At 40.5% G+C, this 144,179-nt stretch overlaps 1 protein-coding gene, 1 long non-coding RNA gene and 1 pseudogene across 10 annotated transcripts; all 3 read left to right on the top strand.

Moving 5' to 3' along the window:
• The first annotated feature begins 8,847 nt into the window (after nt 1–8,847).
• LOC131402464 (uncharacterized) lies at nt 8,848–12,727 on the top strand. The gene is made up of 4 exons (XR_009218687.1): nt 8,848–8,929; nt 9,664–9,755; nt 12,254–12,289; nt 12,660–12,727. It is a non-coding gene; the product is annotated as an uncharacterized LOC131402464 (long non-coding RNA).
• A 27,497-nt stretch (nt 12,728–40,224) lies between these two features.
• Nucleotides 40,225–108,088, top strand: LOC131402455 (centrosomal protein kizuna-like; annotated as a pseudogene).
• Nucleotides 108,089–114,652: 6,564 nt separating this feature from the next.
• Nucleotides 114,653–136,951, top strand: LOC131402463 (5'-3' exoribonuclease 2-like). 9 transcript variants are annotated; one of them, XR_009218682.1, is made up of 6 exons: nt 114,653–114,778; nt 123,441–123,515; nt 123,602–123,735; nt 128,194–128,262; nt 129,769–129,841; nt 136,821–136,951. XR_009218682.1 is itself a non-coding variant. In XM_058537205.1 (5 exons), exons 1-4 carry the CDS (start codon nt 114,704–114,706, stop codon nt 128,258–128,260), a joined length of 351 nt encoding a protein of 116 aa, XP_058393188.1. In that variant the 5' UTR covers nt 114,653–114,703; the 3' UTR covers nt 128,261–128,262; nt 134,130–134,155. The 9 variants fall into 9 exon arrangements, 3 of the variants coding, with proteins under 3 accessions (XP_058393188.1, XP_058393190.1, XP_058393187.1); XR_009218681.1 differs by lacking the exon at nt 136,821–136,951 and adding an exon at nt 134,130–134,173; XR_009218685.1 differs by lacking the exon at nt 136,821–136,951 and adding exons at nt 123,974–124,081; nt 134,130–134,173 and having other exon boundaries at nt 123,441–123,735; nt 128,218–128,262.
• Nucleotides 136,952–144,179: the final 7,228 nt, after the last annotated feature.

Genomic DNA, 144,179 nt, shown 5'->3' with positions numbered 1-144,179 from the left:
CACTCTTCAGAGTTATCCCAACTGAGGGGCGAGGGAACTGGGGTGTTTATCCACCAGCTCCTGTCACTCACAGATTGAGGCTCCAGAGTGTAACCCTCTTGATAACAAAATGCAGTGGCTGGAAGATGTCAGTCTAGTGTGTCCTGAGGGGTTGAGGGTCACGGGAGTGGGCAGGCACCAAGAGTATCTGCTACAAGCTAAAAAGTGAGATGGAAAGACCAGCCCCAAGTTCTTGGGAAGAAAAGCCCCACTTGTCTTTGCATTCTCCCTTTTGATCTGTGCAAGGCAAGATACCCATCTTGGAGTTATGATCACTGAAGCAGATTCATCAAGGGACCCTGCCCCAGTGAGGCTGCAGTTAAGAGCCAGCATGAAAATGCAGCAAATTCCACTAAGAAGGAGGATAAACAGAGCTGTGTTGTGTTTGAGAAGCACTGGAGGGTAAAAGCAAACTCTGGAACCAGCTTGCTGGGGGGTTCAAATCCCATTTCCACCGCTTGCCAGTCATGTGTTGTCCTGGGCAACTTCTCAATCTCTCTATGCCTCAACATTCCCATCCATAAGATGGGCCCAGTAATGGTAGGATCTACTCCGTGTGGCTGACATGAACATCCGAGGAGTGGTCATATGTGATGTGCCTGGAACAGAGCCTGGCACACAGGAAATCTCCAAGCGTTGGCTATCACAGTGAGAGGGTCTGAGGTCAGACAGACCTGGGATCAAATGCTGACTCTGCAAGATATTCCCAAAGTGACCTTGGGAGATGACTTGCCTGTCTGGGCCTCAGTTTCTTCATCTGGAGAATAGGAATAACAATAGGTCCTGTCCCAAAGGATCGCTGTGGAAGGGATGCAGTAATGTCTGGTAACATTGCTACCTGGGAGGGGATGCTGGGACTTGCACTTTCTTCTATAATCCTTGTTCAATGCATCCAGGAGTGTGGACCCTAGAGGCAGAAAGACCAATGGGGTAGTTTTAACAGATGTCCACAAATTCTTTGATACTCCTGCGTTCAAGAGGGGGAGCCTAATTCCTCTCTCCTTGAGTGTGAGCTGGATTTAGTGACTTGCTTCTAATGAACAGGAAAAGGAGGATGTGACATTGTGTGACATCTGAGACACCTGAGGTTGTAAGAGTCATTGTGGCTTCCTCCGTGCTCTCTCTTTCCAGGATCACTCACTGAGGTGAAGCCAGTCACCATGCTGTTATGACACTCAAGCAGCGCAGTGGCGAAGCCCCTGTGAGGAGGAACTGAGATCTCCAGCCATCTGTTTGACTGCCACCTCATTAGAGACCCCAATCTAGAACCACCGAGCTAGGCCACCTCCAGATACCTGACCCCGATACAGTATAAGAAAATAAAAATATGTTGTTTAAAGTTGTTAAGTTTTGGAGTAATTTGTTACACAGCAAGAAGTAACTAACACACTGAGAAGCAACGTTTCCCCATCAGTAAAATGACGATAATAACTTCATAAGGTTTGAGGTTTCATGTGATAAAATCAAAAAATCCTGCATGACAGATTAAATGCTCAAGAGTATTAGTTACTGTTGTCAATATCATTATCCCACTATGCCAAATGGCTACAGCTACTCATAGGAGGCATGGTACCAGCCACAATTGAATTGAAGAGGTCGCCAAAGATCATTTCATCCAGTATCTTCTGAAGTGGGTGAAAGGGTTGAGGCTTTATCCTCAGGACAATTTAAGGAGGTTCAGGAAGGGAGTAATGGGCAGGTTGGTGTTTTACAACACTTGTTCTGTGTAGAGTGGGTGTTGCACAGGATGTGGTCATGGGTGGGGAGACAGGGAGAAAGTGAGGCTGATCCAAGAGAGAGAAAAGAGTGGTGATGGTCTGGTCTAGGACAGGGGCTGTGGAGATGGAGAGGAATTTGGGAAGTAGGAAGAGAATTGGGGTAACATCAGGATGTGGGTGGGGAGTCTGAGACAGAAGGAAGAGTTGACTTTTGGAGGTTGCATTAAGGAATTGGAAGGTTTTCTGATCAAGCCCAGATTCCTCCTGGGGATGGAAATGGGATGAGGTGATGAATGAGTCTTCTGCTGCTGCCATAATGAATCACCACAAACTTAGAGGCTTGACACAACACAAATTTATTATGTCACAGGGCTGGAAGTCAGAGTCCCACACGAGTCTTATGAGGCCGAAATCAAGATGGCAGCTGGTCTGTGCTCCTTCTGGAAGCTCCAGAGGAGAATCCATTCCTTGCCTTTTCCAGCTTCTGGAGGCCACCTGCATTCTTTGGCTCAAGACCCCTTCCTCCAGCTTCAAAGCCAGCAGTGTAGCCTCCTCAAATCTCTCGCTTCAAATCTCTCTCTCTCTCTTCTTCTTCTACCTTTTCCTCTTTCTCTCTCTCACCCTCTCGATAGATAGACAGATAGATAGATACACACACACATACATACATACATACGTGCATACATACATACATACATATATAGATACATAAATACATAGAAACATAGATACATATGTAGATACACAGACACATAGATCCCAATCTCTCTCTCTCTCTCTCTCTCCCCCTCCATCTCCTTCTCTTATTCTCTCTCTCTGACCCTTATGCCTCCCTCTTAAAAGGACCCTTGTGATTACATTGGACCCGCCTGGATAATCCAGAAAAATCTCCCCATCTCAAGATCCTTCACTTAATCACATCTGCAAAGTCCCTTTTTCTGTGTAAGGTCATATATTCACAGATTCTAGGGATTAGGATGTGGGCAACTTGGGGTGGGGAGCCACATTATTCTACCTACCACAGATGGGGTCTGGGGTCTTAGTGAGTGATTGAGCACACAAGATGCCATTCACCCTTCAAACCCAAAAGAGGTGACCAAGGCTATAATATCTGGACCACAGAGGTCCTGCAAGGATGAGGGAAGTTGTAAGGGGAGAAAAAGGGGAAAGATGGGATGGAGGAAATGAACCATTCTAGTCAAGCGATTGCAGAAACCTAACCCCTTGTGACTTTCCCAGCAAAGGGGAAATCTAAGGACACTCAAGACGGAAGAGGTCAGCCTGGAGGAGCCCCAGAGATGTCACTCATCCTCACACTGTGTGTGGGGGGCTCCAGGGAAGCCCTGCCCACCTTGACTATGCTCCTTCTGTGTTCTAAACCCTCCCATGGCTCCCTATTACCTTCAGGATGAAGTCCATGCTCATTAATATGGCACTCGAGACCCTCCCTCATCTTACACTGGTCTCCACCTCTAGTCTCCCCACTCCCCCAAAACCCCAGTCATCCTAAACTAATTGAAGCCCCCTGTAGCAGACACTGTTGATGCCTCCCTGTCCAGCCACCCTTGAGCAGCTGGTGCACCCATCCCCCAGCTTCCGGGGGTGTCGCCTGCTCACAGCTCACAGCTTCCGCTTCCCCAGAGGACTGCTTTCCAGTCCAACAGCTGCACAAGCCCTCTGACCCAGCCCACAGCCAATAACTGGTCACAGAAGTACAAAAAGCCAGCCCTCGCCCCAAGGTGAGATCAATTCGGTGGTGTTGTTCAGGCTCCAGGGCTCCCCATGGGATTAGGCTGAGGCTAGATTCCAACTGAGACCACCTCCTTGCTCAGCTCCTCCCTCTGTCCTACCCTGCTCCCCTCACTCCTCCTCTGCTAAATGTCCTCCCTCAATAAACCCAGTGCACAAGAATCCTCATGGCAGGGTCCAAGTTCCCAGACCCCAACCAATGGCCAATTATGTTAATATTTTTCTGCACAGGTGATATTCAAAGTATAGGATTCCTGGTCTGGGCAGGGCACTGACCATACAGAACGGACACTGGCTATGAGCCTCAGACAAGATCCTAGGGGCCACCCCTGGTGCCAGCCACTAACTCATCAGTAGCTGGATTGTGGGATATCTTATGGTAAAGGCTAGATATGCAGCTGGACTGAAGTCGTGATTTACCAACTAGAATGGAAATATATCCATACACTTTTTTAAGTTTAAGATGTACAATGGGTTGATTTGATATATTTACATATTGTAACATGATTACCACTGCAGCATCAGTTAACATCTCCATCATGTCACATGATTATCAATCCTTTTTTGTGGTGAGAACATTTAAAATCTAGTCTCTTTGCAACATTAAAGTAAACAATACGGTGTTGTTGACTATAATCACTATGCTGTGCTTGAGATCCCAAGAACTTGTTCATCTTATAACTGCAAGTTTGTACCCTTTGGACAACATCTCCCCATTGCACCAACACCCCAGCACCTGGAAACCACCATTCTACTCTCTGTTTTTACAAGTTCAGCTTTTCTTAGATTCCACCTATAAGTGAGGTCATACAGTACTTGTCTTTCTCTGTCTGACTTATCTCACTTAGCATAATGCCCTCAAGGTCCATCCATATTGTCACAAATGGCAGGATTTCCTTCTTTCTCATGGCTGAATAATATTCCATCATATATATGTCACATCTGCCTTATCCATTCTTCTGTTGACAGACAGGTTGTCCCCACATCTTGGCTATTGCGAATAATGATGCAATAAACATGGGGGTGCAGATATCTTTTCAATATCCTGTTCTCATTTCCTTTGCATATGTACCCAGAAGTTGGATTACTGGATCATATGGTATTTATCCAAGAGAAATAAAAACATACCTCCACAGAATGACTCACACACAAATGTTCACAGCAGCTTTATTCACAATTACTGAACACTGGAAAGAACCCAAACGTCCATTGATAGGTGATATATCTACACTATGAAGCGCTGACTTGCTCAATGATGTGGATGAATCTCTAAGACATTATGCTGAGGAAAAGAAATCTGACATAAAAGACACAAAAGAGTAAATGCTGGAATAGTTCTGTACTAGTCAGGGTTCTCCAGAGAAACAAAACCAATAGAAGAGAGAGAGAGAGATCTTAAGGAATTGGCTCATGCAGTTGTGGGGGTTGGCAAGTCCAAAATCTGTAGGACAAGCCAGCAGGCTGGAGACTCGGGTGAGAGTTGATGCTCTAGTCTTGAGTCTGAAGGCCGGACACTCAGGCAGAATTTCTATATTTCTACATTACTGTCTGGAAGAAGAATTCCTTCCACTCTGGGAAACCTCAATCTTTGCTCTTAAGTCCTTCAACTGACTGGATGAGGCCCACCCACATTATGGAGGGCCATCTGGTTTTCTCAAAATCTACTGATTTAAGTGTTAATCACATCTGAAAGATACCTTCACGGCAACACCTAGACTGGTGTTTGACCAAACAACTAGTCCCCACAGTCTAGCCAAACTGACACATAAAGTTAGCCATCACACAGTCCAACAATAGGAAATTTTAGAGGTTGCAAACCACATATAGGGGAGAGAGGAGGAACAAATCAATGGTGGCCTAGGGTGAAGCAGAGGGAGGGATGTATCAGAAAAAGCCTCGAGGAAAGTGAGGGGGATGATGGAAATGTTCTTTATCTTGATTGTGACAGAGGTTGTCAAAACACAGCAAATTTTACATTGTGAAAGGAAGCCGTGTGTTGTATGTGAATCATCCCTCCAAAAGTTGATAAGATTGGCTCCAAAATAAAGAGTGCCCACCATTCTGCCAAGTTATTTTATTGCCCATTCTATATAAAGGGACAAAATTATTTTATGCTATACAAAGGGACCAAAAGACATGAGTTTTGAGTTTCTCCAGAGAATCGCGGTCTCTTAAATTTGTTTTCATATGGGGCTTGATCTCATTTCACAAAGATAAATACATTTGACCTTAGAAAGCTAAGATACAACCTCTAGCTATACTTCCTTAAAAATCAAGATAAAACAATAAAAATGTGTACAGTTTCTATTTCCTAATTGCACACTGACTGATAAGAAATATTTCTTGGAAACCCCTTCCTTAGCAATAATTAGAGCTCGGCCACCCTCTTTTCAATCTACATTGTGTGCTGTTCTGTGAATGTGTCACAATTTGCTTTCCCACCCCCTTGGAGCAGATTCCTGGTGTTTGCAAGCCCTGCTGGACACACACGCTCCCTCTGCAGATTACTGCAGAAACTCAGTTCCACGAATGCTCTTACTTATCATTCTATCTCAAAGGCAGAAGGAACAGCTGGAAGAACTGTCACCCTAGACCTTCAGACACTCCCAGAAGTAGAACCAGAGGAAGATGTGAAAGTGCAGAAGCTTGGAGAGGAAAATAATACATCATCACATTTGCTCCCCAAGCACAGGGCCCACGGGCCAGAATTTCAGGGAAGTGGATCTGCAAGAATCTAGAGAAGAAAAAACATGAGCCTCCAGGCCTAAGCCTCTGAGAAGGAAGAGGTTCTAGAAGGAGAGGGACGTCTGAAGGGTACAGCCCAAATCAGGGACAATAAATTCTGTGAGCTTAGAGGACTGGCTTTTCTGGCAGATAGCATGAGTTTCACAGGATTAGTTTGCTAGGGCTGCTGTAACAAAATATGACAGTCTACGTGGTTTAAACAACAGACATTTATCGTCTCACCGTGCTGGAGTCTGGAATTCTGAGATAAGGTGTCAGTGGGGTTGGTTTCTCCTGAGGCCTCTCTTCTTGGCTTACAGACGGTCACCTTCTCCCTGTGTCCTCATATGGTCTCCCTTCTGTGCATGTCTGTGTCCTAATCTCCTCTTCTTATGAGGACACCACTCATATTGGATTAGGACCCACCCTAATGACCTCATTTTACCTTAATCACCACTTTAAATGCCTTGTCTCCAAATACAGTCACATTCTAAGGTCCCAGGCGGTTAGGGCGGCAACATACCAATTTGGGGAGACGTAATTCAGCCATAACATCCGCATTCCAGATCCAACCATGTAATATGTGACCTTAACTATTGACAGTCTCTTTGACCCTCAGTTTTCCCATCTACTAAAAAATATTTGTCTACTTCACACAGTTATCTTGAGGACTAAATGAAACAATGCACGGAAAGCATTTGGCAGAGTAGGATGTACACAGTAAATATCTATCAGCTACTATCACTATTACTATACACTGCATACAAATATGTACATATATTATTTTTACAGGATATTACAATGAGGCTCTCTCTTAATTTGTCTGCAGCCCGCAAATGTGAGAGAACATAATAAGAGGAAACAAGAGAGCATTAATATTTCATCCAAGCAGAGCTTGCAAAGGAGATGACTAATAGTGAACCTTCTGATTCCTTCGCCGAAGGTTTAGGAACTGTTTCTGTAAAGGGCCAGGTAGTAAATATTTTCAACTTTGCAAGCCATAGGGTCACTGTTGCAACTCCAGTGTTATAATGTGAAAGCAGCCATAGATGTTGTGAATGGATGTGGCTGGGTGCCAATAAAACTTTATCTGTGGACAACAAAATTTGAATTTCATATACTTCTCATGTGTCATGGAATATTATTTTTCTTTTGACTTTCTTTCACCATTTAAAAATGTAAAAACCATTCACAGACGCACTATTCCCAATAGCCAAAAGGTAAACAGAGCCTAGATGTCTATCAATGGATGAATGAATAATCAAAATGTGACATAGCTATATATTGGAATATTATGCAGACATGGAAAGGAGTGAAACAATCCACAAACAAAATAGAGGAAGATTGGCAACAGATGTTAGCTCAGGGTGAATCTTCCTCAGAAAATGAAAATATATATATATATATTTGTTAAATGCCCAATAATCTAAAACATTCTAGTTATTAGAAAATTAGTTAAAAGTCACAGCTGTTACCAACAGGTATCTGATTATCTCCAGACTTCATGCTCCTTATGCAGGGAGAATTGTAGTCCTGGATTTAGGAAGAGCCCTCAGGAGAGAGAGGCTTTCTGTTGTTTTCACTGCACTCCCTGCCCAGAGAATGAGATTTCCAATGAGAAGACAGGTGAGTATATGCTTTACAGAGACTTTCTCTACCTCTCTGTTATGTCCGTTCTTCATCCAAGGAAATATTCTGGATGAGAACTGCAGAGTTGAAATGCTTCCTTAGTCAATTTAGTAATTGACTATTATAAGAGGCCACTCTCCTTCTTGAATTAAGTTCATGTACCCTAAATAAAAATCAAATCAGCATTCCAAATCCAGCTATATTTTATAAGAAGGCCATATCATGACTAAGCTTGGGTCATGCCATGTAATTCAGTACTCTAGTCCCTGAAAAGGGAGAAATAATAACCTCGATAACTGCAGAAAAGGACATTTAATTAAATTCAACACCATTTGTGTATTAAAAAATAAACAGCAACAACAAAAACAACTCTTACAAAATCAGGAATAGAAGGGAACTCTGTCAATCTCATAAAGAGTATTTACAGAGTCAAACTTTATGGTGCAGTGTTGAAATCAAGGATAAGAGAAGAACGTTCATTATCATTGCTTCTACGAAACACACACTGGAGGCCCTGCTTAATGCAATATTGGCAGGAAATGATACAAAAGGAATGATTTATTGGAAAGGATGAAATAAAACTGACATTATCTTCACCCGCTCCTCGGCTCAGCGGTTCGGGTTCCTCTCTCTCCGATTTCGCGGCCACAGTTCGGCTCTTTCCGTCTCTCCCCGCCAGGTCCCGGGCTCCGCCCACAGCCTGGTCCCCGCCCACAGCCCCGCCTCTAGAGCTGGTTTCCACCCACAGCCCCGCCCCTAGACCTGGTCCCTGTCCCTGGTGCTGACCCAGCCCGCGGACCGGTCTCACATTAACTCTAGAAACTAGACACCTCCCCCGAGGCTGGGGTGAGAGGCCCCGCCCCGCCCCGCCCCGTCCCCCCCCGCGGCCTCAACCCGGAGCCCCCAATCGTCCGTTCTCCCCGAACTTCTCTCCTCCCAGACGCCCGCCCGAGACCGGAAGCGGAAGCGCGGGCGGCGCCGTGGATGGAGCGGGAGGTCTGCGCGGTGTGTCCAGTCTTCTCGGCGCGGACGGGATTCCCGTGGACCTTCGGCCGAAGGGGCGACGCGCGGTGAGTGGCGGGCGGTCCCGTCTCCGGTCGCGGTCGACGGAGGGGCCTGGGCCGCGGGCAGCCCTGTCAGGGCCCGGCGTCCCCCCGTCCCCCCGGAGCCCCGTTTCCCCGGGCTGTTCGTCAGGGCGCCCGAGGCTGCTGTTCCTCCCGGCTCCGGGTGCCGCCGGCCCCTCCTCAGAGTCCCCGTCACCGTCCTCCGTGTGATTTTGTCCGCAGGGCGCTTATCCGCGTCTGGAGGCGGTGTTTGGGTTGTTACTAATGGGGGCGCTCCTGGCATCTAGAGGGGGAGGCAGGGAAGCTGCTCAGCGTCCTCCAGGGCCCAGGACGGCCTGACAGAGAATCATCCGGCCCCACATGTCAGTGGTGCCGAGGTTGGGAAACCTGCTCCAGGGCCTGAAAATCTCCCGAGCCCTGAATGAAGTGTGGGAATTGTTTACAAGTCAGCGAGTCACTTACAGGGGCCCTAATTGACAAGCTTGTTTAAAGGGTCCAGAGTCACCAAAAAGTGTCTGTCCAGCCAAGTGAGTTGAGCGACACAAGTGCACACAGCACGAAGCTGCTTCCTCCCATCTTGGGGAGCAGGTGACTGCATAGGAATCGGGAAAATCCAGTTTCAGCCAACAGTTACAGTTACATCAGTAAATACAAAAAAGAAAAGTGAATTGGGTGGCCTTTCCATCCAACACCCTAGAAAAGGCCTCAAAAGCTTGTTTGCGCTTTTCTTCCCCCCTCAGACACAAAAAGCATCCGTGGAGCTCAAGTTTGAGGTGAAAGCAGGCTCAGAGTCCACCTGTCCTCGCTGATCCATGGATTTCTGTGTGACCAGGTGAGTACCCTGTGGACCTGGTACCAGCAGGTTCCGGCAGCCTCCGCTGTGCAGAAGACCTGCTAGTGGGCTTTCCTGGGCTCAGGTTGTCACCACATGGACACTGAGAGTGAGGGTATCTTGAGAAAAATTATTGATGTTTCATGGATTATATTCAAGGGAAAGATGGTAAGCTGTGGGTGGTTCTGTGTGGTAAATATTTCAGTAAGTACAGTTATATGCAAATAAGAACACATAAAACAAATGTAAATAACTGCAAATGTGTATTATAGTAGAAAATATAGATTTACTTGCATTGCATAATACTCAAAAGTCAGGATTTATATATAATATAAATACAGAAATGTTTTGCGTGTGTATGTAGTATTAGAAGACATCCCATTAAATATTAGCAGGGATACTCAGCAACATTCCTTAGACCCATTCAACTTGACTTCTAAAGTCCTATAAATCCTCCACAAAAATTTGAAATAAAGGAACATTCAGGGAAAAAGATGATTGGAACTTCTTTGTATTAATAACAAATTTGACATTGAATTTGCCAGTAGCCAGATTTATTTTGAGCATTTTTTTCTTTATGACATTTCAAATCATTTGGAGGAGTACTAAGCAACACTGTAGATTGCAGGGCAGGGCACTAGTCTCTAAAAAACCTGTCCTCACCACCTTGCCTTCTAAAGGGAATTAACTTTGTTTCTTGAAACTTTTCTGAAATAACGGTCTGGTGATTCACGTTGCAGAGAATCTTGTTAAGTAATTTTGTATTTAGTTGTTGGCCTCTACTAATTGTGTGTGTATGTGTGTGTGCCTTTTTCATTCTAGCTTTCCTGTGATGTTCTTGAGGGGAATGTGTGCTTGTCATGCAATAGATAGTCTTTGAGTTTATAATTTATGGTGACCCACCATCCTCGTTTATTCAGGACAGAGGGGTTTTCCAGGACACAGGACTTTTAGTATTCAAACCAGGGCAGTCCTAGACAAACTGGGATGGTTCCTCATCTGATGAGCCAGGCCCTGGGCCACATGCATGGGGACCTGGAGAACCAGAGAGACCTTGTCCCACCTCCGTGGAATTTATATTGTATTTGGGAATTTGGATTTTAGACAGTTAATGATGAGAGTGATGTGGGAGTTTGGCACAAGGGGACTCAACCTGAGGGGGCAGGGAAGCCCTCTTGAGAAGGACTGATATTTAGCTTGAGAGCTAGAGTTTGGACAGGATTTAGCTAGTTGGAGGGTTAGACTGGAGTGAGGGTGTGGGAGTGTGTTCAAGAGAGCGTTTCAGACAGAGGGACCCGCATGAGGACACCCCTGAAGCAGAGAGCCTGGTGTGTCCATGAACTGAGAAGAGGGATGGCTGAGCCGAGTCAACACAGGGGGAGGGGTGTGAGCCACGCCGGCGAGGGGGGACAGGCAGGACCAGATCAGGGGTAACTTGGGACTCTGTTCTAAGACCAGTGGGAAGACTCTGGAGAGATGCGAGTAGAAGGATGATGTGATTAGCGTTTGGTCTAAGCACGTTGGTTCAAATGGATTTCATGGTTAAGAATGTAGACTTAAGAGGCAAGATGGGAGGTGCTGGGAATAAGATTAGGAATAAGATGATTGTTCCCTAGGCCTGGGTGATGGCTGTGGAGTATTACAGAAATAGAAAGAAAAGACCTTGGAGTGTAGAACCGAGAGAACGTAACGGTACTTTCTTGCCTGCATGTGTCAGATGGCACAGGGCAGAGACTGTTCTCCTCGCTGCTGTCCGTGCAGAGCTGCAGGCACCCCCTCACCCAGGTCTGTGTGTTCACCCCTCTTTGTCACTCACAGGCCCCCCTCCACATCCTACAGGAAGTCAGGCCTTACTTGTGAGGGGGTTGTCTCACATGGGAGACACCGAGGAGAGCCTCTCCAGACATCAGAGCAGCCCGTTCAGCCTCTCCCTCAGCCTCCTCCCTTCCCCTCTCTCGCTTTCCACACCCAGAAGGACCCCTGCTCAGTATTCCATGTCCCCAGGTTCTCCCTCCCCCAGGCTTGAGAAGGGTGGGGCAGCCACTGGGGTGGACATCATCTGCACCTTCCACTCTGACCCCCGCTGGTCCTGGGCTGGACAGAGAGTGACTCTACTGGGAGCCGTGCCATGAGACCCAGGGCGTCACCCACCTGGGCTCCCTCACCCTGGACGGGGACAGCCTCTATGTCAGTGGTGAGCGGCTGTGCTGCAGCCACACTCTCTCTCCCAGTCAGAGTTCTGTGTTGCCTCCGTTGCTCTAAAGTGAGCTATGATCCATCTCTCTATGCTCCTGGTCTGGGATCAGTCTTCTCATCACTGTGTGATCACTGGGTCCAGCCACCTTCCATCTTGTTGCCTCCCCCCTGAACACCCCTCCCCTCTTCCCCTCCCCTCTTCCCCTCTGCTTTCCCCACCAAGCTCCCTACATCCTCCCTCTCCCTTAATCCTTTATGTTCACCCCAACTCTTGCGCAGCTCCTCTCGCCTTCTCTCCACAGATTACACCTATGGAGCTGCAGCCCCGACTACCACCAGTGAGTATTCCTGGCCCTGACATCCTGGGTCCCGTCCACCTTTGGGGTTGGGGAGCACTTGTTCTCCTTCACCCGCTGTCCTTGGTGAGGGAAGCACCTGGAAGGGCCCTAATTCATCCCTTCTCTCCCTCCCGGGTTCTGGTGGAGAGTCCCAGCCCAGTGTGAGAAAGCCTTAGACACAGACGTGTTCTCCACCACATTCTGACCCCACGTGGTTTTCACTTTAATTCTCCTAAAGCCTCGCCCTTATTCCTCCTTTTCCAGGTATCCCATCCGTCTGTCCAGTTTTCTGCCCGTCCATGTGTCTCTCCTCTGTGTTCAGTCTCTCTTGTTCACCTATCTCTCTCTCTTGGGCTCCTCTCATCCACAGGCTTGCTCATCCCTCTACTCACACAGTCACCCCTCCCCTCACTCTCATGTATGCTTCACCTGTGAATGGTGGTCCTGGCACAGCCTCTGCTGGAGCCCGGGTGAGCCTGGGGGCTCCTCCCACTCTGTCCCTCCCTGAGACAGCCCTCGAGGCCAGCTCCCGAGCCGGCCACCACGTCCCTGCATACTTGATCATCAACTGTGCCACCAGAAGCCACCACAGGTATCTGGGGGTGCCTTTTCCTTCCCAAGAGAAGCTCTCCAGCCCCACACCTCCACCAGCCAGTTGTGATCCAGGAGCTGGGAAGCCACAGTGTGAGATTCTGGTTTTAGGGCAATCATGTTGATCACAAAGATTATACTGATGATTCAGTCTAAGGCCAGCCCTCAGAGAGCCCCTAATCTTGTGAAATTAACACACCATTATAGTACAATGTGGGAGGTTTCGGGGAGAGGCGCCTGGCATGATTTGGAGGGGAAGAGCTTGCTAGAGAAAGTTTCACCAGAATGGAGTCTTTGAGAATAAGTAGGAGGGACCCTGGAAACTAGAGGATGAAGGGTTTTCCTGGCAGAGAGGATTCCATGATGAAAGGCTCCGGTCAGAACAACATGCCATATGGGGAGAATTGAAACGAATTTGAGTTGCGTGAAGCATAAAGTTTAACCCGCAGTACATGGATAAAATGAGACTGAAAGGTCAGCAGAAGCCAGATTGAGTAGAGCCTTGAGTGCCAGGTCAAGAAGGTTGAACTAACACTGAAGGCCATAGGGAGCCATGGGTGGTACTAGAGCAGTGGTGGTCCTAGTGAGGTATTCATTTCAGAAAGATCCTTCTAGTAGTCCATGTAGAACATCCTTTAGACAGAGCATCCAGTGAGCCTGCTGGGGTGTTGGTCCAGGTGAAGGAAGTTAACACCTAAGCTGGGACAGGGATGGAGAGAGGGAGTGTATGTGAGGACCAGTGTGCAACTGGAATTTGTGTTACTGGGAGGGAGGAGGAGCTGAGCAGATGTGCTGGTTCTGACTTGGGTGACCACACGGGTGGGTGGTGGTGCCACTGGGAGAGAAGACGACAGATGATAATGAGTGCAGGACTCTGGTCTGGTCTCAGGCCAGCTCTCAGTGATGGCCATCGCTCTCCCTCTCGTCTTGCAGCTTTGGGGCACAACCTGAAGTCCCTCACAGTCACCTTCCCCATCTCCACCCTCAAGTATTCATCAGACAGAAGCAACGGCTCAGCCATGTTCAACTCCACTGAGAGGGTCCTGCAGAGCCTGGTGAGACCCTGGTCCCAGCAGCTCCTGGTGGTTTAAATCCCACCCAGCCCCTCCCCCAATCCCTGTCCCTCCTGCTCCTCCTCCTCCTCCTTCCTCCCCAGCTGGATCCTTGTTCAAGAAGAGCAGCCTGGGCCTCTTCTCCTTGAGTTGCAGACTGTTCTCCCTCAGGTGAGACCCTCCCCTGATTAGTTGCCCCTAATGACCACTTTTGTCACCACCCCTCTCTGTCTCGCCCCTGTCCTCCCATTTCCTCCTTCCTGTTCTGACCCCCACCCCAGAGGTTTCAGGACCTCTCTCTAGAGTCCCCACGTCCCTCTCTCCCCAGGCCTGAAAAGGATGGGGAAGCCAGCAGTGTGGACGCTGTCTGCACCCACCATCCTGACCCCGTGGGCCACCATGCCTGTGTGCTGGGAGCGGAGAGTCTCCACCTGTCTGCTCTTCCTCTCGGTGGCTGCAGGCTCTGCAGCACAGAGTTTATCCATCCAGAGAGAGCACCAGCTACATTTCCACATCATCAGCTGGAACCTCAGCAACCCGGAGCCCACATCCTCGGAATACACCGCCCTGCTGAGGGACACCCAGGGCCAGGTGGGTTCTCCCCTGTCCCGTCTCTCCTTGCCCTGAGGGCACCGTCATTCCTCCGTCTGACTTACATCTGTTACGTGATTGTTTCAACCCTTCACTTTCCCTGCGTGCCTGGGTTCTCTCAGTGTCCAGAGGTGATGTCCTAGCTGCCTTCCCCATTTCTCACGTGGGTAAACTGAAGCTCAGAAAGGGGATTATTGTGCCTAAGGTCACACAGTGAGTTAGGAGCAGAGCCAGGATTTGAAGTCAGGTCTCCCTTGCCCCAAGGTCTGTGATCTTTCACTGGCTCCAGTGGCCCCCTGCATCTCCAGGAGACCTCCATCTTCTCACCCACTCTCCCTTGTGTTTGTTCTAGGTCACCAAGCTTTACATGAAATTACATGAGAAATTCAGTTCCTCACTCACACACACTAGCCACATTTTAAGTGCTTGATAACAACATGGGGCTAATAATGAGTGTATTTGGTAGTGCAGGCAAATGTTGACATTATTGCTGAAAGTTCTCTTGGACAGGACCCAGAAGCAGGGAATCTAGAATCAGGGTAGAATTCCAGACACCCTTGTTCATCCCTTGTGTCCTTCCATGTCGGTCTCCCATGGTAACCACACTGGGTGGACTCACTGTGTACCCAGCCGCCTTGGCACAGAGACTGGATAGAGTTGCCATCTATGAGGAATTCCTGCGGCTGACCAGAAGGGTACCCAGCTGCAGAACTTTACCCTGGACGGAAAGAATGCCCTTGGGGATGGTAAGGCTCCCTGGTCATTGGGGAAGAAAGTGAGGCCTTTCTAGGGACTCTGGAGGCCTGGGGCTAAGAGAACACTGAACTTGCTCAGCCTGGCAGGAGGTGGCATAGTCCCCCAGTCTTTACCCACCATTGAGAGAGAGAAAAGGACACCAGTGTAGTGTGGGAGGCCCTCACCTTCTCCTAGACAGCTCTGTGACCTCAAGCTAGTCACCTCCCCTCTACGGACTTTTGTTTCCTTATCTCTGCACTGAGAGCCACTGGGCCAGATGGTCAATGAGGGCCTCCAGCTGTGTGTGAAGCAGACTTACAGGTTTGGGGGTGGATGTGGTTTCTGATCCACAGGCTATAGTTTGCCAAGTCCCGCTCTAGGTGAGCACCAACGCACTAGAACTTTCTGCAGTGGTGGAATGTTCTATATCTTTGCTGTCCAGTGAGTGCATAGCTGCATGTGGCTGTTGAGTGCTCGAAAGATGGTATTGTGACTGGTCTTTATTGTTACTGATTTTTAATGTTACTGAGGTTAGAATTTTTATTTTATTTAACTAAAATTAATTTTAATTCAAAAAGAGACTTGTTGCTGCTGCATATCAGACAGCACACCTCTAAGAGGTTGTCTGGGTAGAGGCACAAGTAGGGTGACCTGCACCCCTCCCCCCATGCCCACTCCCTCCTGGAGTTTATGTTGTAGCTGGCAATAACAAGAATAGAGAATTGAAACTTATCAATTATTTGATCTGAACAAACTCATATTTTTAGGGGGTAACCAGAGAAGACTTCCTGCAGGAAATTACATTGTAGGTTAATCCTAGGAAATGAATATTAAGCAAATAGATAAAGGAGAAGGGGATGATGTGTTTCTAGGCACGGAAGAACAATTTTGAGTGGGAATTTACGAATTTAGAGAGATCACATAGGCTTGCCAACTGTGATGACCCATTCTCCCCCCCGGCCGTCATAAGATAGTCCACCCCAAATTCAGTCCTCTGTGCCCAGAGGTATTAATTTGGTTTAATTTATTACACTTTTGTTCTGTGATAATGGCCTTGGATTTTGTAGCAAAGTGTGCTCACTTTTTAGAGATGGAAAGTAAAATGAGGTGAAACATCATGATGTATACTTGACTTTAATATTTCATTGAAAACATGGGATGAATCAAGGGTGGCAAGTGTTAATAATTTATACATTGATGAAATATTGTTTTAATTGGATGGAATGTACATTGTTAAATCTAGATGATGGATGTTTATGAGACTGTTCCCTTTATTTTTCTGTGTCTAAAAAGTTTTATTAAAAAGAGTGAAACACACTCACATGCATTCTCCATTTCATTCACTTCCAGAATATTCTCCCAACAGAGATGACACCTTGACTGAGAAGCATGGTAAACCTGCAGGAAACCCCAGCCCATGGTAGGGGGCGAGTATCTTGATGCTGTGCCTCATTGAAGAGAACCATGCGCACAGGGTCTTGGATGATGAGGAAAGTTGGCCAACCCTTGTCAAGGACGGTTGAGGCACAGTGGGGTCAGCAGGAGCCCTGGGGCGATGACAGGAGGTGGCTCACCCCACCACTTGTCTCCCCAGACCTCCCCTTCTGGACCCTCATCCTCATCTGCTTGGCAGGCCTCCTGGTGCTCATCACAGGCCTGATCTGCTGTCTCCTGGTAAGCCATGACGTGTTGATTGTCTTCTTACCATTGGGTTGTAATCGCTCTTTATATATTATAAGTACACGTCCTTTTCTAGGGATATGTTTTGCAGATGTTTTCTCCCAGTCTGTGCGTGGCTTGCCTTCTCCTTCACAACATGAGTCATTGGGGAAATGTAAGTGACAGTCATCATGAGATTCTACCACACTTGAGAATGGCTAAAATTAAAAAGACTGACTATAGCAAGTGTTGTTGAAGATGTCAAGTCACTGAAACTCTCATCGAGTGCTGGTGAAAAATAGCTTGGATGCGTCTTTAATAATTACATATGTCTATCCAGCCATTCCTCTCCTAGGAATCCATCCAAGGGAAATAAACTCATATGTCTATACACAGACTTGTACACACATGTTGATAACAACCTATTTATTCTAGACAAAAACGGAAAACAACCAAAATGTCCATCTACTGGTGAACAGATACACAAAGTGTGGTATATCCCCACGATGGAATACTATTCAACCATAAAAAAGAATGAATTATTTTTTTTCTTTTTTAATTATTTTATTGAAATTATAAAGGGTGTTAACATTGTGTAATTTCGGGTGTTCATTATTATTTGTGAATTTCTGTATAGACTGCATTATGCTCACCACCAGTAGTCTAACTATTATCCATCACCATGCATATGTGCCCCTTTAACTCTTTCACTCAATGCCCAGCCCCCGTCCCCTCTGGTAACCACTAATCTGTTCTCTTTATCCCTGTGTATGTTTATCTTCTGCGTATGAGTGAAATCATGCATATTTGATTTTGTCTGGCTTATTTCATTTAACATCCTACCCTCAAGGTCCATCCAGGTTGTTGCAAACACGATGATCTTGTCTTTTTTTTCTGGCTGAGTAGTATTCCATTGTATATAATACATACTACGTCTTCTTTAAGCATTCATCCGTAGCAGGGCGCTTGGATTGCTTCCATGTTTTGGCTATTGTGAATAATGCCGCAGTGAACACAGGGGTGCATAAATCTCTTTGAATTGTTGATTTCAATTTCTTTGGATAAATACCCAGTAGTGGGATAACTGGAAGGTATGCTATTTCTATTTTTAATTTTTTGAGAAATCTCCATAGTGTTTTCCCTGGTGGCTGCGCCAGTTTGCATTCCCACCAGCAATGTGTGAGCGTGCCCTTTTCTCCTTATCCTCTCCAACATTTGGTACTTTTTGTCTTGGGAATTTTAGTTATTGTGACAGGTATAAGGTGATCTCTCATTGTAGTTTTGATTTGAATATCCCTAATAATTAGTGATGTTTTACATCTTTTCATTTGTCTGTTGGCCTTCTGTATATCTTCTTTGGAAAAGTATCTGTTCATATCCTCTGCCCATTTTTAGATTGGATTATCTGTTTTTTTGTTGTTGGGTTGTATGAGTTGTTTATATATTTTGGAGATTAACCCCTTGTCAGATATATGATTTGCAAATATTTTCTCCCAGTTGGTGGGTTGTCTTTCCTTTTTCTTTTTTTTTTTTTTTTGGTGAAGAAGATCAGCCCTGAGCTAACATCCATGGTAATCCTCCTCTTTTTTTCTGAGGAAGACTGGCTCTGAGCTAACATCTATTGCCAATCCTCCTCCTTTTTTTTTTCCCCCAAAGTACCAGTTGACAGTTGTATGTCATAGTTGCACATCCTTCTAGTTGCTGTATGTGGGACGCGGCCGCAGCATGGTGGGAAAATTGGTGCGTTTGTGCGCGTCTGGGATCCGAACCTGGGCCGCCAGTAGCAGAGTGCGCACACTTAACCACTAAGGCTCGGGGCCGGCCCTGTCTTTTCGTTTTATTCATCGTTTCCTTTGCCTTGCAGAAGCCTTTTAGTCTCATGTAGTCCCATTTGTATATTTTTTCTTTTCTTTCCCTTGCGTGAGTAGACATGGTATTGGAAAAGATGCTGCTAAGATCGATGTCAAAGACTGTACTGTGTATATTTTCTTCTAGGAGTTTTATGGTTTCAAGTGTTAGATTCAAGTCTTTTATCCATTTCGAGTTAATTTTTGTGTATGGTGGAAGATAACGATCTACTTTCATTCTTTTGCATGTGGCTGTCCAGTTTTCCCAACAGCATTTATTGAAGAGACTTGCCTTTCTCCATTGTATGATCTTGGCTCCTTCGTCAGAGATTAACTGACCAGAGATGTGTAGTTTTCTTTCTGGGCTTTCAGTTCTGCTCCATTGATCTATGAGTCTACTTTTGTGCCAGTACCATGCCATTTTGATTACTATAGCTATGTAATATATTTTCAAGTTAGGATTGTGATGCCTCCAGCTTTGTTCTTTCTTCTCAGGATTGCTTTGGCTGTTCGAGGTCTTTTGTTATTCCATATATATTTTAGGATTCTGTGTTCTATTTCTGTGAAGAATGTCCTTGGAATTCTGATTGGCATTGCATTGAATCTCTAGATTACTTTAGGTAATATGGACTTTTTAACTGTGTTTATTCTTCCAATCCATGTGCATGGAATATCTTCCCATTACTTCAGGTCATCAGTGATTTCTTTCAATAATGTCTTATAGTTTTCATTGTATAGGTCTTTAACCTTTTTGGTTAAATTTATCCCTAGAGACTTTTTTCTTTTTGTTGCAATTGTAAATGGGATTGTTTTCTTGAGTTCTCTTTCTGTTAGTTCATTATTAGAGTAGAAATGCAACTGATGGTGGTAAGTTGATTTTGTACGCTGCAACTTTGCTGTAGTAGTTGATTATTTCTAATAGTTTTCTGATGGATTCTTTATGGTTTTTTCTATTTACAATCATGTCATCTGCAAACAGCAAGAGTTTCATTTCTTCCTTTCCAATTTGGATTCCTTTTATTTCTTTTTCCAGCCTAATTGCTCTGGACAAAACGTCCAGTACTATGTTGAATGGGATATGTCCTCTTGGTGGAAAGTCCCCTTTATCATTATATACTGCCCCTCTTTGTCTCTCATAGTCTTTTTTATCTTGAAGTCTGCTTTGTCTGATCTAAGTATGGCAACACCTACTTTCTTTTATTTGCCATTTTCTTGGAGTATTGTCTCCCATCCATTCATTCTGAGCCTGTTTGTTTTTAGAGCTGATATGTGTTTCCTGGCGGCAGCATATCATTGGGTCTTCTTTTCTAATCCACCCCACCAGACTGTGTCTGTTGATTGGAGAATTCAGTCGATTTACATTTAGAGTGATTATTGATACATGGGGGCTTAATCCCACCTAATCTATATTTCCATTGTTCCTCTTCCTTTGTGTTTCTGACTACTATTTCATTTTGGGGGTTTTCTGTGGCAGTTTTCTCTATTTTTATGATCTATGGCTCTGCTCTGATTTTTTGTTTGCTGGTTACTCTGAGGTTTGTATGAAGATCTCATAGATGAGACAGTCCATCTTCTGATAGCCTCTTATCTCCATTAGCCTAAGCAGATTCCATCCCTTTCCTCTTCTCCTTCTGAGTTATTGTTGTCACAACTTATTCATTTTTGTGTTGTGCGTTTGTGACTAAGTTGAAGTGTTTATAGTTACTTTTGATGCCTTCCTTCCCTTCTTCTTTTAAGTTATAATTAAGTATTTGCTAGCCTGTCGTGAAACAGAGCTGTAGCTTTCTGATTTTGTCTATTTATCTCTTTGATCAAAGCTTTGTAGACATTTTCCTTCTTTTTGTTTCAGGTGTGAGGGCGTTCTTGATCATTGCTTGTATGGGAGATCTTGTAGCGATGAATTCCCTCAGCCTTTGTTTATCTGGGAAAACGTTTATTTCTCCATTGTATCATAAGGATCATTTCACTGGATAGAGTATTCTTGGCTGAAAGTTTTTTTCTTTCAGTATTTTTAATATATCATTCCATTCTTTCCTTGCCTGTAAAGTTTCTGCCAAGAAATATGCTGAAAGCCTGATAGGGATTCCTTTGTAGGTTATTTTCTTCTGTCTTACTTCCCTTCAGATTTTTTCTTTGTCATTGTCTTTTGCCAATGTTACTATTATACGCCTTGGAGAAGGTCTTTAAGCATTGATGTAATTAGGTGTTCTGTTGGCTTCATGTATTTGTAAGTCCGGTTCTTGCCCAGGGTTGGGAAGTTCTCAGCTATTATTTCTTTGAACAAGCTCTCTGCTCCTTTCTCCCTCTTTTCTCCCTCTGGAATACGTATAATTCTTAGGTTGCTTTTATAATTGCGTCCTATATTTCTGCAAGAATTCCTTCATTTTCTAAAAATCTGAGTCCTTTCTCCTCGTCCACTGGAAGCATTTCTATATTTCTATCCTCTAAATCACTTATTCTTTCAACCATGATATCAGCTCTATTTTGTAAGGATTCCAGATTCTTTTTTATCTCATTAATTATGTTCTTTATATCCAGAATTTCTGCTTGTTTTTTTTTAATAGTTTCAGTCTCTTTGATGAAGTCTTCCTTTTCCTCATTAATTTTATTCCTGAGTTCATCGAACTGTCTGAACATTCTTGTAACTTGGTGAGTTTCTTTATGACCGTTATTTTGAATTCTCTGTCATTTAGATTGTAAATTTCTGTGACTTCAAGGTTGGTTTCTGGAGATTTGTCATTTCCTTCTGCTCTGAATTGTTACTGTAGTTTCTTATGGTATTTGATGAACTTATCTTTTGCCTGCGTATTTGTGGTAGTATCAGGTCGCAGACTGGTGAGGGTGGGCCTCTTTACATAGTCTATGGAATTGAATGCTAATCTCTTCCACAAACAGCCGTGTGAACACATCCAGAAATAATGCTTAACTAGCTTTCTGGGCATCCCTTAGCTCTGTCAAGTTGACACCTGAAATTAACCAAAAAGGGTCAAGTTACAGAAGTGAGATGGGGGATCTTTCACTGGGTCAGGAAGGAAAAGGACTGAGGTGGTTTTGGAAGGATCTGGAATTTTCTGGACTTTCTTGAAGAGCTTTGATAGAGCAGTCTTAGCAGTCATGGGGAAGGAAGCCTATTTCAGAGGGTCAAAGAGTGACTGAGAAACAGAAGGGCAGAGAGGGAGTGGAGGTGCACAGCTGTGCCTTGTGCCTCCTGACAATGGCCTCTGGATTTAACATAGTGATGGCTCCCTCCCAGAGCCCACAGCTTTGGTGTGGGGCTGACTCCTCCCTAGGACTAGGGTGTTCTAATTCCTCAGTGTGAGCTAATCTGCATATTCCAAATCCCCAATGTCCTAGGAATGGGGTGTCAAATGGCCCTCTCTGGTCCAACAGGATCCAGGCACAGGACCCTTTATGGGACAGGAAGAGGATCCGGGTATACACGGGGTTCTTACCTGCCAGACCTGGAGTTCTGGGGAGTGGAGCTGAGCGAGGTCACAGTGTAGGAGCCGCTGACAGGGTTTGAGGCCACCTGGGAGGAGAGCAGAGTAGGGGTGGGCATCAGGGACGGTCAGGACAAGACCTGCCCCCTCATTTGTATGCTGCATCTCTGTGCCTGGACACAATCTGCTCCTCAAGTCTCGTTACCAAGAGCTGATTTCTTCCCTCATCGAATCTTTTTTCCTTCTTCTTATATTGTTAAATTATTTTAAGTTAAATTTAGCTGGGTTTTCTCTCCCATACATTTAAAATTATTCCTTACTGATTCTTAGATGGAGACTGTGATTTCAGTGAGTTACAATGAGAAATGAAGGAGTTCAGGGGTGATAACTGTGGACCTGAGAAATTTAAATGATGGCATCGGGCATGGTCCATGATCTTCAGGACAGCCGTATGATAAGCCACATGATAATCAGAATTTTTAAGACAAGGTACTGTTAGGTTTTATGGTTTGAGTGAGAACAGAGGGAGAGGCCTACAATTGACACACAGTTTACCAACAGCAGAGAATCCTCCCTCACCTCTTCCAGCTCCTGGTGGTTCCTGCTTCCCTGCCTTGTGGCAGCAGATCTCCAATCTCTGCCTACGTCTTTCACATGATCTTTTTCCCTCCATGTCTCTGTGTCCTCATCTCTTCTTATAAGGATGCCAGTCACTGGATTGAGGGCCCACTCATTTAATCTTCTCAGCAATCCTGGAGGTAGATACTGTTGTTATCCTCATTTTCTAGGGAGGCTCAGAGGGGTAAGTTAACTTGTCTAAGACTGTACAGCTAGGCAGAGGCAAAAATCAAACCCTGACCATTTGGCCTCAGCAGCCATACTGTTAGCCATCTTGCTGCACTGCCTTATAAGTGAGCATGGGTGAAAGGCTCTTCAAATGTTGGGAGGAATTCCTGATCAGATAAAAACATCCTAGCTACATCATGTGAAATATTTCAATTATTTATTTAGATTCTGCATTTTTATCTAACTCTGGGAGCTAGTGAAATGGTCTCCCTTAGTGCTGTAATATTCCAGCTGAATCAGGTGAGCCATGAAAAGCAGAGTGCCCATCTCTAAACTGCTCACATTTCCAATAAAAGGAGCATCCATTTGAGTTGGCTTTTTTGGAGAGAAGAAATACCTTCAAGCTCCACTGAAGAAAATTTCCAGCAAGAAGACAGATGTGTGCCTAGTGTGCAGTGGCTTTGGCTGTGGATTTGAGCCATGTCAGGAGAGGTGGTGGAGCTGTGAGTGGAAGAAGCCCCACAGCAGGAGAGGCACCAGACGAAGACACCCCAGTGTTACACGGTGGGAAGAGTTCCATCCTGAGAGGGCAGCCTGCAGCTCCCAGGATCTGAGTAGTGTTCATAAGACCAAGGCAGCCACTGTAGAGCCCAGGCTTATCTCCAAGGGGTGAAGTGACCCGTGTTCTGGAGGGGACACCTGGTTAAAATAAACATCCTGGCAAGGGGAAAGGAGTCATAAGACTATCCTGAAGTGCCCATATTTAAAGAGGAAATGACTTAGGTTGGAGTTGCTGGGAAGCAGATCCTGAGACAAGGATTTGAGTATAAGTAGTTTATGTAGGAGGTGGTCCCAAAAATCCCAGATAGAGGAGAGAGGAAAGTGACAGGGCCGATAAAGAGTGTGACTGAGTAGGTTACCTCTGTGAGCAGCTGGAGCTCAGTCCCCTTGGAAGACTGTAGAACATGCCTCAGAGTTATTGCACACAGGGGTGGGAAAGGGAGGCGTTTACCGTTCCCCTCCCGTCTGTCACTGACTGACTGTTGTGCCTGGCTCCACTTCTGGCAGCTGCACAGCAGCGAGGGAAGTGCTCAGGCCAGGAGGCATGGGTGCTTGTAGGAGGACACTGTGGGCATGTACTGGGGTGGTGAGGGCCCCAGGGATATGGGCCTGGCCCTGTCATACTCGCTACAGGAAAGAACAGTAGGGGAAGGGGGTGAAGGAGTTGGGTTCTTACTTAAAGTTGTCTGTATAAGCCTCAGTTTCTTATCCTTGCTAGCCCACAGTGCTTCCTTCACCAACAGTCCCCTTGAATCACTGCTCAGTTATACACAGTGCACAAGAATCTCCCTAATGTGGGGCTCTGAGCGGTTGCCCAGGTTTCTAATACCAAGCCATTGTGCCTTCATGGGGATGGTGACCCCTCAGCTCTGCCATCCTCAAAGATGTGACTTCATTTGACCCAGAGCGATGACAAGTCGAAAGGTAGTCTCTCTGTGTTCAGCTGGACCTCTTTTGTCTTAATAGCTTTTAATTCATGTGTGTTTCTATTCAGAAAACAATTAGAAATTAAACTGAATACACAAACAGTTTTTCAAGTCCTGGCCCTAAAACTAGATCTGCAGGCCTGTTTTCAGGAGAGGGTAGTAACTGCTCTTCTCTCCAGGCTCGCTAGACCATGAGCTCCCGTGGGGCAGGGCCCAGGGCCCCTTCCCCTGCTACACCTGGTGAGTGAGAATGGCCCGCTGACTTCAAAGAGGGAGAGGAGACAGCTGTTCTCTTTGAGCCAGGTGTGCATGCCTCCCATTTCACATGGAGTTAGAGGGCAAATGAAGTTTGAACTCTCCACATCCTGCTTCCTTTTAGGGGTGCCTTCCAGGTGGGTAGTGGGGAATGTGGCTCAGATTTACAGCTAACACTTACATTGGTCTTACTGTGTTTCAGGTACTAAGGTCTTTATATATGTGTGTATATAAATATTTATAAATATACACACAAACATAAACATATACACACTCTCATTGCAACAACCTTACAAAGTAAGAACTATTTTTGTACCCATTTTACAGATTAAGAAACAGAGGCCAAAGAAGTTAGGTAACTTGTTCCCAGGTCACACAACTGGTCGGTAGAAGAGCAAATCTCAGCAGACGGGTTCAGAGCCTTAATTAATAAGTATATCTACTCACTTTTCAGTTACTGGAAGAAAGATTTCACTTAGGAAAATGATGAGAGGGAGCCTTTCTTTAAGGGATTTAGCTTCTCTCGTAGTCAAGAAAGAAAATAACAATAAAGTCTTACCTTTTGTGGAAATGTTTGGCTACCCAACTATCGTTCCTTTCGCCTTCTCTGTGGTGAAATTATGGGACAAGTGTGTTAGGTGTCAAGGCTCTTACAAGTGAGAAAGCTGTGTTCATACATATAGGTGCACATCTTACAGTGGAGTGATGGGGAAGAGAGGAAAAGTGAACAAGAATGGGAAAAGGAAACATAAGTCGATTTTGCATGAGGCAGATAAATTTTGTGAGTAACAGTTTCTTTTCTCCTTTTGATAGTAAAAGGGATTACAGAAGCCTCCACAGGAGAACAAATATTGATTTCTTGTTCTTTAGAAGACTTTCCAAACTTTGTGTACTTATAGTCTATGAAATACTGTATTAGTAGAAAAGGACAGCCTGCTTCATATAGCCTGAAAAAAAATGTTAGTGCCTAGAACTTTTTTTGGAAAGGAATCTAGCAATAACCATCACAGTTAATAGCCATATATACTTTATCCCAGCAATCCAACTTTTGGTAATCTATGCTCTAGGAATAGAAGCTCTAGTTAATTTAATAATGTTAATATAGTGAAAAAAAATTAAATATATGAGGAAGGAATGGACAGGTGGTTAATCCATTTTAGGAAAAAGGAGCCTGCCTGTGGATGAGATTGCTTTTTTAATTGTGGTAGAGTATGAGTTGCTTTTATCTTTACTCAGGTCTCTCAGAATTAGTAAAAGGAGTTGGTGTTCTGTCTCTCTGTGGTAATTCTTTAGTGAACAGGGAACTCTAAGAGACATAGTTATATCCTGAGTCACCCTATTTGGGAATTTCCGAGCAGATACAGGGCATATTAAATTGTATTATAAAAGAATGAGCAGTTGCCTTGATATTCGCAGACACTTGTTAAGCTTCTGTTCTTTACTTGAAACCAAGACTTAACTTGTATTGTTTTGGTGAAGGCAGTTGCTTTGGCCTAGAGGTATTGGGGAAAATGTTGAACAAAAAATGTTCCATCATTTTTTGAAAATCACCTACTGGTACAATTTAGGAATGCTGAATTTCTCCTGAAGCTTCTGTCTGCTTTTCTACTCTTCCCATTTACCCTACAGGGACTTGGTTTTATTTATCAGGTACAAGTTCCATTTAGAGTCTATTTTAGTAGATCTGGTTTTGTACTGGTTGTATTTAGTAAGAAATTAGACATAGACTTCAGATTAATTATTAGGGATTTTTATTTATTTTTTCAAAAAAGCTATGGTTCAGTAACACAATTTGAGTTTAAATGATTCAGTTTTGAGAATTGTAGCATAAGAAATGGGCACTGGAGTGCTTGTGTCTGGGTTTGAATCCTGTGACAGAGAGCAAATTGTTCAACCTTGCTAAATCTTGTAAGAGTGGGGATAATAATAATGGTTATTTTGAAGATTAAAAAAGGTAATAGATATCTGCTTGACATCTGGTAAGTGCTTGACAAATGTTCACTGATCTTGTCACCACCACTCTTACCACTGTCACCATCATCACCATCTTTGTTCTCCACTAGGTCAGCCATACTTTGGTCCTGGCTTCTTGTCGCTGATCTAGGATAGTGGAGAGGCCAGCTATGGGGATAGAGAGGCTAGCTATGAATTAAAGAAATGGGAGGTAAAGCCCCCTGGTGGTAACAACTCGTAAAATATTGATTTTATAGTGATTTATCCTACAAAATAACTTAGAATACATCCTTTGAAGCCTAAATTTAGTGGATTCATTTTAAAATTTAGATAGTTCCAATGACTATTGGATTTAATGGCCAGAGACATCTCTTTGTGGCCTCAGTTGAGAAAATTTGGTTGTGTCTATAATCTATCACAGTGGCAAAAAGGAAAGAACAGTTACAAATCACATTGGTGTGGTGTCTTAGTTGTGTCAGGCTGCCATAACAAAAGACTACAAACTGGGTGGCTTAAACAACAGAAATGTATTTTCTCCCTCTTCTGGAGGCTGGAAGTCCAAGAGCACGGTGCCAGCAGGGTTGGTTTCTGGTGAGGCCTCTCTCCTTGTGTTGCATGTGGCCACCCTCCTCTGTGTCCTCATATGGCCTCTCCTCTGTGCCTGTGCGTGGAGAGAGAGCGATCTCTGCTGTCTCTTCCTCTTCTAAGGACACCAGTCCTATCAGATTAGGGCTCTACCCTTATGACCTCATTTAACCTTAATTACCTCCCTAAAGGCCCTGTCACATTGGGGATTGGAGCTTCAACATAAGAATTTGGGGCCAGCACAATTCAGTTTATAACACATGGTAAAGTAAAATAATTCCTTCAGGATTGTTATATGTAAGTTTTTATTAAGGGATATTTTTGAAATCTTAATGTAATTTAAGGACTTGTTTATGTGGAAACTAAAAAGTGATAATTATACTGTGTGAAAAGCTGAAAATTTAGTCTGACAGCTCTGTTTCCATTCTACATTCACCTTGATGCTTCCCAATTCCCTTGTCTGGGGAAAAAATATACAAAGAAAAAATTAAAATTTCCTCAGCATATTGTAAAACGAAGTATAACAAATATTTTTTCAAAGTACAGTAGTGGTCAAGATCCTCTTGCTTTGAAAATTCCAGTTAGTAATTATTAACCGAGACATCATTACAATAATTCTAAACTTGCTGATATCTCCTTATATATGTCCCCTCTTTTCCTCCAGCAAAGAGGAATGCCTGATTGAAGAAGTTACCTTCTGTTCCTTAATAAGTATTTTCAGTTGTGTTTGTTTGCTTTGCTATCACTTTCCCCAACTCTCAATATTTTTTAAGAAATTGCAGATGGGTAACTGTGACAGGAAAAGGAAGAACTGAACTAAAATCTTTGATTATAGATTTACCTCAAGCACTCAACTACAGAAAGTAATAGGAAGGCGTAAAAAAGTTGACCATTATGTCAGATCCTTAAATTCTGATACACGGTCCTTCTTTCGGCAATAACATCTGTCTCTCAAAAACCTGTCAATTCCTACTGTTATTCTAGTGTCAACAATAATGTGAAACGCGACATTCTCTCTTCAGCTTCCCTGGTTCAGAAACTGCTTTGAGAAGACACATAATTATGTTCAGAATTTTAAGATTCAAGACCACCCTATTTCCTGTTGCTAAGCACACAAACTGACAGACTATTTTAAAAAAGAAAAGAGACGCCTGTCTTTGTGCCTGTTCTCGGCAAGTGGGAAATCTGCCAACCTGCAAAAGCCCAGCTTGTATTTTGCTAGAGCCAATATTTTACTTTGCGAATGTTGAGCCCGTTCAAATGTAGCATTACCTTATGGTGAGCAGGAGTTAATTTTTGCAGATTTCTTGTACATTTTTTGTTATAAAAGTTTAAACTGTTGCTGGTGGGAATGTAAAATGGTACAGCCACTTTGGAAAACAGTTTGGCAGTTTCTCAGAATGTTCAACATAGTTACCATGTGACCCAGCAACTCCACACCTAGGTATATACTCAAGAGAGGTAAAAACATATGCACACAAAATCTTATGTGCAAATTTCCAAGCAGCAGTATTCATAACAGCCAAAAAGTGGAAACAACTCAAATGTCCATCATCTGATAAATGGATAAACAAAATGTGGTATATCCATGCAATGGAATATTATTTGGCCGTTAAACGGAAGTACTTATAACTGCTACAGCATGGATAAACCTTGAAAACGTTATGCTGAGTGAAAAAAGCCAGTCAGGGGCTGGCCCAGTGGTGTAGCGCTTAAGTACACGCGCTCTGCTTTGGCGGCGCCGGGTTCGCAGGTTTGGATCCCAGGCACAGACCTACGCACTGCTCATCAAGCCATGCTATGGTGGCATCCCATATAGAAAACAGAGGAAGATGGGGACAGATATTAACTCAGGGCTAATCTTCCTCAGCAAAAAGAGGAAGATTGGCAACAGATGTTAGCTCAGGGCCGCTCTTCCTCACCAAAAAAAAAGAAAAAGAAAAAAGCCACTCAAAAAAGACCACCTATTACACCTATTGTATAATTTTATTGATATGAAATGTCCAGAAGAGGCAAATCTTTAGAGACAGAAGGTAAGTGGTTGCTAGGGCTGGAGGTTGGGGAGGATGGGGAGTGATTGCTAAAGGGTATGGAGTTTCTTTCTGGAATGATGAAAATGTTCTAAAATTGATTGTGGTGATAGTGGCACAGCTTTGTGAATAAACTAAAAAACTGCTAAACTATATAGTTTAAAAAGATGAATTATATGATCTGTGAATTATGTCTCAATAAAACTGTTTTTAACAGTTTAAATTAAGTTAAATTTGTTAAATTGGAAAAAAAAAAGCCAAGAAGACAATGTTCATTTTCCTGGCATAATCCTGTACAAACAGATTTTGGGTAATTTCTTTTTCCTGTGTTTAGATTGATCTTTACATAGGTATAAGCATACTGAATATATAATTTTTTTTTCATTTACCATATTTAAGCATTTCCCTTGATGTGACATAGTCTTCATTTGCCTCGTTTTTATGACTTCCTAATCTTGCCTATTTTGTTGTCATATAGGTCGCTTCCAACTTTTCATGATTATAAGTAATGCTGCAAATGAACTTGTTTGTCCACGTAGCTTTTTTTTCTGTTAGGTTTATTTCCTTAACAATGTTTCCATGTAGAATTATAGAATCAAAGGCAACAAGGATATTTAGGACCCTTAATGTCTGACTCTTTTCCAAGAGGATTCTGCCTGTTTATTCTGCTACCAAGAATGCAAGAGCTTCTGTTTTACCTATCCTTCATCAATACTGGGGGTTATAATTTTTTAAGTGAACTTTTCATTCTAGAATAATTTTAGGTTTGCAGAAAAGCTGCAAAGATAATATCAAGATTTCCCTTGAATCCCTTACTCAGTGTCCACCATTGTTAACCTCTTACATTATAGTGCCACACTTGTCAAATCTAAGAAACCAGCATAGGTACATCACTATTGACTAAACTCCAGACTTTATTCAGATTTCACCAGTTTTTCTATTAATGCCTCTTTGCTGTTCCAGGACCCAGTCCAGGATTGAGTGTTATAGTTTTAATTTTAAAAAATTTAATGTAATGGGTATAAAATGATATTACATTGTTGTCAGTCTTGTTTTTTGTTTTTTTAAGCCAAGTTTTTAAGGGAATATTTCTAACTATTTTGTTTGATAGGAGAAAGATTGGAAGTTAATTTCCCTCCCAATAAACTTAGTTTATCAGGGCTGGCCCGGTGGCACAAGCGGTTAAGTGCGCGCGCTCCGCTGCAGTGGCCCGGGGTTCGCTGGTTCGGACCCCGGGCGCGCACCGACGCACAGCTTCTCAAGCCGTGCTGTGGCAGCGTCCCATATAAAGTGGAGGAGGATGGGCATGGACGTTAGCCCAGGGCCAGTCTTCCTCAGCAAAAAGAGGAGGATTGGCAGACGTTAACTCAGGGCCCATCTTCCTCACAAAAGAAAAAAAAAACTTACTTTATGAAAGTATTATTCCTGTCACTTGAAAACTAGAAACACACTTCTGTGGTCTTCCTGCCAAAAATGCATAACCAGAATGTAACCATGAGGAAACATCAGTCAAACACATATTGAGAGACAGTCTACAAAGTAGCCAGCCTATATTCTTAAAAAGATGTCAAGGTCAAGAATGACAAAGACAGACTGAGGAGCTGTTCCAGATTAAAAGAAATTTAAGAGACATGACCCTAGATTGGATCCTGAACCTGGAAAAAAGTTGGCTACAAAGGAGATTATTGGGCCAATTGACAAAATCTGAATGTGGACTGTGGAATGAAAAATAAGATTGTATCAATGTAAAATTTCCTGATTTTAATCATTGAACTCTGCTCATGAAAGAGAATGTCCCTGTGGACATTTGGAAATACATACTGAACTGTTTAGGGGGAGAGAGGGAAGATGTCTGTAACTTACCTTCAAATGGTTCAGGAAAAAATAGTATGCATATATATAAACATACTCACATGCATGTATGTAGAGGGAGAGAGAATGATAAAACAAATGGGGCAAAACATAAACAATTGTTAAATCCAGCTAAAGAGTATTAGGGAAGTTTCTTGTATGATTCTTGCAACTTTTCTGTAAGTTTGAAGTTATATCAAAATAAAAAATTACCCCTCTCCCCCTCCAAAAAAGTAGAACTTTTTTCCCTATTGAGTCTCCTAAATAATTTTCTATTTATTCCTATTGGGTCTCAGCAGATCCTCAAATACAAGTTGCCTCCTTTGATCCTTATAGGGGAATAATGCACCAGACTGATTTTTATGTATAATTAAGGGTAATCTTTTTATAACGCCTGATTTATTACATGCCACTAAAATATAATGTTCTCATTAATTAGTGTATTACTAGAGTTTGTTGAGGACCCAGAGTTCCATATTCTAAAAAGTCTGGAATTCTTGGCAAAATGGCACTTAATAACTACTTGCTATCACAGAGAATTGTAACTTCTCCTGTTTTTAGGAAGTACCCACTGTTAACAGTGCTTTTTTGAATTGGTCATTGTTTTCAGTTCCTGTGGTTACGGAAGCGTTTACTGTAAGTTAAATCATGGTTTTGTGCTACTTTTGTTGATTGCACAGGTTACCATTTAGACTCCTGTTGTTTCTCTCCGCTTCTTGGCTCTCGGCCTTCTTTGTCCAGTGGAAATGGGCCTGGAGTCTTCTGCCTCTCTTAGTGGGTCAGAGGAGTTTGAGAACTACTGGTTGCAAGGAGTAACTCAAGGCACTTCCTTTGGCCCTCCCAGGTGGCTTTCTCATCTCTGAGACAGGCCTACACCTTTGCTTTATGTCTTGGCCTTTAACAGACCAACAAAGAGGGAGGGACTGCTGTGTACTCCCTGAGCTGGGTTAGTAATTTCTCTGGTATTGGTTCATCAACACTCCCTAAATGGGTCTTGAAAGTGAAATATCAAAGGCCTTCCAAACTCACAAGTCTGGTCACTGATTTGCCTCAGGTCTTCACTAAATGACCGCTATTGTGTACCTACTCTGAGTCCTCACGTGCAGCCAGCTGAAGCTCAAGCACAGTAGCACATCACTTGGAGCCATCTTTATAAATAACTTATTTTGAGAACAGGAAAAATGAAAGTAGTTGTTACATTAGGGTACTGGTAATAGGTGATTTTTGCCTGTTTTAAAATTTGTCTTTGTTATTATATCAGCTTTTCAATTACAAAAGGAATAGAAGACACATTGTATCACAAATACTGTTCATATTGATAAATCAGAATGTTGATTAATATAATTTTGCTAATTAAACCATATGGTATAATGGAAAACTCTTAGGAATGACGTAATGGCCTCTTTGGATGGTGAAATTGCAATATCCTCTAAGGCAATCTTGACCCAACAATTTTATTTCTAGGAAACTGTCCCACTAGTATTGTCACGTTTGCAGATAGACATACACTCAAGGATATTGTTGCAGCATGGTTTGCAGTGGTAGATGGTGGGAAACAAACCAAGGTCCATCAAAATGAGACTGGTTAAATAAATTATGGTGCATCTATAGAACAGGATAATATGCAGCTGTTAAAATTGCCATATAGTCTCTTTGCCAGTCCAACAAGTAAGAAACTTAGAAGTCACCACTCCATCCTAACAAGTAAAAACACAAACAAACCAAAAAATCAGCAACTCTTCTTCAGTCTGTCAGAGAAGTGAGATCATAGGGCAGTCCACTGCTCCTAAAATTGGAGGGACCGCCAGGTGCATAGAGAAATCACAACTTACCAGAACAGAGCTGAAACCTCTACAATAACCAGTGCTGAGGGAGAGAAACCTCAACTGTAACTGACAAATTGCTGGAGGCTCAGTGTAAATAGGTTCAAGAGATTAAAAACTCCGGGGGGACTAGTCATAGGGAGACTCCCCTCTTTTGTGAGTTTACAGGTCCTCACAGTGAACATCGGAGAAAAATTCCCTCATAATTCAGGTAGAGGAATGGGGAAAAGGAACCATTTTTGAAATGCACTAGAGCATTCTGTTCTTAGCAGTATCTGCCCTCAGGAGAAGCTATTTAACCAGAGCCTAACTGATCTAGGGAAAGGGAAATACCCAACTCCAGAAGGCCCTAGGCTTCTATGTGGAGAAAAGGAAATAACCAATTCCAGCCCCTTCTAGCCTTGAACCTAAAATTGCTCTAAAAAGATGATGTCTTAAAAATCAATTGACTTAGATGCATGGATTTATTTCTGGACTCTCAGTTCTGTTTCATTCATCTGTATGTCTGTCCTTATACCAGTACAGACTAGAATTACTCTAGTTTTGTAGTAAGTTTTGAAATTGGGAAGTGTGAGTCCTCCAACTTTGCACTTCTGTGGAAGATTTTTTTGGCTATTCTAGGTCCCTTGTATTTCCATATGAATTTTAGTATCAGCTTGTCAATTTCTGAAAAAATGCCAGCTGGGATTTTGATAGAGATTGCTTTGAATCTGTAGATCAGTTTAGGAGTATTGTTGTCTTATCAACATTAAGTCTTACATTGCTTGTACACAGAATGTGTTTCCATTTGTTTAGGTCTTCTTTAATTTCTTTCTTCAATGTTTTATAGTTTTCAGTGTATTTGTCTTGCACTTCTTTGTTAAATTTATTCTGTTGTATTTTATTCTTTTTGATGCTATTGTAAATGGAATTGTTTTCTGATGTCAATTTCAGATTGTTTATTGCTAATGTATAGAAGTACATTATTTCTATTTATATATTGATCTTGTATCCTACAACCTTGCAGAACTTGTTTATTAGCTCTGTTTGTTCCTTGTGGAGTCCTTTATATAAGATCACATTATCTTCAAATAGAGATAGATTTACAGTGATACATCACTTAATGATGGGGATATGTTTTGAGGAATGCATTGTTAGGCAATTTCACTGTTGTGCAAACATCATAGAGTGTACTTACACAAATCTGGATGGTATAGCCTACTACACACCTAGGCTATATGATACTAGTCTTTTGGAACTACCGTCGTATGTGCAGTCCGTCATTGACTGAAACATCATTATTCAGCACGTGACTACTTTTTCTTTTGCAGTTTAGATGCCTTTCGTTTCTTTTTCTTGTCATACTTCCTGGCTAGAATCTGCAGTACAGTGTTAAATAGAAGTGATGAGAGCAGACATTCTTGTGTTAATCTGAATCATAGGGAGAGAGCTTTCAATCTTTCACTGTTGACTATGATGTTAGCTGTGGGTTTTTCTTAGATGCATTTTATCAAGTTGAGGGAGTTCCCTTCTATTCCTAGTTTGTTGAGTGTTTTTTTCTTATCATGAACACGTTGGATTTTGTCAAATGCTTTTTCTGTGTCTATGGAGATAATTATTCAGAGGGATTGTCTTTTATTCTATTAATATGGTATATTACATTACTTGATTGTCATATGTTGAACCGACTTTGCATTGCTAGGATAAATCCTCCTTGATCATGGTGTATAATCCCTTTTATATGTTGCTGAATTTGGTTTGCTAGTATTTTATTGAAAATTTTTACATCTATATTCATAAGAAATATTGGTCTGTAATTTTCTTTTCTTGTGACATCTTTGTCTAGTTTCAGTGTTAGGGACTGGCCTCATAGAATGAGTTGAGAAGTATTTCTTCCTCACCTGTTTTTGGAAGAGTTGATGAAGGATTAGTGTTAATTATTCTTTAAATGTCTGGTAGAATTCACCAGTGAAGCCTTTGGTCCTGGACTTTTCTTTAGGGGAAGTTTTTTGATTACTAATTCAATTGCTTAACTTGTTATAAGCCTATTTAGATTTTCTATTTCTTCTTGAGTAGGTTTTGTTAGTGTGTGTCCATCTAAGAGTTTGTCCAATTCATCTAGGTTATCTAATTTGTTGGCATACAATTATTTTTAGTATGCCTTTATAATCTTTTTTATATCTGTAAGGTAGGTAACATAGTACCCATTTTCATTTCTGATTTACTTAGTAATTTAAATCTTCTCTCTATTTTTTTTTTTTTTGGTCAGTCTATCTAAAGGTATCTCAATTTGTTGATCTTTTCAAAGAATCAACTTTTGGTTTTGTTGATTTTCTGTATTGCTTTTCTCTTCTCTAATTCATTTATTTCTGCCCTAATCTTTATAATTTTCTTCCTTCTGCTTGCTTTGGATTTAATTTGCTCTTCTTTTTCTAATTTCTTAACATGGAATTTAGGTTACTGATTTGAGTTCTTTCTTCTTTTTTGATATAGACACATACAGCTATGAATTTCCCTAGTCTAAGCACTGCTTCTGATAGGTTTTGGTATGTTGTGTTTTCCTTTTCATTCATCTCAAACTATCTTCTAATTTCCCTTGTGATTTTTTCTTTGACCCATTAATTATTTGAGTGTGTTTTTAAATTCCCACATATTTTTGAATTTGCCAAATTTCCTTCCTTTATTGATTTCTAATTTCATTCTATTGTCAGCAGAGTTCATACTTTCAATCCCTTTAAATTTATTGAGACTTCATTTATGGCCTAACATATAGAATGTTCCATGTGCAGTTGAGAAGAATATGTACTCTGCTGTTGGGTGGGTTGAGTCTTCTGTATATGTCTATTGGGTCTCATTGGTTTATAGTTGTTCAAGACCTCTGTTTCCTTATTGATCTTCTATCCAGTTGTTCTATCCATTATTGAATGTGGGGTATTGAAGTCTCCAACTACTATTGTTGAATTGTCTATTTCTCCTTTTAATTCTCTCAGTTTTCGATGCAGGTATTTTAGGGCTTTGTTGTTAAGATATGTGTAGATATATAGATATAGGTATAGATATCTGTTTCTCATTGTTATAAATTTGTCATAAACTGATCCTTTTATCATTATAAAATGTCCTTTGTCTCAAGTAACAATTTTGTGTCTTAAAGTCTATTTTGTCTGATATTAATATAGCCGCTCTAGCTTTCTTTTGGTTACTGTTTGCATAGTATATTTTTTCCATGAGGCTTTGTTCATATACCCTTTTCTGTCTCTTTGCTTGGAACCTCTTTGTGTCTTTGAATCTAAAATGAGTCTCTTTAGACAGCATATAGTTGGATCATGTTTTTTATCCATTCTACCAATCTCTTACCTTAATGGTAGTATTTATTCCATTTAAACTTAATGTCATTATCGAAAAAGTAGGATTTCCATTTGCCATTTTGCTCTTTGTTTTCTATATATCTTTTTTTGTTCCTTTAATCCTCCATGCTGCCTTCTTTTGCACTAAATATATATTTTCTAGTATACCATTTTAAATCTCTGTCATTTATTTTGCTGTGGGTACCCTACTGTCATAATTAATATCTTAGCTTATAATAATCTAGTTTGGATTAATACCAATTTAATTTAAATAGCATACAAATCTTTGCTCCTGTATAGCTCCATTCTTTTCCCACTCCCTTGTGATGTTATTGTAATACAAACTATATCTTTATATCTTATATGCTACTCATCAACATAGATTTATAATTACTGCTTGATGCACTTGTCTTTTAAATTATATAGGAGAAGAAAAAGAGTTACAAACAAAAAATATATTTATGCTTTGTTTTATATTTCCCAATGTAGTTACCCTTACTAGTGCTATTTATTTCTTACTGTGAATGTGAGTTACTGTGTAGTGTCCTTTCATTTCAGCCTGAGGGATTCCCTGTAGTATTTCTTGTAGGGCGGGTATGGTAATGACAAATTTTCTCTGTTTTTGTTTAGCAAGGGATACCTCAATTTCTCCTTCATTTTTGAAGGAAAGTTTTGGTAGATATAGAATTCTTGATTGACAGTCTTTTTCTTTCAGCACTTTGAGTATGTTATCCTACTGCCTGCTGGCTTCCATGGTTTCTGATGAGACATCAACTGCTAATCTTATTGAGGATCCCTTATATATGAGGAGTCACTCCTCTGTTTTCACTTTCAAGATTCTCTCTTTTTCTTTGGCTTTCAATAGTTTGATTATGATGTATCTAGGTAAGGATCTCTGAGTTTATCATACTTGGACTTTGTTGAGTTTCTTTAAAGTGTAGATTAATGTTTTTCGTCAAATTTGGGAAGTTTTTGCCATTATTTCTTCAGAATTTCTTTCTGCACCTTTTTCTTTCTCTTCTCCTTCTGGGACTTTCATTGTGCCTATGCTGGTATGCTTGATGGTGTCCCACAGATCTCTCTCTGTTCATTTTCCTTCATTCTTTTTTCTTTCTTTTCCTCAGTCTGATAATCTCAATTGACTTATATTCAAGTTTGTTGATACTTTCTTCTGCCTATTTATATCTGCTGCTGAACCCTTCTAGTGAATTTTTTATTCTGGTGATTGTACTTTTCAACTGCAGAATTTCTATTTGGTTCTTTTTTTTTTTTTTTTAATAATTTCTATCTCTTTATTGATAATCTCTTTTTGGACATTGTTCTCATACTTTCCTTTATTTTTTTAGACATGATTTCCCTTAGTTCTTTGAACGTATTTAAAATAGCTAATTTAAAGCCTTTTTCTAGTAAGTCCAACATCTGGGCTTCCTCAGGGATAGTTTCTTTTGACTGCTTTTTTTTTTTTTCCTGTGTATGGGCTTTATTGTCTTGTTTTTTTTCATGTCTCATAATTTTTTGTTAAAATTTGGACATTTGAAAATAATAAAATATGACAACTCTGAACATCTGATTCTCTTCCTCTCAGAGTTTGTTGTTGCTGTTTGTTTACTGACTTTCTGGACTAATTATGTAAAGTATTTTTTTGTCATGTGTGGTCACTGAAGGTTCTATTCACTTATTAGTGATCAGCTAATGATTAGACAGAGTTTTTTGAAATGCCTAAAACCAGTAAGTTTCACAGTCTTTGCCAAGGGGCTTTGAGTGTGTCTTCGGGCACACCTTCAGCCCTCATCCAGGCAGTTTACAATTCCACCTTGACCTTTGCTAAGTGCTTGCGCAGAGCCTCCGGGCAAGCCTGAGGTGAGAGCTTAGGCCCTTCTCAGGACTTTTCCTGAGCATGCCCAAGGCCTGAGCGTGCAGGTGGCCATCTGGATTTCCAGGAGTGTGTTGGAGCTTTTCAAAGCCCCCTATGGACATCTTGTTAACCAGCTTTTCCTTTTAAGGTTTTTGGTTAGCCTGTTGTTTGCCCAACTGTTATCTACTGCCCAGCTTTTATATACAGCCTTGATGTTAAACAATTGTCTCTGATTTTTTTTTTTTTTTTTTGTGAGGGAGATCAGCCCTGAGCTAACATCTGATGCCAATCCTCCTCTTTTTTCTGAGGAAGACTGGCCCTGAGCTAACATCCATGCTCATCTTCCTCCACTTTATATGGGACGCCGCCACAGCATGGCTCGACAAACAGTGCGTCAGTGCATGCTGGGGATCCGAACCGGCGAACCCCGGGCTGCCGCAGCAGAGTGCGTGCACTTAACTGCCTGCGCCACTGGGCCGGCCCCTGTCTCTGATTATTTTTGACAAATACCCCCAAGGAGAAGGCTTTTTGCACTGTGTGAGCTCCAAGTTAAGTCAAATAAAGACAGTCTTGTGAGTGTAGCCTTCCAGGAAACCACCAGATAAGTCACGTAATGACAGTTCTCTGAGCATGGGGCGTTGAAGGAATTCCATCTCTTTTCCACTCCTTCCAGTAGCTGTTAGACTGCTGGGTTACAGGCTGTGGATTTTCAAAGTTACCGCAGACCTGAAGAGTGGGAAATGAGAATAGGACAAGTTAAAGCACCATAAAGTGTACTGTTCCTACCAAGATTCAGTTGTTTTTCTTGAGTAAATGCTCCCCTGATTGCTGCAAGCCTGTGGTTAATCTCCGGAATTCTAAGTTATTTTCCAGTGTCGAAGATGTTTTCCGGTGTCACTGTTTCTTTTATGAAACATAGAATTTTGAGAGGTTCTTATTCTACCATTTTCTCTGACATCTCTGTTCATTTGTTTTTAACATCAAAGTTGTTTCTTTTATTTTTTGGAATAGAAGAGATGGTATATTTGAAGAGAAGCAACACCTGATTCTGTTTCAGCTGTGTTTATGGCATTTTCTGTCTGAACATTTGGGCCTCAGTTTTTCCATATGCAGAAAAGGGGTGCAAATACGTCTCCCCATCTATTCTGTAGGGCTCTGTGAACTAAATGCTACTGTATATGTGGAGATGCTTTGGTCTCTTTGGAAGAAAAGCACTTAAATTCCTCAAGGCTTCAGGGTTGTTACTTCCAGTTCTGCTTCCCACTGCGCGTCCTTGATCAAGCCACTGAACCAATTGCTTCTGTTTCTTTTTCCACCTCTCCCCTCCCCTCTCTCTTTTCAAGGAAGAGACAATGTTCATTCTCCTGATAGACATGCCAGTAAATTTAAATTGCTTTAAATGTATTTAAAATTATTTGAAGATGTTCAGGAAAAACTGTTGTTGTTATTTGAGGTTGACTAGAAATTATGGCTGTTTGCACATATGCAGAATATTATAATGCAATCTTGAATGTGATTATTGGAGGGTTTTTTATATTACACATAATACCAGAAATAGAGTTTTGAAACCTCTGGTAGTCCTTTGTATGCATCTCTCTCTCTCCCTCTCCCTTTTTTTTTTTGCCATCAGGTACCTTCCTAGCTCCATCAAATCTGAGCATCTCTGAGGAAAGTGGCTAGAACTCACAGCTTTTTTTTTTGGCTTGTGCTAAAATATACATAACATAAAATTTACCATTTTAACCACATTTAAGTGTACAATTCAGTGGCGTTAAGTACATTCACATAGTTGTGCAATGTATGCATTTCTTTTTGAAAAATATAGATTCCATAGTTCCTTGACAATATTTGCTTTGTGAACCAACACTGTTTTTAAAATTAAAGAGTATGGACTATACCAGTTTTTTGCTCATTCATTTTGTAGGAAGCCATGAGTTTTATAAACATGGTAGCTGTTGATTTCAATGGTCATGCTTCCTTTACCTCATTTCATTTCTGAAAACAACCTAAACAACCTAATTGTTCATACACAATACATTTAACTCACGTCTCTTTTGGTGCTGCAGGTTGCAATGCAGGCAGGGATTAACTTGGGGACAGCTGTGTCAAGAGGATTGTATCAACCAGCAACAATCTTTATGGGCCGCCAAATGTCAGCCATCCCAAGCGCTGGAGATGTTAGTACAGAGCAGAAATCTCCCCAACCCACGAAGAACTTCAGAACAATTCCTGACCCACGTTCACAGCGACAGACAGCCAGAGCAGTGATGTGACAGACAGCTATGTAGTCTGCACTAATAGTGGCACACAGTGCTTAAATAAGTCTGACAAAATAGATGGAAGGACATCTCTTCAGATTGGTGAGAAAACGCCAGTCACAGCCAGCCCATTGTCTGAGGAGGAACAGACTCATTGCTTGGAGATAGGAAGCAACTCACGTCACGGCAAGAGTAATTTATCTGAAAGCAAAAAGTCTGCTGAACTCCATTCCCTGTTACGGGGAAGATTACGTGCAGGGAGCAGAACCACTGATTTAAAGTGTGACAGTTCCAGCAGATCAGGGGCATCAGAGGGAGAAATACTGACACGGGAACATATTGAAGTCAAGGAAGACAGTGCCAGACTACCAGTCGCTCCAATATCAGTCTCAGAATACTGTGCATCTGAAAGTAAGTGTTCTCAAGAGAAGCATTCTGCTCAGGAAGGATTCTCAGGTGGGGTGAGAGCCTGAGGTTGTTTGCTGATTTTTGTTGGTATTTAGTTTTTCTGGGTGGTAGTGGTCTTATGTAAGAACAAAGTGTACTCTCTAATTTTATCTTTTGTCAAAAAACAAAGTACAGTGGTGACTTTGCCAACAAATTCCGTTCTAATGAATTCTTAAATATGTATGTGGAAATATTCTTACAAGCGAATTCTCTGATTTTTAAACTCATTGTTATATTTTTAATATATTTAATAAAATATTTTTAATGAGTTTTTAAATACTGTAATTAATCATGGATTGTTTCTACATGTTTTAACTGATGAATAATCCCACTCCGTGAGGTGGAACGTCTTACCTCGCTTCTCCCTGCACTTAGTGATCAGTAGTCTCTTCATATCCCCTCTTCCAGATCATCCTCCTCACGGGGACCCCGAGGCACAGAAGCCCTTCAGGAAAATGCAGCAACAGCAGGAAGAGGAAAGTCTGAGCAGCAGCAGTGACCTCACAGTTGCCGTAAGTGAAGATGGTCTGATTTTAGAGAGTCCAGAACCACAGCCAAATCTGAGTGACAAGATGGAGGGAGAAGATGGAATAGAGGCCTTAAAATTAATCCACTCTGAGCAAGAAAGAGGTGCCCTATCCACCGAAAAACATAATTGTATTTTGCAAACTCTAAGCTCTCCTGATTCAAAAAAGGAATCCTCCACTAACTCACCAACAAGAGAGTAAGCCATTGAATTTTTTTTTACTATTCTATAAATAATTATAGACATTTTTAGGGCTGGCCCTGTGGCTTGGCGGTTGGGTGCGCGCGCTCCGCTGCTGGCGGCCCGGGTTCGGATCCCGGGCGCGCGCCTACGTGCCGCTTCTCCGGCCATGCTGGGGCCGAGTCCCATATGCGGCGGCTGGAGGGATGTGCGGCTGTGACATACAGCTGTCTGCTGGGGCTTTGGGGGGAGGAAAATAAATAAATAAAATTATTAAAAAAAAAAAAACATTATAATTATAGACATTTTTAGAGATCATTCCACTGGGAATGTATTGTCGAGCACTCAGTCATGAATGTATAAGTTCCTTACTCATAAATAATCTCTTAGCAAAGGTCTAATTTGCTTTCTTTTCTTTTTTTATAAAATAGCTTTAAAAGTCTGAATACCATTGAAATCATGGTGATTTGCAGTTTATAATTATATCCAAACAATCCCTGGTTAATTCATAAGTCATTCCCCCCACCCCTACCCTCCAGCCTTTTAAGAAAACAAATCATTTTGAAGTTGTGGTAACACAGAAGGTGACAAACGGTTAAACTTACTAGGAATTCAGCTTTAGAGGCTAGGAACTTTGTATCTAATTAATTTGCTTAATCCTAATATCCCTTGCCATGGTGTCATTTTTGTCATACGATTAAATATGAGTTAATAAGTTCTTCTAAGTGTATATCTAAGCCAGCTTTCCTTTTCTGAATGTAAATATGAGGACACTGGAATCTTTAATGTTAAATAGGAACAACATCAGTGTTATACATTTTGAGCACTTATTATAATATCCAACTCATGAAAGCTCATGTATAATTTTTTATTATTGATTGGAGGTACTAGGTGGAATTGTGTAGAAAACATGGAAACTGTTGAAAACCAATTCTGCAATGAAAAATAACTCTAATAGCATCAAATCTCTTTTAGGAGTGGAAGGAACCTACGTAACAAACTAAGGTAGATCTCGCCTTTTAAAAATGAGGAAATCAAGGCTAGGGGCATAGGAATGACACATAGGCCGTTGGGGCAGACCTTCCATACAGCCTGCCTCCCCAACCCACATGGCACCACTAGAATTTTCTGTTACACTGTGATGCCGTCACTCTTTCTTTTCAACAGTCCCAGCAACAGTGAAAAGCCAAGTGGGCATCCTTGTATATGAGGGGATATGTTCTCTTTTAGAGCAGCGTTGCATCTTTAATGTATTGCCTCTTACCATTCATTATCTACTTATGGTGAAAATTTTAATTTATAGTCTGATTGACTTTAAAGTGATGTTCAAGAAATATTTATTAATAGCACATCCAAGTACAAAGTACTTGTACTGTGGATGGAAGAACCAACATGATTCCTGTCATTGGGAAACTTGATTTATTAGAGTGGCAAGCCAAATGGATGTTTTTGTGTGTGTGTGAGGAAGATCGGCCCTGAGCTAACATCTGCCAATCCTCCTCTTTTTGCTGAGGAAGACTGGCCCTGGGCTAACATCCATGGCCATCTTCCTCCACTTTATATGGGACGCCGCCACAGCATGGCTTGACAAGTGGTGCGTCAGTGCGCGCCTGGGATCCAAAGCAGCGAACCCCGGGCCGCCGCAGCAGAGCACACGCACTTAACCGCTTGCGCCACCGGGCTGGCCCCCCAGTGGATTTTTCTAGTAAGAATACTTCTCTCATCAGGTATTATATACTACATCATCAGAAACTTTATTACTAGAGATAGAATGTATCTGTTTTGGGTTTCGTATTTGTAGGCTTCTTTTTATAGCAATTCATTGAACAAGTAAGTAGTTTGGTGGATTAACTGGGGGACTAGCGTACTTACCCAGGACTCAGGCTTTTTCTGAGATGAAAAAAGTTGGGTATGTGTATAGAATTAAGAATGTTCTCTCTCTCCTTCTGCTATATGACTGACTTTTTCCTATGATCTTAAAGCCAAGTTCCTCAGAATTTTGGGATATAGTTTTCCAAAATTTGTTAGAAAATATGGGCATTTGGGGAATTTTTGAATAGTTTGTCCTAATGGAATGGTCCCAGAATGAAAGGTCAGTCAGCAATGGTTGTTTTCTGTCTGTTACCAAATGTGAGCCCATTGATTTTCTGTGGTAAAAGTACTACCCAGGGGCCGGCCCTGTGGCTTAGCGGTTAAGTGCGCGCGCTCCGCTGCTGGCGGCCCAGGTTCGGATCCCAGGCGCACACTGACCCACCGCTTCTCGGGCCATGCTGAGGCCGTGTCCCACGTACAGCAACTAGAAGGATTTGCATCTATGACATGCAGCTACCTACTGGGGCTTTGGGGGAAAAAAATAAATAAATAAATAAACATTTAAAAAAAAAAAAAGGACTACCCAGGAATATGTTAAAGGTGGTTTAAATGATTCTGGTTAATCTGCTGACGTCCTCACCGCTTTTGAGGCGCTGCGTTCTCTTATTTCCTCTTTATCATGAGCTCTTCTCCTTTTCTCTGAGGGTTAATTATTCATCTGAGACTGTAGTATCATATTTACAGAGCTAATACTATGATCTCAAATGTTCATTATCTCAGTTTACTTTAGGGTCCGTTGGGGGTCTGGAGAAAAGTCACTTGAATGAATTTTAGTTAACAAAGATCAAGAGATGGGACAAAGGAAGACACATAGAAGGATCTGAACAGGAAACCGGAACCTCTGATTTGATAAGAATGATGATAGATACTATGTTTGAGCACATCTATGTGCCAGCTGAGTTGCTGACCTTGAACATAAAACTTGGTCTTAAGCTTCCTGGCAGTGAAGGGGAAATAGATGTGCGGTATGCAGCGTAGTTTCCATCTGAGGAGAAAAGTGAAATCAAGGGTGACTTTTGGTGGTGTTGTCTCTTGTTTTTTGTTTGTTTTATTTAAAAAAACTTTTTAACAGCTTTATTGAGATATAATTCACGTACCATACAATCCACCCATTTAAAGTGTATAATTCAAGAGTTTTTTGCATATTATATTATTAATATTTAAATGCTGTGTTAAAATGTATATAACATAAAATTTTCCATTTTTAAGTGTACAATTTAGTGACGTTAATTATGTTCATGATATTGTACAACCATCACCACTACCTATTTCCAAAACTTTTTTGTCCCCCTTATATATTTGTCCTTTTGGTCTATTTCAATTCACATAACATTTTCAAGATTCATCCATGTTGTAGCAGGTATCAGAACTTCATTCCTTTTTAGGCTAAATAATATTCCAGTGTATGGATATACCACATTTTGTTTATCCATTCATCTGTTGATGGACATATGGATTGCTTCTCTGTTTAAAAGCCAAGCATCTTTGAGAAGGTTCATGACCCACCCCCATGGATATTTCCAGATAATTGAAGACCAGCTTGTGCTTCCTGCACAGTTCCTTCATTGCAAGCTATAATTAACATTTCTTACAAGGAAGCATATTAGAATGAAGCTGAGTAAAAGCAATGTTGTTAAAAAGGAGGACCTTGAATCTCATTCTTAAAGAGTAGTTTGCTGCAAACATTGGTACAAAGCTCCATGACCTAAAACACCAGACATTTATTATTTTTCAGGTGCCAGGTGGTTGGCCCAGTGTCATTTGGGGCTACAAGAATTATTTGGCCAGGTGTCCCTCATCGTCCAGTAGAGTAGTCCAACCTCAGTCACCTGGTGGTGGTAGCAGGGTTCCCAGCACAGCAAGAGGGCAAGCCCCAGTGCACAAATGCTTTAAAGTGTCTGCTTGTGTCAGGTTTGCTCATGTCCCATTGGCTAAAGAAAGTCACAGGACCCAGCCTAGAGTCAAGAGGTGAAAAAATATAATCCACCTCTTGATGGGATGAGTGGCAAAGTCACATTGCAAATGATTGCACACAGGAATGAGAAGATTACGGTTGCTTTTTGCAATCCACCACAGTACTTGAGGACAAATTCAAATGAAGATAACCTCAGTGTGAGTCAAAAGCGTCAGGAAAGGTTTTATCCCGGTGTTGATGCAGCATCTTGAAGGCTGTAAAGGCTTGAATAAGAAGGAGCAGGGAAAGGAGTGAATGAGGTCTGGAGGAAGAGTGCAAGAAGGAATGCAGATACAGAGAACACAAAGGGCGTGGGAGGGCAGAGCAAAGCGTGTGACTAAGGGCTCACTGAGCAGGGCTTCTTGGAGTAAAGGTTTAAAATGTTGCCTGGGTCATGTTTGAGAAAGACCTTGAATATCAGGGTAAAGAATTTAAAGTTCCTTCTCTGTGTTTTCCAGAACTATTGAAGGTTATTTTAAGAGAAGAGTGGTATGGTGAGTAACTTGATTTAGGAGAATTAATCTGACATCATTAGTTTCATCAGGATTAACTGTATACACTGGTGGGCAGAATTCTGAGATGGCCCCTGAGGTTCCTGCCCCCTGATGTACACTCTGTATAATCCCCTCACTTTGCGTGCGGGCAGGACTGTGAGTTTGAAGGATTTCCTTTCTGTGATTAGGCTATGTTACGTGACAGAGATGAAGAATTTTGCAAACATAATGAAAGTCCCCAAATCAGTTGACTTTGAGGTAATCAAAAAGGAATTGTTCGGGGTGGGCCAGACCTAAACATATCAACCTTTAAAAGGGACTGGGCACTTACTGAAATCAGATTCAAAGCAGCTGAGATACTCTCCTGTTCACCTGAAGAAGCAAACTTGCCATCTTGTGACGAAGGCCACGTGGCAGACGATGGTATGTGCCCTGTGGGAGCTGAGGGCCTCAGTCCTATAGCCACGAGGACCTGAATTCTGCCAACAACCAGTGAACTTGGAAGAGGACCCTGAGCTTTAAATGAGATTGCCTGTGAGGAGATGATAAAGATTAAATGAGATCATAAGGGTGAAGCCGTTATCCAATAGGGCTGATCTCTTAAAAGAAGAGGAAGAGACACCAGAGCTTTCTTTCTCTGCCATGTGAGGACACAGTGAGAGGTGGCCATCTGCAAGTCTCACTAGGAACCAAATCAGCTGACACCTTGATCTTGGACTTCCCTGCCTCTAGAATTGCAAAAAATAAATTTTTGTTGTCTAAATCACCCAATTTGTGATATTTTGTTATGGCAACCTGAGCAGACTAATAAACCTGGCTAGAGGTTTATCCGTTTTGTTGGGTTTTTCCCCAAAGAACCAGCTTTTTGTCTTTTGATTTTCTTTATTGTTTGTCTATTTTCAATTTCATTGGTTTCTGTTCTAAATTTTATTACTTCTTTTCTTCTGCTCACTTTGAATTTAATTTGCTCTTCTCTTTTCTAGTTTCCTAAGGTGGGAGCTTAGATTATTGACTTTTAGAGCTTTCTTCTTTTCTAATGTGTGCATTCAGTGCTATAAATTTCCCTGGAAGCACTGCTTTCACTGCATCCCACAAATTTTGATAAGTTGTATTTTCATTTTCGTTCAGTTCAAAATATTTTTAAATTTCTTTTGAGACTTCCTCTTTTACCCATGTGTTTAGGAGTGTGTTGTTTAATCTCCAAATATTTTGAGATTTCCTAGCTATATTTCTGTTATTAATCTCAGTTTAATTCTGTTGTGGTCTGAGAACATACTTTCTATGCCTTCTGTTCTTGTAACTTTGTTGAGGTGTGTTTTATGGCCCAGAATGTGGTTTGTCTTAGCAAACGTTCCATGTGACCATGTGTATTTTGCTGTTGTTGGATGAAGTATCTTATAAATGTCGATTAGATCCAATTTAATGGTGCTATTCAGTTGAGCTATATCCTTGCTGCTTTTTACCTGCTGGATATGTTAGTCACCGACAGAGGTGACTAAATATTCAACTATAATAGTGGCTTTATCTATTTCTCCTTGCAGTTCTATCACTTTTTGCCTGTGTATTTCAATGCTCTGTTGTTAGGTGCATACACTTTAAGGATTTTTGTGATATTCCTAGGTGTAGATTTTTTGGGTAATTATCCTACTTGGTGTTCTCTGAGCTTCCTGGATCTGTAGTTTGGTGGTATATGTTGTTAACTTCGGAAAATTCTTAGCCATTATTACTTCAAATATTCCTTCTGCTCCTTTCTCTCTTTCTCCTCCTTCTGGTATTCCCATTACTTGTATGTTACACCCTTTGTAATTATCCTACAATTCTTGGATGTTCTGTCCCATTTTTTTTTCATTCTTTCTTCTCTTTGCATTTCAGTTTGGGAAATTTGTACTGACATATCCTCAAGCTCACTGATTCTTTCCTCAGCTATGTCCAGTGTATTGGTGAGCCCCTCATAGATGGTCTGTTTTGAGTTTGATGTTTAGTTTTTTGGTTTTGAAATTATGTAGACCATTTAAAATTAATTATTTTTTATAAACCCCTGTATTAAAGAACCAAACTGTTCTCTCTTCTAGTTATAGTACCTTAGTTGAAAATCCCATTTTATAATTCCATTTTGAGTCAACCAAAATTTCCTGAATACCTAGTAGGCCCAAAGCTCTGTACTGTGAAGTATGGGGTTGTAGCAATCTGAAATATGGCTGCAAATTCTTCAACACTCCTCTTATTAAAAGATGGGATCTCTCTCCCCTTCCCTTGAATATGGATGGGCTTATGACTGCTTTAACCAAATAGAGCATGGTAGAATTGATCCTCTATGACTTCCAAAGTTGAGTTATAAAAGGCCGTGCAGTTGCCACTCTTTTTGCTGGAACATGTGTTCTTGGAACCCTGAACCACCATGTAAGAAGTCTGACTATTCTGAGACTGCCGTGGTAAAGAAATTATGTGTAGGTGCTCTAGACTGTGGTCCCAGCTGTGCCCATCCTTGGAGCTATCCCCTCCAAAGTACCAGACATGTAGGCGAAGCCTTCTTGGACCCTCTACCAAGTGCATCCACCAGCTGATATCACTGAATAACCTCTCTCAATAATACCTAAAACAGAAGAATCCACTCAGCCAAGCCCTGACTGATTTTCTGATCCACAAAGTCATTAGATATAATAAAATGGTGGTGGTTTTTTTCTTTTTATTATTGTTTTGTGTGTGTGTGTGTGTGTGTGTGTGTGTAAGGAAGATCAGCCCTGAGCTAACATCCATGCCAATCCTCCTCTTTTTGCTGAGGAAGACTGGCCCTGAGCTAACATGCATGCCCATCTTCCTCTACTTTATATGGGATGCCACCACAGCATGGCCTGACAAGTGGTGCGTGGTGCGCGCCCGGGATCCAAACCCAGGCTGCCAGCAGTGGAGAGCGCACGATTAACCACTACACCACGGGGCCGGCCCCAAAATGGTTGTTGTTTTAAGCTACAAAGCTTTGGGGTAGTTTGTTACGAGTCTATAGATAGCTAGTATAGGACTTTGTTCATTTAACATTAAATATTTACTGAGTGCCTACTCTGTCCCAGGCACTACTCTTGCTCTTATGGTATTTATGATCATGCGTGTGGAGGGGAGGAAGAAAACACAAACCAATAAACAATCTGTGTGAAAATATTATGACAAAGAATGAGCAGGTTAAGTGCATAGAGAATGCATAGATGCAATTTAGTGTAGGATACTCAGGGAAAGTCTCTGTGGTGATTTGACATTTGAGAGGAGATCTAAAGTGAGTGAGAGTAAGCCACATTAAATTGTACCCATGCCTTCTCTGTCTATTTAACCTGCTTTATTCTTTGTTACCTTAATTTTCACCCTGGTATATTTGTTTGTTTATCAATTTATGTTTCATTTCTCTCCTTCAGTGTCTTGGAGATGAGTGGGATATATCTTGAGGAAGAGAATACCATGCAGCAGGAACAGCAAGTACAGAGGCCCTCTAGTGGGAGCATACGTGGTGTTTCTAGGAACAGCAAAGAAGCCAGTGCAGCTGGACCACAACAGGTGAGTGAGGAAGGTAGGAGATGGAGTGAGAGAAATATCAGTGGGCCACATCACAAAGGGTCTTGTAGGCTGTAGGAAGAACTTTGGATTGTGCTTCAAGGGAGGTGAAGAACCACTCTGGCTGCTAATGGAAAATGAACTGTAGGGGACAGGGTGGGAGCAAGGAGACCTGTTTAGAGAATATTACAGTAATCTAGGCAGTAGGTGGTGGTGCCTTGGGCCAGGGTGGCAGCAGTGAGAAGTGTCAAATTCTGGATATACATATATTTTTTGTGTTTAAAAAAAAATTCAGGGCCGGCCCCGTGGCTTAGCAGTTAAGTGCGCGCGCTCCGCTGCTGGCGGCCCAGGTTCAGATCCCGGGCGCGCACCGACGCACTGCTTCTCCAGCCATGCTGAGGCCGCGTCCCACGTACAGCAACTAGAAGGATGTGCAACTATGACATACAACTATCTACTGGGGCTTAGGGGGGGAAAAATAAATAAATAAAATAAAATAAAATAATACATAACATGAGATCTATCCTCTTAACATTTTTTAAGACTTTATTTTTTGGAACAGTTTTAGGTTCACAATAAAATTAAGAATTAGGTACAGAGATTTCCTATATACCGCCTGCCCCTACACATACATAGCCTCCCCCATTATCAATATCCCACACCAGAGTGGTACATTTGTTACAACTGAGGAACCTGCATTGACACATCATAATCACCCAAAGTCCACAATTTATATTACAATTCACCCTTGGTATTGTACATTCTATGAGTTTGAACAATGTATAATGACATGTATCCATCATTATAGTATCATAAAGAGTATTTTCAGTACCCTAAAAATCCTGTGTGCTCTACCTATTCATACCCCCACCCCCACCCCCTGCTAACTACTGATCCTTTTACAGTTTATAGTTTTGGCTTTTCCAGAATGTCATATTCTTGAAATCATACGGTATGTAGCCTTTTCAGATTGGGTTCTTTCACTTAGTAATATGCCTTTGAGGTTCCTCCATGTCTTTTTGTGGCTTGATAGATCATTTCTTTTTAGTGCTGAATAATATTATGTTGTCTTGATGTACTGCAGTTTATCCATTCAGCTACTGAAGGACATCTTTGTGACTTCCACATTGTTGGCAATTGTGAATAAAGCTGCTGTAGACATCCATGTGCAGGTTTTTGTGTGGACGTAAGTTTTCAGTTCATTTGGGTAAATACCGAAGAGTGCAATTGCTGGATTGTTTGGTAAGACTATGTTTAGTTTTATAAGAGGCTCCCAAACTGTCTCCCAAAGTGGCTGTACCATTTTGCATTCCCATCAGCAATAAATGAGAGTTCTTGTTTCTATAATCCTTGTTAGCATTTGTTATTGTCAGTTTTTTTGGATTTTAGCCACTCTAATAGGTATGTAATGATATCTTCTTGTTTTAATTTGCAGTTCCCTAATGACATATGATGTTGAGTATCTTTTCATATGCTTATTTACCATCTGTATATCTTCTTTGGTGAGGTGTCTGTTCAGATCTTTTCCCATTTTTTACTTGGGTTATTTGTTTTCTTATTGTTGAGTTTTAAAGAGCTCTTTGTATATTTTGGATATAAGTCCTTTATCAGGTGTGTCTTTTGCAAATATTTTCTCCCAGTCTGTGGCTTGTCTTCTCATTCTCTTGATGTTATCTTTTGCAGAGCATAAGTTTTTTAATTTTAATGAAGTCTAGCTTATTAGTTATTTTGTTCGTGGATCATGTCTTTAGTGTTGTATCTAAAAAGTCATCACCAGGGCCGGCCCCGTGGCTTAGCGGTTAAGTGCGTGCACTCCGCTACCGGCGGCCCGGGTTCAGATCCCAGGCGTGCACTGACGCACTGCTTCTCTGGCCATGCTGAGGCCGCGTCCCACATACAGCAACTAGAAGGATGTGCAACTATAACGTACAACTATCTACTGGGGCTTTGGGGAAAAAAAAAAAAAGGAGGAGGATTGGCAATGGATGTTAGCTCAGAGCCGGTCATCCTCAGCAAAAAGAGGAGGATTAGCGTGGATGTTAGCTCAGGGTTGATCTTCCTCACAAAAAAATAAAAAATAAATAAACAAATAAAAAGTTATCACCATACCCAAAGTCATCTAGGCTTTCTGCTGTGTTATCTTCTAGGAGTTTTATAGTTTTATATTTTACATTTAGGTCTGTGATCCATTTTGAGTTAATTTTTGTGAAGGGTATAAGATCTGTGTCTAGATTCATTTTTGTTCGTGTGGATATCCCGTTCCAGCACCATTTATTGAAAAGTTAACATTTTTACATGTACAGTACAATATTGTTAACTGTAAGCACACTGTCGTATACCATATCCCTAGAACTTTTTCATCTTGAATGACTGAAACTTCATACTCATTGAACAGTAAATCCTCATTTCCCTCTTCCCCCAGCCCCTGGCAACTGCCATTCTACTTTCTACTTCTATGAATTTGACTACTTCAGATATCTCATATAAGTGGAAGCAACCAGTGTTTGTCCTTCTGTGACTGACTTATTTCGTGTAGCATGAGGTCCTCAATGTTCATCCATGTTGTAGCATCTGACAGGATTTCCTTCTTTTTATGGCTAAATAATATTCCATTGCATTTATATACTACATTTTCTTTATCCATTCATCTGTCGATGACATTTAGTTTGTTTCCCCCTCTTGGCTATTGTGAATAATGCTGCAGTGAACATGGGAGTGAGGCTATGTCTCTGAGATCCTGATTTCAGTTCTTTTGGATAAATACCCAGAGTGAGATTGCTGGATCATATGGTAGTTCTATTTTTAATTTTTTGAGGAACTTCCATGCTGTTTTCCATAGCGGCTGCAACATTTTACACTCCCACTAATAGTGCACAGGGTTCCAGTTTTTCCACATCCTCAACAATACTTGTTCTTTTCTTTTCTTTCTTTTTTTTTTAATAATGGCCATCCTAAGAAGTATGAAGTGATATCTCATTGTGGTTTTGATTTGCATTTCCCCGATAATAAGTAATGTTAAGCATCTTTTCATATACCTGTTGGCCATTTATATATCGTCTTTTGAGAAATATCTATTCAAATCCTTTCTCCATTTTTTAATCAGGTTATTTGGTTTTTTGCAATTGAGTTGTTAGAGTTCCTTTTGTATTTTGGATGTTAACCTCTTATCAGATATATGGTTTGCAGATATTTTTCCCATTCTGTAGGTTGCCTTTTCACTCTGTTGATTGTTTCCTTTGCTGTGTAGAAATTTTCTAGTTTGATGTAGGCCCACTTATCTATTTTTGCTTTTGTTGCCTGTGCTTTTGCTGTCATATTTAAGAAGTCATTGCTAAGACCAATGTCAGGCAGCTTTTCCCCTATGTTTTCTTCTAGGAGTTTTACAGTTTCAGGTCTTATGTTTAAGTTGATTTTTAAGTCTATTTTGAGTTGATTTTTGTGTATAGTGTAAGATAAGGGTCCAGTTTTATTCTTTTGCACGTGAATAACAGCACCATTTGTTGAAGAGACTATCTTTTCCCCATTGTGCCTCCTTGATGCCCTTGTCAAAGATTAGTTGACTATATATATGTGGATTTATTTCTGGGTTTCTATTCTGTTCCATTTGTCTGTGTGTCTGTGTTTATGCCAGTACCATACTGTTTTGATTATTGTAGCTTTGTAATATGTTTTGCAATCAGTAGATGTGACTTCTCCAGCTTTGTTCATTTTCTCCATGTTATTTTGGCTATTCAGAGTCCTTTGTGGTTCCATATGAATTTTAGGATTGGTTTTTCTATTTCTGTGAAAAATGCCATTGCGATTTTGATAGGGATTGCATTGAATGTGTAGCTCACTTTGGATAGTGTGAACATTTTAACAATATTAAATCTTTCAATCCATGAATATGAGATATCTTTCCATTTGTCTGTGTCTTCTTTAATTTCTTTCAGCTGTGTTTTGTAGTTTTTAATGTACAAGTCTTTTGCCTCCTTGGTTAAATTTATTCCTAAGTATTTTATTCTTTTTGGTACTATTGTAAATGGGATTGTTTTCTTTGGATTGTTATATAGAAATGCAACTGATTTTTGTGTGTTGATTTTGTATCCTGCAACTTTACTGAATCATCAGAGTATAAATGCACTTTAAAGCCGTGGACCCTGAGAAGAACATTAGGCAATGAGTGTGAATAGGAAAGCAGCCCAAGGCCTGGCTCCACATTCAAGGTCAGGAAAATGAGAAGGAAACAGCAAAGGAGTTTGAGGCGAAGCTGCAGGGAAGAATCAAGAGAACCAAGAAGTTGTGCTGCAGATGCCAAGTGGAGTATTTCAAGTGAGGTTTAGAAGGATTAAATAACCTTAGAGGTGCAGCTAGCATTCGAACTGACCGCCGGATGCCAGAATTCATGCTCTTAATTTCTGTGCTCTACCATGCAAATCACAATCATAATGGTGATATACCCTTCAATAGCACCCACTCTGTGCCAGGCACTGTTGTGAAGAGCTTTGTTTATAATAATCCATTTATTCCTATCATCATTACCCTTTTACAAAGGAGAAAACTGAGACACAGAGAAGTTATGTTCAAAGTCACAAAGTGGCTCAGTGTACTTTGAGCTCGGCCGTCTGGGTCCAGAGTCTGTATTCTTTTTTTTTTTTTTTTTTTTTTTTTTGTGAGGAGATCAGCCCTGAGCTAACATCCGCCAATCCTCCTCTTTTTTTGCTGAGGAAGACGGCCCTGGGCTAACATCCGTGCCCATCCTCCTCCACTCCATATGGGACGCCGCCACAGCATGGCTTACCAAGCAGTGCGTCGGTGCGCGCCCGGGATCCGAACCAGCGAACCCCGGGCCGCCGCAGCGGAGCGCGCGCACTTAACCGCTTGCGCCACCGGGCCGGCCCCCAGAGTCTGTATTCTTAACTGATACCCTGGGCTGGTTCCCAGTAACTCTCTACTGCCTAAAAAACTGGAATATCAGAGATAATATTTCATTAGGTTGAATAAGGAAGCTCCAGAAGCAAATGAGATTATTTAATTAGGAAAAGAAAAGAAAACTAAGCGGTGGCAATTTGACCTTTTGCTCTGTCCGTATTGATTTTTGTGCCTTCCAGCCTCAAATAAGCTGAGGAAGTGCTGTGTGCCTTTCTTCAAGCTGAGCAAAGCACTCGCAGAGTTGCTTTGTTCCTTCCCCCCTGGAGTATGGCTGACAGCAAAACGTAATGCTGCCTTTTACACTAAATAAATGAAAGCCTTGGTTTCTCAGGGTCATAAAAATGTGATCACATGAAGTGAATCTCCTCTAGTGATTTTAATTTAGCCCCTCTTCAAAGTTAAATATGGGAAGGAGGTTCTTGCATCTGAAATTCTTGCATAAAACTGTGTTTCTTGTAGAATTTACCCGCAAGTCACTCTAAGCGGAGCTGGAAGCATGTTTATGGATTCAGTGTTCCTTCAGATGTGATGATGCCTTCAGGTGTCTGCTTCACTTGCTTTTTTTCTTCACCACTGTCTCTTGTTTTTCCTGGACCTGACCTCTGCCCCTCAACAAGTGGCCCCCTGAGCTTTTTCTTGCTGCCCCACAAATGATCGCTTTTGTTCCCAAAGTAAGGTTGTGCATTACACTTTTGAAAAGATAACCTGGTGCCAGCAGGTGGGGCTGTCAGTGTATCCCCTTCCTGTTCTGCCTGGCACCTCATGCCCCAGTCTTGCCTGTGCCTCTCCTGTTAGCTCACCTACTTTGATCTGAAAAATCTAAGACTTTCCTTATCTTTATTTTGGTTTAAATTTTTACAAGTCCAGAACCAGGCTTCCAAGAGGGCAGCAGTCCTCAGACCAGATGGTCAGCAAAGTAGGCATTAACTGTCACTCAGTGTCTGTGCGGGAGATGTTAAAAGAAGTCTCCATTGACCGACCTGAACCTGGTTCCCCAGCCTTTCCCACCCTTCTCACCATAGGCTTCTGGCCTCAGTCAGAAGAGGTGGGTGCCCTAGAGCAAAGGCAGGAGTCGGGGATACTGAGAACACCTGCAGAGGTTAAACCAGAGGAACTTTTAACATTTCTTGCAAGACAGGTGCACTGATGAAAATTCTCTCAATTTTTGTCTACTTTTTCCGTTTCTTAAATGCTTATACGTATATTGATGTTTTCATTCATCTTGAGTCAATTTTGAAAATGTAGAGTGTACTAGAAAAATTTTCTAGTTTCTTAATACTTTTCTAAGTTTTCAAATTTGTGGGCAGCTTTTATATTTTACAATTTTTTTTCTTTTTTTCTTTTTTTTTTTTTTTCTGAGGAAGATCATCCCTGAGCTAACATCTGTTGCCAGTCTTCCTGTATCTTGGGTGTGGGTCACCACCACAGCATGGCTGCCGACAAGTGGTGTAGGTCCACGCCCGGGAACTGAACCTGGGCCGCCAAAGCAGAGCATGCCAAACTTAACCACTAGGGCACGGGGCTGGACCCTATATTTTAGAATTTTTACCGTGTCAATAATTATGTTTCTTTTTCATTCATAATTTTGTCTGCCCAACTTTTTTCATCAATCAATCCTGCATGAGATTTGTCTATTTTATTAATTTCTCCAAATAATCAGATTTCATCCCATCTGTTGCTTTTTAAAAATCTCGTTTCTTTCTGTTATTATCTTTATTATTCCCTTTTTACTTTGCTTGGTTTTACCAGGTGGTTTTTTCTAACTGAGTTGAATGCCTAATTTTCAATCTTTCCCATTTTAGAACATATACTTTTGAGGCTTTAAATTTCCATGTAAGTACTGCTTGACTTGCACCCCACTGGTTTTGACAAATAATGCTATCACTCCCATTCAGTTTTAAGTATTTTAATTTAATTATCTAAATGTTTATAATTATTATATCTTTTTCTTTGACATAGGTATTATGTAAAATGATTTTTGGTTGTTTCTAAACATATTAGGGGAAAAGAGGATTCTCTTTTCATTATAGATTTCCAATTTTATCACATTGTTGGCAGAAAATGTGTTCTGAACAACATCTGTGCTTTGGTCTTTGTTGATTGGCCATAGTAATGGCCAATGTTTATAAATGCCCATAATGCTTGAAAACATGTATATTCACTCTTCATTGGGTAGGGTTCTGTATGTTTCCGTTAGCTCGAGCTTAATAATTACATGATTCTAATCACCTATATATTTACTAATTTTTGTTTCATCTATAAGTTTCTGACCTTTCAAAATCTATTGTTAATTAATATTTTTACTTTCTTTCCAGACAGTATAAGTACCTTAGAGACTGGATCTCCATTTCTTCCCCATGGGTCTGCTTCTGTTTTCTTTTCTTTCTCTCGCTTTTTAATCACTCTTGTCTTGTTTTTCTCAAATCTCTGGCAATTTTTGAATGGATATTGTGTAGGAGCATTTTGGGAGTGATTTGAGGACAAGGAAGTTTTCCTCCTCTAAAGAGGATTTGCATTTGCTTCTGGCAGGCGCCTGGGGCAGAAGTGATCCTGGGTCCCTTTCATCCAGGTTGAAGAATTGAGACAGTGTGAAGCCAGGCCTTGGTCCCTTTGAGGGCCAGACTCAGTTTCACCATTATCCACAGGAAGCAGCCCTTTGAAGTTCCAGTTCAAAGTGTGGGTGATTTATTAGGGTTCCCCTTCGTTGGTAGACCTGGACTTCAGTTTTTATTCTCCCACTCTGTGGGATTGCCTGGAGCTCCACTCAGCTTCTCAGACTCTCAGCTGCCTTTTCTGGAATTGGCACATGCCCTTCAAAGAAAAATTGCCCCAGATGTTAGGCTTATCTCTCTGAATTTCCTTTTTTTCTAGGTTTTGATCCTGTAATTCATCACTGCCTTATCTCTCTAAGCTATCAAAGAGATATTTTTTATACTTTTTTTTGTTCTTAGTGCAAGGATTGGCCTGCATTACCTAGGATGCCTTTACAAGAAGCAGAAGTCCTTGTCATGTGCTCTTTTTAAAATGAATTTTATTATTGAAGTATAGCCTACATACTAGTGAACAAATCATGAGTGTACTGCTCCATTAATTATCACAGAGTGAACACAGCTGGTAACCCCCACCCAGTCAAGAAATAGTATCAGCACCCTGAAGCCTACCTGGTGTCTCTTCTTCCCTTCTCCCTCATAGTCGCTTCCACTTGGCTGCTGCTTCCTTTCTGAAGGCCGGGGAAACCAGATATTGTTTGGCCACTTTCAGTTTTCGTTATGAAATGCATAGCTTTGACAAAGTCATTTCTAATTTAGTTTGTCTTTTACCTTTTAAATCTATTGGTGGAACAGTTTTCTCCCCTTCCATTTCATCTTTCTTTCCTTGTGATGAGCCCTCCCAAGTCTTTTAACAATTTGTCCTTTTAGATTATACACAGTACTTTCTTATTTTATTATGTGTGGTTACTAGAAAGCCTTCCAAACTCATAACCGTCTGCTGACATGGAGAATATGTGATTTCATAATATTATGTTTTGTACACATTTATGAAAAATTATCCAGAATATGAACCTGTTCCCTTTTATTTCTCCTGTCAGGCTAGCCCTGTCCCTAATTCCCTTTCTTTAACTAGAGATGATCACAAGAAACAAATCAGGAACTTACTGATTTGTTTGGAATGTTCTCTTTCTCTTTCCCTGCTCTAGACCACAGGAAGACTGGCAGAGCCATGACCTTTTGTGATTATAGTCTTGGATCTCCTTTTGACCAGTATCATCTTTTGACTAATTAAATTTGACTTCAAAGTTCTAGTTTACTATCTTCATCAGATTGATTTTTTCAGCTAAAGCACCTGGTACAGTGGCTGGCACATGTTGGCATTTGATAGTTAATGGTAATCTGATAGTGTGGTTCTGGAAGTCAAGATGCAGGGACATACATGACATATAAAGGGAATGGCCAACCTCTTTTTTTTTTTAAGTCAGAAATGAACTTGGCTTCTGTCTCTCCTACTATGACTCTTAGCAATTTGATAAATTTAATTTCTAGCATCAATGAATCAGAATCCTGACAAAATGGACAGTTTGTTTTATTTAGCCCTTTTCACTGAGAAGTGTTGGGTATGATGCACCGTAAGTAGAGCTTGTGCTTAGCATCAGTACATGAGGTCACCAGCGAGGCTCCAGAACTCTGCGAGTTCAACCAGGAAATCATCATCCAATTGGGTGTGATCAGAAGTTTTCCTAAAAGCTGAGATACCTTCCAGAAACAAGATAATCAGGGCGGAAAATTGATCACAAAGGAAAATCGTAGACCAGGGAGCTGTAAGAGGCTCTCTGAAGCAAGGATGTGTGAGCAGCTGGAAAAGGGTCAGCCTGCAGCTGGGGAAAGGGAAGGCGAGAGGCAGAATTGAGCAATTATGTACTGGGTAGTACTGTTCTGCGGAGAAGGGCGCTGAGTCCGGGGTGGACAACTTGGGAAATGTCCTCTGGAGTGGGACAGTGGTGTTTTACCACACTTCACTGTGGCCTAACTGAAATCTTTAATCTTTTGTTAGAGTTAGGCTTAAGGTTGTTATATAAACTTGATATGCTTATGTTTATAATAATGGTAATAATTTCGATCATCTTTGAGTGCTTACTGTGTACCCGATGCTGTGCCAGCTGCTTTACATACATTATCTCATCTGCTGCCGCAGCCCTATGCAGTGGAGGTGTCGTTACCTGCGCTTTACTGATAAAGAGACCTGGAATCTTTTCTGGGCCTATGTCTGGTGAGAGGAGTTCTCCTGCACTCAGGAGGGGCAGGTGGGCCAGGCTGGCTTTCCTAGTTTTATGGCTCCAGAGCTCCCTCTTCTGTTGTTCTCCCAGAATGTTTGTATGTGGCCTCTTACTTTCTTAGATCCCTTGGCTCTTTTCCCCTCCTCCACTTGAAATGGGAAGATTCTTCCTCTGCCGTTATTGTCCCAGTTAAGTTCAATTTAGAGTTCACTCCCAGCAGCTTCTCCTCAGTGCAGAGCTCTGCTGAAAGGGCACTTAGACTGGTAAGGTTCTGGAGTGGTAGGGCCCGGATTGCTCCTGCACCTACCGCAGTCCCTCTGTTCTAACCCTTGAAATGGACCTGCAGCCCCCTTCCAGATGGGCTGCCCTTCTCACCTCAGCCTGCCAGTGAGTACCGCTTGACGATGTGGAGGTTCTTGCATTCTCAGGAACGTCATTCATACTTTTGCTGTCCCTCCACTTCCTTCTGTACAATTGCAGATATAATGGGGGTTTAGTTGCTATCAGTAGTTTGTTCCACTCACTCATATTTTGTCACATAATTTTGTCATAGATATTATGCGTGAATTTTTGGTTTGCTCTCCTAGTTGTTCTATCTTTTTTTTATATTTATATAAGGGAATTCAGGGAGATTTTTAAAAATAAAGGCTGTGCTGCGACTGTTTTCCTAGAATCCCTCTTATCATTTGATGTTTAAGTGAGTTACAACATTTTTGGGGAGATGTCTCAATGGAGTGTTAAGAGGCCCTATCCCAGCACTCCGGGAGCCAAATAAGAGATGTAGAGGGAGGAGGAGGGAGGAGGCGATTGGGGAGAGGGAGAAAGGGAGGGCAGGGGGAAAGAGAGACTAGGGAGGCTGATGAGAGAATATAGCAGGCCTGCATCTCTGCTAGGGAGGGAACCAGCAGCCCAAATTCCACGAGGGCTGCAGAAAAATGAGACCTCTTTCAATACAAATTTGAGATCTAAAAGTAGTTTATTCTGAGTGGAACAAGTTTACCTATGGTTTCAAAAGTTGGAGAGGAGACTCTAGGGGTCAAGTCTTGGTTGTTTAAGATTCAAATAAGGTAGGAGAGACTGGAATATGGCCAGGTTTCCAAGAAAGTGGGGCTAACAGCAAACAAGCCTCAGGGAGAGGCCGTGTGTCAGTGTTGCAGTCAGCAGGCCCAGCTGAGCCTGAATTTAGTCCAGCCCAGGCTCCAGATGTGAGTGTAGAAGCCTCCAGATAATTCCAGTCACCTGTGTTCCACATCACCCCATGATATTCAGACTGAGGTCCCTGACATTGCAGAGCAGAGACAAGCCACCTGCCCTGTGCCCTGTCCAAATTCCTGACCCGCAGAAGCCATGAGCATAACAAAAAGTTGTCGATTGTTGTTTTACACCACTAAATTCAGGTTAGCTATTACAAGCAATAGAAAACCAGAATAGCCATGGTGATTAGTTTGGCTGATGAAAGGAGATTAGCCATTCCAGATTTTAAGAGAGGAATGGCTGGAGCACAGGCCTGAAGACAGACCAGCATGGCCCATGTCTAGGGAACTGTTGGTCACTCCAGCTGAAGGAGTGGCTCATGTGGCAGAGTATAGCACCACTGCAGGCCAGGGGAACACATTCAGGGGCTACAGGGGTCTTTTTCTTATCCCTCCACACCCAGCACATGAACAGCCCCTCGATCCTGCTTTGTGCTGGCCCAGCCACACCAAGAGCAAAGATTCTGCTGTTACTGGTATTTATAAAAAGGAGACATGGTAGGGGAGCAGAGTGACAGGGGTAGGATCGTCATTTTAAGATACCTCCCTTAAATTCTTTTCAATGAAATGTAAATTTGAATTATGGAAAAGCCATCCATCAGAGTTCTTTTTTCAAACTTGGCTTTCTGGCCTTGTTGAACATTTACCTATTAATTATCTTGATATACCAGGCTACAAATAACGGGAACACTGTCTTGAACTGCCTTAAACAATAAACACATTTTTGTTTATTTCTGGAAGTCCGGGAGTAAAGCAGGCCCTGGGATTGGTTGATACTGCCCTTCACTTTTGTCATCAAAGACCCAGGTCCTTTCCGTTTCCCTGCTCTGTCATCCTCAGTGCTGACCTCATCCTTAGGCCAGGAACAAGATGGTGGCAGCGGTGTTCTTATGGACTGAGTTGTGTCCCTGCAGAATTCATATGTTGAAGCCTGAACCCCCAATGTGATGGTATTTGGAGATGGGCCCTTAGTGGGTAATTAAGGTTAGATGAGGTTATGAGGGTCAGGCCCTCGTGATGGGATTAGTGCCCTTATGAGAAGAGACCTGAGAGAGCTCTCCTCCTCTCTCTGCCCTGTGAGGACACAACAAGAAGGCAGCCGTCTGCAAGCTAGGAAGTGGGCCCTCACCAGGAACCAAGCCAGCCAGCGCCTTGATCTGAGACTTGATCAGTTCCTTATGGCTCATCTTCCCTTTTATTCTCTTAAACTTATATTTCTCACCTTTTGAAGAGCAGTTGTTGAGCTATTGGTGATAGGCTTCTAGAAAAACGAAACTTATTTTAAGGTGGGATTTGATAAGGAACATTTGAGCTTGATAACTGAGTGGGAAAGCTTCCATTCAGTGATGGCTTTTGTGAGGGAATCTGTGCAGATAGGCCAAGCAGATAAGAAAAACTCAAAAAGCAATAAGTGAGACCTTGATATGTTTTCTTGTGCTTTTGTACTGAATCTCACTATTTTGAGTCCCAGTTAGGAGACTTACAGTATTACTTTAACCTACAAGAGAGATGTGAGGAGCACTTCTGAATACCTTGTGTTTAATGGCCTTCAACTAGTTGTCTAACTTTTTTCTATTTTCCTTTGTCAGTGTAAATTCATTTTAATTTGCTTGTCATTTTTGTGGACTGGAAGTGTGTTTGAATCTGCTGCTTAAAACAATGCTAGATTCGTTTTCTTTAGTGCAGTGATTCTCAGATATATTCCAGTAGAATTCTCCTGCTATTGAGTCAAGTGGTCTTTTCCAATTTTTAGGAAAATAAATCTTTGTAATTTTGAGAACTTCCTCAAAATTATTTTAATAAAACTTTGGTTACCTGCTATAGCTTGCCTACTGGAAGAGAAAATGAATGAGTACCAAATGAATAATAATGAAAAATGTGAAATCAGCTGATCCTGTTAGGTTTGATAGATTGGTTTTTCATCATGGGTATTTGTGTTAGTGGTTTGATTTTTATATTGTATACATATATTCATTGTCCGCTAGTAAAAATGTTCCTAATTTGTGTGATGAAATGACGTATATCAGTACTTCATGATATTTTACAGAAAGTTCTAAGAATTCCAGGTGTTCTGCCACCTTAAACATTGAAAAGCACTACTTTCTAGGATAATTGAATCCCTAAAAGAATTTCCAGTGCTGGGTCTGGGATTGATGGTGCTTGCTGATCAGATGTTATATATTACATGGATGTATGCTGGACATGGTTGTTTTGGAGCATTATTACATCTGTAATCATGGGCACAGCTGAAACTGGTTTCTGCTGTTTTGAAAGGTGTACTTACCTGGAATTGGGGATGTGCTTGTCTTACATCCCCTGAACTTCCACACTGAGGAGAAGCCTTTTCACCTGGCTCCCAGGGTCTACCCAGGAGGGCATTATTTCCTAGCTTGCATCCCGCCTGCCTTTCCTCCCGGTTAATCCCCTTTATTCATTCATAATGATGGTTTGTTATCATTCACTTTCTTGTTTCTTTTGGCTTCCTTTTAGCAGCTTCTTAGGTGAATGAGCATTTGAATAATAAATTGATTCAGCTTCTTCATTTTAATACAGTATTGGCCCTCTGAAGGAGCCAGCAGAAAACCAGCACAATTTTGTCAGTAATTCTGTCTTTGATTTCTACCATACTCACATAGCAGGAGGCAATCATTAATAGCCAAGTGTTCAGTCTCCTTCCTGCTGGTGCCCTCCCAGGGTGCTGCCACTCCCATCTCATTGTCATCATGGAGGTGGGCCCCGAACACTGAGTCAGAACCCAGGGAGGGACCTGCCCTACAGGTCTGAGCTCTCCCTCAGTGGAGGGTGACTGCCCTAGACCCCATTCCCATTCATCAGAGTTAATTGGCTTCTAAGGAGACTCACTTATCCCAGAGAAGTGACATACTAACTTATTTCAGAGTCTGAACGTTGCCTGAGCCCTCAGTAAGCCCATCCACCATCCCATCATGCCTTCTGATTTGCCTTCTCCCTGGATCCCCTCACGTAGCATAATCTTTGCCAGCCCAGTCTGGTCCTCCTTGTCTCTTCTCTTACAGACGCACGTACACCCGCACCGGCACATACACACATGTGGAGACAGACGGAGAGACGTGTAACAGCAAAAGTCTGGTGTTTTGTTTTATGATCCTCTGTTAGTCCTTAAGCTCCAGCAAAGATGATTCTACCCTGAAAATATCAGATGCCCTTTTACAAAAAGCGCCCTCTAGAGTTTAATTATAGAACCAATTATGATAATGTCTAATAAAAAAATTTATTATGTTCATAGTATTCTTTAAATTTAGTCAAAATACAAGGCCTGATTGTATTACATTTCTGAAAGGTGTCGGGGGAAGAGAGGGAATCTCCCTCTGTCCTTTTCCTTAAGGTTCTTATGGCTGGCCAAATAACAAGACAGGTTAGCAGGAGAAAATAATACCAAGTTTAATAACATGTATACATGGGAGAAAGCAGGGACACTGCGTTTATCAACACAGTAGCAGAGATTCTCGTCTTAAATACCATGTCCAACCAAAGACAAGGAGGATGTTGGGGGCGGGGGTGTTAGTTACAGGAGATTATCACTAAAGCACTATAAACAAGAGTAAGGTTTATTATGCAGTTTTAAGGCCTCACCTTCTACATTGATAAGTCTCTAGAAATGAGGTCATCCCCTCTCTTCCCAATACAGAGAGGGAGATACCTTTACAAATGGAGACTTCCCTTGTAAATGATTGTCTGGTAACTCCTCGCAGGGCCATCTAGAGCATGTGGCCAGAGAGACAGAGCTTCCGATAAGATGGGCTTGTTGGTGCCTTTTCTATTGTAACCTCTATCCTACATTATCTTTATAGCAGTCATGATAATAACTCCTTCCTGAAACAGATCTTTTGTTTTAAATTCTTTAGGCAGTTTGGGAGGGGAAACTCAAATATTCTTCCTGAGTTCTCTGAGTCCTTATTGTCTTCAGCTCGAAATAATCCGCATACCAGAGTGGTGCTTCCTGGGGTAGCTTGCCCTGAGCACCATCAAAGGCATAAAGTTGTACGATAAGACATTTACCCTCCATGTTCTTTTTTGCAGCAGATATTTAAAGCTAGGTCACTTTAGGTGACTGGCTCCATAAATCCGTTGTGTGCACCTCAGATTGGAGGGTGCAGCCAGCACCCTAATGACAACACCCCACTGGCGACACATCTGTGCTGATTTAAAGGAAATCCAGGGAGCAAGAGTAAATGTTTCCAGTGTTCACCTTCCCAGCAAAGAGGATTTTTATCAACTCAGGTGTTGTTTGGGATCCACAGACCTATCAAAGAGCAAATTAAGAACACATCCATTTCAGGGCCGGCCCCGTGGCTTGGCGGTTAAGTGCTCACGCTCCGCTGCTGGTGGCCTGGGTTCGGATCCCGGTTGCGCACCGACGCACCGCTTCTCTGGCCATGCTGAGGCCGTGTCCCACGTACAGCGACTAGAGGGATGTGCATCTATGACATGCAACTATCTACTGGGGCTTTGGGGTAAAAAATAAATAATAAAAAAAAAAAAAGAACACATCCATTTCATAAAGGAACCATCCTTTATGCAGCCATCGCTAATGACTCGGAGCTGCTAAAATCTCATTATGAGTTCAGGCTGGTTATCTCTGTTTAAGGGTAGAGGGAAACACCCTATTATAAATTCTCTCAGGCCTCCCAGCACCTCAGTAAGCAACTTAAAAAAAAAAAAAAGGAAAGGTGATATGGGAGAAGGAGTAGTTCTGAAAATTAAAATGGAACAGAATGATGTTTTGAAGCCAAAGAGGGGGAAAAGGCAAGGGTTTTGCTTGTGAGGCCTCTGCTACAATAAAGAGGACCTTAACGCAGACGGACCATACCCTACAAAATGCAGCCCATAATTCAAGCTGTCAGCTTAATCACGCTGTTTCCAGGTATAGAGAAGGAGCCCTTGTTTCCAGGGCTAAACAGAGAGCCTTGTTTGCTGACCCCTAGTCTGCAGCCTGCCGCTGCAGACCGCCCCGCTCTGTTGGCCTTTGTGTTGCTGTCCCCTCCTTCCCTCATTTTTGGCATTGTGTTCCCTTCAAGTGGCCCCCTGGAAGGGACCACCCAGGGGGCTGCACAATGGGGACCAAGGGAGCCACCAAAACATAGGTTTTGTAAGACAGCCCGTTAAAAGAAAAATACTCTTTAACTATGTATGTGTTTGTCCTTTCTACAACTGTTTTGTGTGGCAAACAAAACCCCGTATACAGACTTCACTGTGGCCGCACGTACAGCTGTTCCAGCCATCGGGTGTCAGGCTTGAGATAGTTCCTCCCAGTTTATTTTCCCAGGGCACTAATTCTCGATGTGGTTTATATTTACATGTTTGGATTTATGGTCAGGAAACTTGATATCAGAGTAAACAAATTGCACTGGCTTTATGAAACTATTTTATCAATAGTCTTCAGAATTGGTGGCATTGCTCTTGGGTGAAACTTGTCTGTAATGCTACTTAACAAAAGCTAGCAGCCGGAATTCAGTTCTCAATAGCCATTTACACCTCTGTAAAAGGATTAGCTCTCGCCAATTGTTACACTGTTTAAATCTTAATTTGCATCTTTATGGAGGTAGGGCTTCTACAGACCTCTCTGGTTCTCTGATGTATTTGTGTACCTGTGGGTGGGAGGTCACTGGAGGTTTTCTCTTATTGGTGAAGGTGCTAAATTGCTTCAGGATGACCAGTAAGCTACACAAATTGAATTAGCATATCAGGGTTTGACTGACAACAGCCCGCTTTGGCTCGTTAGTTATATTTTGTAGCAGTTGTGGTCTTTAAGTGTTGGGTGCATGAATGCATTCTGTTACTTCTGTTTAAACTTAACAATTCTCATGGGTCTTAGGAGGATTTTAAATGTTGTTGATTGTAATCAACAAATTTCCTTGGGAATTAAATGTGAAAAACAGAACCAGAACATGATCAAGTGATGGTTTTATTTATTTATTTTTTTAATAGAGATAAAATATGCAACTAAGACTTTATTTATTTATTTATTTATTTATTTATTGGTGAGGAAGATTGTTCCTGAGCTAACATCTGTGCCAGTCTTCGTCTGTGTTGTATGTGGGATGCCACCACAGCATGGCTTGATGAGCGGTGTGTAGGTCCGTACCCGGGATCAGAACCTGAGAACCCTGGGCTGCCGAAGCAGAGCGCTCCAACTTAACTACTATGCCACCGGGCCAGCCCCAAAGTGATGGTTTTAAAAGTAATCTTTTCTATCCAGGCCATGTGTTCTTAGTTTAAAGATCAAAACCTTCTTATGTTTTGGAAGGAGTGTAGGGTCAAACCCATGAGAAGGAAGAAGTTGAGTGTGCAGGCCAGTGTTCTGCAGGCACTGGAATGGGAAGCAAAGGCCGGTCGTGTTGCCCTTTGCCCACTGTTCTGTATATGGGATGTTCCTAAACCCCACACTCAGAACTACAGACCACCTCTGCAGATGATGCCTTTTTGTTGTTGCTCATTTAGCAATACAATTTCCTTCCCCAAAACGTTGTTCTGGATGTGACCAACTATGGTGCTTTATTATTCTTCAGTCTCATTAAAAATACAGTAAATGTATAAAACTTTTTAAAAGTAACATTATATTATGTAAATTATGAAGTAAACTCATTACTAGTTATGGGCAGTGATTACCACACCATTTTGAGACTGTTGTTCCCTAGAGAAAATAAAACCTGAAAGTCATGCCTTTAGTGCTGCAACTGAAACATGTCCACTCTGATAGAACACCCACGGGAATGTGTGGAAGTTACCTGGTGGGGTTAAGGAAAAGTTTATTTGCTACAGCCCTAATACAGGGTCATTTTTGCCAAAAAGTAATTCTCAGTTTGCAGTACTGAAAGGAAAAGCATGGCACTTTTTCTCTCTTCCTTGCTTCCAAAAAAAATTGTACCTTCCTTTGAGTGTTCCCATTAGCCTGGAGTGGAGTTGTTTTCTTTTAAATTCTCTCTTAAATTCTGTATGACTGAAAGATGAAAATGAAGCTAGAAAGCAATTACTTTAAATTTGGCCAAAAAAATTTATTTATTATCTGCCTGCACTGTTGGGTAAAATAAAATATACCTCTTTAAAGTGCCTTTTGTGCTTCTAGAGATTACTTGTCATCCATCACGTTTGTCCACTTGCTGGAGTTCACAGAGACAAACTGATGGTAAGGCCCAGTGTGTTAGTGCCAGGCCCGTCTACATATTCCCCAGGAAGGACTGGGCATGGGCTGGTCAGACTGATGCCCCTCCAGCTGGAATTATTTTGATGGGAATGCAAATAGAAGACATGAAAGAAATTGAGGTCTTGAATTGTAGGATAGTGTTTTTTATAACACATAGTCTTTAATCTTTAGCTCCATAGTGTTTGAATTCTTTAATAGAGGTTTTTTCAGCAAAGGACTGATGAATATTTTGTAAGCTAAAGTCAGGTATCACGTGGAGAAATAACTACTAGAAACCCTCAGCACAGACCAACTTGTCTTTTAGCCAGAGAAGGTTCTGAATTAATCTAGAGTAGACCATAAGCTCTGTGCAGACAGTACTTGTGGCCGTCTTATTGATCGCTCCTTGCCAAGCCATGGACGCCATGGAAGCCCTGGACTGGTCTAACAGCAACCGTATAAAAACATACTGTAAAAATAGATGTCATGGATTTCTCTAATCTAGGTTTAAATCTTGGCCTGTCATTCAACTCGTGGTGTTAAGTATGTCTTCAGTATTGTGCTGAGTGCAACATGAAACTTCAAGTAAGATAAAAATTCAGAAGTCCAATTGTTGTTCTCAACAAGCTTTTGGTCTTGTTGAGAAGACTAGACAGACATGACATAACTAGAGAACAGTACAATGTAGGATGTGGTCTGTATTGTGCTAAAGGAATTCAGGGATAAGAAAGATCCCTGTGAATGAGGTAGTCAGAGAAGCTCCTAGACAAGTATGAGAAGAGCTAGTCTAAGTAAGCCTGATATTTGGATTGATCAAATTGGAAAAGAACAAAGGTTATCTGGCATCTGTCCTGACTGGACAATCAGGTATTATTTAGCACTGGCATACCATGGTGGGGGGGTGGGGGATACAGGCAACAAAGGGTGCATTGTCTGTAGAGCATTTATAAACAGTAATAAAACCACTAAAACTGTTTTCTCTTATCACCATTCCTAAGAATGGCAGAGATAAAATACTCCTCCCTGGAGGGAGGCTGCTGCCACCCGAACACCCTGCCTATACCCCACTGTGGTACCCCAGCATTGGTGAGCGTCTGCTGACTTCCGCCATTGTACCAGCATTTCAGAGGAGGTGCAAAAACATCAAGCCCTGGTCCTTGCTCAGGGTCTACCACCTGGGGTGGGAGGTGAGACTAGAGGCAGTCTAAGCTGGAGACCCCAAGCCTGCAGACCAGCTCTGTTTGTCCAGCATAGTATTTAACCTCCTTTTGAATTAGCTGCCAGATTTTTAAATTTGGGAGATGTCACGTAAAAATAAAACTAGCAATTGTGAATTTCCAGCTTCTCTTGAAAACTAGGAAGATCGACGTCACTGAGACACATTCCACTGCGGGAGCTGGGAGTGACTGGCCCTTTGAGTGAGGCACACACCCCAGTTTTTCGCGAGCCCACCCCACCAGCTGTAGGCGCTTGACTTCCCCCCAGCTGAGCCGTGAATGACTGTTCTCCCTCTCTGCCACCCCCACCACTGCTCTCCCACTTACACACTCTTCCCCTGCCATCTAGAGCACAAGTTCAGTCTCCTGGCTGTGGTCTGGGTCTCGTGTCTGTCCCCTCACCAACTGCATCTGTGCACGGCTGCCAGGCTAACCCTCTCAAAAACACTGCTTTCAAGAAACCAGCCATAGCTCAGAAATCCGCAAGATTTATTACTATTTTCTCACCCGAGTTTCATATTGAATTTTATTTCCCATTACTATCTTATCACCACAAACAGCAACCCCCACCTGGCCAGACTTGTGTCCTTGCTGGTCCCGACACCCCTCCTACCATGGCATTTCCTCTCACCTTTGCCTGTGCCGCCCCTTAGCTTAAAGGGTCATCTCCCCTTCTGTCTAAATCTTGCCCAGCTGAAGTTCCTCCTCCATAGTCAAGCCCTTGTGATGCCAAGGAGCTCTCTGTCTCTCTACTGCCTCACAACTCCTGATTGCCTTCCCAGTGATTATGTGCTCTCCTTTGCTGCTCTGAAATTGGCTTACCTCCGATGGGCCTGTCTTCCTTTTCTTAAGGGCAGGTGTTATTTTGTGAATTGAGTGGTGACGAGATAAAGCCTTCCAGGAAGAATTAGGAACCAGATTTTGCCAAAGGAAAAAGAAGTATTATAGGTACTGTAAGTCATATAGGCCAGGAGTCTGGAAGGATTTTTGTTTGTTTGTTTTTTAATTTATTTTTTAAATTATTTTATTGAGGTCATATTGGCATATAACATTGTATAAATTTCAGGTACACAATATCATATATCAGTTTCTGTATAGATTGCTTTGTGTTCACCACCAATAGTCTAGTTTTTATCTGTGACCATACATATGTGTCCCTTTACTCCTTTCACTCTCCGCCTACTCCCTTCCCCTCTGGTAACCAGTAATCTGTTCTCCGTATCCACGTGTTTATCTTCCACATATGAGTGAAATCATACGGTGTTTATCTTTCTCTGTCTGGCTTATTTTGCCTGGTATAATACCCTCAAGGTCCATCTATTTTGTCACAAATGGCATGATTTTGTCTTTTTTTATGGCTGAGTAGTATTCCACTGTATCTATATACCATGTCTTCTTTATCCATTCATCCGTTGATGGGCACTTGGGTTGCTTCCATGTCTTGGCTGTTGTGAATATTGCTGTGATGAACATAGGGATGCATAAATCTCTTTGAATTGTTGCTTTCATGTTTTTGGATGAACACTCAGTAGTGGGATATATGGATCATATGGTATTTCTATTTTTAATTTTATAAGAAATCTCCATACTGTTTTCCATAGTGGCTGCACCAGTTTGCATTTGCACCAGTTATGTATGAGGGTTCCCTTTTCTCCACATCCTCTCCAATATTTGTTATTTCTTGTCTTGTTAATTATAGCCATTCTGGTGGATGTAAGGTGAAATCGCATTGTAGTTTTGATTTGCATTTCCCTGATAATTAGTGATGTTGAACATCTTGTCATATGCCTGTTGGCCATTCATGAACAAAATGAAAAAACAACCCACCAACTAGGAGAAAATATTTGCAAATCATATATCCAACAGGGGGTTAATTTCCAAAATATATAAAGAACTCATACAACTCAACAACAAAAAACAAAACAACCCGATCAAAAAATGGAAGGTTTTTGGCAGCAGAGCTCAGAGGTGAAGGATCCAACACAGGATGTGGCCCAGAAGGACTAAGAATCTTAGGCTTAGAGTTTAGACAAGAGCTTGAGACACGGCAAGGAACTGGAGCGCCCATAGGGTGGCCTAGGGTCCAGAATAGGGCTTGAATGGGGCGGGGGGGACGGACATGACACGACATTTGTATTTCCTGCCCAGGATAAAAGCCTGCTTCAGAGTCAGGGTGCCTGAGCCTACACTTGTCACTCACCCTCTAATAGACAAACAGAGCACATCTCTTTCATCCTTTTGATATTAGGCACATGGCCATCAAGTGGATCCAGTAACTTAACCCACTGTTGTACTAACTACAAGTTAGTAAGATGTTGCTAATTAACACATTGCTTTACAAGTTGCTTCATTTTCTTTTTGGAGTACATGTTGAATATTCCCAACTACGTATGTCATCAGCTTCTTTAAAGTAGAAATACTGTTTTGTCTTTGATGTCTTCTCCTATAGCTTTTTAGAATCATGCTTTCCCCCAAATAGACATGTTTTTAAAGGAAGTTTCTAATCAGTCTCTTTGGAAGCTACTATGATACCGTGACAGACCTAACCTAAAACAGTGGCCAAATTGTTAGACTAGACCAGTCCCCCAGTAGACTGGAAATAGATAATGAAGGCTAAATCCCTCTTTCCCTCCCTTCCTCTTCTTACTAAAAATAAAGAAAATTGTATTGCAGTGGGATCTGAATGGAGAAATAATAGTCATTTTTCTGCATTCAGAAATAGAGGACATAACCAGTATCCAGCCAGCAGTTTTCAATTTCTTAGCAGTGACGATTTAAGTAAATTTCACATGAGTTGTGGAGATCTAACTTTGTTATGATTGACAATAGAAAATTAGCCTTTTCTGCTGTTAAGATTATCTAGCATTCCTATCAGTCAGGTGGAATGTGGAATGAGATTGCATAGCTGTCGATTTGAAGGTCATTAAAGTCTTCAAAGGGTTAAAAGTTACTTCCACTGATGGATTTAAAACTGCCACATACACACAAACAAGGTTTTCAAAATGCCCCATTTTACATCTTTGTCGAGAGATAGTCTGGTTGCTGCATTTTTGTGTCTAGATTATATTACAGATATGTCAATAAACCACGAAGAACCTCCGTAGATTCTAGAAGCTGGGCCATCTGTGCTTAAATAAACATCTCATGCAGCACCTGTTTTATTTTATAGGCTCTATAATCACAGTGACATTCTGAAAGAAGACCTTGAAGCCTGTGGAACAGCTGTCCTTCACCAGCCTCCGAGACTCTTACCTGGAGGTGGCAGCCATGAAAAGCAAGTCAGGTATTATTGGGATGAAATTGCTGCTGTGGAAGGATGGCCATTCTTGTTCCCAGATGCTTCCAAATGAAAACAAAACACTAGTCCACACGGTCACCACTGGGATAGACACTTGTAGTTGTCAGTTTAACTGTTTCATGGACTTGACCATTAACTTCTTTGTAAATGTATTTGTTTCTAATTGTTAATTGGATATATCCACTCAATCCCTACTCATAACAACGTTTTAAGGGCTTACTTGGGGGGAGGGAGCACAGGTAGCCTTCATCTGGTATATTAGCATACCTTCGTGAACAACGCAGGATATAATCTAGTCTAGCCACCCCCCTAGAGGGATGTCATTGGCAAGTCCAAACCCCAGATGGATTCCTCAATTTCCAAGGTCATGCTGGTGATACAGGCCCCCAATCTAGAAGATACAGGCCCCCAATCTGCAAGTATGGTCTCTGGACCAGCAGCATCAACAAGACCTGGGAACACGTTTTCCCCACCCAGGCCTCACTGAATCAGGAATCTGGGGGTAAGACCCAGCCATCTGGGTTTTATTGAGCCCTTGAGGGAACTACCCTCACTCAGGTTTGAGAGCCACCACTTCAAGGATATCCCTTAAAGGCCATAAAGCTAGGATGAGAGAGAGAGGGGGTTAATTATTTGCAGGGTAGTTGGCACATGTGAACCATGATTCTTGTACATCCTTCCTGAGTCAATCAGAAATCTGTTCTCTACCCTCTACCCACCTTTTAGGTAGTGTGGGTTTCTTTTCATGGCCTCAGAAGCTTTGTGGCATCTGAGTGACTTATTGAGGTCATAGAATTACATATGTGTAATTTGTGTAATGGTTTGTCCAGCGTTGGCACCTGGTCGGTGCCTAATTCATGTTGCATAATTGTTGCCAGTGACCTAACTCTGATTTTTATTTTGGGGACTGACTATATTTCCTTTTATTAAAATATATCCCCACTATTTACTAGCAGAGAACAAATTATTTCTCGAGCATGGTCAGCAGATGAGTGTCTGTGAAAGCCCACCTGAAAGGACCTTGTTTCGCTGAGTGAGAGGGGCTTTGGGTCTGGTTATCTTATATCTAACATCGTTTTCTCTACCTTCAGTGTGCCACATAGGCTGTTTTATGTTAATGATTTTCTTCAGAGTAGAATTCAGCATAAATCCCATGAAGGCGTGAGAAGTCAAGATGATGGTTTCTAAAAGGGCCTTGTCACAAGAAGACTTGGCCAATCATATGTTCCATTTAACAGAGCACAAGATGAGGTTCACAAGTCCTGAATGTGTATACATTACCTTCTGCATCTGTACTAGTGATCTCCAAACTGTGGAAAATGCTGGAAATGACCTTCCGGGTCAGTAACTTTTCAACCTGAAGCAGTAAAGGGCAATGCAAGAAAATCCTCTTTCCTGGTTTTTTTTTTTTTTTTTTTTTTTTTTTTGTGAGGAAGATCAGCCCTGAGCTAACATTCATGCCAATCCTCCTCTTTTTGCTGAGGAAGACCAGCTCTGAGCTAACATGTATTGCCAATCCTCCTCCTTTTTTTCCCCAAAGCCCCATTAGATAGTTGTATGTCATAGTTGCACATCCTTCTAGTTGCTGTATGTGGGACAAGGCCTCAGCATGGCCGTTCAAGCGGTACGTCAGTGGGCGCCAGGATCCGAACCTGGGCTGCCAGTAGCGGAGCGCGCGCACTTAACCACTAACCCAGGGGGCCGGCTCCCCCTCTTTCCTGTTGTTTTATCATGCAAAATAAAAAACAGCAGTCTCAAATACTCCTTTACAAGGCGGTGGAAGAAGCTGTCTGGGGCGGAGTCTTTCTGCACTCTGTAGGTCATTTGGTGATTATGTGTTGTGAGGCTCTGTAACCAGGCCCCTGTTTCTTTCTCACTGCTTTTTGTATCTGTTGATATACTATTTTGCATAAACCACAGCTGTGGTATGTGGCGTAGAAAGCATATATGCATTTATAAGTCTCTGTGCAAACTGACTTGTTAGACTAAATGATTCATTGTGTGACTCTCTTAACCTACGCTGCCAAACTGTGATTGTGGGTGATGAGATAAAATATCTACATCTACTAGACTAGACCTTTGTATAGTTTCTCAACATGCATAAGAGAGCATTGATTTCCATTATGAAAGATTGCATTTTGCATGACTGTTGGTCTACAGTTATGTATAAATCAGCTTTCCCTAAGAAATGATCCTTCTTTATGACCAACACAAATTTTAAAATTAATATCTGGAGGCTGCAAGACTGCTTCTTTACCACAATCATTTTTTTAAGCCAGATAAAGAAGTCAGGAATGGTTACTAATGTCAGTGTTATGTTCTGTTACGATTAGGATTGCCCTTTTATGCCGCATTGTGTGTTGTGACTGGGGGTGCTGTTTAATGCACACTGATTGTCACTGGTTCACTGTCTAGCCTTGGAAAAAGTGCCAAGTGTTTATATGACCTTTGAGAGATAAGCAGTGAGGTCTTTAAATACAGATTCTTTCTAACGAGTTTTATTTATTTATTTATTTTTGCTGAAGAAGATTAGCCCTGAGCTAACATCTGTTGCCAGTCTTCCTCTTTTTTTGCTTGAGGAAGTTTAGCCCTGAGCTAACATCTGTGCTAATCCTCCTCTATTTTGTATGTGGGTCACTGCCACAGCATGGCTGATGAGTGAGTGGTGTGGATTCACACCTGGGATCCGAACCCGTGAAGCAGGGCTGCCAAAGTGGAGCACGCCAAACTCAACCACTAGGTCACCAGGCCAGCCCCTCTAACAAGTTTTAATCATGGCATCGGGCTCCTTGCTGCTCTTCTTGCTCTAGCCACCCTCTGTGCCCCTCAGCACCCAGGAATTATTTTGGGCACTCCCCTAAGTGATATATTCCCATCTGCTTTGAGATCTCCCCTGGACCAAAGCAGTCAACTGGTCAACTTGATAAACTATTTCAGAAACACAGATTTGGAGAGAATGATCTACTTTTGTTCCTTAATTGTTAATGACACTGATGTCATTAGAATTCTAAGCCAGGCAGAGTAGGAAGGCTCTAATGGGTTATGAACTCCTTAAAGCCTGTTGAAGAGAACTGTGTTTGGTGTGGCGGCAGCCCTGCTTGTGCCCCGACCCAACCATGGCTGTCGAGGTCTATCTCTTTACTATAATCTCATCTGCAAAATGGGATACCTGCCCCACAGCGTACTCTAAAAGATAGTGAGAAGACTTCTGAATTCCTGCTCACAAAGTGAAGCATCTTAAAAGGAAAAAGAACAAAACCGTTCCTATCATCATTATTGATTTTTGTTATATCAGGGATTAAGTGTTCAAAGACCTTCATATGAAAAGTTTACTGTTATTAGGTGGAAGACCAAGTTGTTATTTTAGACAATCGTGAATTATTAAAATATAATTCATTTCATTTGGGGTAATTGATAAAAAATTTGTTCATTATTGCCTTCTAGAAAACATATTTTAACATAAAAATGATTACTTAAGTAATTTTATCGTATATGAAATCCATATTGAGAGTACTCATTATTTTATTTTTTTTCCAGGTGCAACTAATTAATTGTCTCTTGTTAGTGGCTACTTTCAGATACAGTTGCCCAATTGTGCTCTCAAACTCATGCTGAAAAATTGAGTCAGCTTTATATTATTTGGATTACAGTATGTAAAAACCTCTTTATTTTATTCTGCCTATTATGTTCAGAATAAAATTCAGGGTACTTACTATTTTGTCTGCATTTAAAACTTTGGTCAAGTTACCAATCTGTTGTAAATCAGTTGTAATTAGGAAATGTTGGTACATTTACTTAAATTGCAGTTTTCTGATTGGAAGCCATTCCAAGTGTATGAAGTTAATTATAGACTGTTTAAAGTCTATTCTTTTATTATCTTTTTAATTAAAGGAGTATATAATTTAGCTGACATTGAACTTTGTTTTTTCTCTGTGGCATTGATGTTATAAATTTTTCAATGTAAAGTAGACGAAAGAGAAAAAAAAAACTCCTTTAAATCCTTTGTACCTTGGGCCGGCCCAGTGGCACAAGCGGTTAAGTGCTCGCGCTCCTCTGTGGCAGCCCGGGGTTCGCTGGCCAGGATCCCGGGCGCACACCAGCGCACCGCTTGTCAGGCCATGCTGTGGCGGCGTCCCATATAAAGTAGAGGAAGATGGGCACGGGTGTTAGCCCAGGGCCAGTCTTCCTCAGCAAAAAAGAGGAGGATTGGCATTGGATGTTAGCTCAGGGCTGGTCTTCCTCACACACACACAAAAAAATCCTTTGTACCACTTTGCAAATTTTCTGATTTGGTGTGTTTATGTAGAAACATGGGCAAGACTCCATGCAAGGAGAGCCATGGCTGTTGTACTCCTCACCCAATTTGTCCTGAAATCAATCTGCACGAAAGCCTGGTTTTGTGCTGTAAGTGTTGGCTTAACTGTTCAGAAGTCACAGACTCTAGATGCTGTACCTCCTTCCATAGCTCATTTGCTATTTGACCCCATGCAAGTCAATTAATGGATTTTGTCCTTTTGTGAGGTATGTATAATAATTATAGGAAACCTTAGCTAGTTCTTTCATACCAGAGCCCAAAGGATGGTTACAGTTGGTGGGGACATTAGTAGCCTCTTGCCTTGGCTTTGCCTCTGCAGAAGTCACGTGTATCAGTCACCAGCGAGACGGTCTCTGATAATTCAGTCCATCCCAACTACTTTAACTAACTTAATTCACCCTACTTCAACTTGTTTCCAAGTTTAACTCAACCTAAGTAAGCATCTTTTCAGACCAGAAGCACAATTGATTTACTCATTATGAGAAATGTAACGGCTGAATGGACTAGAATTTGCTGGTAGCCTGTGATTGCATTTTCCCGGTAGGGAAATCTCTTGTGAAACCAAATGTAGAAAAAGGTTGCTTCATTTACATAGAAACAGAACAAAGGAATTGGGTGGCATTATGACATTGGTGAGGTCTAGACAGAACCAAGAAAGGCAAGTTGCTGAAGGGGCTTTCTACCAAACCAGCCAGAAACCTTAGAATCATTCTGGGAAGTTTTTAAATAAGTTCAAGGATTCCGATGACCCATCCCACTTTATTCAACTCTTGGGAAAAACTAGAGTTAGGTCAGGCAAAGATTATAACAATTAAGATTTATTAAAGAAGGTTCTGAGTTGTACCTAGACTTACTTTTTTTCCAAATATTTTCTTATGAAAATTCCAAACATACAGAAAAGTAAAAGGAACTGTGTAATGAGCATCCATATACCCACCACCCAGAATCTACCATTGACATTTGATTGCACTCCCATATGTCTGTCTCTTCATATTTCCATCCATCCATCAGTCACAATCTCTTATTTTTATGCATTTCCAAGTAAGTTGCAGACATTATTACACTGTTTTTTAACTTTTTACTTTGAAATTTTTAAAACATTCACAAAAGCCACTATAATAACATAATGAAGTCCCATGTACCCCTCACCCAGATCCACCAGTTGTCAACATTTTGCTAGTCTTGTTTTATCTTTCCCTCATCCACACTTTTTTCTTTGAGTAGTTTAAAAGAGACAACATATTTTACTTATAAATACAAATACTTATATCTCTAACATATAAGGATATAATACATTACCATTTAACAAGATTCTTTTCTTTATCTGATACCTATTTCTTGTGAGTTTGTCTTGATTATCTCAAAAAAGTCATTTTACATTTGCTTTGTTTGTATCAGGATCGAAATGCTATCACCTGTAAACTGCTGGTTCAATCCAGATACATGATTATACTCCAGCCCAGTTATTTTGGCAAGACAACGTCATAGGTGGTGCTTGTACTTCTTTTTTTTTTTTTGTGAGGAAGATCAGCCCTGAGCTAACATCTGATGCCAATCCTCCTCCTTTTTTTTTTTTTTTGCTGAGGAAGATTGGCCTTGAGCTAACATCCATGCCCATCTTCCTCTACTTTATATGGGATGCCGCCACAGCATGGCTTGACAAGCGGTGCGTTGGTGCATGCTCGGGATCCGAACCTGCGAACCCCAGGCCACCAAAGCGGAGTGCGCGCATTTAACTGCTGCGCCACCGGGCTGCCCCAGTGCTTGTACTTCTTATTACACCCCCTCAGGCCGCATGTGATATCTGGTTGTCATGTTGTTAGGAAGACTGGTCTGTGGCTTTGAACATTGATAGACTGATGCTTCAGTATAAAGTTTACTGTTATGCAGTTTCCACAAAATTATGATCATTTCCTAGATGCATTCATTAATTTGGACTTACAAAATGGTGACTTTTCTAATTTGTTAATTTCTTCTGCATTTATTAGTTGGAAGAACTTTTCCCATCAACTACTTGTTAATTGTAAAATGCATTTTTTGACCACAAAGGCAGGATAAATGCTTGATTCTATCCCTTTACTTACCAATTTTCAGAATATCAAGTTGTTGCCCTAGCAGCCTCCAAAGGTTTGTTTATTTGTTTATATTTTTAATTTTGGTGAAACACACATAACATAAAATTTACCATCTTAACCATTTTTGAGTGTACAGCTCAGTACTGTTAAGTACATTCACATTGTTCTGCAACAGATCTCTAGAACTTTTTCATCTTACAAAACTGAAACTCTGTATCCATTAAATAGCTCTCCATTTCTCCCTCTCCCAGCACCTAGCATCACCATTCTGCTTTCTGTTTCTGTGAATGTGACTGCTCTAGGTGTCTTATGTAAGTGGAATCATAAAGTATTTGTCTTTTTGTGACTAGCTTATTTTACTTAGCATAGTGTCCTTAAGATTCATCCATGTTGTAGAATGTGACGGGATTTCCTTCCTTTTTGAGGCTGAATCCAAAGACTTTTTATTATTTTTAAAACTTTTTATTATTTATTTTTTAAATGAACTTGTAGATTTTTATATATTTGCTGTGTTTAAGTCCATTGCACTCATTGTTCTTTTTGGTGCTCAAATTGTCCCATCTTTGGCCAGCAGGAACCCTTTCAAGATGGCCTCTGAGGCCTTTTGACATGACTCAGTAGTCTTTGATAGCTTCCATGCTTTCTAGTATGACAAGGTTTTCCAGGCTCATCTTGTACATTTCCTGCCCCAGAACTAGAACAGGGCATTTCCCTAAGGGAACCTGGTTCCTTTTAGTATCTAAATACCGTAGTCTAGGCAGCAATATAGGCTTCCTTTTAACTCTTTCCTAATAATATCTTAATTTTTAATAAATTTCATAGTAAGTATATAACAGGAATCAACTGTTGTTGAGATGGAAATGTGATTTGTTTCTCTTAACTACACTTAAGAGGAGGCTGACTATCTGTGCAGTGATTTGAAACCATGGCCGCGCATTAGAATCGCTCTGTGAGCCTTAAAGAATCCCAATGGCTGGACCACACCTCAGGCCAATTTTACTAGACTCTGTAGGGGTGGCATTAGGCACCTGGATTTTGCAAACCTCCCCAGGTAGTTCCAGTATGCAGCCAAAGTTGAGAATGCTCATCTAGCAATGAAATCATAACCAAAATAAAATTAAAAAAGAAATACCAAGACTCTGGAAATTCCCTTAGTCCAGAATATATTAGGTTCTAGACTTTTCTGGATGAACTGTCTTTTACCAACTTGATTAAGGGGCCTTTGAAAATATGGGAATCTCATAAGTAACCCAATACTACAAATTTCTAATGTGTCTCCTATTTCTGTGTTATAGATCTGAACAAGCGTCAGCCTCAGGCTTGTTGAGGGCACAGTTGGGTCAGCACATGGCCACCTTGAAAGAACGTGATAATTCTATCACAGAAGAGGTAGCTAAGAAGTCTGAAGTTTTCCTAGTCAAAAACGTGGACCAGAGGACAGGGGTTAGTAATTTTTATTTTTTTTAATAAGTTTCAAGATGTACAAATTATTCATTTAAGGAAATAGTCATGTTCTTAACAATGGTTAACATATTTGAAAAAAGATTAAATAATAGTGAGGTTTTATGGTTGGTTTTAACTTTCTGCTCTCAGGCCTTTTGCATAGTGTTTTATGTAGGAATCTCAACTCCTTACATAAAGTTGATTCAGGTTTTGGAGCTAACCTAATTAAGCATATCTACCACAGCATTTTCCAAGGAACTTAGAAGCATCTTGTAGCATCCTGGTTTTCTTTCTCCACTCCATCGAGACCCGGGAAACAGAGCCGTCTTCTGTGGCTGATGTGTGGGCTGGTGGGCGAGAAGGTCCAAGGGAGTGGAGCCTTGTTGTGCAGGGTCCAGCCTAGGCTAAGGAGTTTGTGTTTAATTGAGTAGATTTTGAAAAGCCAGTAGAGCTTTTCGAGTGGGGCTATAATAAGATTTCTGCTGTGCCTTGGGGAGTTCTGTCTGCTTGGATTAGGACTGAGACGGAGAGGAGCGAGCCCTGCTGTGGGTCAGACAAGACAGCAAGGGGCCTGACTCAGGAGCTGGCACAGAGGGGAGTGTGAACTGCTGAAGAGACAAGGGAACCGATGGAGCAGATTCCCAAGGAAAGCAGGATGGGCTCCAACCCAGGAGCCCAGATTTAGAGCGTTCCCATCGTAGTCTTTGTCATTCCCTGGAAAAGCCATATATTCAGAGAGATGGCCTTTCCTTTCCTAAATTTAATGTCTTGTGAACGTGTCTAGTTTCATGTATGTTTTCTCATCCTTATATGTAATATAGGGTTTTCTGGCTTTGATCATTTTTATTTTTATCGTGCGCAAAGTTCGAGGATTCTGCATGTGCCCCTCCCGGAGGCGCGGCTTGCCATCTCTGCACTGAAGTCACACACCTGTGTGGCTGTGCGGTCCAGAGCCTCGGCCATCACCCCTCAAGCCTCTCAGAGCACCTTCAGTCCTTCTCAAGCCCCCCTTTCTTTGCCCCTTTGATTAAAAGAGAGTAGAAGTACTTTTTTTAAGCATTTCAAACATACAAACATAGAGTGATAAAATGAACCCAGGAATCCCATGCCTACCAGCCCAGACTCACATGTGTCGTTACCATTGCACCCTATTTATTTCAGACCTGCTCCTCATCTTCCTTCTCCTCATCTTCCTACCCGTCCTCCTTTTCCCCCTCCCTCTTGGCTTCTCTCTCTCCCCCTTTCACGCACCTTCCCTCCCTTCTTCTGCTCTTTCTCTCCTCTTCTTCTCCCCTCCTTTTCTCCTTCTCCTCCTCTCCCTCCTCTAACCTCCTTCCTCCCCAATTTCTTTCTCCTGAAATAAATTATTACGGAGATACAGCCCCTGTGCGCTTCTCCTCAAGCCCATGCCCCTTTTCAGAGGTAATCTTGTGCTATCCTTCCCACACATATTTTCATTTCACTGCACTTCCTGTGACTCAATAAATAACCTATAGTTTTGTTTTGTTTGAGGTATGATACCACTTGTGTGAATGTTCTTTGAGAAAGAACCATGTTCTTGAGGAAAAACAGAACCTGTGTTTTTTAGATCTGTTCCACACCTATTGATAAATGGAGATGTTTTTTTTTTTTAGGTCAGGAAGGTTAGCCCTGAGCTAACATCTGTTGCCAATCCTCCTCTTTTTACTGAGGAAGATTGGCCCTGGGCTAACATCCATGCCCATCTTCCTCTACTTTATATGTGGGATGCCTGCCACAGTATGGCTTGATGCACCTGCCATGCATCTGTCCACGCCTGGGATCCCAACTTGTGAACCCTGGGCCGCTGAAGCGGAGCAGGGAAACTTAACCACTATGCCACTGGGCTGGCCCAATAAATGTAGATCTTAAGAAGGATTTGTTTTCCGGTTTTGTTGTCCATTTTATCTAGTACCATTTTGTAACAACATTGTATTCCATTCTTGTTCACTCAAGTAGATCACATCTCAGCCGTGTCAAGGCTGAAATAAGCAGTGGTCTACTGCCCTTTCCTATCTAGTCATCTTTTTTTAAAAAGGTGTTGTTTATATTAGAAAACGTATTCCCAGTTCCAGACAACCAATCCACTCATAATTTTTCAAATAATAACTCCATTATTCTTTTTTTAAAGGATCTCTCAGTGTTGCTTGGTTTTTGTTTTTTTTTTTTTAATTTTATTTATTTATTTTTTCCCCCAAAGCCCCAGTAGATAGTTGTGTTATAGTTGCACATCCTTCTAGTTGCTGTATGTGGGATGCAGCCTCAGCGTGGCCGGAGAAGCAGTGCGTCGGTGCGCGCCCGGGATCTGAACCCGGGCCGCCAGCAGCGGAGCGCGCGCACCCAACCGCCAAGCCACGGGGCCGGCCCAATAACTCCATTATTAATGAGAAGGGGCTGCCCAATTAATAACTTATGAATCAAGTGCTATTCTGCCTCCCCTCGTAGGTTTTTTGTTCCCTTTTAAATCATCCTGATCTCATCTTAGTGACAATCATAAAAATTACCAATAAATTAATCACAAAATCTGTCCTTAAAAATCGAAGTAAGCAGGCAGTTTCTGAAACTGTTAGGTTGTGACTGAAGAAATGCACAGCCGTAAAGAACAATGTTACCAAAATGACGTGGGCAGGGCAAGCCTTGCAAACTTTAGAACAAAATGCTTTTGTGAGTTCTAGGACTGTTTTGATTTACATGTCATGCTTTTACTATTAGCAAAATCAAGTATCTTTGGTTGTTTCCCTGTATTGAAACAATATACACCTTTAGTAAATAGCATGAGTTACATATTTCTCTGTAGATAAAAATCTTAAAAATAAGAGATTTTCAAAATTTAAGAAAGTTCTACTAAAAATTACTTGGCTAAGAGTCTAATGAAGCTCAGAAATATTTACTTTGATCTCTTGGGTAAATGGCTAAGTAAACAGTCACATGTAAATGATGTTTACCTGTGGGTCCCCTTGCTGTCAGCTAGAGTCAATCCTGTCTCTTGAGTAAATACATCATTAAAGCCGCTGCAACTCGGATTATGTCCCCTTGAGACCAGATAAGATCCACAGCACCCGCATACCCTATTAGGCAATTACATAATTGAGCTGCAGGCTTTTAAATCAGAAAAATTTATAATTACTTGATGTGGGAAAAAAAATGAGTTGGGTGCTTCATTAAAACACAAAGTGACTTAATACTCCTTCTCTCCTAAGTGATGTCTGTTTCCACCCAGGAGAACTTCTCCAGGGAAAGCAGAGTGGCTTACTGGTGGCACTCATAGAGTGCCCCCACCACACATACCAGAAAGACACATGACTAGTCACAGAAATCCCTTCATCTCTCCCTAAGGATCGACTGTTCTCTTGATCTTCTCTCTTGAATACTCATTTGCTGGCTCATATGAATACTTTCCGCTTTCTTTTAATTGCTGCACAGATAAAATCCCCTTCCTATAACTTAGACATACCTTAGGTGATGATGCTTGCATTTCTCTTTAAACATTGAAAAATTACTTCTGGTGTGGAAGGGGAAGGTTCTTGAGGAAAAAGTCAGTTAAATCTGTGTATTAGGGGAAATTGTCATCTACTGTCTACATCCGTGGTTTTTAATTCTCTTGCTTTTCTGTATCTGCATTAATAGCACTGATTTACATATAGAAGGAAATGTAATTTTATTAAATGCTTTCACATTCGCTTTCTGTTTGTATTTGTACCATGCATCGCAGAAATCAGATTCCTTTGGAGCTAGCATGTGTTTTTCTTAAAAAACTAGCAGGAAAAAAAGAAAACCAAACTTGGAATATTAAGGTAAACAAAAAGGAGAAAATAAAATTGCCCGTTGACGTTGTGGTGTATGGTTTTTAATATTTAATATATTGGCAAACATGGGTTGTACTGTTTGTGTCCATAGCTTCTTTTTTTCCCACTTGTCACAAGTGAACTTCCTTTCATACCCATCACATGTTCTTCTACATCATTTCCAACAGCTGTGCAAAAACCCCTGCGTGGATATTCCACTGTCCCTTTAACCAGCCTCTTGTTCAACATTTAAGTTGTTTTTAATTTTTCCTGTAGTAAAAAAATTTCAAAGAACATCTGAGCAATTCAGTTTGTACAAATATCCATGCTATTTCCTTAGAATGAATTCCTAGATGTAGAGTTGTTAGGTCAAAGGGAATGTGTGTCTTTCAGCCTTTTGCTCTGCACTGCCAGATCTCACTCTGGAGGGGTCATCAAAGTCACAAGGAATGGAGGAAAATATATATATATATAATCTGAGCTCTTTATGAAACTGGGTGCTATCAACTTTTTTTTTTTGAGCACCAAATTGAGAAGTGCAAATGACATCCAATTTTTTTGTTCATTTGACCTTTATATTACCATTGAGGTCAAACTTTTCCCCTACCTGTTTGTGAGCCATTTGTGTTTCTTCTTTTATAATTTGCCAGTTCATGTCCTTTGCTCATTTTTCTATTAGGTTAGTAATGATTTTTCTTGTTGACTCGTAAGAATTGTTTTTATATAAATTCGTACAATTTGTTGCAATATTTTGAGCAGTTTGATTTTTGCCTTTCATTTTTCTTAATGATATTTTGGACACAAAGTCTTTTCCGTTATTATCTTCATCTGTCTATTTATGCATTTGAATATCACAGTTAAGTTTCTGGATATAAATTAAGAGGCAGCCTAGATGACTCTTGGGGTTCTAGACCTAGCAGGAACCGTAACGGACCTTTGAGAAAAATTCTGGTAGAATTGAGCCAGTAATTCTAAGTGTCCTGCTAAGTGTAAATCATAGGACGATTTGTCTTTCTAAGATGTGAAATATGACCATCAGTCATTCTACAAATAGTGTGTGCCTTGGCATTGAATTTCTAAGCCTTTTCTCCTGGCTCCTGGGAAGGCAGAAAAGTGAGGAACTAGTTTGTTCTATTGACTTAGGCTTCAGACTGCTGAGAACACTGAGACAGTCCCCAGTCTCCCTCCTGGGCTCCAAATGTATGAAATCAAAGAGAGCCTTTATTAGCTAACAGATAAGTTGAAACCCAGGCATAGTCTATTCATAAGCACCATCAGGAGGCCCATGGTAAAACTGTTGTCTGGTGGCATTTTTCAGATAGAGAGCTCCAATTTGCAGAGCCCATTCAGTCCCAGCATGAGCTGTGTAAAGCAGCTTGTTCCCTCTTCTCTGGGCTTTTGTTTCTTTGTAGGTATGGGTTAGTGTTGTCAGTTTCAGACTGCAAGCTCCTTCAAATTGGGGGCTTCCTTAGAAATATGCCTGGCTAAAGCATCTGCAAACAGTACATCCTGAGAATGTATTACAGATGTTTTTCCTGACTCTGCAGAAGTTGTTTTTGACTAGAAACCTCTAACCATTCCTTGTCTGAGATTGACTTTTGTTTCTGTCCCTGCTTATCATTATTACCTGCTTATTAGGGATTTATATTGTGGGTTCCCTTATGAATGACCCATTGGGCAGATCTGCTGCTCTCTTTGTTGGCTCTGTGGTCCAGTAAAGTGAAGCCAACCATTCTCATGTAATTTGACCATCCATCAAAATCCTTATAAAATAAAAGACTCATCTTTGAGAAATTATCTCTAGGATTATCTTAAAAGATGAGTCCTTTTATAAACATCTCTATCAAAAAAGTAAGAGAAATCCTAGAGATAAGAGTATTGAGTAGATACTCAATGGGATAAAATGGGATAAAATATATGAAATAAATGAAAACCTGCAGTATGCCCACTACTTTATTTACCTCACCATGGTAAAAAAAAAAAAAAAAGAGGGCAGAGTGTAGAACTAGTAGCAGTGGTGGTATTCTTATCAAGCATACAAGGACTTATTAGAAAGACATTTGCAGGATTATTATAGCATTTTATTCTGTGTTCTTTTGAAACCCAGTTGGAACCCAGCTAAAGCAAAAGAGGGTCTTAATATGAAAGGGGTGCAGAAAACAGTGAGATAAATTGTGTGTCATCATTGAGGGCCCAGTTACAAGTAATCTGAGTCATTGACAATCCAAAACAGTTTCCATTATCTGCAAATTCTACAGTAAAAAGTGTAGAAAGTCCTTTAACAATTTTATTCTTAAAATAGGTGTTAAAACAGTGGCTATTATGAAGTCATGCCAAGAAATTATTAGTTACAGCTATTGCATAAGGTAATACGACGAAGAAATGCATATTTGAGGCTCTCTCAGAATGTTTGAATTATTTTAGGAAAAGAAAATTATAACTTTCACTTCAGAATTTGGGTCAGTTCTTTTTGTTCATATTCTAAAATGCTTTTCATAGATCCAGGATGATTGGGCACACAAAATAGGAGCTTTTCTCTCTGTGGAAACAGACAGACTAGAGCAGGAGAGGTGGAGATCTGGAAATGAGACAGGCCACAGTGGTCCAGCTTGCGTACTGACAACTGAGAGATGGCAGATCAAGGAGGTGACACTCTTCTTCACACCTGTCTTCCTGGACAGATTCTGGAAGCAGATGCAGTACAGTGGTCCATGTAGGCAGCTGGAATTGAGGCATTATGGCAGCCAGTGATGGGAACCAGCCCTGGCCTGAGCTTCAAGGGCAGGACTCTACACCTGAACCCCAGTGTGCAGAAACAGGGATACAATGCAGGTCATCCCAACAGAGAATTATCACAACTCGAGTAAAAGTCAGGGACTACTTTATGTAAATAGAGGAAGAGCTCCTGGTTACTAGAACTGGACCACAGACAGGTGCTGGCTACAAGGCTAACTTGACACCAAGTCCTTCGGCCGAGGAGACTAGAATTCCTTAAATCCCCTGAAATCAGCTGCTCCGGCCCCTAGGATAGGCCGTGGATCCAGGTGGCCAGCTGGTCCAGGGGAGGGCAGAGGGCAGGAGCCTTGCAGGGATATCAAGGCCGATGGCAGTGGCCTTGTATGTTCAAAGCCAAACTTACAAGGCAAGATCTTCCATATTCTGCCTCTGTGATTCTTCCTGTCAGGGCATCTTCATGAGGGGAGATGATTAATCTTCCCCCTTGTTCACTAGAGAATTATGTTGTTACCCCTTCGCTCTCAAACTAAAGATGACCTATGAGGCTTTGTCCAGTTTTGCTCTTCATATTAACTTGTAGAGTCTCGTGTCCATTCTACAGGTTGAGTTGGACATTTCCTTGTATTTACTACTGTTGCCAGAGACCAGGGAAAGGTCAGCACCACCACCGAGATTTCCTCTCCCAGCTGTCTGGGCAAATCACCACTTCCAAGTAGGAAATGAGAGAGAAACACACTCTGGCAGTGGGACAATGTCATCATTGGTTGTTTAACTCTTGTTACCAGTACAGTTTTATTTCTTGGGGGAAGAGTGTTGACCTAGAAATTAAGAGACATGGGTATTTACCTGTCCTGTTAATTTTTACTTTTTCTCTGCCTCTCAAGTTGGCTGTGATAAAATCTGTGCCCACCTCCCTGCCCAGGACACATGAGGCGATATGGGTAAGACAGTTTGGTGCCCTTTGAAAACAGATAGGCAGTGTGGCTAGTAAGTTTCCTGAGCTCCCCAGCAGACTTAGCAGCAAAGTGCAGAGTGTGTTTATCCTTGATTGACAATTATGCTTTAAAATAAGGGCAATTCTCTTTTTGCTTAGTGTCTCCTTCTCAGCCACCAAGTTTTTCTACAGTCTTCTCATTTGGGGGAAGTTCAGGGGTCATTTCTGGAAGGATGGGGATACTGCAAGGTCACATTTTTCCAGATCTCTTTCTCAATCCAAACCAACAGCATTCATGCAATGAGAGAGTCGATCTTGGATAAACCAGCCCAGGTTCACAAGAGTGGTCGCATTTCACATACGTACTTCACAAGTAGAACACTTCAGCATGACATAAGATTCAGGCCACAAAAAAATGTATTATTACAAGTGTAACTTGTTGTAAAGAATTAAATTATGCTGCAAAATAATCAGATGTTATTTTATCTTGAAGACATTTTAATTTCAGTTAAATGTCAGGAAGCAAATTAAATCCAAAGTAAAGCTTAACCTAAAATTATGTCTGAAGGCTGGGTCTTTGAGACCAACGGGAATGTGGCTAGAGTTTATTTTTATTTCTTTTAAACACTGTAGGCAGCAGCGTTATTGAAAAAAGCCCCTACAGAAGAGTGTGACGATAGTTCGGCCGTTCTGAATCATCTTGCAGCTTGCCATCTATTCTGAATGACAGTAGTGGAATAAAGGAAGCGAAACCCACTCTATGGCTCAACAGTGTTCTTACAAGGGAACAAGGTAACTGTTGTTAAAGGGTCTGTCCACAGCAAAAACGCATTCAGAGTCAACGCAAACACCCTTTCTCAAGGTGTACCTATAAAATAAAGCAGACTCAAGAACACTTCTAATTTTAATATGTATAATATGTTATTTGTTTTATACCACCTTCCAATAAATATATGTTTTCATTTAGTCTAACAGGAATAGGAAACCTAATTGTAGATCTGCTGTCCTGCTGAATTTCCAATAAAATAAGTTTTTATAAATTGAAATCTTAACAGAACTAACAGCACTTGGCAGTAGATAATTATTATCATCCCACAAAGATGAAGATGATTCTATGAAAATGAGTCCATCAAGTACTTCACATAGAGTACTGTGAAATTTTTGATATCACTTAATAGAATTTACTCATAATTGGTAAACATTCTTTTTAATTATATTAGAACCTTTTACAAGTTTAAACAGATGATCAAGAATCAGAGTTTATGCCCCCCAAAACTTAATAACCAATTTTTAGTATCCAGAAATTGTGATTATTATTTTTTTTAAAGATTTTATTTATTTATTTTCTTCCCCCCAAAGCCCCAGTAGATAGTTGTATGTCATAGCTGCACAGCCTTCTAGTTGCTGTATGTGGGACGCGGCCTCAGCATGGCCGGAGAAGCGGTGCGTCGGTGCGCGCCCAGAATCCGAACCCGGGCCGCCAGCAGCGGAGCGCGCGCACTTAACCGCTAAGCCCCGGGGCCGGCCTGAAAATTGTGATTATTTTAACGTTATTGTTAAGACATGCCAATAAACCGCTATAATGTATTCCCAAGAGAGCTATGAGTTGCTCAGGATATATTCAGAAGTTGATACACATGCACAGGATTTGAGGCTCGCTTGTTTTAAGCCCCAAATTTGATAGATGTCAGGCTAAATCATTTTGCATGAAAGCAACATAGAGATACCTTAGTTTTAGAATAGGTTTCTTTTTAGGAACAGTACTATTTCAGACAAGAAATAAACTAAGCAAAGAAAGGAGGTGGGGAAGCAGTGAAAATAAAAGGAATGGCAGTTAAGAAAAAAAAAAAGCAAAGGCCTATTCCGTCAATATAACCTTGAAATACACTTTTATTATCGTGTGTTTGATTTTTAGACGTTTCAAGTGGCTGCGGAGACGAGAGCAAGGAAGAGAGCATGGCAGCAAAGATTCCAATCACAGGTAAAGTTATGGTTGCCTAAGAGTTTCAAACACAGGATTCAACCTTGTTTTATAATCAGAACATTCTTAGTTAGTGGTGTGTGGACTCTGCTAAGAGCAAGTATATTCAACTACTACGTGCTGGAGGGGGCGATTAATTGTAAGAGCATGACGTGTGTGCTTACATTAGCAGAAACTGAGGTGGAAAATAACCATGCCTATTGAATTCTTCATGATCATGTTACACAGTTCCACGTGTGAGCACCCCATCACATAGCCTTTCAGCACCTGCGTCTGTGTGACAAGGTCAGTCTCCATGGGGAACACCAGTCATTGTGTGGCCAACTACAGCTGTTTCTGATTTTACTCTTTTCTTTCCTGTGATAATTGAATGTGTCTCATTAAAATAAGAGCAGGAAAAAAAAAATGCCAGACAAGAAGCTTGCTTGTGCCTCAGTTACAAAGCCCATGTGATAATTTAAAAATTTTAGCAGTAACGTTTCATCAAGACCTATTAAGATTTCTGCACATGTATTACGCTTGTTTAGCTGGAATCTGAATATCATTACATTTTTAGTTTTAGAATATCAACAGCAGCAATGAGTATTCTGAACAGAGTTCTATTTGTCATACGTCTAAATTTACTAGGATCTTATTTTGTAAAGTGGTACACTACTTCATTATAAATTCAAAGGTCTGACTTTAAATATTTATACAAGTAACCACACCACTGCACTGCGGTACTGAGGCATGCATCTGCATATGTGGTCGTTTTGTTGTTTATAAGCGGAAAAGAATAGCTTTCTTTTATGACAATACAATTCATAGCCTGATGATTAATTTTTTAAACTCATGTTTCTGTGATGAACTCTGGTTTTGAAAAAAGAGTTTATAGTAGAGCAATTATTGTATATATTCTGCATCAGATAATATTTCATTCCGAAATACAGAGGTTTTCTTTTCTTTTAAACATTTTCCCAGTGATATGTTTATTGCATTTTTATTCTTCATTTTGAGAAAACTCTGGTAGCGTTCCCTCTTTATTTTTTTGTTAGTAGAAGTGTAGATGATCCCAAATTGCAGATAATCAAGAAGTCATTTGGAGACTTTTCTCTTGCATTTATCTTTGAATGCAGAAGTATCTAATGACCTCTGAATTTATTTCAGTTAAAATTATAAAGACTTATTGGAGAGAAACCAGGAAGTGATCTCGTTGCCCATTCTTGCTTCTCTTTTCAGTATTCTTTCCAGTCATTCCCTGCTGTGAGCAGATGACTGTCCTCAAAATTAGTGCAAACGTTATTTTCTCATAGACTTTCTTTATAAGAGAAGAGATAGTTAAGTACTGGAGTTTCAAATCTTTCTTTTTTTCTTGTAGAAAGAGGTGTGATGTGCCTAGAAATAATAAGGGCTATTTACCATTAAGATTTTTAAAGAAATTTTAATTCCAACAACCTACCATCAGTCAATTAATAGTTGGCAGTTTTAAAAAAATGCTTTGTGGGGCCAGCCCGGTGGCGTAGTGGTTAAGTTTGCACGCTCTGCTTTGGCGGCCCGGGGTTCATGGGTTAAGATCCTGGGCGCGGACCTACACCCTGCTCATCAAGCCATGCTATGGAGGCATCCTACATACAAAATAGAGGAAGATTGAGAAAGATGTGAGCTCAGAGACAATCTTCCTCAAACAAAAAGAGGAAGATTGGCAACAGATGTTAGCTCAGGGCCAATCTTCCTCACCAAAAAAAAAAAAAAAGAAAGAAAGAAAAAAATCCTTTGTGCCTGTTGCATGCCAAAGTTTTAGACATATAAAATAACTTGGGAGATATAAAAATAAACTTTCAAAGCCATTTACTTTGAGCATTTCCATTCTGTCCTCGCCACCATACTCTCTTTCTTCTTTGCTCCCCACCCGCTGGACTTCCCATGAAATTAATGTTTGAGGGCCTCATGTGCCTTGACTCTTTAATGCTGTTGTCATGTCTGTGATTGAAACTACTTTGCTCTTTAAGTTCTTTTTTCCCCAGTTTTTTAAATTGAGATATAATTGACATATAACATTGTATTAATCTCTAAGTTCTTGACCATTATCTCTTTATTAAATCTTTGTGTCTTTGGCATAATTATTGGAGATTTGGCCTTGGTAGAGTAAAGCAGGTATATAGTTTGATTTAAGATAGAGTCTGGGGCCAGCCCAGTGGCGCAAGTGGTTAAGTACGCGCGCTCCGCTGTGGCAGCCCAGGGTTCTCAGGTTCAGATCCCGGGAGTGTACCGACGCACTGCTTGTCAAGCCATGCTGTGGCAGCATCCCATATAAAGTAGAGGAAGATGGGCATGGAAGTTAGCTCAGGGCCAATCTTCCTCAGCAAAAAAAAGAGGAGGATTGGCATGGGATGTTAGCTCAGGGCTGAGCTTCCTCACAAAGAAAAAAAAAAAAGATAGACTCTGCCTCCCCCTTTATAATAGTTTTATTGAGACTTTCCTGTTTTATGGGCTGCATTCCTTCTAGAATATTCCAAAGAAAAGGAATATTCCAGAGGCTGTTCTCAGGGTTGAGGGGATGTTGCAATTGAGCCTGGGCTTTGGCATCAGCCGTCAGTGTCAGCATTTTACTCCCTGCTCTATTTCTCCACCTCTCTGAGCCTCTGTACTGGGAAAGCAGACATACCACCTGGCAAGATGGTCTTAAAGTTTACATGAGATCGTGTATGTGCAAGTGCCAGGCGTGTACTACACACTCAATACATGTAAGCTGCGATTTATAATAATAATATTCATGTGAATGTTAGTAGTAGTATTGATCTTCTGCACTGGCCCCACAGTCCCCAGTTTTTCAAACCAATGCCATCTAGTTAAAAGGAATCTCACAAAGCAAACTCAAAGAGGAAAAGAAGCAGGGGGCTGGGGGTGCAGTGCCACAGAAAGCATAATCCTGAGACGAGTCTTGGAAAGGCATCTGAACACCACCTCCTGAATTGCGGTAGCCACTTGGAACCAAGACTCGCCCAAGCCCTGTGCTGCCATAATTCCTCCTAGACAGTGCTTCCCAGTGGTACCGCTAAATTAGTTTCTGCAAGAAATTTCCACTTAAGAACTCAATTGATGATTTGAATCCAGAAGGATATTTACCCTATCAAAAAGGAATCTTGAGGAGAGTTGCATGATATTTTTGGAACTTCTAATTAGTCCCATGAAGAAACCCTTAGAGAAGAATCACAACAACCTGGTGCAGTGGCTCCTGGGGATCTCACTGGTCAAGGCCCAGCATCTCTGCCTGTGAGTGACTATGTGCCATAACTCTTACAGGCTCACAGGTGAGGGTGTTGCAGGGCACACGGTTCCCAGGCGACAGTCCTCCCCTGCTGTGCTGCCTCACGGTGTGGATGGGCGGATGCAGCGTTTCCCCAAGCGTGTTCTGTGCAGGCTCCACCCCGAAAATGCTTCAGGGAATACACATTCTCTGACCAAATCCCGCATAATCGCTGTCTCCCTCTGCAACATGCACAGTGCACGGGAGCACGTTGAAAACTTTTAGACTTTCAGTAAATGACCCATTTAAAGGTGTGAACTTAAAGTTTCAAATAATTATCTTCTATTTGAAAATGGAATCCTTCCTATGAACAGCCAACAGAATTAATATTCTGTGGAACATGTTTTGGGAAATATACACAGATATACACAGAATGTTTTTTAAAACCTTGAGTCTAATGAGGGCACCAGTATTCTTTTTTTTTTTTTTTTTTTTTGATTTTTATTGATATTTTAATGGTTTCTAACATTGTGAAATTTTGGGTTGTACATTTTTGTTTGTCCATCACCCCATATATGACTCCCTTCACCCCTTGTGCCCACCCCCCACCCCCACTTCCCGGGTAACCACAGTCCAGTTTTCTCTGTCCATGTGTTGGTTTATATTCCACATATGAGTGAGATCATACAGTGTTTGTCTTTCTCTTTCTGGCTTATTTCACTTAACATAATACGCTCCAGGCCCATCCATGTTGTTGCAAATGGGACGATTTTGTCTTTTTTTATGGCTGAGTAGTATTCCATTGTATATATATACCACATTTTCTTAATCCAATCGTCAGTCGAGGGACACTTAGGTTGCTTCCACTTCTTGGCTATGGTGAATAATGCTGCAATGAACATAGGGGTGCATAAGCCTCTTTGGATTGTTGATTTCAGGTGCGTTGGATAGATTCCCAGTAGTGGGATGGTTGGATCATAGGGCATCTCTATTTTTAATTCTTTGAGGAATCTCCATACCGTTTTCCATAGAGGCTGCACCAATTTGCATTCCCACCAGCTGTGTATGAGGGTTCCTGTTTCTCCACATCCTCTCCAACATTTGTTGTTTTTTGTCTTGGTGATTATAGCCATTCTAACGGGCGTGAGGTGGTATCTTAGTGTTGTTTTGATTTGCATTTCCCTGATGATTAGTGATGTTGAGCATCTTTTCATGTGCCTATTGGCCATCTGTATATCTTCCTTGGAGAAGTGTCTGTTCATTTCCTCAGGGCACCAGTATTCTTAATACCCTAAAATTATCGTCAACGTTTTCCCATGAGTCCTTTTTGTGGGAATCTCCCTTGTGGATGAGATTGCTTTATAATGAAGCTTTGGCTACTTTAGTGTAACTAAACCCAGTTGATGTTATGATTGAAAGTTACTTGTTAAAGCTGCTTCCTGAATTGACGAATTGACGACCAGCATGTTCCAGTAGTGAGTTTGGACAGTCCAGAAGTGCTCTTCTTTAGTGTGGGTCCTTCTGCGTGACTATTTGCTTTACAGCCGTCTCAGAGGAGATGTAGTACAGAAAGACACCGAAGTGAACCCAGGCAGGCACCAGGAGTTTGGGCAGAATGGAGGGGAAGCTCTGAAGTTAGACCACTTTCAGAATGATGAGGGCCCTGGGGAAGTTTAACCTGAGAAGGGTACAAAAGCTATCTTTAAATATTTGCGAGGCCTCCACATACAAGACAGAACATTGATCAAGCATAATTTTAGAGTCTAACTCAGGGGGCTCTGTGTGTGAGTGGTACAGGGAAGGAATTCACAGCTCAGTAATGGAAGAACTCTCTAGCTCTTCTTTGAGGCAAAACCAAGCTGAGTGTCTTCCAGGTATAAGATTCTGTGCTGGGTGCTTGAACCATGGCAGGAACCTACTCTCTAGAGGGACACTGTGGAAGGAATTCTTGTTTCTGGAACTGACATTCCTTCTAATGCTAAGAGACTGTGATTCTCATTCCATATGAAAGAAATCAAATGTGCCAATATTCTCATTTCTTTATTTCCCTTTCTTATTTGCTTATCACTTCCAAACATAGGTCTCCTTGGCAGAGGGGCTCATCCTTAAAGAGTTTGCTGTCACTCTGAAGGCATCTGCTTTGTTAATCATTTGCAGAGTGTTGGTTTCATAACTTGAGCTCCTGCAATCTGTGCTAAGATTTACATAGAAACCCTCCCGTACACAGACCCACACACACAACCAGAATAAGTATTCCCACAGCCTGTATGATCTGTTGTTGTTAACACAATCTACCCCTTTTATTAGTCTGGTTGATCACACTGAAGAATTAAGGTAGAAATGAAAGAATAATTTTGATGTCTATGAATGTGTGGTTTTCTCCCTATAATAGATAGTATATCATTTGCATGTATATTACACCTTTACTTTGGCTAAGTCCTGGGAATAAGACTGGGTCCTTGCCCTCCCTAAGTTTTCATCATCTCTGATCCTCACAACAGCCCTGTGGGGTAAACATTAGGGACTGATTCTACAGTCAGTCCAACAGAAACTTAGGAAGGTTGAGTCCTGCTCAAGGCCATATAGCTAGTGTGTTGGATCTTGAATCGAACTCAAACTTCAGGATTTAATCCCTGAACTCCTTCTGTTCCACCAGCCTGCTGCTTTCGTTTTACAAGAGAGGCAACTGCATCAAGGTGTCTGGATTAATTAAACATCAGTGTATATCATCACAAAAGATGAGCTCCACAAGGATGCTTTGCGAGTGATGATGAGCGAAGCTATACCTTTCCTTTCTCTTGTGTTAGGCCTAGAGAGGTGGGCACTTGCAAGGATTTCCGAGTATGGATTTTACCAAGAGGTGTGTATGCCCTTTATAAAGCAGGGCGAGCCTGAGTACACGTGCAGTACTAGAATATTCAGGTCAGTGTTTCCCTGGAACACTTAGACCAGGATTAAAGCGATGCTTATCTAGATTATGAGAGAAAATCTCATCTGAACTACTTATACCCCCAAGTGAAATTTCCCACGTTGGCAATTTTATTTGTATTCATACTGAATTTACCTCTGAGAGTGAAGTGAGTTTTAGTTTTAGCAAGTGACACAGGTTATGCTAAATGTCATAAAAACCCATCACCTGACACAGTATCTGGCACACAACACAGTGGGCACTCAGTTTGTCAAACGAATGAATAAAAACGAGTTGGAATCCAAAGATTAAGGAGTTTCCTTAAATGCTTGCTGATTCAGGCCAGAACGCTGTCTCTTTCACTCAGTCACTCTACCAATACTTTCCCCACCCCACGTGCCCATCCTGGCAAACTCATCTCCTTAAGCTCCGTGTGAAAAGAGCTCTCAGCTTTTATCTCAAGAGGATTAAGCCTCTAAGAATGTCCATTCAGCCTCTCATTCTTTTGACTCCAATTCTCTCGGTCAAGCTGTGTTGAAAGTGGTTGCCTGACAGTGCCATTTCTCACTGATACTCTTTGGCAAGCTGAAATATTCAATGTCATACTAAGGTATGTCCATTTAGAAGCTGTGAGGGAGGTCAGCCACTTGGGGTTCTGGGCAGTGCTTCTCAAAACGTTATTGCTTGAGTTTTACATCAAATTGGAAAAGGCTGGGAACATACAATAGCCAGGTTGTCATTGGTGACTGGATTTACCCTGGGAGAGAAGACTGTGGTGACAACGTTGGACGCCAGAGTACAGTGGCGTAACACTGCACTAAGGAGACTTTACTAAGAATGTGTCTCACCTGTCCTGTCCCAGAAATGCACGAGAATCAGGCAAGACGTGTTACCTGCCAAGCCTGGGAGCCCCAACTCGTGCAAAACCAGGGGAACCATCTCATGCTGCTGGATTGTCCATTGCAGTCCCTGTGGCCCTGTCTCTGTGGTAGATGTCAGGCTGCTGGGGCTTCCCCTTTGCTGCTACAGCAAAGCGTCTTCACTCATGACATTGCAGGGCGGTGGTGTTTGTTTAATATGGTCAGTAAAGAATGAAAGGCACCTTTCTGAAGAGTGTTTTCGATTGGTTGCTCCTGCATTCAAGGAAATTAATTCATAAATGCCTAGAGAAATTCTCCTTGGTCGTTGACAGTAGAATCCTGGGTGGATACCTATGCCCCAGCCACACCCTTGACCAGTTACATCAGAACCTCTAGGGGTGGGGCTCAGGCATCAGTCTTTTATAACACCCCCAGGTGACTCCCCAGGTTTGAGAACCATGGAGCAGGGGGTCTCAAAGCTGAAAGAGCCTTTGTAGGTCATGTTGTGAAACACTTTCATTTTATACAAGAGACTCAAGTGGGGAGAGAAGAGGTTGGGCTTCAGATATTTTAATAAAATCGAGGATCAGGAAGTGTATTATTTTCCTAGGGCTGTTGTAACAAAGTACCACAAACTTAAAACAACAGAAATGTATTCTCTCCCAGTTCTGGATGCTAGAAGTCTAAACCAAAGGCCAGCAGTGCCGTGCTCCTGAAGGCTCTAGGGGAGAAGACTTCCTTGCCTGTTCCAGCTTCTGGTGGCTCTCAGTTTGTGACAGCTTGACGTCAGCCTCTGCCTCCATCTTCACATCACCTTCTTTCCTGTCTCTGTGTCCACTCTTCCTGTCAGGAATGACAATTGGATTTAGGGCCCACCACAAATCTAGGATGATTTCATCTTGAGATCCTTAACTGATTACATCTGCAAAGAACCTATTTCCAAATAAGGTCACATTCTGAGGTTCTGGGTGGACATGAATTTTAGGGGAGACATCATTCAACCCACTGTAGGGGGTGAAGAGAGATTTCTTCATATTTTACATTTCTAACATCTAGTTCATCTTATACATTGATTATTCCTGACCCTACTATAATGCTAATGATAATATTATTGTCTTTATTTCTGATTCTTCTCATTATATAAATCATTGAATGCAAATTGCTAAAAATATTGTTTTTAAAAATATTTAATTATGCCAATAAAATATAGCTTCCTGATCGAGATTACTCAATCTTTGAAAAGTTCAAGATTGCATGACTTGGAGAGTTAAAAATTCCCCTCCCATGGCTGAACAATGTTAAGTGGCAGGCACTATGGTTATAAATTTACATATAAAGTAATACCAGCAGGACTGTTCAGTTCAGTTTTGGAACATTCGTTAAAGTCCAGTTACAAGCCTGACATTTATTTTCAAGTGTAATTGTTGAATTACTCCGTAGAAATTAAGAATGTGATGTAAATTTTTTTTTTTAACTGAGGAAGATTCACCCTGAGCTAACATCTGTTGCCAATCTTCCTCTTGTTTTTGCTTGAGGAAGGCTAGCCCTAGGCTAACATCTGTGCCAGTCTTCCTCTATTTTGCATGTGGGTCGCCGCCACAGCATGGCTGACAAGTTGTATAGGTTGGTATCCAGGATCCGAGCCTGCGAACCCAGTCTGCCCAAGCGGAGCATGCCGAACTTAACCACTATGCCATAGGGCTGGCCCCTAAATATTTATTTTCTGAAGCAGCTCCAGGCAACTCATGTGAAGTAGGAGTTTCTCTTCTCTGTACATCAGCAGTCTCTGAGAGCACAGAGAAACCTTGGCAATAGATTTACAGGCCCACAACACTGGGGGAGTGGAGTTTATTGCAGAAAGTCTGGACATGAAAAGTGATTCTGGTCATGGATCCAACCTATGTATCTCAGGTTCACATTGACTTATGGCCTTTTAAAAAAATCCCAAATATAGATGAGTTTTCTGTATTTTCAGAATTGTGAAGGCACCCATATCCTAATATTTTCTTGTTTTCATTTGAGCAGATTACTAGACAAATGACTTCTGGATTTTCAGTGATAATATTTATCTTTAGAATTAATTTTAGAAATATATGTCACAATTTTTATTTTATTTTACAAAAATGACTATGTTTGCTGCATCAGCAACACATCTAGTAACAGTGTGGAAAAAAATTTGCATGGGTGTAGAAATATGTGAAAAGTAACAGCACTGGGAAACTCAGTGGACAGAAAATACTTTTCAAATTTAATTTTTAAATTTCTACATACTTCCTATAGGAATAGTAATTCCCCTTCCTTACTCAAAGATGCCCAGTTCTTTGTTGGTTCAAGGTTGTTTTTCTATTTGTAGTGATGGTATTGTTTGCATCTCCCTTTGTTACTCCTTTTCCGGGCCCAACTTTTCTTTCTTTCATTAGGGATTTCTGCACAAGCCAGAGGCAGATTCTCTGCCTGGAGACACCCCTAGAGGCTGGTGAACCCTGCCTCTCTCTGGTTCTTGTAATGAGTTGTTAAAAGCACTTGTTCATCAGATATTTTCTTTTTCTTTTTCTTTCTAGATTTAGAAGTATTTTAGCAGGTGTACATTTGCATATAAAAGAGAATAAAAGATAAGAAGTTGAGGCTTTTTCTTTCTTCCCTCCTCAACATCATCTCTCTCCTATCTCCCTTTATTCAGCATGTTTTCGCTTTCCTTCTCTGGCTGTTTCCGTTTTCTAGACACGAAATGCATATCAAAAAAAAAAAAAAAAAATCTCAGTGATTCTTCACCACTTTGTGGGAAGATAGATGATTGGATTTGGCTGGCTTATGTAACAAAGTAGGGAAAAACATATTTATCTCTTTGTGTCATCAGTCTGGAATTAATAGCCAAGGATGGATTTTAACCCCCTGGACTCCTTTATTTTATGTTTTAAATTGCAATATTTTCTACTTTTTAAATTAAATCTTGACACAGATTTGAGTGTATAATAGATGCTTGACTGAGAGATCCAGAACTGAAAGCTTGAGCATATATATATATTTGTTTCTGTGTGTACCAGAACAATCTAATTGACAATGATTGTATTCTTTAGAAATATTTGTTTTATCTAATTATACGCACTTCTCAATAATTTTCTGAGAGTTTGACATGACTAATGAGCGGAAATGTTTCTCTGGAGTTCTCAGTCACAGGCTGGAAAGTAAAGCCTTAAGGGGCTACCTAGTCCTCGAATTTGCAGACTAGGGTTTACTTGCAGTTGAGAAGACTCAAGTCTTTTCTCCTTGGAACTGGAGGAACTTGGCCCCCACTTGTCTATAGCAGGCTGATTTGAACCCTAGACTTGTTACTTTTGCTCTTTTGTTCATTCATTCTTTTCGTAACTATAAATCTGCAGGGCAATACAGTGCAGCTTTGAACTGCTTGATTCTTCACTATCCTTCTTCCTTCTAGGAAAGCCTGGGCCTGAGTTACCAGAAACTTCACGCCCGTAGCTTTGCCTCCTTGACTTATGAAGTTGGCGTCCTGGCCAAGACCTCTAGGCTTTTCCAGGAGGAGGTCTGAATTGTTCGAGTGCCCCTAGCAAGACGTAGACTCTTGCCTCCAAAGAGTCTGAAACCTGGTCTATTGGATACAAACAGCTACTTAAAAACCTCCACACAGCTGTTGCAGCCTGCCTTGATAGTGTGTTCCGGGTCTCTCAGCTCTGTCAACTAGGAAAGCTTTTGCTAACATCCAGCTTATATCCCTTGGCTGAAGTTTTTCTCTGAGTGTTCTTGTGCCACTTTTAGGGAACACAGAAAAAATTGCTCACCACCGTCTAGTTTCGAGGTTTCCAGTGTGTTCTGTTTGGCCTGTGCAGTGTTGTATTTTTTTTTTTAAGAAAGGCAGGAGTCTGGCAAGACTAGGCCCCCTTTCCCACCTGGCAGCAGTTGGCTGTAGCCGGAGAACAGCTGTCCCCCTGGCCAGGCATGTGCTCTCCAGCTGGCCAGACTCACTTCTCTGTGCTACCTGCTTGGCCCCAGAGCATCTGCATTTATAATCCTGCCTTGTCCAATCTATGCGATTTCTGTTCTTAAACCCTTCTTCCCTTGTTTCTACGCAGGCTATGTAGCCTTTATCCTCTCATTGTTATTTTTTAACCAAACCTTAATTTTGTTTTTCCTTTTTGGGTTGTTTCCCAGTCCTTCAAATGTTTTGTGCAGCTCTTCTGACTAAAACAGGGGTGACTGAGGGTGTGATACATGCCATGGGAGAATGACCACAGCTCTGAGCATCTGCTGCCCGACACAGACCTCCTGTTAGACAGCAGCACCTGCCGCCTGCTCCAACCCCTCTGGCTGGTTTGGTGTCTTGGTCCTGCCTCAGTTAGTGTTTCTTCCTCCAAGTGAATACACTTAATCCTTTCACCTTTTAAACTTCACTTTGCCCTTAAACCACACGAGGAAGCATGCATCGGGGATGGGAGCAGGCCATGTGCCCAGCAGTCCTCAGCTTGATTTTGCCAACCCTCTATTACTTAGGTCAGGGCGGCTATGTCCCAGATAAAAATTGTCCAGGTGAGCTTCACTGACTTTCCGCTTAGAGAAGGGCTACAGAAGGTTTAAAGATCAAATACCAGTAAGGAGCTATGGCTGGGAAGCGGGGTGGGCTCTGGGAGAACGAGACTGGAGAGACAAGCTACATCCCTCCAAAACTGTGTACGGTTGAAAGCAGACTCAGGGCAGCCTTGAAGGGAAAGGCCAGTTACAGAGTCCAAGTCCTTCAAGAAGCAAGGGAAGGGTAGATCCTACAATTCCTCGCCCACAAGAAAAGAAACTTTGTAACTATGTATGGTGACTGATGTTAACTAACTGTGGTGATCATTTCACAATATGTACAAATATTGGATCATTATGTTGCATACCTGAAACTAATATAATGCTGTATGTCGATTATACTTCAATTAAAAAAAAAGAATAAGAGGAAGGAAGAGAAGGAAACCAGAATGGAAAGTGTGTGGAACATGGAAATGGCCTTTCTTTTCCAGAGTGGTAAAATGGTCCCTTGCTGCTAATGTGAATTCACTTCACATTCCTCCTTTGCTAGACTCAGACCAGTGATAATATCCGTACTGTCCTATATTTGGACAGAATACTTAATCCTCCCAAATGTGAAATTAACTCACAACTACTAGCTTTATATTTTTCACGAAAATCTTCTCCTAAAAATAAAAGGCACGTGTTTTCTGAGGAGCAGGAGAGCCAGCTCACTGGAGTCAGATGATTTACCTCACAACAATAGATGAGAGGAAAGCCTAACTCCAGCTTCCAGCTGCCAGGAGCCTTTGTTTACCAAGAAGCTACTCTTTTTTTCTTTTCCTATTCTTTTTTTTTTTAACTTTTATCTTTGCTCTCTTTTCCTTGACCAAGTCAGTATAATTGAGTGCAGAAATAGCATATGGTCATTATGATCTGGACTTGTATCCTAAAAGCTGAAAAACTTTTTGGTTGATCTTTATAGAATAAAAACAAAACAGAACATTTTTACCTCTTTTACAGTGATTCCTTACCTTTTTAGAATTCTTTGATTTTATTGATACTTCTCCTCTCCCAAAAGTACCTTACCACAAATCTGAAGTAATATAGGTAGTAGGACTGACAGGAGAGTGTTATGATGCTGTCCTAGGACAGTGGGACTAATCTACAGCAAGAAACACTTTCTGTCCTAGGCCAGTACCCAACACATATACAGAAGTTATGCAAAACAGTACTTTCCCCTTCTGCATGCATGACATCTGGTGTTTTCTTTATTAAATTTGTCAAAATACTAGTTCAGGTTTGCCCAACTAATATCACAATCCAGCAATGTTAAAAAGTGTTGCCTTAGGATTTATTATTTTCAGAGTTGAGTCCCTGATCTGTACATATTTTAACTATATAGCATTTAATATTTCAAAATATGATGCTCATTTTAAGTACTTATTTTTATCTTGATTGATTCTCAGTAGGGCAAGATAAGTTACATTTGTATTCGTCAGTGTGACGGTAGTTTTAATCCAGTAATAAGGGGCTCATGGTTAAGTTCTTAAATTGAACCAGCAAAAGCAGGAAAGCAGTGATTGCCAGCCTCCGGTGCTGACAGCAGGAGTCCTTTTGTTTGTGGCCACGTTGGAGATGTGGACATGGATGCTGTTTTGTTATGTCTGTGCTAAAACTCTATTTCTCCAGCCTCTGTTGCATCCAGGCATCCTTGAGCCTTGAGGTAATGGGAAAGTTGTGTCTCTCAGGTTCTTTACGTGATCATTATTTATTGTTTTTCCCAACAGTCTTCCCCACTTTAACTTACAGCAGACACTCTTAACAGTCCTGCAGGGTAAGGGTGTCCTGTGGGTGCCCAGGCTGCTGCTGACCCCTCTGGGGCACCTGGCTTTGCTCCCTGCAGATGCTCTTCTCTGTCCCTATGATGAGCCTGGTTAGATTTTCTCAGCGGGGGGGTCTCCCCAGCTCATCCTGCTGCCGCCTCCCCTTCCTGACCTTCCCGCCCCTCACTCAGCCCAGAGACCCCACACTCAAATGTGCAAGCCTGAGACCCAGGGCAGCGAGAGCTGCAGAGGAGCAGCTGAGCAACCAAGGCAGTCAGTTATGTGTCCTCTGATTCATTCCTGTAGCCGCTTCTGCAAGGCCTGGACTGGAGAGGAACCATTTTACTGTGAGTTGAACCTATCCACAGACCCACTCAAAATAATGACTAGAATTTGGCCACCTCAAATAAATTCATACAACTTGACTTCGAGTCTTGAAACCTGGGTTCAACTAAATTGTTTTTTGTTTGTTTGTTTTCAGAGTTTCTAAAAAGGGACAGTTCAAAAAACTAATTTGCATGCATTTGAAAAGTGTTAACATCGTAGGAGGAATTCAAGAACCTTGTTTCTAGGTAGTAGAAAATTCAGTGTTTCTGTGTATTTTTTTCACACCTAAAGCAGTTAATAACAATTTAGCAATATCATATATCCAATCAGTGTTCAGTCAGGAGCCAAGCAGATATCTTTTCAGTTGATGTTTTTTGATGAGTAGCCAAACTGTGCCATTGCATTGCATTTGTTCATATGTCTCTTAAGTAGCATCACCATATAATTTATTGTCTAAATTAGGAAACTTTTGATTAACAAAAGACAACTCTATTAATTATTATGCTGGGACAACAGGCAGAAACCTGAATTGTCATGGACAAATTCTACTTTTTATTTTAATTGTGGTAAAAAAATACATAACTTTAAATTTACCATCTTAACTGTTTTTAAGTGTGCAGCTCAGTAGTGTTAAGTATATTCACAGTGTTGTGCAACAGATCTCTAGAACTTTTTCATCTTGCAATACTGAAACACTATACCCACTAAACACTAATACTCCCTCCCCCTTCTTCCCAGCCCTTAATAACCACCTTTCCACTTTCTGTTTCTATGATTTTGACCACTTTTGTTACTTCATGAGTGGAATCATACAGTACTTGGCCTCTTGTGACTGGCTTATTTCGCTTAGTATAAGGTCCTCAGGGTTCATCCACACTGTAGTATGTGACAGGATTTCCTTCTTTTTAAAGGCTGCATAATATTCCGTTGTATGTATATGCCACATTTTCTTTATCCATTCAACTATTGATGGACATTTGGGTTGCTTCCACCTCTTGGCCATTGTGGAAAATGCTGTGATGAACAAGGGTGTGCCAATAACTCTTTGAGATCCTGTTTTTAGTTCTTTTGGATATATACCCAGAGTGGATTGCTGGATCATATAGTAATTCTATTTTTAATTTGTTGAGGAAGCTCCATACTGTTTTCCCTAATAGCTACACCCACCAGCAGTGCACAAGAGTTCCGATTTGTCCACATCCTCCACAACGCTGATTTTCTGTTCTTTTGATAGTGGCCATCCTGATGGGTGTGAGGTGATATCTCATTGTGGTTTTGATTTACGTTTCCCTGGTGATTAGTGATTTTGAGCATCTTTTCATGTGCTTATTGACCATTTGTTTATGGAGAAATGTCTATTCAAGCACTTTGCCCATTTTTAATCGGGTTATTTGATTTTTGTTATTGTTGTCGAGTGGTAGAAGTTCCTTATATATTCTGGATATTAACCCCTTTTCAAATATATGATTTCAGTTATTTTCTCCCATTGTGTAGGTTGCCTTTTCACTCTGTTGATTGTTTCCTTTGACATGCAAAAGTTAAGTTTGAGATAGTCCTGTGTGTCTATTTTTAATTTTGTTGACTGTGCTTTTGGTGTCATATCCAAGAAATCGTTGCCAAAACCAATGTCCTGAAGCTTTTCTCCTATGTTTTCTTCTGGGAATTTAATAGTTTTCAGTCTTATGTTTAAGTCTTTAACCCTTTTTGAGTTGATTTTGTGTATGGTATAAGGTAAGGGTCCAACTTCATTCTTTTGCATGTGGATATCCAGTTATCTGTGCCTTTTTTTAAATCTGTAGAAACAAAAGCCTACCAGTTGCTGAAGTGGTCTACCCTTCAGGATAATACAAATCAAACTGAAGACAGGTTCCAAAAGGCAGATGCTTCTGCATCACAACTGTCAGGTAAGTGAGCAGATTCAGCACTCACAGCCAGTGTCTAGGTGACCCAAGGCAGCAGCTAGTGCTGTGCTCAGGGAAGGGTGGTCATTCTTTGAAAGTTTCTGGAGTTTGCTTTGTAATAAGCTATCACTGGATCAGAATCAGCCAGTACTTTTTCAGTCCTTAACAAACAAGAATTTGGAAGAGTCTTCCCTCCTGGATATGTGCCAGCCCTGGCATGGCGATGGTCCTTACAGGCCCTTGGATTATACCTGGCATGTCATGATAGTAACTTGTCGCTAAGTACCACAGGAGACACCCCAAATTCTTTCTTTTCCCACATCTTCCAGTTTCTTAATCATCAATGGGGAACATCATCCTGGGCTATTTTCCCTCACCAGAATGTTGGAAAACTTTGGGTTTTTTAAATGAAAAGACTGTAAATCCCAGTAAAGCTAAATTTTAAGCTTAAGTGTAGTTCCTTCAATCTAGGATTTTTGTTTTAATTGTAATTTTCTTTGTTTTCGTATACTTTATTGCATTTTTCTTATTTTCATTGGTTTTTATTTTATTACACCTTTTTTTAGTATGTCACTTCAGCTCCCTTTGTGAAAATAAATGGATTCATACAGAAGGAAGTACAGCTTAGTCACTTCCTTATCCTTACATAAACCACCATTCCATAATTTCACCCATCAGAATGAACAGTGATCTCTTAACATCACATAATTCCCAGGCCATATCCAGATTTCCCAATTGTCTCAAAGATGTCTATATCAGACAGGCATTTTTTCGAGGGACATATGGTGCATTAGACTTAGCTGTCTGTCTTCAGAGAGCTATTTCCTAGATAATATTAGTGTTAGAATTGGTTGCTGCAAAATTCTGTTATTTTGGTTGTTTTGAGGATTCAGTGAGCCACTGCAGGCGAAATGCCCAGCACAGGGCCTGTTAGAGAGCAGCCCTCGGCGACTGCTGGCCGCGGTGGTGCTGGGTGTTATGTGAACTCCACGAATGTGAGACATTGTAGTTGGCTGAGGTATGAAGCAGGGCCTCTGCCCCGATGGAGGGCTTCATCACTTTGGAAAGATGTAGCACTCGTGAGCCCTTAACCGTTTGCTTTTCACCACTTTCTTCACATTTGAGTCACAGAATTAGAATCCAGAGAGATTTAGAAAGTATTTATCCAACCCCCTCATTTTACAAAAGGAGGCGACAAGAGAGTAGCACCTCCCTCGGAGCCTTACAGCCAGTTAGCAGACACACGTGGTTGGAAGGTGACTCCACAAATCTGTGTTTGGTAAGTTTATTTTGTATGGATAGTTAATTGGACAAGTTCAGAGGATGAGTAAATTTGACATAAGTTGTAGTCCCTTGGATGTATATCAAAAATGTTGGGGGCCAGCCTCATGGCTTAGCAGTTAAGTGCGCGCGCTCCGCTACTGACGGCCTGGTTCACATCCCGGGCACATACCGACGCACAACTTCTCCAGCCATGCTGAGGCCGCATCCCACATACAGCAACTATGTATGCTGTAGAAGGATGCGCAACTATGACATACAACTATCTACTGGGGCTTTGGGGAAAAAAAAAAGGAGGAGGATTGGCAATAGATGTTAGCTCAGAGCTGGTTTTCCTCAGCAAAAAGAGGAGGATTAGCATGGATGTTAGCTCAGGGCTCATCTTCCTCACACACACACAAAAAAAATGGTACTATTAATATACTAATGATTAATGTATTTGTTTATTAATTTATTCATAAGTGAAGTGATACTTTATAGGTTGTATAATCAAGCACCCCTAGATTCAGTTCCCTCACTCCACACTCAAATTTACACTATGTGCTTTGCAAGATTCCACATTTTCCTGCGTTGGGATCATAAAAGTCCTTCTGGTGGTGTCAGCCGTCTCTGAGGTCAGATACGGCCTCTGGCGTTTAGTTTACGTGTGGTCACACAATACTTTTCACTCTCACTCTCACTCTCTCGCTCTCACTCTGATCCTGGGGACTTCTCTGAGCTCCAAAGAGAAGCAGGAGGCAGGCTGGCAGGGTGGAGGGAAATGGAAGCCACGTACCCCGTGGTTAGCGTACCCCTCTACTGCTGTTACAGGTAGTGGTGAGGATGGGCACCCTGAACTCAGGAGCCACCCCAAATCTGACTATTGAAGAAGCAGTGCATGTTTCAGTTACTTTCTGCATCAGATGTGTTAGGTCTCTGCCTCTGGACCTGTCACTAAGGAAAGCCACTGCCACCTTGCGCCTTCCTTTCCATGTCTGAAAAGGCCTTATGCTGTTAAGCACATGGAAGCCCTCTTCAGGCTGAGCACGGACACATTGTTAAGAGAATGGCTTGGCTGCAGAGGTTACATGCAGGCAAGCAGGTTACAGGATAGAAACTCAGCAAATGCCTTTTGCAGAGACACCCATGCACTCTCTATCCGTGATCTCAGGTGAATGCCAGTTAAGAATCAGACTTGAAGCAGAAACATCCAAGGCTGAAGTCACCCAGGGGGCAGAGGTCAAGGATTGCCCTGCACGCTGATAGCATCATGGGAACAGTCTGGTTCCCCTGGCTCCAGGAAAGAGGTGGATTGTGCATCTTCCCCATCAACTTTTTCAGGCTGGTTAAAGAGTGGCCTTGATGGTTTTCAATGGAGATTCAGTCTCTCCTGGGAGATGGAAAAACAGAGGATTTGGCAGAGGGCTTAAGGGTGGGTGGGGTGGGTAACTGTCATCCAGCGGTGTCAGTTATTTCTGAGACCTGGTTCCCAGCACCCATTATTTTGATGATCCCTTGCTGCCCATGTGTTATAACAAGGTGAATTATCCAGTGCATGGTGCTGTAGTAGAGACCCATGTGCTCACATGTGCATCGTGGTCATTTGGAATAGAGCTCTTCGAATGATTTTATTTTTTATTTTTTGTGGCTTCTAAGTATCACCGGAAAACACTCCACTTCCTTTCAGAGTTCTATCAACATGTTCCTTGCCTCAGAAGCTCCCTGCCTTCTGTGGCTTGAGCAGCATCTTCCCCTGTTGACATTTGTTTCACCAAAGTTATTGTGAGCCCTCTTCTTCACTCGTTGCTGCGTGGTGGCTGACACTCTCCATGTTTGTGCTTCTCACAGGTTTGAATATTGGCAGCGGTACATTCAAGACAAAGACAACTAACAAAATCGCTTCGGAAGCTAGTTTTTCATCTAGTGAAGGAAGTCGTTTGTCAAGGTAAAGTCGTGAAAGCCTGTCAAAATAGCGGCAACAAGATGAGAAATGTCGCTACGCAATGAGTTAAACTCCGGCCGCGTGTTCTTTTGTTTTGTGACTTGATGGAAGGTTATGGTTTGGGGTTTTGTTTATCTAAAATAACAGTTGAAACTTTAGTCTACCTTTGAAAATATTTGCACCAGAGCCAAGTATTGTTTTGCAGCTGTTGTTTCCTTGGTTTAAGACTCAATTGACACCTCAGTGAACCACGAATTAGCGTCTACAGCTGCTCGCAGTAGGGCTGCTTAGAGACCACACAATGGAGGGTGTCGGAAAAGGGCAGAGAGAAAAATGTCAGGCCTTAAAGGAAATAAAGTGGCCTGTTTCTTCTTTCTGAGGTGGCTGATACATATACTAGCAATTTCTGGTTATTTGTTTTTGTATTCCTGTTTATTACCAAGTATTTGGGCTAAATTATTCTTTCCTTTCCTGATACTTTCTTCCTTATTTTCCATAAAGGACAAAATGTATTTTTTCAGTTTTGTTAAACAGTAGCACTTCTTGTAAGTTTTTCAAGCAATGATAAGTGAGTTGTGTGCGAGATTTGTCATCAACATAAAATACTGATCAGGCAAGGGCACTGAGTCACTGGGGAAGAATTTATAGATGGGAATGGAAGCAGTCACCTGCTGAAATACCTCCCTTGTTGCTTTGGGCTAAATATCATTTAAAACAGCCCAAGTCTCCTTTAGTAATAGCATTTCTCATTAAAAAGATGTCCTTTAGATGACTGCATTCCATTTGAATTAGTTGCTTGCCCCTGATGCAATTTTAAAGCAGGAACTTTACATTTCTCATGTTCCTTAATTTTGATGATGAAGTTTAACTTATTTATTCATTTATTTAGTTGCTTCTGCTTTTGGTGTCAGATCTGAGTCCATTGCCAAATACAAGGTCATGAAGATTTATGCCTGTGTGTTCTTCTAAGTGTTTTACAGTTTTAGCTCTTAAATTTAAGTGTATGATCCATTTTGAGTAAACTTTTGCTTATGGGATAAGGTTAGGGTCTAACTTCATTCTTTTGCATATAGCTATTCAATTGTCACAGCACCATTGGCACCCTTGTGAAAAATCAGTTGACCATAGGTGTATAGGTTTATTTCTGGTCTTTCAGTTCTGTTCCATTGATCTGTATGTTTGTCCTTGTACTAGTACCACACTGTCTTGACAACTGTTGCTTTGTAGTAACTTTTGAAATTGGGAAGTATGAGTCTTACACTATTTATTCTTCTTTTTCAGAATTGTTTTGTTAGCTGTAGCTTGTTGCCTTAGAATTCCGTATGAATTTAGAATCAACTTCAGAGTATGAGTTTTGCATTTCTTTGGTTAATTTATTCCTGGTTTTGGATACTATTCTGAATGGAATTGTTTTCTTAATTTTACTTTTGGGTTTTTCAATGCAAATGTATAGAAATTAAATTGGGTTTTGTATATTGATCTTGTATCCTGCAACCTTGCTGAACTCATTTATTACTTCTAATAGTTTTTTGGTAGATTCCTTAGGATTTTCTATATACAGGATCACTTCATGCAAATAGAGATAGTTTTACCTCCTCCTTTCCGATATAGATGCCTTTTATTTCTTTTTCTTGCCTAATTGCCCTGGTTAGAACCTCCGCTACAATTTAGAATAGAAATGGCAAGAGTGGAAATCTTTGTCTTGTTCCTAATCTTAAAGGGAAACCATTCAGTATGTCACCATTAAGTATGATGTTAACTGGAGATTTTTTGTAGATGGCCTTTATATTGAGGAACTTCCCTTCTGTTCCTAGTTTATTGAGTTTTTTTTTAAATCATGAAACCGTGTTAGATTTTGTCAAATGCTTTTTCCTACATCTGCTGAGATGGTCTTGTGATTTTTTGTTTTTCATTCTATTTGTATGATGTATTACATTAATTATTTTTGGATGTTAAACCAACTTTGCATCCCTAGGATAAATCCCACTTGGTCATGGTGTATAATTCTTTTTATATATTGCTAGATTCAGTTTGCTAGTATTTTGTTGAGGACTTTTACATCCATGTTCGGAAGAGATATTAGTCTGCAGTTTTGTTTTCTTTTTTTTTTTGGTGAGGAAGCTTAGCCCTGAGCTAACATCCGTTGCCAATCTTCCTCTTCTTGCGGAGGAAGATTGGCCCTGGGGTAACATCCGTGCCCATCTTCCTCTATTTAATTTTTTTTATATGGCACACCGCCATAGCATGGCTTGACAAGCGGTACATCAGTCCATACCTGGGATCCAAACCTGTGAACCCTGGGCCGCCACAGTGGAGCGTGCAAACTTAATCTCTACGCCACCAGGCTGGCCCCTGTAGTTTTGCTTTCTTGTGACATCTTTGTCTGATTTTGGTATCGGGGTAATATTAGCCCCATAAAATTTGTTGGAAAGTGTTTCTTCCTCTTCTTTTTTTTTTGGAAGAATTGGTATTAATTCTTCCTTTAGTGTTTGGTAGATTTCAGCGGTGAAACCATTTAGGCCTGGGCTTTTCTTTGTGCATAGTTTGTGGATTACTGATTCAATCTCTTCACTTATTATAGGTTTATTCAGATTATCTTGAGTCATTTTTGTAGTTTGTGTTTTTCTAGTAATTTGTGTATTTCATCTAAGTTATCTAATTTGTGTACTATTATTCATAGTATTTGTTTACAATCCTTTTTGTTTCTGTAAGGTTGGTAATCTTGTCCTCTCTTTTTTTTTTCCCCCCTCCAGTTTTGTCTTTTTATTTTATTGATGTTTTAATAGTTTTCAACATTGTGAAATTTTGGGTTGTACGTTTTTGTTTGTCCATCACCATATATATGTCTCCCTTCACCCCTTGTGCCCACCCCCCACCCCCATTGCCCCTGGTAACCACAATACAGTTTTCTCTGTCCATGTGTTGGTTTATATTCCACATATGAGTGAGATCACACAGTGTTTGTCTTTCTCTTTCTGGCTTACTTCATTTAACATAATACCCTCCAGGCCCATCCATGTTGTTGCAAACGGGACGATTTTGTCTTTTTTTATGACTGACTAGTATTCCATTGTATATATATACCACCTTTTCTTGATCCAGTCATCAGTCGAGGGACACTTAGGTTGCTTCCACTTCTTGGCTATGGTGAATAATGCTGCAATGAACATAGGGGTGCATAAGGCCCTTGGGATTGTTGATTTCAGGTTTGTTGGATAGATTCCCAGTAGTGGGACAGCTGGATCATAGGGCATCTCTATTTTTAATTCTTTTAGGAATCTCCATACCATTCTCCATAGAGGCTGCACCAGTTTGCATTCCCACCAGCTGTGTACGAGGGTTCCTGTTTCTCCACATCCTCTCCAGTGTTGGTTGTTTTTTGGCTTGGTGATTATAGCCATTCTAACGGGCGTGAGGTGATATCTTAGTGTTGTTTTCTCTCTTTTGTTTTTGATTCAAGTAATTTGAATCTTCTCTCTTTTTCTTGGTCAGACTGGACAGAGGTTTGTCAATTGTGTTGATCTCTTCAAAGAACCAGCGTTTTCTGATTTCCCTTTAGATTTCTTCTTCGACTCATTGGTTATTCATGAATGTGTTGTTTAATTCCCACATATTTATGAATTTGCCAAATTTATTCCTACTATTGATTTCTAATTTTATTTTATTATGGTTGGAGAACATACTTTGTATTATTTTTATGCTTTTAAATTTATTGGGGTTTGTTCTATAGCCCAACATTTGATCTGTTCTGGAGAATGTTCCCTATGTACTTGAGAATGTATATTCTGTTGTTGGATGGAGTGCTCTGTAGAAGTCTGTTAGATCTGGTTGGTTTGTAGTGTTGTTCAAGTCGTCTATTTCCGTGTTGATCTTCTGTCTAATTGTTCTATACATTATTGAAAGTGGGGTATTGAAGTCTCCAACTATTGTTGAATTGTCTGTTTTCATTTCTATTAAAAGTTTCATGTATTTCAATGCTCCATTAATAGATGCATATATGTTTTTGTTATGTCTTGAACTATTGGCCATTTCATCATTATAAAATGTCACTGTCTCTAGTATTCTTGTTTTAAAGTCTGTGTTGTCTGATGTTAGTGCAGCCACTCCAGCTTTCTTGTGGTTGCTGTTTGCATGATATTCTTCCCCATCCATTTACTTTCAGTGTTTTTGTCTCTGTGACTCTCGTGTGTCTCCTGTAGACAACATATAGTTGGATCATGTTTTTTTTAAATCCAATCTAACAATCTTTCCCTTTTGATTGTTCAATCTATTCACATTTAATGTTACTGATAGAGTTGGATTTACATCTGCCATTTTAGTTTTTGTTTTCTATATGTATTTTCTAATGTAGCATTTTAATTTCATTAGTGATCTGTTTTTTAGTTTTTTTTTTTGGAATTTTTTTAAGTAATTGCTCTAGGGTTTACTATATACGTCTCATCAGCTTTAGATTTGTACTAGCTGAATTTGGGTAATATGTAGAACCTTTACTGCTATGTAGCTTGATTCCCATTTTCCCTTTTTTTTTTTTGGTATTGTTGTTATATGTATTATATCTGTTAATGTTACAAACTCAACATTGCATTGTTATAATTATCATTTTACCATCTGCAGTCATTTCCTTAGCTCATTGCAACTTTGCTTCCATCCACCTCCTTTTGGGCTGTTACTAGGAAATATATTACACTTATATTAAATTGTGCGTTTGAAGCCATGATATGTTGTGTGATATTATTTTATACAATTGGTTTTTAAATCAGTTAAGAATAGAAAGGATAAAAAATATGTATAATTACCTTTACTGGGGTCACTTGTTTTCAGCCTGAAGAACTTTCTTTAGTATTTCTTGTAAATCAGGTCTACTAGCAATGAATTCTCTCAATTTTTGTTTATCTGGCAAAGTCTTTATTTTTTCTTCATTTTTGAACAGTACCTTTCCTGAATATAGAATTCTTAGTTAAGAGTTTTTTCCTTCAGCACTTTATATGTGCTATCCTACTGCCTTCTGGCCTCCATTGTTTTGTCCCAAACTAGCGTGGGACAAAAGGAGAATTTACTGGCTCATAGAATTAAAGAATAGGTTTACCAACCAAACTGCAGGAAGAGGGATTTAGCTGTACTCAAAAACCACTGGAACCAGGGACTTAAATCTGCTTCTCTCACTGCGGACTGGCAGCAAGTCCCATTCTCTTTCAGCTTTCAGCTATCTGGGAGGGACTGCCTTACCACCTTCCTATGGTTCTCAGTTCAAAAATGCTGGGCAAGGACTCTCAATGGCCCAATTTGCCCAGCTGTTCAATCACCTACCTTGTGTGTGGTCTTACAAGAACACAGCACCTCCTAGGGGAACCAAATACTTGATGAGGAGGGCCTGTTTCCAGAAGAAATGAGGGACTTCACAATAGACATAATACTCCGGAATAGTTCTGGCTGTCCTTAAGTAAAACATGGGCTAACCATTTCTCTTAATTTCCACACCAGCAGTTTAAACAGTTTAAAGAAGTTTAAAGTGGCATCAGACCACAGAGGAAGGGGCAGTAAATATTTGCACACCAGGTAGCATGGAGAAATACTTTCATAAAGGCCTCTTGAGGTGAGCCTTTAGGACTGAGCGTGATTTGTCAAGCCAAGAGGGGATTCCATGGAGAAACGCTTCCAGGCTTGAACAAATGGACATAAATCTCTCTTCTTCCAGATCTCTTTGTATATGCTTAACAAAAGGATTTGAAGCCATCAGAAAATAAAGGATAAAAGCATCCTGTTAGTAAGGACAGAGCATTAAATGATCTTGACTTGGACTGAAACACAGCAGTATGAATAAGCAAGTAACTTAACCCCTTTACAGCTCGGCTTTCTCATCTGTTACATGAAGATGATAATATGTAACACTCTCAGAAGGTTCACGTGACAATTAAATGAGATAATCCCTTAGCCAAAGCTTTAGTACGTGGTAAGCGCTCAAATAAATGCTGGAGAGTGATATCAGCAATTATTTTATACTCATAAATGTAGCTGGAAGGTTGAATTAGATGCTAAATGCCGGCTAGATCCCATTTTATAACTAAAGGGAGTTACGCAAACCAGCCATCATTCGTGTAAAATACCTAAAAATATTCCTTTTCATAGTCCAAGTACGTACTGTGGCACAAAACCGGGAGAAACCAGGACATAGAAATAATGAGTGTGTTTAGATGCTTTGATTCTACTCTGAATTGAGATGGGTGAGAAAAAGGAGGTGATCAAACTGGCAAGGAAGACCTCCCTCCCCGGGCGCCTGCGGAGCACGGGGATCCCGCCCCAGTGGAACCCGAGGGCTGGGGAAGCAAGACGCCGGCGCAGCCCGGGATTCCCCGCGACTCACATGAGGTCGACCTCGGGCTTCAGGGCTGGCACCACTGAAAGCTAACGCGGCAAGCGAGGCCAGCCGCAGCCCCCACCACCCGGTCAGCCGTAGAACCCCGAATCCGACAACCAGCCCGGCCCAGAGCCTCCTTCCCGGCTTCCCCTGCGGCGGCGGCGCCGTGACATCACTTCCCGTCGAGGGCGCGCACGTGGGAGGAAGTCCCGGTGCCCCGGCTGCCGCTCCCACCTGTCTCTTCTGGTTACGTTCGTCCGGGGCCGCGACGCCGCTATGGGAGGCCCGGCTTTCTCTCGCTGGCTCAGCCGCAAGTCCCCGTCCATCCTTGTCAGCTGCGTGGAAGAGAAGGTGAGGAGGCGCCTGGCGGCAAGCCCGGAGCCCCAGCGCGTCTCGGCCGCGGCCCTCGGGACCCGCCGCCTGTCCCCGGGGTGCCGCGCCGGGGCCCGCGCTGCTCTGTGGGCCCCGCGGGCGGCCCCGGCCCGACACGCGGTTGGTCGCCGACACTCGTTGTCGGGGCCCTGGGAGAGCAGCCTCGGCGGGGCGAGGGCCGAGCGGGGTCTGAACTCGCTGGAGGGCGGCTCCTCCCCTGCCCGCTTTTTCCGGCCCGGAAGGCCCCGCCCACGGCTGTGTTTCCTCTCGGCGCAGCGCGTTTCGGGTTTCAGAACAGGCTCGAAGGCGTTGGGCTGCGCACGCCTGCTCCGCTGAGTTAGCTGGGTAGCGAGGCGCACGTGTTGATCCCAGCCTCTTGCAACCTTGTAAAGTCACCCCCCGCGGCGAGCTTTTTGTTGTTTACTGCCCGTGCTCCAAAGGTTTTCTCCTGGTGTGAAAGGACTGTTGTTGCTGTTTTAGATCCTACGGTGAAAGCAGCATCTTAGAAACGTCTAGGACGAGACAGAAGTCTCATAAGTGCCCCCTTCTCTAGGTGCCCCCACTGCTGGACAGAAGGCTTGTTGAAGTTTTCAGAATTCCTGGATGCACTTAAATACTTTGTTGTTTGTTTGTTAATGTATGTGTCGACTTCTGGCCATTATTGAGTTTTCTCTTTATCGTTCCCGTGATCCCGTCCAAGTTCGATTTTGTGCTTGGAATTTCTGGATTGGGAAGGTTCAGCGGCGCTTCATGCCCCTCGCCCCTTCGTTTTTGAAGGAAGTGCCCGTCAGTCACAGTGAACTGCATTCTTTTGCTGAGGTTGGTGAGATCTTGATTTTTACTTAGCTCCTATCCAGGAGGAACTGAAAGCCTTGTTTTGATGGCAGTTTCAGTATTCCTTGTGTTTTTCCCAAAGAGAAACTGTTAAACTGAATGCTGGTTTCCTTTGTTTTTAAAACTTCCATTAAACTTGACTTGCATCTCATCCCATTTCTACTCTGTAGAGATAACCATTTTTAACTGTTTTGGTTCTGTCTCTAGATATCATGATTATGCCTGATTTATTGGTTTTGGATCTATCTATTGAATTCTAGCTATGATAGAAGAGGATTTCGTCACTCATGCGGCATCCCCTTCCCCATTCCTAATAGTAAATCACTGTCTTTATTTCTTCTCTTGGTAAGCTTTATAACTTTGAGTAGTATGTCTTTTTTATTACATCTTCTATTTAAAGTATCCCTTGACTTCTCACTTTCTAAGGTTAGGTATTAGCTTTTCTACCTCTGCTGTTCTTACTCTTCACCCCAAGCTTGCCAGCTGTCCTTTTGCTTTGTTGGCATCCCAAATTAAATTGTCAGGGCTTTGGCTATATATGGGATTGTTTTAAAAGCTGAAAAATCAAATAGTATTGTAAATTCTTGTCACTTTCCAGATTCAAGTTATGCTGTGATACTGTTTCTTTTCTTGTGCTACTTTTGTCTTTTTCTTGGTGTTATCTTTCTGTTTTCCTCTTTATACGGTTCCACATCCAAAGTCGCTCTTTTATTTGGTATTCTATCAAGTCCTCTTTCTTCTTGGAGACTCCTTCTTGAGGTCTTTATTTCTGTTGCTGTCACACCTGGTTCTTTAAGGCTTGCTGGAAAGCTGCTTCCTGAGATTTTTAAAAATTCCTTTCTTCAGTTGAGGGTACTATTTTCTGATCATCTTTCTTGGCCTAAATCCTTCCTTGGTTTTTATTCTCAATTGAATTCTTAAGAAATGCTGTGCGGGGTGTGAGTTTTCTGAATCTGTTCTACCCTTGTACACATGAGTGGTCATTAGCTAGGCATCAAGTTTGAGCTTGCAAATTAGTTTCCCTCAAATCTTTGAAAGTGCTGTTCTTTTGACTTATGTCATCCAGTATTTTTGATGAGTTTTTTTTTTTTGTGAGGAAGACCGGCCCTAAGCTAACGTCTGCCAATCCTCCCCTTTTTGCTAAGGAAGACTGGCCCTGGGCTAACATCGGTCCTATCTTCCTCCACTTTATATGGGACGCTGCCACAGCATGGCTTGCCAAGCGGTGCGTCGGTGCCCGCCCAGGGTCCAAACCCGCGAACCCCGGGCCGCCGCAGCGGAGTGCTAGCACTTAACTGGTTGCACCACCGGGCCGGCCCTTTGATGAGAAGTTGAATGTTAATGTGATTTATTTATTTAACCGATACTTATGTAGTATTTAACACATACCAGGCACTGTTCTAGGCACTTTATAGATTAATTTATTAAATTCTCATAACAACCACATGACTACTACTACTTACTATTATTACTATTACAGATGAGAAAACTGAAGCACAGAGGGGTTAAGTAATGTACTCAGGGTCACTTGGCTAATACATGGCAGAGCCATTGTTAAAATCAGGAAGGCCATGCTCTTAATTTCTATGTTCTGCTTTCGTTCTTTTGTAGTTGATCTATTTTTCTTTCTGAACTTTTTCAAGATCTTTATCCTTGGTAGTGTAAGTGTTCATGATTATGTACTTAGTTATAGATTTTTTTAAAATTTCAGTTTATTTTGATTGGTGCTTGGCTGACTCTGAGGCTGAGGACTTGTGTTCTTCAGTTCTAGGGAATGCTCCTTGATTGTTTCTTGACCTCCTTTTTCACTGCCCTCTCTGAACTCTGGATCCTGGTCCTCCTAGAGTGATTTCTTTTTCTTTCGTCTCTCTGTTCTCCCCCTCCTCTCCTCCTCCTCTTGCAGCTTTATTGAGGTATTATTGACCTACAACAAACTGCATATATTTAAAGTGTACAGTTTAATACATTTTGAGATATGTGTACATCCATGAAACCATCACCATAATCAAGATAATGAGCGTCACCTCTAAAACATTCCTTCTGGCCCTTTGTTATTCCTCCCTACAACTGTGTGCTGCCTGTCGTTAGTCAACCACTGATTTATTTCTGACTCTGTAGATAAGTTTTCATTTTCTACAATTTTATATACATGGAATTATATAATATGTACTCTTTGTTTTACCTGGCTCAGTTACTTTCATTCAGAATAATTATTTTGAAATTCGCCCATGTTCTTCCATATATCAATAGTTCATTTCTTGTTATTTTTGAGTAGTATTCTGTGTTGTGCATGTATCACATTTTGTTTGTTCCTTCACCTGATTGAGGAACATTTGGATTGTTTCCAGTTTTGGGCTATTAAACAAAACACTTCTGTGAACATTGGTGTACAAGTCTTTGTGTGGACATGTGCTTTCATTTCTTTCGAGAAAATACTCAGGAGTGAAATGGTTGAATTGTGTGGTAGGTGTGTGATTAGTTAAAAACTTGCCAAGCTGTTTTCCAAAGTGGTTGTACGATTTTACATTGCCGCCAGCATGTGTGCAGGTTCTAGGTGCTCCACTCCCTCTCCAGCACTTAGTCTGGTTAGTCTTTTTTAGTTTTAGCCGTTCTAGTCTAGTGTTATCTCGTTGTCCTTTTAATTTTCATTTGCCTGATGACAGATGGTGTTGACCATCTTTTCAGGTGCTTATTTGCGTGCTGTGTATCTTCTCGAGCAAGGTGTCTATTCAGATGTTTTGCTCATTTTTAAGTTGGGTTGTTTGTCTTATTGAATTGTAGAGTTTCTTACATGTTGATATATCTTTTGCAGGTATTTTCTCCTACTCTGTGGCTTACCTTTTTACTTCTTACCAGTGCAAAGAACAGAAGTTTTTAATTTTAATGAAGTCTGTTTTATATATATTTTTATGTATTTCCGCTCTTTGTATTGTATTTAACAATCTTTGCCAAAGCCAAGGTCACTAAGATTCTCTCTTGTGTTCTCTTAGAGATGTTTTATAGTTTTAATTCATCCCATGGTTTCTGTTTTTAGTTTTTTAATAGGATGAATTACATTGATTTTGAAATGTTAAACTCGCCTTGCATTCCTTGGGTAAATCCCACTTGGTCATGGTATATTATTTTTATATACTGTTGGATTCAATTTGCTAGAGATTTCTTCATTTACATTTTTACATTTATGTTCAAAAAGGATATTTGTCTGTAGTGTTCTTGAAATGTCTTTGTCTAGTTTTAGTTTTTGAGTAACCTTGGCCTCAGATTGAGCTGCGCGGTATATACCCTCCCCAGTTTTCTGGAAGGGTGTGTCTAGAATTGGTGTTATTTCTTGCTTAAATATTTGGTAGAATTCACCAGCGAAGCTTTCTGGGCCTGAAGTTTTGGGGGAAGCTTTTTGTCTACAAATTCAATTTCTTTAGTAGATATAGAGCCATTCAGATTATCTGTTTCTTTTTGAATGAGCTGTTGTAATTTTTAACTTTCACAGGTTTTGTCCATTTCATCTGAGTAGTCAAATGTGTTGACAAAAGTTGTTCATAGTATTCCTTATTATCCTTTTACTATAGATAGAAAATGTGGTGATGTCACCTCTCTTATTTCTGATACTAATTTTGTCTTTTCTCTTTTGTTCCATTAATAGTCTGGCTAGACTGATCTCAAAGAACTAGCTTTTGGTTTCATTGATTTTTTCTCTGTTGTTTTTCTGTTTTCTTTTTCATCAACTTCTGCTCTTATTTGTTTCTTACGCTCACTTTGTGTTTAGCTTGCGTTTCTTGTCCTTATTTCTTAAGGTGGAAACTTAGGTCATTGCTTTGGTACATTGCATTTTATCTAATAAAGGTGTTGAGTGCCATAAACAGCCTTCTAGATACTGTTTCAACTCTATGCCACAAATAATGACATGTTGTGTTTTCATTTTCATTCAGTAACAAATATTTGCTGATATCCTCTTTGACTTCTTCTTTGGCCCATTGCTTATTTAGAAGAGTATTATTTAATTTTCAAATATTTGGGGGATTTTCCAGACTTTTTTTCTGTTATTGATTTCTAATTTAGTTCCCCTGTCAGAGAACATGCTTTGCATAATTTGAATCTTTTAAAAGCTTATCTGATTTGTTGTATGTCCCAGGATATGGTCTTGGTAAATGTTTCATTTTGACTTTAAAAAGATATATGTGCTGCTGGTATTGGGTGGAGTGTTCTATAAATGTTATCACGTTTGTTGATAGGATATGAAAGACTTGAACAACATTTACTGATTTTCTATCTCCTTGTTCTGTCAATTATTGGTAGGGGTGTGGAGATCTCCCATTATAATTTTTTGGATTTGTCTGTTTCTTCTTTTAGTTCCATTGTTTTTTGCTCCTTGCATTTTGAAGCTCTTTTATTAGGTACATAAATGCTTAGGATTGTTATGTCTTCTTGATGAATGGACTCCTTTATCATTATAAAGTGGTCCTCTTTATCCCTGGTAATATTCTTTGCTCTGAAGTCTACTTTGTCCCATATTAATGTAGCCAGATCTTTTGATTAGTGCTAGCATGGTCTATTTCCATCCTTTTACTTTTAGCCTGTTTGTGTCTTTATATTTAAAGTGTTTGTTTTTGTAGGCAACATACACTTGGGTCTTGCCTTTTTATAGTTTGATGATCTCTGCCCTTTTTTTTTTATTGTGGCAAAATATACGCAACATAAAAATTGCCATTTTAACCATTATAAGGTTTAGAATTCAGTGACATTAAGTACATTTACAATATTGTGAAACCATTGTGACTCTTCATTTCTGTAACTTTTTCATCATCCTAAACAGAAACTCTATACCCATTACACAATAATTCCCCGTTCTCCCTTCTCCCCTACCTTCTGTCTTATGAATTGCCTATTCTAGGTACCTAAGATGAGTGGAATCATATAGTATTTGGCATTTTGTGTCTGGCTTATTTCACTTAGCATGTTTTCTAGTTTCATCCATGTTTAGCATATATCAGAGTTTCATTCATCTTTAAGGTTGACTAATATCCCATTGTATGTGTTTATCACATTTTGTTTGGACACTTGGGTTATTTTTACCTTTTGACTATTGTGAATAATGCTGCTGTGATCATTGGTGGACAAGTATCTGTATGCCACATCAATGCTTTGGGTGTATACCTGTGAGTGATTCCTACTTTCATTTCTTTGGGTGTATACCTATGAGTGGAATTGCTACATCATATGGTAATTCCATGTTTACCTTTTTGAGGAACTGCCACACTGTTTTCACAATCTCTGCCTTGTAATTGGGGCATTTAGAACATTTACGTTGAATGTGATTATTGATATGGTTAGATTTAAATCTATCATCTTACTGTTTGTTTTCTGTCTCATCTGTTTTTTGTTTCCGTTCTCCATTTCTTCTTCTTTTGGTTTAAGTATTTTTTATGATCTCGTTTTATCTCTTTTTTTAGCCTTTTAACTATTAATTCATTCAACCATCAATTTCTTCACTTTGTGTCCTTGGCTCATACAGTCCTCCATTCGTTAGCTTTCTGATCTTGGGAAAATGACTTAAACTCTCCTAAACTCTAAAGAACTGGAGCTTCTTGCATTATACCACACTGCTCCCTACCATCTCTATCCTCTGGTCATTTCTGTATGAGAGCTGAAATAAGGCAGAGTGTCACCTTGTTTGACCTCAACTGGAACGTGTGTGTTGATAGACTGAAATTTTTCACTGCTCTGCTCATGTTTGCGAATGACCATGAGAATGCTGCAAATACTGATTTGGGATTCCAAAAAACTTTTAGTGAGTAGGTGAATTCACAAATATGGAACTTGTAAATAATGAAGATCAGCTATATATGTACCACATAGGGTGGTTGTGTGGGTTAAATCAATTAATACAAGTTAAGTTCTTCAAACAAAGCCTTACACAGACTCATTTGATGTTTCAGAAATTTATTTGGTGAGTTAGTTTTTAGTAGTTTGTATGTCCAGGTATAAGTGAGGATATTTTTATGTCTAATTTTTGGTGACATTGCATAGTGTAGAATTGTGCTCTTTTCATGTGGTGAAATCCAGGTTTCCTACCCTGCTTTTTTCCTGTCACTCGTCTACTTCATTTAGTTTTTTTTTTTTTTTTTTTTTTTGGCCAACATGCAGGCATGGCTTTAAGGGCAGGAAGGATTAATAATGAACAAAAGCGATGTTGCTCCCTGATCCTACATTCTGCTTTCTTCACTATGACTTTTTTTTTGGAGCTGGCTACTACATTTTTTAGGCAGCTTTATTGAGGTATTATTCCATATCTCAATTTTTTTTTGAGATATGATCTCATATCTCTTTATTGAGATATGATCCCATACCATACGATTCACCCATTTAAAGTTTATAATTCAGTGGGTTTTTTTATATATTCGCAGATGTGTGTAACCATCACCACAGTAAATTTTAGAATATTTTCATCACCTCAAAAAGAAGCCTGAACCCTTCAGCTACCATCCCCTTATCCCCTGACCCTGTTTACCCCATCCCTAAGCAACCACTAAGCTACTTTTTGTCTCTATAGATTTCCCTATTCTGACTTTCCTATGACTAGAATCATATAGTGTATGGTTTTTTTTTGGCTGGCTTCTTTCACTTAGCATTATATTTTCAAGGTACATTTATGTTGTAATATATAATACAAAATATACCATTTTAACTATTTTTAAGTGTATAATTGAACAGCATTAAATATATTCAGGTTGCTTCATTTTTAAAATAAAGAGAAGACTATTTTTGATTAGATTTTTTACTTACTTTCTCTGTTCCCTCTCATAGAAATGTGTCTTTGAAAACTCTTTAAAGACACATTCAAAAGCATGCATGTACTCATCCTTTCTACTCTCCACTTTTTCTAACATAGCTTGTAAGTATACGAGGCTTAAGTCTCATAGGTAATAATGTCCATGGCACATGATTTGTTTGTACAAGTAATGTTTCAAATGGTTATTCTTAAAAGGAACTACAAATCAAATATATTAAACTTGTTGATACTTTAAACTTCTTGATACTTTTAAGTTACTCCTAGTTTCTGCATATTTTGGGTTCACTTGATTATATCCAGTCTCTAAAGAGGTTTCTATCTGTTTTAAGAATATGGTACCTCTTTAAAAGACATAGTGAGTGAAAAGAGCAGGTAAGAAATATGCTGTATGCTCACAGAGAAGGGTCTAGAGGCATACACATCAAAATACTGGTTGGCTATCCGTCAGAGATTGGCAAACTCCAGCCCTCTAGATTTGGCCTATGAGCTAAGAATGGTTTTTACTTTTTTTTATTTTTAAAGGAAGATTAGCTGTGAGCTAACATCTGTGCCAGTCTTCCTCTATGTTATATGTGGGTTGCCGCCACAGCACGGCTGACTAGTGGTGTAGGTCTACGCCTAGGATCCGAACCTGCGAACCCTGGCCGCTAAAGCGGAGCATGCCAAACTTAAGCACTATGCAGGGGGCCGGCCCTGGTTTTTATATTTTTAAAAGATTGTAAAAACGAAATAAAACATGAAAGAATATGCAACTGAGACCCTGTGTGTCCCGCACAGGGTAAAATATATATATTTACTATCTGGCCCTTTGCAAAAAACATTTGCCGATCCCTGGTCTAGGTATGATTGGGATTATGGGTAGTTTTTATTTTTAAAGTGGTTTGGTGAGTTCTTTTTTTATTTAGTACTTGTAATATTAAAATGGATCTTGCTTTAAAATAAGCTATAATGTTCATTTGGCTGGAAAAAAATTACAGGGTTTAGAGTAGACTTGTTTAATCTTTACTCCTTTTGTTGCAGCACGATGAACTTGCAGATAGTCTTCCTTGTGCAGAAGGAGAGTTTATCTTCCTTCGTCTTAATGTTTTTCGTGAGGTATGGAGCAATAATCACTAGAATCAGCCCTCTAAAACAGAGTGCCGTTTCATAGCTTTAATGGCAGCATTCCTTTTTGGTTGTAGTATTTGGAAAGAGAGCTCACCATGGCCAGCCTACCGCTCACATTTGATGTCGAGAGGAGCACTGATGACTGGGTCTTCATGTGCTTCTTTGTGGGAAATGACTTCCTTCCTCACCTGCCGTCGTTAGAGATTCGGTATGTGTGTTTGTGTGGGTTTTTAAACTACTGTTGTAGCCTTCTTGCTTACAGTGCGTACTGGTCCTAATACATAATGTTTGTTTCCTGGAGGCACGGAAGGTGCAATTGACCGTTTGGTTAACATATACAAAAATGTGGTTCACAAAACTGGGGTGAGTTCATTCTTGAATGATTTCAAAACAGAAGTATTTGCTTTTATAAGAAGATTATTTTACATGTATTTTATCACTTACAGGGTTACCTTACAGAAAGTGGTTATGTCAATCTGCAAAGAGTACAGATGATCATGTTAGCAGTTGGTGAAGTTGAGGATAGCATTTTTAAAAAGAGAAAGGATGATGAGGTAAAGTGTTTCTATTGCAGTAGCTAAATTGCTCCTGTCTCTAATATGCTGTGATGATCCTGTGATTGTACTTTTAACCTCTTTGAATGCATTGTTATATTATTATAGTGTATCAAACGCCAGTGTAATCATGAGTGGCCAGTGCTTTGATTATTTTATAAAGGCTGTGATGCTTGCTGTGTGGAACTGTGTATTGCACACTGTGTGAATTGCACTGTAATTTTTTTCTCTCTTCATAATCCTGATTAAGATAAAAATCCAAACACGTGTCTGATCAACGGGATGTGAAATGAGGGTTCCAAGACTGGGAGAATGCTGGGAATGAACTAGTGGATGCCATGTTTTATAGGAAATGTTGATGCTGTGGAAGTCAGGTGAAGACCTAGAAACTCTGTACTCTGGTAGTGGAGTGTAGGGGCCTCTGGGTTAGATAGCATCAGTCTAGGCAGAGGGTTGCAGCTCTGAGTAAGCAATTAAACATAAAAGAAAGAAAGAAAATAATAAAGCACTTGGAAATTGATGACATATGATGGAGTGAGTGCTTAGGTGAGAAATCCAGTCTGGCTTGGACAGTTTGGAGTGTGGTTGGGCCGTTCATGAGACAGCAAGAAGTGGGGGTAGAGCAGGTTGGGGTGAGGACAAGGTAGAAATTGAGGTTCATTTTGGAGATACAGAGTTGGAGGTGTCACAGGACACCTGAGAGGAGAAAAGTCCGTGAAGCAGTTAGATGGATATGTGTAAAGCTCAGGGCAGAAGTCTTTTGGAAGGAGATTTGAGAACATTAGCAGAATACTTCACGTCATGAGTGTGAAGTTGAAATCCCTGGAGCTTTGTATGGAGTTCAAGTGCCTCCAACAGAAACCTTAAGAAGCATAGATGTTAAGGAGAAAGGGGAGTCAGTTCTAGAGAGGTGGGAGGAAATCCCTGAAGAGATGAGAAGCCACTGGTGCTGCCGGAGGCGTCAGAGTGAGATAGGCCCCTAGTCCATGGCCAGGGGTTCAGAGGTCCTGAAGAGTTAGTGGGGTGGAGGGGCAGTAGCCTGGAGGCAGAGTAGGTTGCAGGGTGGTTGTGCAAGAGTGGCAAGGGAGGCAAGCAGTGGGTAAAATGAGCAGACAGTAGCTTTTTAGAAAGAGAGTGAAGGAAATCCTTTTAGAAACTGATTTTATAAAAAGTCATATGGCTATTTTGAGCAAATAGCAACATAATAATGTTGCTACATTGCTTCATTATCTCCTAACAGATTAAAACATGTCATTGCATCTGACAAGATTTTATATTTTCTTCAGCTTTGTATGCTATAGCTAGTGATCTCTTTTTTAGAACCTTGGGTACCATTTTATATAACAGTGTGAGTAGACTGTAAGTGTTCTTTTTAAAGCCTTTGGTACTTGGTAATGTTCTGTGATGGCAAGAATTTTTCACATGTAAAATTTAAATAGCATAACTGACTTTGTCTAGGATATCAAATGTCTATCAGGACTAGGATATCAAATGTCTATCAGGACAGCCATTTTTAACTAAGCCTTCAACAATTATGGTGGCTCCACCTGACCTGCTGCCATTTATGCTTAAGAAAAAACTACACATACGGTGTAGTACTTGGTGTAAAAGCCTCACGTTAGAACAGTCCTTTTATGTGGTTTTAGGTTACTCTGTACTATTAAGTATTGGTGATATTTGCCGTTAGAGTGGGATGTATGGGATTTGATAGATACCAGAGTGCTTCAGATTTGAGTAATAAAGGTTCCAGCTGGCCTGACAGAGAGGGCATTTTAAAGCTTTGAATCGTTTTTGGTATCCCTGACATCATATGATGTTTGTCAGCATAGTTGGACATCGGGGAAATTTATGAACCCTCAGAAATTCAATATAATAGTATCTAGGTGTGTGTATTTTCCCAGGAAGTGTGTCTCCGGCTTTTGACAGACTTCCAAAGAAGTTCATAGCACACAAAAATTAAAGATCAGTAAAGTCCAACCAGGTGTACCTATTTTGCTTATGTGTAACTACCACCCTTAGAAATAGGTATTTAACTGACCAGCAGAATACATGGTAAAAGAGGAATACATCAATATTTATTATTAAAATTGAGCAGTTAGGTCAGAAATATGATGCTTTTTATTTTATGAGCTTTGATGTTTGCCTTTTGTCTTGCAAATCTTCTTCATTTATTCAGCATATATTTATTAAGTGTTTACCGTGTGCCAAATAGTATTCTGAGTGTTACTGATACAACAAAAAACAAAAGAAAAAAGCAGACAAAAATTCTTGACCTCATGGAGCTGATATTCTTCCGCGGGAGATGGACAATAAACACAAAAACTAAGTAAAGTGTGTCATGTGTTAGAGAGTGATAAGTGCTGTGAAGAAAAAAGCAGATGAGGAAATATCTGGGAAGGTGGACATGAGGACATTGCAGTTCTAGAAAAGATGACTAGAGAAGGCCTCACTGACAGATGACTTTGAAGGATATGAGGGAGTAATCATGCAGGTGTTTGCCGGAAGAGCATTTCAGACAGAAGGAATAGCCAGTGCAAAGGCTCTAGGGCAGGAGCTTACCCAGGATGTTCAGGGAACAGCAAGGAGCCAGTGTGGCAGGCACAGAGGAAGCAAAGGGAAAGTAGTAGGGGTAGGAGAGGAGGTCAGAAAGATGGTGGAGGGCCAGATCTGGTAGGACCGTATAGGTCATTATAAGAACTTGAGCTTTCACTCTGCATCAGTGGAGGGTTTTGAGTATAAAAGTGACAAGATCTGACACATATTATAAAAGGATCACTCTAGCTGCCCTGTTGAGACTAACTGTATGGAGGCAAAGATAGAAACAGTGAGCCCAATTAGACTCTTTTGCGATAATCCAAGGGAGCCAACATGGTGGCAGTGGAGATTGATAAGAGGTAATTGGATTCTGAACATGTTTTGAAGGTAAAACTAGTGGATTTGGCTGGTGAATTAAATGCTAGGGGTGAGAGAAGGAAAGCTATTAAGAATGACTCCAAAGCATTTTGTCTGAGCAATTGAAAAATGGTCTGAGCTACTGTGATAAAGAAGACTGGGAGGTACAAAGCTAGGGGTGGGGATGCCATTTGGGGCATGTTAAGTTTGTACACCCAAGTGGAGATGTTGAGTGGGGAGAGGTCCTGACTGGGGAGTCATCAGCACGTAGATGGTGTTTAAAGCCGTGAGACTGGATGATTACTCCCATGAGAGTGAGAGGTCCAAGTACTGGGTGAAGAGGAACGCCAGTATTAAGGTGTTGGGAAGTTGAGGAGTGAAGGCATTCAGCAAGAGTGAAAGAGGAGAACCAGGTGAGTGTAGTGTCCTGGAAGCCAAGTGAAGAGCACGGATCAAGAAGGAAGAGTCACGGTCAGATACGGACTGAAAACTGAGTAATGGATCTCACAGTCTGTGGGTCATTGGTGACCTAGATAAGTTTAAAGATGGGGCAAAAGCTTGATTAAAGAAATTGGTGGTTTTGCTGTCTTAGGAGGTTTTAAGGTCGTCAGTCACCATGTATCCAGCATTCAGCCCCTCTCCTGGCACAAAGCACAAATTTCAGATCTCAATAGGGTGTTATATTGCAGGTGGCAGTACTGACTTGGAAGTGATGGAAGTGCAGCTGCTGGTAGAATGACAGTCAGTACAGCACCTGCTGGCCCCTGTTTCAGTCCACAGCAGCAGCCCTGGCCACCGTAGCTGTCGTCTCAGTGCCTTGATGCTCACAGAAACTTGGGCATGGGAGGAGTGCTTTCTGGGGTAAAGGAGGCCTTTGAGTGGCCCAAAGTAAATGGGGAGTTACTTATTTGTGTCTTCTCCGTATTGGTGGGCTACTTGCTCCAGGGTAAAACAGAGGGTCTTTGTTATGACTCTTGCATTCTTTCCTGAAATGATATCAAAAACTATCTGAAAAAAATTAAGAGGAATAATTAAAGTGTATCTAAACTCAATTTAGAATGATCTCTGTCTATCTAAAGTTCTGATAAGCAGCACTTTGAACATATAGTCCATTGCCTAGTTTAATTAGTTACATTTCTGGGGTCTTCCTTTAAAACTTTGTCTCCCAAATCATTCCTGGTAATGTTTAACTCTTACATTTTTGTGTAATTATTTGACAGAATATGTGGATTTTATACTTTTAGGACAGTTTTAGAAGACGACAGAAAGAAAAGAGAAAGAGAATGAAGGTGAGTTTTAATTAATTTCATCAGATTGGCAATAACATACATTTACAATTTGGGAGGAAGATAGCTTTTTATTCCTTATCCAGTAGTTTGTTAGGGACATAATGTCTACCCAGCTGCCTCTTACCTGGAGAAAGAATGCTGGTGTCAGTTTTAAAGAAGTCCTTTCTAAGCTCTAGAGTCTGAGGGGATACACTTGATGGGCCAGAGGGGCCGGGTAGCACTTAGCTATTTGAATTTTTTACAGTAATTGGGTATTGTTTTTGTAATAAAAATAGTTAGGTCTTTGTATCTTCTTGAAAGTTACTACACTCTGTCTATATCCTTGTCAGGTTACTCTTCCTAGAACACAACACTCGAAACTTTGTTGTTTCTCTGCTCAGAAATTACCAGTGACTCCTTAGTTCCCGCAGAATCCAGTTCTATCTTAGTCTGGCGTGCAGAGCATACTATGATCTGGTCAAGTTCTCACCCTGCTTTTCCCCAGTTGTCTTCTAAATATAGCAAGTCCCTCCTGACTCCGAGCATTGCCTTTGTTTGGTCCCTCTAAGTGGGTTTCTGACTTCACGGCTCCCTCCCATCTTACATTTTCCACGAGGCCTCCCTATTGCTTCTGCTTGTAATCCGGGTTGAGCAGTCCTTCCTTTTAACTCGAGTGCTTCTCGCTTGTGATATTTGTTTGCTTAGTTAATTGCATAACACTTTATACTCACTTAACTTCTTAAGTTTTTGTTTTTCTTGTCTTCCTTACTGGGTTTTAAACAAATGGAGTTTGGGGACTACCTTTTATTATTATGTTTTATTAGAATCGAGCAATTTCAGGAACCTATAAGGGAGAAAAGTAGAGTTATTTATTGTTGCAGGTGGATTCAAAACCACTTAGATAGGGAAGGGCATGTTTGATGTCTACTTTATGTATTATTATTTTCTTTCAGTCAGTGTCTATTTAAAAAATATCTTTTATCAGTCAGCCATGACTGTCACCTACTGTAGCTATAATCATAGCTCTAACTAATTGGAAACAAAGAGTTAAATTCCATCAAGGTGAAGGGTAAATAGAAGTTGTATTTCCTAAGTATAAATCAAACTCTTGGCTTATTTTTTTACCTTAATAGTTATCTTTATTTGCCTAAAATTGTGTCTTGAATGCGTTTTGAAATTGTAAGTGAACATAAGGGAATAACCTAATGAGATTTGAATAGCTTCTATGTATCAGAAAAGTGTATTGTATGTACTTTTATAGCAGAGTTATTAAATATTACAGACTATTGTTTACAGGGTAAGTTACCATCAAATCAAACTGTGGACAACCCTGTAATGTTAACAGAAATCCATTTCGTCTTTAAAGAGCTTACAGCAGGGACTCTTTTCCATTGCCTTCATTTCTTCCTGTCATCTAACTGTGTTGTGATTTAATTTTAATTTCTACATTCATTTCCATTTATGTTAGAGAGATCAACCAGCTTTCACTGCTGGTGGAATATTAACCCCTCATGCCTCGGGTTCAAGAAATTCACCAGGTTCTCAAGTAGCCAGTAATCCGAGACAAGCAGCCTATGAAATGAGGATGCAGAATAATTCTGTAAGTAACTTATTTTTATGTAGCATTGAAGAGTGGTGACTTTCAGATGCCTCTTACAGTTGTGTGTGAATTTTATCACTTAGCCTGGAGTTGTTTTGTTTTATAGTTTTTCTCAATTTCTTTTGCCTTGAGATATTTTTAACTCTGTTAAATCCTTATTAATATGAAAATATCTAAATGATGTGAAAGAAAAGAACATACATGTAAATGTGGATAGCTAAGTGGCTGCAGTGTTTCTCTAATGCAGTCGGGCCACAGTGCTTCCTGCTTCCCCAAAGGTACTGGGTAGTGATGGTGCTAGAAGCATGACAGGACCTCCAAATGTCTCATAGCTAGAGCAAGAGAAGAGGGTGGTTTTGCTGCCGTATTTCCCCTTTCCTCCCAGGGATCAGTTATGGGCATTTTGCAGAATAGTATTCCTCAGTTTGTCAAATACAGGTACTCCTCACTGCCTAAACTCTCACTCTCCAACTCAGACGTGGAATATATCTGAATACATATTTTAAGGTAGCTCTCATTATCCACATTTTTTTTAGAGCTCTTTTTTTGTTGCTGGGAAAGATTTGCCCTGAGCTAACATCTATTGCCAATCCTCCTCCTCTTCTTTTTTTCCCCCAAAGCCCTGGTAGATAGTTGTATGTCATAGTTGCACATCCTTCTAGTGGCTATATGTGGGACGCGGCCTCAGCACGGCCAGACAAGCGGTGCGTCAGTGCACGCCTGGGATCCGAACCCGGGCCGCTAGTAGCGGAGCGCACGCACTTAACCGCTAAGCCACGGGGCCAGCCCTGAGCGCGCCGACCTTTAACCACTAGGCCATCAGGGCTGGCTCGGTTGCTCCCTATTTATAAACTCAGGAACTGAATGGATTTGCCTCATGGTATTCCTCCTTATTTGAATGTTGTAATCCAGACTGCAGAAGCAAATCGTCTCAGCCAGCAAGGCTATGCTCTGTTCAGTAGCTTCCTGTAATGGCAGCAGGCCGTGAGCTCAGAGCACCCGGCAGGGGAGCAGCAGGGGTAAGGGAACAGACCGTGAACTAATGTACACAGACAAAAGGTAATCAAAGCTATTGCTTATTTCAGGCTAGTAGGCACGAGAGAAAGAGAGAGTGTTGTAGAGGGAGGAAAGATGTTATATAAGGTACAGTATCCTATGTAAACTTTTGCTATGATATATCCAAGGGTATTACGTAAGTTGGGATATTTAAATTTCATTATTCTAATAGTTATCCTATTGATGCTCAAATCCTTTATCACAGGGCAACCCTATATGTGAAATTTTTGCCATATCATGAGACTGGTTGAATTTATATTCCCATAAATTCACACTTAGAAGTTTTAGGACCTTAGATTTGGAATTTGGAAACAGATTTTGCATCTTCTGAGAGAAGCGGCTGGGGTTTCTGTTGTGTTTTTGTTCTGTTTTTCCTTTCTTGTCTTATTCCTTACACCATTAACAGAGTGGGATATGGAGAGTCAGTGAAAGGTTTTGCAATGAGATGCTTGTGTAGAATGGAAAAAGCTGATGTCCATCATTTAAGATTATAGTGACTACCGTCCTCACAGAATGAACTGAGAGTGACTAGTATTGCTAACACCACGTTGATGATAAAATGCTTTTTTCTTAATCTCAGGGAGGCAGGTAGGTTTAAACTTTGCCAGCTATGATTGCTTTGAGAAAGATTCCAATATTCAGGCTCCACAGGATTAGACTATATTGATTAATAATGTCTGCCATGGGAATAGGAATGGGGAGATTGGTGATTAGGTTGCTTATTTGATCCTGTCTTAATTCTCCTTGACACAGTTATTTCTACTGGAATCTTTGCATAGAGGAGTTTTCATCTAGAATGTGTTGAATTGAAGGAAATCATGAAGCCAAATTACCAGTTTATTTAAAGGAAGCCTTTACAGTTATGGATTTTTGCTGTGTTATTTTTTCTGAGCTGTTTGGGTGTGCTGGGCTCCAGTACTTGACTGGTATCTACTGATGGTCAACATGGTTAGTGTTTTATTAGATAGCTTCTGTTTCCTCATAAATATGTTTTTAAATTTTGCATTCTGAAGTGTAGTTTCATTATATTTGCGACCATTCTCAGTTTAATCAACTTTGATTGCAAAAACAGCTTTTTAAAAAGAAATTTGAATGAATTGGTATGACTCTGGTATGTTTAGGAAAGAATATTTCTGAATACTTTTGTTAGTAGAGATAGAGCAGAAAAGAGCAGCAGATCTTTAGCATTAAAGAGCAAACAACTTCTTTTCTTCTTTTTTTCCCTTGAAGGTATATTATTTTTGTTGTCTAAAGATAATTTATATCTTGTTTGTGAATTTGGGAAAGATTGCTTTGTTTACACCTTCTCTGTACTTAGATGATTGACAGGAATATCAGTCTCCTAATTTAATCCAAATGGATTAGTGTTGTTTAAAAACTAATAGGGATGACTTCCTGAATGGTTAACCGCCATGCGCCAGGCAGGCAGCTTTGATGTTTACGTATATTGTTTCATTTACTCCTTGCTATAACCTGTAAAGAGATAGAACAGTATCGTCCCTGTTTGAAGTTGAGGCTGACAGAGGTTAAATAAATTGCCCAAGGCCATACAGCTGGTCAAGGTTGGAGTTGGTATTTCAGACTCAGATGTGTCTGACTGAAAATACCCATCTCATTTTCCAAGTACAACAGTGCCTTCCTGGATTTATTTTTATTCTTTGTGGTTTGGTTTTTTTTTGTTGTTTTTTTTTTGGTGAGGAAGATTGGCCCTAAGCTATCATCTGTTGCCAATCTTCCTCTTTTTGCTTGAGGAAGATTTGCCCTAAGCTAACATTTGTGCCCGTCTTCCTCTATTTTGTATATAGGTGGCTGCCAACGAATGTTTTAGGTCTGTGCCTGGGAACTGAACCCGGGCCGCTGAAGCAGAGGGCCCCAAACTTAACCACTAGGCCACAGGGCTGGCCCCTGTTTTCTTTTTTCTTTTCTTTTCTTTTTTTTGATAGTATTAGCCATACAGTATCATGAATAAAATTGATATTATACATCTATTAAAGGAAAGTGTTGTGAACTCTATGTGAAATATAGTTTTGCTTTGTTGTAACTTTTCTTGGCCTTTGGTGTGAACTACCTTCATGCTGAGGTTTTAGTTACAGTATCATTAAAATAGGCTCCTGAGTTCTCGATTTAAAAATAATTTACTTGAAATATCCAATATACTGTGAATAACAGAAGAAAAACTTTACCATGAAAACATTTTCTGCCACTTAGGTTTTTGGTCATTTAACATTAAAGTTGCAGAACATTTTAATTTTTGTGTGTGTGTGTGTGTGTGTGTGAGAACGATTGGCTCTGAGCTAACGTCTGTTGTCAATCTTTGTCTTTTTGCTGAGGAAGTTTGGCCCTAAGCTAACATCCATGCCCATGCTCCTCTATTTTGTATGTAGGATGCCACCACAGCATGACTTGCTGAGTGATGTGTAGGTGTGCGCCCGGGATCTGAACCTGTGAACCCCGGGCCGCTGAAGCGGAGTGTGTGAACTTAACCACTATGCCACCAAGCTGCCCATAATTTTTTAGTTAAATATTAAAATACTTTAGGGTGCTACTATGTTCATTGAGTTAGGTACAAAGGGAAGATAATGGTAAATTTAAAGTGGTATCCAAGTCTTTGAAATAATAATAAAAGCTGCATTTTTCTAAGATGACTAATAGATTTTATTTGTACAATGAATTTTAAAACAACATGTATAAAATAGTTTAACAGATATCTGGCGGAGTCTCATTAAACTGTTGCTTTCTAGAATGGTTGTACTAGGTTGAACCACTTACATCTAACTTTATTCTCGCCAGCATTGAGTATTTTATGTATTAATTTATATACATATATATATATTTTTCCCCTTACAGCTTTGTTAGTTAATTGGTGGAAAGTGATCACAAATTCATAACACGAGGGAACCACCAAAGAAAAAAAATGTTCAAGTCCTATAATTAAAAAAAAAAAAATCTATGAAATTAAGTTTTTCTTATTTCTTCTGAAGCAGTTTTTACCCTAATGTTCAAATTCTTTTGAGTTTAAGCGTAGGAGGCTTGGTACTATATTATTCTTTTTTGGAGAGGTGGAGTAGGCCAAGATCAGTCTTTATACTTTCTAAATATATTTACCATATCTATTTAATAGCTTTAAAAAAATGTATTACTGTGAAGCATGGTGGTAACAGTAGTTGGATGTAACTTCTTATGTGAAATGAATAATTAAATCCTTCCTCTGTAATGTCATAATTGTCTACAGAGTCCTTCAGTATCTCCTAATACGAGTTTCACTTCTGATGGCCCGTCTCCGATAGGAGGAATTAAGCGAAAAGCAGAAGACAGTGACAGTGAACCTGAACCAGAGGATAACGTCAGGTGAAGCTATTTTTTGGTAGCATTTTGTTAGCAAATTGCTGAAATAGATGCCGTCTAATGAATGCTATTTAGCTTAGAGCAGCAGTGCCTTCAGATGCTTGCCTGTGATCTTTTTATCCACCAGTAATTAATGTGGAGGGTTAGGGTAGTCAGTAAATTCCAGTGAGATGTGTAAGCTATAGCTGTTAAACCTAAGTATCTAGATTAGTATGCATGCTGGTTTTCGTCCTCCAAGCCACTTTTCCCTCTGAGACGAGGCACTAGATTGGCTAGACATGAGGTGTTCAGCTCTATGTGATCTGAATGTTACTGTTATGAGATTAAATTTTCAAGCTGCTTAACCCAGAAAGTTCAGTTACATTTGGTTACTTGATATAGTTTGTTTTAATCATCTCAATTGAAAAGTTTCTTCTTTAAAATGAAATATGCAAAAGGCTTTCGGTTAAGAGAGAAATGTATTTTTAAAAACCACGAACTTGCATATGCACAACTATATTTCATGACAGAGAAGTTTCCCATTAGCTATATACTTAAAATTTATAGTCTGAAAATTGGAGTCTTTAATTTATACAGAAGTTTGAGATCATTGTATAATAAGATTAACAGCTTCTTGTGTGATTAAATCTGAATTTGAACCCTGGGCTCAAGTGCAAAGGGCCAACAACCTCAATAATTGTAACTCATTTAGAATTTTGCAAAATGATTTATTTCAAAGTTAAACAGTAGTGGTTCACAGCTCATGCTTCTTTTATAGGATGTGGATGATGTGTTTGTATTTATGATTAGAAACTTCAGAAGTGTGATGTCTGGTTCTGTATTTTCCCAACATCTTTTGATGTCAGATTCAGAGATCTGTGGTGACTTGTGATTGAGCATTTACCTGATCTGAGTTTTTTTTTTTTTTTTTTTTTTTTTTTTTTTTTTTTTTTTGTGAGGAGATCAGCCCTGAGCTAACATCCGCCAATCCTCCTCTTTTTTTGCTGAGGAAGACGGCCCTGGGCTAACATCGGTGCCCATCTTCCTCCACTTTATATGGGACGCCGCCACAGCATGGCTTACCAAGCAGTACTTCGGTGCGCGCCCGGGATCCGAACCAGCGAACCCCGGGCCGCCGCAGCGGAGCGCGCGCACTTAACCGCTTGCGCCACCAGGCCGGCCCCCTGATCTGAGTTTTTATCCTCTGCTTCTGCAACTCTTGGAGTATATTTTTTTGTTTTACCATGTAGCCATCATGATCAATATCAGCTTAATAGTTAACTTGATTTTTTTAGTACTTTATTGTTTAATTTTGGTGCTGAAGATAATCAAAGTAGAATTGCTTCTATCAAGAAATGCTTGGAGTTCTTAGCATTTATTTCATTAATAGTTTCTGTAAAATAGTGATATTCAACATTATGGATAGAAGATATTTCTCCTAATTGATGTTCTGTAAATCTTTTGCGTGGGGGCAAAGTTAAAATTGGTATGGTGTAGGGGCCGGCACGGTGGCACAGCAGTTAAGTGTATGCACTCCGCTTCGGCGGCCTGGGGTTCGCAGATTCAACTGCTTGTCAACCCATGCTGTGGCGGCATCCCCTATAAAGTAAAGGAAGATGGGCATGGATGTTAGCCTAGGGCCAATCTTCCACAGCAAAAAGGGGGAGGATTGGCATTGGATGTTAGCTCAGGGCTGATCGTCCTCAAAAAAAAAAGTAAATTAAAAAAATTGATATGGTGTATTCTGAAACATGACTGCAATTAATTAGTAAGATCTGGCACATGGTAGAAAAGAGCCCTTAATGGAGAATCATCCTGATGTTCTTGATCGTTCTTGATTTTTTTTTAGTATTCTTTGGCATCTTTAAATCTTTCAGAGATTGAGAAAGGAGTACTTAAAAAAATAAAAAATACTTTGAGTGAAAATGTGGTTTTTCACATTGTATTTTCAGTGATTAATGAAAATTTAGTGAATTGATGACCTCCTTCTAAGTTTTACCAGAACGTGTGTGTGTGTGTGTGTGTCCATGTCCTTCACTTATGCCAACAACGCTTTGCTGAATGAGGGAGAAGGCCCAAGGATAGGGAGAGTAGGTATATACATAATTTCTGCCTGGCTTCTAGATTATTCTTTTTCAAAAAAGTAATTTAGTTGACTTTCTTTGTGTAATTTAGATATACTTTAACAAACTGAGGAACTTGAACTATATAAAATATCTTCAGTATTTGCCTCTTAAAATGTAGTTTTAGAATTGTTCTACAATCAAAAAAACATGTAAAACAGTATGAAAATCTGAGCAAACAAGTGTTGTGTATCTACTTTAATAAATGATTATTCTCTTTTTTTTTACTGTAGTTTTGTAATGATCTTTCTAGAATCAGTGTTTGAGTTTTTAACGTTTAACTATCTTTAAGTTGATAATAAATCCTGTGAAAGTGGACTTTTTAGAAATAATTAAATGAAGCTATGTTAATATTACTGTTTAACTCATTTACATTTTACCTGGATATTAAGTATAAATTGATTGGGATGATAAATTGGTAGCTAGTTACTGAAAGTGTATTAATTCAACATGAACTGGCTTTGCCTGATTTTTAGGCTTTGGGAAGCTGGGTGGAAGCAGCAGTACTACAAGAACAAATTTGATGTTGATGCAGCTGATGACAAATTCCGTCGTAAAGTTGTACAGTCTTACGTTGAAGGGCTCTGCTGGGTTCTTCGATATTATTACCGGGTACAAAATGAATATTTTCCTCTAAATCTCTAGTTAATCACTTTAAGAAAATAGTTATTTCTATAATAGTGTGTGTTGTTGAGCTATATTGTGAAATTGAACCCAGACTCATATTTTCAAGCTTCCTGTAAAGAAGTTCATTACTTTAAATAAGATTTGTTTGTAAAGCCTTTGAAGCTCCTTAGGTGTTAATATATAAACGAAGCTAATTTTTGTTATGCTAAAGAATTTCAGCATTAAATAGTGTGGTTGAGAATACTTGGTCTTTAAAATTATTAAAGTTTATTGTTTTGTTTAATTGGAATAAAAAATAACAGAGTAACTAATACGCAGTCGCTAAATGACTGAACAAAGGACAAAAGCCTGGAAAATAACTGGTAAGAATTTGAAAGGAATTTGAATGATACCATTTCCTCCATATAGAGTAGTGATGTTACATGAAGTGCATTCTCATTGGAGTAATCTGTATCTGACTTAAAGCTTTTGATAAATGAGATGTCAGATTGGTGAGAGATTAGGCGGACATATAGGGGATTGTAGCACTGATAATACCTGGTTTCGTGCTTGGAGAGTGAAGCAAATTTGATGTGACTTGGGAATAGGTGAAGTTTGTTGGAAAGTAGAAAGTAATTTAATACACTAAGTATCAATTGTAAAATATTCTCATTTCGTGTTTTACTCTGACCCTCAACATTTTTCTCCCCAAAGCTGCCAGTACCTAGTTGTATATCCTAGTTGTAAATCCTTCTGGTTCTTCTATGTGGGACACCACCTCAGCATGGCTTGATGAGCGATGAGTAGGTCCGAGCCCAGGATTCAAACCGGCGAACCCTGGGCCGCTGAAGTGGAAAGTGTGAACTTGACTGCTGTGCCACTGGGCCCGCTCTGACCCTCAGGATTTTAATTCACTAGGCGCAGAGTCAAAACTCATTTCAGGAAGGCTTCTCTTTTCTTTGAATATAACTTACTGTTTTTTATAGTTAAAATAGTGAAGTCCAGAAACAAAGTAAAAGTATTTGGATTCTTCTGTATATTTTTTACTACTTTTTTTTTTCCTGCTTTCCTTGGCCATCAGTACCCTACCCAGTAAATAAAATTGATATGTGTTTGGGAGAAATTCTTCTAACAGTCATTTTGTTCTCAGCATACCTGTAAGTCATTATTTTTATTGGTTCCAGCCATGTGTGGTGGGTACCAGAGCATGAAGGCTGGTTTACCTGCAGTCACCGCTGCGTGTGTTTTGTGTCCTAGCTAGAAAGAGTGACACCCAGCTGAGAAGTAGGAATTATTAGAGTTAATAAACTCTTCACTGTCTTGGGCCCACAGTCGTCAGTTCTAAAATTCTTTTATAATAAGGCCTTTTTATTTTCATCTTTTAAAATAAAATTGTTAATTTTGTTTTTACTAGGCCCGGGATTAGTGACCTGATATCTTAATAACATTTTTTAAAAGGAACGAAACTTCATTTTCTTATCAGGCCTGATAACTTGAATGAAAGTTGTATCAAATTCTTTGTAACAGAAATATGTGACTTTTGTTTTGAATCTTTGCTTTTCTCCCTGATACAGGATTCTAGCATAATTGACTTCTACCCTGAAGATTTTGCTATTGATTTAAATGGGAAGAAATATGCCTGGCAAGGTAAAATTTAGACATTATTCCTTTTTTTATTTTTTTTCCTAAGGTGAAATTTTATTTATTTATTTATTTTTTTATTGATGTTTTAATTCTTTCTAACATTGTGAAATTTTGGGTTGTACATTTTTGTTTGTCCATCACCATATATATGACTCCCTTCACCCCTCGTGCCCACCCCGCACCCCCCAACTCCCACCCCCACTGCCCCTGGTAACCACAGTCCAGTTTTCTCTGTCCATGTGTTGGTTTATATTCCACATATGAGTGAGATCATACAGTATTTGTCTTTCTCTTTCTGGCTTATTTCACTTAACATAATATGCTGCAGGCCCATCCATGTTGTTGCAAATGGGACTATTTTGTCTTTTTTTATGGCTGAGTAGTATTCCATTGTATATATATACCACATTTTCTTAATCCAGTCGTCAGTTGAGGGACACTTAAGTTGCTTCCACTTCTTGGCTATGGTGAATAATGCTGCAATGAACATAGGGGTGCATAAGCCTCTTTGGATTGTTGATTTCAGATGCGTTGGATAGATTCCCAGTAGTGGGATGGCTGGATCATAGGGCATCTCTATTTTTAATTCTTTGAGGAATCTCCATACCGTTTTCCAAAGAGGCTGCACCAATTTGCATTTCCACCAGCTGTGTACGAGGGTTCCTGTTTCTCCACATCCTCTCCAACATTTGTTGTTTTTTGTCTTGGTGATTATAGCCATTCTAATAGGCATGAGGTGATATCTTAGTGTTGTTTTGATTTGCATTTCCCTGATGATTAGTGATGTTGAGCATCTTTTCATGTGCCTATTGGCCATCTGTATATCTTCCTTGGAGAAGTGTCTGTTCATTTCCTCTGCCCATTTTTTTGATCGGGTTGTTTGTTTTTTTGTTGTTCAATTGTGTGAGTTCTTTATATATTATGGAGATCAACCCCTTGTCAGATGTATGTTTTGCAAATATTCTCTCCCAGCTGGTTGGTTGTCTGTTCATCTTGATTCTGGTTTCATTTGTCTTATAAAAGCTCTTTAATCTGATAAAGTCCCACTTGTTTATTTTTTCTTTAGTTTCCCTAGTCTGGGTAGGCATGTCATCCGAAAAGATTCCTTTAAAACCAATGTCAAATAGTGTGTTGCCTATATTTTCTTCTATGAGTTTTATAGTTTCAGGTCTCACCTTCAGGTCTTTGATCCATTTTGAGTTAATTTTTGTGAATGGCGATAGCACGTGGTCCACTTTCATTCTTTTGCGTGTGGTTGTCCAGTTTTCCCAACACCATTTATTGAAGAGATTTTCCTTTCTCCATTGCATGTTCTTAGCACCTTTGTCGAAAATTAGCTGTCCGTATACGTGTGGTTTTATTTCTGGGCTTTCAATTCTGTTCCATTGATCTGTGTGTCTGTTTTTGTACCAGTACCATGCTGTTTTGATTACTATTGCTTTGTAGTATGTTTTGAAGTCAGGGATTGTGATGCCTCCTGCTTTGTTCTTTTTCTTTAGGATTTCTTTAGCTATTCGGGGTCTTTTGTTGCCCCATATAAATTTTAGTATTCTTTTTTCTATTTCTGTGAAGAATGTCATTGGGATTCTGATTGGGATTGCATTGAATCTGTAGATTACTTTAGGTAATATAGACATTTTAACTATGTTTATTCTTCCAATCCACATGCATGGGATATCTTTCCATTTCTTTATGTCATCATGGATTTCTTTCAATAATGTCTTGTAGTTCTCATTGTATAGATCCTGCACCTCCTTGGTAAGATTTATTCCTAGGTATTTTATTCTTTTTGATGCAATTGTAAATGGTATTATCTTTTTGAGCTCTCTTTCTGTTAGTTCATTATTAGCATATAGAAATGCAACTGATTTTTGTAGATTGATTTTGTACCCTGCAACTTTGCTGTAGTTGTTGATTGTTTCTAATAGTTTTCCAACAGATTCTTTTGGGTTTTCTATATATACAATCATGTCATCTGCAAATAGTGAGAGTTTCACTTCTTCGTTGCCTATTTGGATTCCTTTTATTCCTTTTTCTTGCCTAATTGCTCTAGCCAAAACCTCCAGTACTATGTTGAACAGGAGTGGTGAGAGTGGGCAGCCCTGCCTCGTTCCTGTTCTCAGAGGGAAGGCTTTCAGTCTTTCCCTGTTGAGTATGATGTTGGCTGTGGGTTTGTCATATATGGCCTTTATTATGTTGAGGTACTTTCCTTCTATTCCCATTTTATTGAGAGTTTTTATCATAAATGGATGTTGTATCTTGTCAAATGCCTTCTCTGCGTCTATTGAGATGATCATGTGGTTTTTATTCTTTGTTTTGTTGATGTGATGTATCACGTTGATTGATTTGCGGATGTTGAACCATCCCTGCGTCCCTGGTATAAATCCCACTTGATCATGGTGTATGATCTTTTTAATGTATTGTTGTATTTGGTTTGCCAATATTTTGTTGAGGATTTTTGCATCAATGTTCATCAGCGATATTGGCCTGTAATTTTCTTTCTTTGTATTGTCTTTGTCTGGTTTTGGTATCAGGGTGATTTTGGCCTCGTAGAATGATTTATGAAGCGCTCCATCTTCCTCTTTTTTTGGAATAGTTTGAGAAGGATGGGTATTAAATCTTCTTTGAATGTTTGGTAAAATTCACTGGAGAAGCCATCTGGTCCTGGACTTTTATTTTTTGGGAGGTTTTTGATTACTATTTCAATCTCTTTACTTGTTATTGGTCTATTCAGATCCTCCATTTCTTCTTGGTTCAATTTTGGGAGGTTGTATAAGGCCAAGAATTTATCCATTTCTTCTAGATTGTCCAATTTGTTGGCATATAATTTCTCATAGTATTCTCTTATAATCCTCTGTATTTCCATGGTATCCGTTGTAATTTCTCCTCTTTCACTTCTAATTTTATTTACTTGAGCCTTTTCTCTTTTTTTCTTAGTAAGCCTGGCTAAGGGTTTGTCGATTTTGTTTATCTTCTCAAAGAACCAACTCTTTGTTTCATTAATCCTTTCTACTGTTTTTTTGGTCTCAATTTCATTCATTTCTGCTCTGATTTTTATTATTTCTCTCCTTCTGCTGGCTTTGGGCTTTGTTTGTTCTTCTTTTTCTAGTTCTGTTAGGTGTAATTTAAGGTTGCCTATTTGGGCTTTTTCCTGTTTGTTCAGGTGGGCTTGTATCGCTATGAGTTTCCCTCTCAGGACCGCTTTTGCTGCATCCCATATGGTTTGATATGGCATGTTATCATTTTCATTTGTTTCCAGATAGTTTTTGATTTCTCCTTTAATTTCATCAATGATCCATTGGTTGTTCAGTAGCATGTTGTTTAATCTCCACATTTTTGTCACTGTCCCAGTTTTTTTTTCATGGTTCATTTCCAGTTTCATAGCCTTATGGTCTGAAAAGATGCTTGTTATGATTTCAATCTTCTTAAATTTATTGAGGCTTGCTTTGTTTCCCAACATATGGTCTATCCTAGAGAATGTTCCATGCGCGCTTGAGAAGAATGTGTAGTCAGCTGTTTTTGGATGGAGTGCTCTGTATATGTCTACTAGGTCCATCTCTCCAGTTTGTCATTTAAGTCTACTATTTCTTTATTGACTTTTTGTCTGGATGATCTATCCATTGATGTAAGTGGGGTGTTAAGATCCCCTACTATTATTGTGTTGTTGTTGATGTCTCCTTTTAGGTTTGTTAATAGTTGCTTTATGTACATTGGTGCTCCTATGTTGGGTGCATATATATTTATAAGTGATATGTCTTCTTGATGGAGTGTCCCTTTTATCATTATATATTTCCCTTCTTTGTCTTTCTTAACCTGTTTTATCTTGAAGTCTACTTTGTCTGATATGAGTGTGGCAACAACTGCTTTCTTTTGTTTGCCATTAGCTTGGAGTATTGTCTTGCATCCTTTCACTCTGAGCCTGTGCTTGTCTTTAGTGCTAAGATGTGTTTCCTGAAGGCAGCATATTGTTGGGTCTTGCTTTTTAATCCATCATGCCACTCTGTATCTTTTGATTGGAGAGTTCAATCCATTTACATTTAGGGTAATTATTGATATATGAGGGCTTAATGTTGCTGTTTTGTCACTTATTTTCTGATTCTTTTGCATTTCCTTTGTTTCTTGTCCCATTTGTTTTGGACTGCCAATTCAGTTTGGTTGTTCTGTCTTATGACTCTTCTCATGAAGGTTTTTGAGGTAGTCTAAACATAGTTGTTAAGAACAAGTAAATTAAATAGATCTAAGTAGGATAAAAAGTTTTATGTGAACTTTTGAAATAGCTTCCCCAAATCTTTTTGGTAACCTGAAATTTTACAGTTTTGCTAAGTTACGTTAAATGATGAGTTAAGTTAAATTCATTGAATATTCAGATCATTTCTAAATAAGATAAAATACTGAAATATTAATTACTGAACATAGGTTTATCCACATTTTGCTTTACAAAGGAATTAAAGATATTTGGGCCTATTAGTAGACATGTGTTGTGCCACACTGAGAAATTTACTACAAGAAAGCATGTTTCCAAAAATTATCAAAAGTATTTATAAATTTACCAAGCCACAGAATGCTATTATAAAAGACAGTTCATAATTGTTTACTTCTTTATTTTCACTAAAAAACTAAGGTTTTTTAGGGTTAAAAAATTCTAACATATGTGATTTAAACTACTAGAAGTAATAAGGGAAACATGTCTGTAAGCTAGGAAAGTAGGGTATCTGTTTTTGATAGGAGAAGTTATGAAGGGAGATGCATTTTCTGAGGGAAAAGAAAGTAATTTTGTCCTAAAGTGAGGCTGGTTATTTCAGGATGGGAAGGAGGAGAATAAGGACTAATTAAATAGAAAATTGGGAAGAGAGAAAGGGAGAGAGAGAATCTTGTGTAAAGTTGTGTAAAATTGTGTAAAGTTGGCTAAAATCAAATGAATTTATTATAAGAGACATAAAATTAAGTTTTAAAATCAGCAATGTACTTATGTAAAACTAGAACATAATTTTCTTTCATCTGATAAAAGGACAAGGTTTTCTTAGACTATTAGTCTGCTCCTGAATAGAGATTTCGAAAGGTTTTTCTTTACCTCTTAAGTAATCTGCTTAGAAAACAAAGAATTTGTGACCTGTCAAAATAATTTCCTGTGCTGTCTTTATCAGGTCTTTGATTACTGCTGAATCTTCTTTATTAAAAGAGTTAAGGTTTTTGACAATTGGGTAACATTCTATACTTGCATGTGAAGTCTTTAGTTGTCACTATGGTTAAGTAGATAACTAGGTATTGTTACACAGTGTCCTATGATCCTGTTTGACCAAGTGTTCAAAAACCGTTCTTATTTTTTTGACAAACTTCCCAAAAATCAATTCTAAAATGAAGTCTTTTTGACCTCAAATTAACTTTGGGATTTTCCAGAGGGTTGCTGGAACATCTCAAAAGATTTGTTTTCTCTCCTTATAAAAAGGGAGATGTTAAACTAATTAGGCTTATTTGATATGTTAAATCATATGGGAAGCATTGTCAAATAAGAATTAGTACAAAGCCTCCTTTATGGTGTATTCGTATAGGTACAGGTGTGTTATAAGTGTTTCAGAAATTATATG

Source organism: Diceros bicornis, unplaced genomic scaffold (assembly GCF_020826845.1).
Source record: "Diceros bicornis minor isolate mBicDic1 unplaced genomic scaffold, mDicBic1.mat.cur scaffold_108_ctg1, whole genome shotgun sequence".
Classification (NCBI taxonomy): domain Eukaryota; kingdom Metazoa; phylum Chordata; class Mammalia; order Perissodactyla; family Rhinocerotidae; genus Diceros; species Diceros bicornis.
Note: the sequence above shows the minus strand (reverse complement) of the source record. Positions and strands in the feature narration are given on the sequence as shown.

Coding starts and splice junctions, on each gene's coding strand:
- LOC131402463 (XM_058537205.1), top strand. CDS start 114,704: ATGGGAGGCCCGGCTTTCTCTCGCTGGCTCAGCCGCAAGTCCCCGTCC. Junction 114,779..123,440: donor TCAGCTGCGTGGAAGAGAAG/GTGAGGAGGCGC, acceptor CTTTTGTTGCAG/CACGATGAACTTGCAGATAG. Junction 123,516..123,601: donor GTCTTAATGTTTTTCGTGAG/GTATGGAGCAAT, acceptor TTTTGGTTGTAG/TATTTGGAAAGAGAGCTCAC.